Here is a 144,179-nt window from a genome sequence, read left to right as displayed (position 1 = left end):
AGCCTCTTCAATAAATGGTGCTGGCAGAATTGGAAAGCCACGTGCAAATGAATGAAACTGGACTGCTATCTGTCACCATGTACCAAAATTAATTCAAAATGGATCAAAGACTTAAGCATAAGACCTGAAACAATAAACTGCATAGAAGAAAACATAGGTACTAAACTTATGGAGCTTGGGTTCAAAGAGCGTTTCATGAATTTGACTCCAAAGACAAGGGAAGTAAAAGCTAAAATAAGTGAATGGGACTATATCAAACTTAAAAGCTTCTGCATAGTAAAATAAACCATCAACCAAATAAAGAGGCAACCAACTGAATGGGAAAAGATTTTTACAAACAGTGCCTCCGATAAAGGGATAATATCCAAAATATACAAGGAACTCACGCAAATCAACAACGAAAACACAAACAACCCAATTGAAAAATGGGCAGAGGACCTGAAGAGACATTTCTCCAAAGAGGACATACAAATGACAAATAGACATATGAAAAAAATGCTCAACATCATTAATCATCAGAGAAATGCAAATAAAAACCACAATGAGATATCACCTCTCCCCAGTCAGAATGGCTATCGTCAACAAGGCAAATAGTAACAAGTGTTGGAGAGGCTGTGGAGAAAAAGAAACCCTCATACACTGTTGGTGGGAATGCAGACTGGTGCAGCCGCTATGGAAGGCAGTGTGGAGGTTCCTCAAAAAATTACAAATAGAATTACCGTATGACCCAGCAATCCTTCTCCTGGGTCTCTACCCCAAAAATCTGAAAACATTTATCCATAAAGACTCCAATGTTCCAATATGAAACAGGACTCCAATGTTCCAATATGTGCTCCAATGTTCATTGCAGCTTTATTTACCATGGCCAAGACATGGAAACAACCAAAATGTCCTTCGATAGATGAATGGCTAAAGAAGTTGTGGTATATATACACAATGGAATACTATTCGGCAGTAAGAAAAGATGAAATAGGACCATTTGTGACAACATGGATGGATCTTGAGATTATAATGCTAAGCGAAATAAGTCAGACAGAAAAAGCAGAGAACCATATGATTTCACTAATATGTGGTATATGAACCAAAAACAACAAAAGAACAAGACAAACAAATGAGAAACAAAAACTCATAGACACAGACAATAGTTTAGTGGTTACCAGAGGGTAAGGGGGGAGGGGGTGGGAGATGAGGGCAAAGGGGATCAAATGTGTGGTGATGGAAGGAGAACTGACTCTGGGTGGTGAACACACAGTGTGATTTATAGATGATGTAATACAGAATTGTACATCTGAAATCTATGTAACTTTACTAACAATTGTCACCCCAATAAACTTTAATTAAAAAAAAAATCTAGTGTTAAATTTGGCTGTGACCGTTAAAAACAAAAGTCAATGACACATTTTAAAGGAACAGACATTACTATTCTCAAAGCAGCATCCAAATGCAGACATCTAACCTTGTGTGCGTCTGTGTGTGTGTGTGTGTGTGTTTGTATGTTTGTTTGTTTGTTTTTCTCAGACTTGGGAGGGTCTTCCAGAGAAGTAAAGGTAAGGGATTTCTGTGAGCTTCAACCAGGAAACAGGACAAAAGCAAGTCAGAGGGGCAGGTGGGAAGGTCTCCAGGTGCAAAAAGGAGCCTGGGGGAGTGGGCTAACTCTTCCAGGCCACAAACGAGGTCTTTGCAGAAGGAGCAGTTTCCAAGGCCAACATTGCCCCAAATGCCCGCCTAACAATATGGACAAAGTCCAGTTCAAAAATGCATCTAAGAATTTTAAGGCAACAACTTAGATAATTTTTTCAGAACTGGAAATAAATGACCTTGGGCTAAAATTTCTCCAGCCCAGTAGAACGATTTAAGTGCACGCGTTATCGCTGATATTTAATCTGCTACCAGCACCCAAGACAGCAGAACAATTCCTCCTTTCAATTCCTTCCTTGGGCTCCTCCCCTCACAGAACCTTGCAGGGCTGAGCAATTTGGGCTTAAAAATGGTAGCTACTCGTGCTTATAATCTCCCACAAAGTGCTACTTTCCAGAGTTGGTGTCCCCATCTCCTGCCTTCTGTCCCGGCAGCTGTAGATCTCGTAAATCACACGGACATAGCAGGGACTGCAGAAGCCCCTCGTGTTGTTCAAATTAAAGTAAAATGACTGGGCACCACTTTTCCTTTAACTCAGCTCAGAGAACAAGAGCCAGATGCTTCCTTTAACTTCCAGTTGTACTCAGCCTGCAAGCACCTCTGGGGGCATAGGCTGGCCCAATTGTCAGGCCTCAGGTATGTGAAACCCCTTGAAAGGGTGCCATTTGATGGCTCTCAGTCACCAACCCACAGCTCTCCTGCTTTGGGAGGTCATTCTCGACATGTGCCTTCACCTCATCTCTCCAAATACCTGATGTTTGTTCCTAATTTATCCTCATGACACATGCTACAGTGATAAACCATCTACTCTCAGGGATGTGTCCAATATCTGTGGCATTTCTCCACGTTTTCTTTGGTTCTAAGTTTTCAGAGAGGTTCTTTGGCTTGTTCACATATGTGAATGCAAAGTTTGTACCTTCCAAACCAACTTATCACCCTCTGCAACATGTCCTACCTCATTTCTTAAGGGACGTTATTAAAAACTTTGACTTCTGAATGAAAGTCTTTTACCAAGATAAATTTTTTTGTAAAAAAACAAAAACAAATAAACAAAAACAACATTTCTTTATCATTACCAACTTGAAAAAGCGACACATTATTTTTACTATAAATTTTTACTCTAAATACAATCCATATATATTTTACTATATTGTGTGTTTCTCCCTAATTTGAGCCTTTAAAAACCCAAATTAATTCAAGTTGTCTATTAGGACATTCAATGTGTTCAGGCAGTGTACTAGAAGAGGAATCAAAGAAAATATAAACTGCATTATTTGGGCTCAAGGAATGCAAAGTTTTGTTGAGGGTAGAATACAAAATAGTGTAAAAAAGTAGTGCTAGTTCAGTAGGATACATGGACCATCAGCCCAAGAACCAGTTTATAGCCCTGACGTTTCCAGAAAAACAAAATTCCCACCACAAAACTGGCCCAACATAGAGGATGGATAACAGCCAGATTCTTAACTAGCAACTATTTCATAAACAGAACTGGAATGACCTCTAGCAGGACAAGTAAAAAACCTTCTCTAAAGAATCTTGTGGAAAACATTAACTGATCCTTTTACCAGATTCTACTTTGAGAGGCTCTGGCCCCTGCATTTCCAGGATAAATGAGGAGAGACACCCATCTGGCTCACAAAAAAAGCAGAGGCTTCACTCATCTTGTCTGCATCTTATAGCAAAAAGGCTTTGGCTATCTCTCACCAGGGTCAAAGGGGCTCATTTGACCAGAGCTTATATAAGTTATAAGAAAGTATTCTCATCTCACTCCCGTGACAGTCTACGTCTACTCAGAGTTGACGGACACATTATCAGGGAGAAAGGGAAAAACAAGCTTTGTCTCCAGCTCAACATTGGGTGTCATCTTCCCAAGAGATCTCAGTATCTTTGACACATGGCATCATCCAGAGCCTTGAATGTAAAGATGGTTCCAGGCTGGCTTTATTTGCTCTTTTGGCAGCAAGACCTTCACTTGGGTCTTCCCCTGTGACCAGATCCAGTCAATCGGGTGAATTCCAAATGACTAAAATCAGCTGGTGCGATTTAAGTAAAAAGCAAAACATTTTATGGGAAAAGAAAGAACAGATTATCCTGCTTAATATATGATAAAATTTAGAGTATCTGGTACTGAGATAATTGTAACCAAAATGATTTTGAATCCATAACCCTTCTAAGTGAAGAGTCCAGAGTAAGTCCCTATGACCATTTGAGAACAACTTCAGCTCACTTGACTTATGCATCAAGTTGATCAATTGTCTACTTAAGGTTCTAACAGTGTTGCCTATAAGCTGAGTGACTTTGGCCAAATTGCTTAACCTCTCTGGTATTGTTTTCTTCACCCTAAAAATGAACCTATAATGTCTAGCTTCTCTACCAGGGCTCCAAATCTAAAATTCTGTGACTATGCTACTCAGAAACACCATTACCCTTAAATAAGTGTTTTTTATTTAGGAAATAATTTCTATAGATATTAACCTTCAACATCCCAAGAAATGCAGAGCCATAAATAGCAGGCCGGGACAGAATCTTTCTCCTGGAAATCGAAAAAGAGTCTTTTGGAATGGCTACTCACACCAGTCTTTTCAGTTATACTTGACCCAGAAATAGCCACATGATCTGCAGGGATGAGAAGTTCGGAAAAAGTAAGCTGGTGATGGAAATTATAGGCCTTTTAGACACAAAGGCCTGAATGACAAGCTGACAGCAGACTGCCATGCTGTCAGCACATTATTCTTCCAATGACTGGGTCTTTAGACACCAGTTATTCTCCAGACCTAGGCTTGCTCAAGCCCTGAAGATTTTGAAGATGAGGTCAGGAGAAGAGGCAGAGTGAGGGAAGGATGAGGTGTATCAGAATGCAATGACAAGTTACCCCGATACTTACCTAAGCCCCTGAATGAAGCATTGTTTTTGCAACTGGTAACTAGAGCTTCTCCCTTGTGTCAGAGGTAGAATGGGCTCCCCCACCCTGCCTGCTGGCTCTGTAGGGTGTGTCGGATATGTTGAAACAACTCTAGGCGCCAGAAGATGGCTCACCACCAACTGAAGACTGCACCCAGCCACTGCCCTGGGCCTCAGGCACCTCAGTAGCTCTGCTGTGTCAGGGACCCAGCTCTGCAGTCTTTTTCTCTTCCAAAGGAGAGGTGGCAAGCTGGCTGGGTGACCTCAGAGGGGATGCGTGGCATGTGACTAGGGAACACTAGGTGCATGTGCCTTTTGCCTGTATCCCCGAGAGGTGAGAGAGAGGATGCTGGCAGCTCTGGGGGCTCTGGCTCAGTAACCTGGCATCATGGGCATTTTTATGACTTGCGCTGTGGATATTTCCTAACCCAGGAAGCAAAGGGAGCTACCTTCATTCAACAGAAATGAGCCCTGTTCACCTTGGATGTGAAGATTCTGTCCTGTTCCATCCATTAGAGGACAGTTGCACCTAGGGGATCGCACACACACACACACATAGACACATGCAAGGGCCTACTGTGCAGTCATCCTTCCTGCTCGTGACTGAAGGGCCCTAGGCTTTCCAGCACACTGCGTCAACTGGGTCCAGATGGACCCAGTGCTGAAGAAAGGGTCCTAGCTTGCTATTAAATTTGCCGAAGTTGCTGCTGCTCCCAGCCTCTACCAGAGCAGCCAGATCACAAAACCCACCCCTGGATCCAATTCCTTGTGGGGTCTCTGGGCACAAGTCCCTGGTCACTCCATACCACCTCCCAGACATTCCCAAACACAAATGAATTTCATGCCTGTCCTTGGGCTACAGTCATCACTGCAGGTAAAGGCAGGTTGGGTGGGGCGCCCTCAAAAGAGGCTCACCAAAGAACACCTGTTCTGAGAAATAGTGTGGATGACTCATCACGTGGCACTCTTCCCTTGTACTCAGCCCTGTCTGTGCCCGGTCTGCTGGCCAGGACTTGGAAAAGTCATAGTGGGTGGTTCTTGAGTGAGTCATAAACCAAGAGACTGACCGCTTATACTCCTGAGGAACCCAAGACTTTCTCAGAAAAAAACAGGCGGAACTAATTTCTATTCACTCTTCCTCTTTCTGGCCTCCGTTTGCCAACGGTGATGACGGTAAGTGCCATGGGAAGTGCTAACATGCTTCTTCACTGCTTCCAAAACTGTTCTTGAAAGTTCCTGGGCTGTATTAAACAGAAAATGTTAACTTGAGAAGGCTACACAGTTTGTTTTATTAATACAAATGATCAAATTATATAGAAAATAATCTAAATCTACACCATTTGATATGGTAGCCACTCGTCACAGGTGACCATTTAAATAAAATTAATTAAAATTAAAAATTCAGTTCCCCAGTCACACTGACCACATTTCAAGTGCTTAGGAGCCAGATTTGGCCGGTGGCTACAGTATTGGACAGTACAGCTGTATATCTCCATCATCACAGAAATATCTACTGGACAGAGCTGATCTAAATATGTGCATAGCAAGTGTTAGAGGACCACTCATTCATTGTTTTATTCAGCACGTATTTATGGAGGGTTGGCTATGTGTCAGCAACTGTGGAGGGAACCAAGATGAAAAACAGGTGGTCCCTGTACTCCAGGAGTTTATAACTGGTTGGGAGTACATGTGTGTAATCAAAGATGTAGACCTTTTTTAATATGGGGAATGAAACAAGCTATACACGAGTGAAGAGAACTCTAAATAAGGTCAGCTTTAGATAAGAAGAGCAGAGGAGTGAGTCAACCTGGTTGGACTTGAGCTTGTAAATCTTTCATTCAACATCTGCTTGCAGATGTGTGGGCGGTAAGTTAGCTTAGACCTGAGTGACAGCTGTCACAGCTGTGGAGCAATGAGGCCAGACCCGAAGCTCTCACAGGAGAACTTCTGACTCTGCCTCCCATAGAGGGCAACTTTGTGAACACAGCTGGACGAGGAGAGGGCCATTTTCTCAGGCAATCAGATCCCAACCAAAAGGAATGTGCAGGTTCATTCTACCCTTCACCTCCTGGAATTCTTGAACGCTGTGCTTCACCACACTTCTGAGAAAGTAGTGAGCAACCAGCTGGCTCTTTCTCCAGCACAGCTGCTCCTTGTTTGAAGGATTTTCACCAAGTGATTTTAAATGTTTTTACAAGGTGTTCAAATTGGGTAACCACATTTGGTATGCAAAAGTCGCAGGCTGGAAAAGCAATCAAAAAGCACTAAAAGTGACCAGTTCTCAAGAACTTCTGAGCAAAGACATCTTAGGGAGGGAATGACCAAGGGAGAAAGACAGCAGAATAAAGGGCAGACACTGGCTTTATTATATAGAAATGCCACCTGAAAATGACAACTTGAGTGGGAAAGAAGCACATGGGAAAACTCAGAAATCTAAATCAGAGCCCCCAGAAGGACAAGGAGATATATTCAACCTCAGGAAGTTGTAATGACTTACAGTTGGGTGACACGGTGCCACTGCCCTCTAAAAACATTTATGAATTTGTTTGGGGGGAATATTTTTTAATACTTGAGGAATCATTGGAGGTGGTGTAAATCATAAGACCAGGAGCTGCCTTCCTCTGGGCAGCCAAGCTATAGAACTATTCCAAAAAAAAAGACTATGGAACCTATTTTTTTTTTTTTTAGTGTAATGTTTTGAATAGGGTTCATATTCATCTGATTGAAAATTCATAAAAATATACAAAGGTTCACAGTGAAAAGTCTTCTCACATCTGTCCCCTATCTGTCTGGTTGCCACACCTCTCCCATCTCCACTCGAGCAACCATTGTACTCCTCCCACACTACTTTATGCTTTTACAAGAAAATGCAAATATATATTCTCATTTCTCCCCCCTTGTTTTACACAAAATATGCGAACTATATACACTGGGCTGCCTGTTGCTTAATCATTTAATAACTGCCTTGGATGTCTTGGAACTCTTCCCTGTGGGTACAGAGAGCCATCTCATTCTTTTTCACAATTGCATGGTATTCCATTATATAGTTATCTATTTCACGGTATCCTATTGGTGGACACTTAGCTGCTTCCTATATTTTACCATTACAACAATGCTATAATTAATAACCTTGAATATACATTATTTCAAATGCGTACAGTATATCTCTATGGTAAAATCTTAGAAGCAGAGGTCAAATAAGCATGTGGGTAGATGTTGCTGAACTGCCCTCAGTGTGGTTGCGCTAATTCACACTTCTACCGTGTCTCCCCGAAAATAAGACCTCACCAGAAAATAAGCCCTAGCATGATTTTTCAGGATGACATCCCTTGAACATAAGCCCTAATGCGTCTTTTGGAGTAAAAATTAATATAAGATTATTTTCGGGGAAACACAGTACAAGCAATGTTTGAGAGGGCCAAAGGAAGGTGTTATCAAATTCTGGGATTTTTGCCAATACAATAGGTGAAAATGTAATCTCAACAGAGAATTAATTTGCATTTCTCTTATTTTGAGTGAGGTTGGACAGTTTTTTTTTAATTGGGGAATATTGGGAAACAGTGTGTTTTTCCAGGACCCATCAGCTCCAAGACAAGTCGTTATTTTCAATCTAGTTGTGGGGGGCTCAGCTCACTGGCCCATGTGGGAATTGAACCTGCGAACTTGGTGTTATGAGCACTGCGCTCTAACCAACTGAGCAAACTGGCCTTCCCCGGACATCTTTTATATGTGTAAGGGTCATTTGTATTTTCTTTCCTGTGAACTGTCCAATCACATATTTTGCACCTTCTTTTGTGGAGTCATTGGTTATTTTTAAAAGTTAGTTCCTTATTAATTTTTCTAATCAACTTTCTTATCAATTCCAAGCTCTTTATTTATCAAGGACACCAGCCCTTTGTCTGAAATATGAGGAATAATGAATATATACACAGAGCTAATCAATAATTCTCTTGCCCAAAGATGATTTGATGATTTCCCATAAAATCCTTTTCCAGGCAAGGCTTCCACCCCCACCCTACCTCATCCGCCATCTCCAAGGTCACGCCAGGTTTCTGGCTGTCCCTCTTTTCATTTGGTTTTCTTCCTTGGGGCCCTTTGTATTGGCTGTTTCCTCTTCCTGGAATGAGATTTCCCTTTTGTCTTCTTGGCAAATTCCTGCTGAACTTTTTAAGACCTGTGGCACCTTCTCATTAAAAAGAGCAAGTGGGGACAGAGAAGAGTGACAATTTGCAACTGTGAGACTCTTCCCCTAAATCATAGTGAATGAGGAGACTCAGACATGGCGAATGACTGTGAAGCAGTGAGTCAGTGGGAGGCATATCAGCGAAATAGCCTGTGTGAGGCCCGGGAGGGTGTGGCTGAATGAGGAAGTTACTGCAGGGCAGAGCTGTGGAAGGTGAGCCCAGGAGCGGTGAACCCTGATGCAGAGTGAGGCCTGGGGGTGTGCATTCAGTGGGCTGTTCTTTCAGAAGGGCTGGAAGACAGAGAATAGAACTGAGAAGGACACAGAGTATAAATACCAGGGACTGGGTGGCGGGGGCACTACAGCATCTTTCAGCGGGTTATAAGAAAAGAAATTTCAAGTGAAAACCTAAGGACCCTTACCTAAACTGCCTGCTTTCCCAAGAACCCACAAAGGAGAAAAAGCATGAGCGATAGGTCAACCCTCAGCAAGGAAAGTAAAGTAAAATATTATAAAGACAGAAAGTCCCACAAGTCGACTTGGAACAGCCAGAGATGGTGAGAGAAGCAGAAAAACCTGGGAAGAGACTCATGAAAGGCTTTAACCCTAAATCACACTCCACTGTGTACCCAGATTCACCACGCTGTGGGAGGAGAGCGTCGTGTGTTTTAAGTTGGCCTTCTGAATGTGCTATGCTCCAGGGTGGACAAGTTAAGAAATTGGTGGGTACCGCTAAGAAAGGAAAGGGGCCAGATGATAAAACCTGGGGTTCGTCTTTTGCAAAAGGTGTGTCCCTAGCTAATCTGTTGGAACAAGCAATCAGCCGGGAGAAGTCACAGCAAGAGCTCAGGGGCACCTTCTGGTCGGGGAGTCGCAGCAGGAGCCGCTGCTCCACGTGGCCCACTGTGAGGTTCCCACACACATTCTTTCTCATGTATTCATTTAGTACACGTTTTCTGGGTCCTTACTGCATACTGGGAACTCTGCTAAGAGATATAATGGTGAGTAAGGCACTGAAACTGGCCCGGTCACTAGTCCAGTGGGAGAGATGGACACCCAGACAAGCCAGAACCATGTGTGCTCTGATGGAAGGGAGATGCAAAGAGGGAGGCTAGGCCCGCCTCTCGGGGTGGGCTTCCTAACAAAAATGACTCTTAAGCCGATGGGGGTTCCTTGGAGAATGGCCCATCCATGAGAGGTCCCTGAAAGCATGTGTCCCAGGAAGGGGTATGGCACGCTGCAGTGTAAGAACCTCGAGTTGACGTGCTCCACTTCCATATAAAGAAGGAGACTTTAAGAAATCAAACTAAGAGATGAGTGCTTTCTTCCTTCTGATTGTTCTGACCCAGACAGTCAAATTTCTGCATAACTTATACCTCAGAAGTAATGAATGTGCAAATTCTAAGCCAAGAATAGAAGCCGTGCCTGATCGAATCCATTCTCACTGTTTAGTTGCTGACTTCTGTATCAGCCCTTAGCGGAGGGTCAGCATTTTCTGATACCATCTTCTGCATCGAACTCTTCCTCCTCCCCCAGCTCCTTTAAGCGTATCAGATCTTCCAAGCAGCCTTATTCAATATTTATACAATCTGGACGCAGCAAGGTTGCTTTGATCTGCAGTGAGTGAGGACTGAAGATCATCAGAGCTTGACCCTCAGCAGCTTTCTCTTGGCTGCTGTTCTCCAAATTTGCCCCCCTCAGGGGTCCCCAGGAGCCTGGTAAGATGAAGATGCACCTGTTTGTTCAGAGCCTTTGATGCCACTGGGCCCTGAGAGACGTGCCCATCCCTACCGGGCAGGGGAAGACCTCTGCTGCATACTTCAGCTAATTCTCACTTAAAGCCCAGAGATTCTGTTCTCATTTTTTGTTGTGACCAGTTAGCAAAAGCAAAAAATAAACAAACCCTCAATGGACAACCCATCCAGTAAGGCCAGCACATGCAACAGGCAAGTGGATATGAGGTGGGACTGCTTTTTTCCCATTGTAACTTAGAATTCCCAAGGCCGGGCTTCCGGTTTTCATTCAACAGATGGAGCAACAAGGTGGTGGGACCTGTGGGGCTCATTCTCTCACACAGTGCACACCTCCATCAGGACGCTAAGTAATGGAAGCATCTCTGGACTTGCTGCCAGGACTTACAATGAGAAAATGAAGGCCAGTTCAGACATCTGTATTGATTTGCCTCCAGCACAGAGGGCTGGGGTAGTACTAAGCCAACTCCATTGCTGTCATCTTATTTTCTCAACTTAGTAACAAAAAGAATGCTGCTACATGGCTGCATCCGGAGTCCTTCTAGGTCAGCTAGAAGGGATGGCATCAGCAACTGGGCCTCCGAGAAGGATGGGAGACTTTTTTCGCCGGAGAAGGGCCTGTTTCTCCAGCATCTTTGAGAAGTAATACAGTAGCATCAAAAGTATAGGTCAAATAAATATAGCATAGCTATATTTACTTTCTCCTTCTCTCTACCCCTCTCTCATATAGACAGCTCTACTAATCAATCATAATATTTTTTTTCTTCTGAAAGTACGTACCATCCTGGGAGCTATGGTCGCTGACATAGATCCTTAGGCTGCAGAGAAAGTGAAGACGGGAGCATTGATCTCATTTCCTGGGAAGATTAAATATTATAATTAACAAAATTTGAAAGGGTCCTTCATGGACACTTTTATAATTATGAGTCCAAGTGAATTCATTTTTTCTCAATGGGGAGAAAAGCATTGAGCTGCTGGTTCATTGGGTGAATTGTGGCAGGCAAGAGCAGGGATGGGTCCAGGAGACACGTTTACGTTCCAGAAAGAGCCTTCGAGACTACCCTGAGCAATGTTGGACACAGAAATGCAGGACACACACCTCGCCCCTGGGGCTGAAGTCAATTCTCATCTTCCCCAGCACCTGGAAGAGCAAAGGCACAGGGCTACAGCCTGGAGGAAGACACAGAGGACCAGCTGCCCGGACTTGTAGTGTCTTCGGTGATTCCTAATACTCAGAAAGGAGAGGGAAGAAACAACCTCACCTACCTTCCTACACTGAGGTTGCTTCATTTATTCCATCACTTGTTCACTGATTCACCAACATTTCTTGTGGCTCTACCTGTGGCTAGGCAGTAGGACTTAGATGTGGGAGTATTAACTGAGATTCCTGCTTCTGAATTTCTTAACTGTCCCCAAGCCTCTCCCCTCAGTTTTCAGGCATTCATTGCTTCAGGTGGGGAACAACAGCTGAAAGCAGGGAAATGCTCTTGAGATTCAAAACAAGGTTAGGTTTTTCATTTGCTGGCGCCTAAGATATACGAGTTCGGACAATTAAGTTTGCGAACTCATCTAGAAAAAGTGCTGCATACCTCATTGGGGAATATCACTACAATCTCCCTTGAAGTACTCTCCTTAGGAAGCTATGCACCGACGCCAGTGCCTAGTCCACCCTTCAAAGCAATTTTGGAACTCTTATTAGAGCTGTCGTGGTATTACCCTTGATGTCCTGTATGTCATCAAAACGTCTTCCTTTCAATATTTCCTTTATCTTCAGGTAAAGAAAGAAAGAAGTCATTGGGAGCCAGATCAGATGAGTGGGGAGGGTGTTCCAATACAGTTATTTGTTTACTGGCTAAAAACTCCCTCACAGACAGTGCCGTGTGAGCTGGTGTATTGTCGTGATGCAAGAGCCATGAGTTGCTGGCGAAAAGTTCAGGTCGTCTAACTTTTTCATGCATCCTTTTCAGCACTTCCCAATAGTAAGCTTGGTTAATTATTTGTCCAGTTGGTACAAATTCATAATGAATAATCCCTCTGACATCAAAAAAGGTTAGCAACATCGTTGCAACAAGTTCACTAGGGATGATGGGTCTGCTCTATAGCTTGATTGTGGGGGTAATTACGTGAGTGCATACATTTGTCAAACATGCAGAAATATACTCTAAAAAGAATTAATTTTGCTATATGTAAATTATTATCAAAAGAGTGAGGAAAATAAACGTAATGTGCAGTGAAAAAAAATAAGATTAGGGAAATATTAGGGGTGTAAACACAAGAGCACATACAAAACTATGTTACTCTCAGAAGCTCTCAAGTTCCTCCAAACTCAGAGAACCAGCATGAGGGGGAGAATAAAAGCCTGGCATACGTCTGTTAGCCAACATCTGAGAAGTCCCCTTCAGCAAGATGATAGGATTGAGGGGGCATGAGGCAAGAGGCAGGCAGCGTGGGGAGTTCTAGCCACAGGGGCCAGGCCCCAGGCGCAGAGCAGGACTGCCCAGTGGGCAGCCTAAACATGAGCTTAGAGACCCAACCCAGCAGGGGCCTCCCACAAAATTAAAAACTGTTCAGCTTTAGTGAGAACTAAACCAAAATTTTGTAGTCTAAACATCCCACATAAAGTCATTTTAATTTCAACATTCACATAAGTTTTGTGTGTTTAGGAGTCAGTGTTGTTTTTATTTTGAATTACATACTGGCATATCACAGCACACTGGCGGACTGGTCACGGGCAGGGCCCCCACCTGCAGCCGTGCAGCTGATGGCTGGCATAAACAGCCTAGCATAGGGGGCAGGGGGGCTGAAATCCAGCCTATGTCCTGGCATCCTAGAGCAGGGAAGAGCCAGTCCACAAGAAAAGACACATGTTTGTTTCTCCTAGTTTCTTCTAGCTACTGGCTCTGCTAGTGGGGTATAAGCTAGTCTAGATATGGGTCACTTGGCCCTTGGGGAGTCCAGGCAGTCTAGGTCAGCACCCTCCAGCACCCAGGCTAGATCCGTCCAGCTGGAAGCAGCCTTGTCCAGTGTCCAAGTCAAAAAAACAAAAACAAAAACAGGACAAAGGCCTGAATCCAGCCCAAATCAGGCAGTTAACCAGTCAACAAGCATCAATACTGTACCTTGGGTAGGGCCATGCATGCCTGATAAAAGCCTCCTTACAGAACTCCTGCGTAGTAATTCATCCCAAAGTCTGGGTAGGACAGGGCTTCAGGACTAACTAAGGAGGCACAGTAGCAAGGCCAGAGGGGACCAGGGAAACAAGTAATTACACACAGGGCTCGTCCTCCGCAGCCAGCTGGGGAGCAGCGTGCTGAGGAAATTGATCTGCCCAGTCGTTCCAGAGCTCTGGAAGAACTTGGCTGCTGGTGGTAGAATGTTTAGCAGTGCTCCAGCCTCTCCACTGTCCAGCCGCACAAAAGGGCCATACCTGGGGGCCTCCTCTGAAATGCCCCTCCCTTAGAAGAGCTCCATTCTTGTTGGAGGGGCTGTGAGTTGTTCCAGAGAAGCGTGAGGATAAGGGATATGCGGTCAGACCCCCATGGATAATAAAGTCTGAATCTGATTGTAAGAGGTTGTGCTAGGCAGCTTTGTTTTGTCCACAGGATTTGGAGTCAGGATTCGAGGGCAGGGGGTATACTGAAGGAAGTGACAGATGCAAATGAGTCATGTGTCTGCTAAGGTCATGCTGACAGCTTTATCATGCAGTACCTCTATCTCTCAGGGCCTGTGTATAGAGGCCTGGAGTTTCCTCTTGCTTTTTTGGCAACTCTCCAACTTGCCCAGGCATGACTTAGCAAGGAAATTGGGTTTGACTTTAAAAATGCTCCTTGTGATGGTAACTCTGTGCTGAATTATTGAGCAGTGAGGATATTTGCCATCCCCAGTCAGAGACTTTCTTCTCTGCAGCTCCTCCTGACAAGTAATTTTAAATGTGCAATAATGCAAGGCTCTATGCTCATCAGCCTAATGCTGAGCCAGATTCCAGCCATGCTTGAAGAGCTGCCAAGACACCCAGGACACCAGGCTTTGCTCCAGGGTCATGGGGAATACAGATTTGGGCAAATGGATATCTTGATGACCTCCAAGCTATTGTCCCATACAAATCAAATGTTAACACAACTAAAATAAAAATTATTAACTAACCCCAAACCAGCTTCTTTGCCTGTTTTCCCTATTTTCATGAATAGTGTCAGCATCCACCCAGCTGCCTAAGCCCATGTTTTGGCCTCACACTTGACTCATTTTGCAACATGGGCTTGGTCTCCAAGTTTTGCCTGTTGAGCCTCTAAAATATTTCTCAGATACATTCGATTCTCTCCACTCTCACTACTCCTGACTTGTTGGGCCGTTATCATCTCCTCCGGTCTCCTAACTAGTCCCTCCAGTCAAATTCCCTTCTCTAATCCTTTGGCGACAACAATCTAATCATATTGTTTTCTAACCTTCATTGCTTGTTGTTAACTTGAGTATAAAGTCTAAACTGTTTAGCATGTTAGTCAGGGAAATGTCAATTTGAATATGAGTTCTGCCTCTTGGCAACTCTATGACCTTAGGCAAGTCATCTAACCTGTAAAATGAAAGTAATAACAACAGTGAGGATTAAATTAGATAATATATATATAAGTGACATAGTTCAGTATCCAGTGTATAGAAAGTACCAGAAATACTCACCTTTGTTAAGTGCTGCTGCTATTCAAACCCTGGCATCTCCTCCCTTTTCATCTCTATCTCTCAATCAGCGGGTCATATCCGATGCAATCACACATATTCCCTAAATATGTTCTACCATCTCGTATGTTTGCGCTTCTGCATATACCTTTCTCCTGCCTGGAATGACCTTTATCTCCTTGTCTAGCTACTGAATTGCTTCTCTAAAGGCCCATCTCAAATGTTACCTTCCCTTGGATGGCCCTAATGCTCCCATCTTTGAATATTTTATAACCTTTGTACTCTATCACTATATGACTCTATTATAAACTGTTGCCTTGAAATACTTGTCCTCATGTGTGCCTCCCTTATCATACAGTGAGCGCTCTAGAGCAGAGAAGACACATCCATTCAATCATGCATTTAGCAATGCATGTGACCTCATCCATAAACCAGGCACTGTGCTGGGCACTGCACACACAGAGATGCTACGGCGTCTTTATTCCCATCTATGTTAATTAAGGTACTGACTTGCAGACAACAGCATCCACTCTAGCTTAGGCAGAGTTTTGTCACAGAAGATTGGGTAGATCACAGAATCTTAGAAAGGGCCAGGGCCAGGCTTGGTGTCTGTACGGGCAGCAGCACTGCAGCTGGGAACCATGCAGACTAAGAAAAATGACCAGCCACAGCAAGGCGATGTTCCAGGGGAAATGCCGTCAGCATAGCCACCCTGTGCTAGGGGACAGTCCCTAGAAACTCAACTGTACCTGTCTTGGAAGAGCCAGATATCACCACCAAGCTTTTCAGAAAATCCAACCGTCATTGTTTGCTTCTGTTTGAAGTCTCATACAGGTATATATGCTTGGTGGAACTTATATCACATTCCTCCATCCCAGCTGTAACAGAGTATTGTAAATGCAACTTTCAGTTTTCCATCTCAAACAAGAAAGCAAGCTTTGAAGGGTTTGGAATGGTTTTGGAATGGTTTTGAAGGGTTTAGAATACCCTAGCTCTTAAAGAGCTCCAGCTTAAGGAGAGAGTCAGGCAAGCAAACAAACTTTGCAGTATTATCAGTGTAGCACAAGGGCTGTGAGAGCCAGAAAAACAGTTCCCAAACCAGGTAAGGGGCTTTATATGAAAGACAGAGCTTTCGTATACCTAGTTCCAAAAGATCGCACTTTAATCTGAAGGCATTGGGAAGTCATTGAATGATTTAAAACAGGCAAGTAACAGTCATATTTTAGTTCTGGAAAGATCTACCTGGATTGGAGAAGGGGGACACCAGAGAGAAGAAAGCTAGTTAGGAGACCACTGCAGTCATCTGAGTAAGATGATGATAGGAACCAAAAAGGTGGCAGTGAGGCTAAAGAATAGGGACAGAGACAAGAAACATTTTAGACTTGGTGACAGATTGGCCACAAGGGTGAAGGAGATTGAGGTCTGCAAGTCAACGGCTAGGTTCTGGTTTGGGCGGTTGGGTGGATTGTGATATGTTGCGCCAAGATGAGGTACACCAGGGAAGATGTAAATTTGTGGGGAAGGACAATGAGTCCTTTTGCATGTATGCTGCTGAGCAGTTGTCAATACGGTAACCTGGAGGTACATGGGAGACGGGCAAGTGGGGATGCTGACTAAGCAATTAAATAATCCAGGTGTGTTGCTTATGAGAGAGGTTTGAGCTATATAGTAACCATCTACTGTTTTGTTTTTTGGTTGTTTTTTTTTTGGACATCCTACCTGTCTTATTTTGGGGAAACTACCGTTTTGTGAAACCATGTGTTTATGAGAAACTGACCCCCTTTCCTATATGAGCAGGCATTTAACCAGGATGTCCAAGCAGAACCCACTACCCTCCGCCATAGAGATTGGTTCAGGTGTGGTCATGTGACCCCAACCATGCTAAACAAGAAGCCGCATGCTCAGTCATTGGCAGAGCCCATCAAGGAGGAGATGGTCTGTTTCCATGAGGTTAATGAGTTGATAAATGAAACCTTAGAGTGTTCAAGGGCCATTTTCCCATCACATATCTCTAATTGTGTTTGAAGGTGCAAGGTGTTGCTAGGAGGTTAACTGGCTAAGGAAGAAAGGAAGTGAGTGACAGAACTTTGTGTCTCCTGCACCAACAGTAAAACCTGCATATATAATAAGCTCTCAATATTAAGTGTAATGAGTGAGGAAGTGAGCGAAGCATTTAAAAATGTATTTATAAGTAGGATATGGTTCTACACTATGTCTTATCACTAAAAAAGTCATACCTTGATTAAAAGAAAAAAAAAAAAACTATCACAATGGACCTGGGGGATATATAGACATTTCAAAACAGGCAGATTCCAGGTTTTCTTGGCGGATGGGGTAGGGAAGATTTCACTGGGCATATTGTATTTTTTTGTACAGCCATTGCCTTTGATTGTTTGAAGACATAGATAAATAATATTAAACACATCACAATACTAAATACTGCACCCAATGAAATTACCAATTCTTTTCCTTCAAATGGTTGATGCCATAGAAAATCACAGTGAAACAGCAGGACTGGCTTCAAAGTGTCAGAGCTTGTCTTCTAGGGGCTGGTGCAGTGAGACTGCAGGTCTGATTAAGTTGTAAAAACAACAAAGGCAATATAAATTAAATTGTCATTTTAATCAGGTAGGTATCCAACATATAAAAAGATATGTAATACATTTTGCTTAACATTGTGTATCATGATTAATCCATAACTTATGTTTGCATATAAGCTACTGAACAGAACTAAGAATCTAGCCATGACTCTTTACTTTGCTCCTTTCTTTGGCTAACAAAGAATACAAGAAATCAGGGGAGCTTACCGATCTGGACCTGGGTAATTAATTCACTTGACCCTCATTTTCTTTCCATTTCTCCTCCTATACCCGAAGCTAACATATGTCCTGGGCTTTAATTAAACAAATCACCCATAGGGCATTAGCACCACTTTTCTCCCATAAAGAGAATATAAGGGCACTGCTGGTAGTTGGAATTTGTCTTAGGCTGTTGGGGAATCCAGGGAGAGGAATGCTGAAAAGCAAGGAAAAATTGAGCAGGCATGGTTTCTGCCATAACAGAAGGGTTTTCACATTCCTCCTTCTAAAGCCTAGTAATAAACAAGACAGGCAGGAAGGCACCGACTTCCCTCTCGCCTGTATTTGTCTATCCTTTGCCTGGTGTCTCCCCGATCCTACCTCTGGAGTCTCTGGTTGCTCTTCTTCAAAGCAGGGCCACACCTCTCCAGAATCTCTGGAGCTGGGGAGCCTGATGGAGTGAATGTTTGTAGAAAGGAAGCCTGAATGTAGTTGAGCTAAACGGACACATTCCTTCTATCAGACGATGGAGAAACATTGCAACACACACATGCACGTGCTCACACACGCGCACACAAGCATGTAATTTTATAATACCTTGGGAAACTCTGGCCAAGGTTATTCAGCTAGACTCTCACTGCCTTTGCCTGCATAGCAGAGCTACCGCACGGGTAGGTTTCAGCGGCCTGGGCTAGGGGAGAGAGGAGTCTGCGTGGCAGGAATCAGTCCGGGGAGACAAATGCTATCCCTCTCTATTCCCCTTCTCCTTTCTGAACCTGTCTGTCTTCCTCTGCTCATACACCCTCTTTGTTCACACCATCCTCCAGCTATCTCCATGCCCGTTCCTCTATTATATTACAGCGAATTTCCTAAGACAGCAGGCAGAAAGGAGGTGGGAACATATACGTGAAGAGGTACTAGAATATCAGCTGGTTACAGAACTGGTGCTCAGTTACCATTTGTTGAATGACTGACATATAGAAAAGTATCTGGATAATTCACATAGAGCCAAATTCTATGTTGAACGCAACAGAGAAAAAAACCAGACTTTTCTTTCCCCGCTCTCCTATCCTACTCTTCCCTCCCACTGGCTTCTCTGGACCCTGTCCCTCTAGGAATTGCAGACCTAGAAATGTTGCTCTAACTTGGCTAAGCCTCCAAATGATTAAATAAACCAGATGAATGAGTGGAGGAGCCAGGATGTAGGCATGAACCATAGACCACTGCCATGTTGAGGTCTGGAGAGTTCTGAGATCTGACATCACATAAGACACAGCTTCTAAGACTAAAAAGTCCCCAGATTGTTTGATCCTTTTTGGTCAACTCAGATTGGTGTATTAAAATGAATAATAATGCTATCATCTTTGAGCACCTATTATATGTCAGGAACTTCCATAAATTATTTTATTAAATTGCGCAATCACTCTTGTACTGTCAACCCAATTCACACTGAGGTTCAGGGAGATTAGAGGATTTGTCCAAATGACACACTGGCAGAGTCAGGATTTGAACCTAGATCTGTACAGGGTCATATCTTACCTGAAAAGGAGAGTGACTTCGTTTCTGTTTGTTGTCAACAAAGGGTGCAAACTATTCACCTACTGCATTTTAGAATTCAAGCCTCATCATTTTTCCTGCAGGCCAGCCTTTCAGGTTACAGACACAGCTGTCCCCACAGAAAACCCTGGTGACCCATTAAAACGTTCTCATGAAAACTGCCTCTGGCCAGACCAATAGGAGGAACCAAGATGAGGACACAAACTAACAGCCTCTGGTGATTTAAGGAGGTGTTAGCTTCATAGCCCAGTGGGGCTGGTACAGGTACAAACGCTATTTGGCAAAGCCACAGAAATAACAAACCAAATTAAGCTCTACTTTTCAGACCATTGTAAGGATAATGAGTGCAGTTTATAATAATTGCCGGAAGTGAAAGCAGGGAAGAAAACATTGAAAAAGGCCTCAGCTTCACTTTTTTCATTTGCAAACCAGGGACTGAGTGCCAACCTAGCCCCTGAGCCTGCAGAGGGCTAGAATAAAATACTTCACAATTAATGAGCCAGAAACAGATTTAGAAACAGGTCTGCTTTACCATCGGGTCTGCCAGCCTTGGGCTCATTACTGGCAGCAGCTATGACGACCACGAGAACCATGCCCCACCCCAGGCAGGTTCACTTGTACAATTTTCCCTTCAGTTGGAAATCCAGCTCACTTAGACCACAAGCTTCAAGGCAACACTCATCTTCAAGCAGGAGTGACTCTGGACTATTCCCATTTCTGTGGCTTCCGCAGCAGGCACTCTCAGCTTCCTGTGAATATGGTGAATCACCTGACAGTGTGTGGGGTGCCTGCCAGGCCTCTCCTTTCTGAGTTTGTTTGATTCATCATTGTCCAGCACCCTCCGTGCGTAGCACTCACTGATCACACTGGGCTGTCACACTCAGGGAGCAGAGCCTTCACGGAGTAACTGGGTGCTGCTCCTGTCCTTCTCCCGTCCCCGTTCTTATTTTGGCTTTCGCCTGTCCAGCTCAACTGATGAAAACTTTACCTGCAGAACCGCCAAGAAGCAGGCAGAGAGTGCCCAGGGAAAAATTAATAGTTATAGCTGCTATGAACGTTTACGTACAAGTATCTGTTTGAGGACCTGTTTCTAATTCTTTTAGGTGTATATCTAGGAATAGAATTACTGGGGCATATGGTATGATTCGATTTATATGAAATGTCCAGAACAGGTAAATGCATAAAGACAGAAAGCAGATTGGTGTTTGCCTGCGGCTGGGGGGAAAAGGGAATGGAGAGTGACTGCTTAATGGGTTTGGGGTTCCTTTGGGGGTGATGAAAATGTTTTGGAACTTCATAAAAGTGAGAGTTGAATAACATTTTGAATGTACTAAATGCCACTGAATTGTACATTTTAAAATGGTTAATTTTATGTTAAGTGAATTTCACCTCAATAACAATTTTTAAGTTAGGGCCTCAGTCACCTGAGACCTGCCTTCCCAGGGAAACGCAATGTGAAGTAAAAGTTAACTGACAGCATAAGGAGCCCAGACACCTTGAAGCTGAATGAAATTAGGATGCCGTCATATTTGGTGGGGAGAAGGCGGTGGTCTGGTAATATCAGAGTCACGAAAGACAAAAACATTCATACTGTCAATATTACCATTGATGCTTCTTAAAATACAGCCAGACTTTTAAATCTCTTTCACAAACAGTATGCACAGTTCTAGGTACAAAATTCTATACAGTACTTCTTTTGTACCTCAAAGATGAGAACCACTGAACTAGACTGCAAAAAGGGGAAAAGGGCAAATTTATGTGCATATGTCTGGTCCTTCTAAATATTCTACTTTGATAAAGGAGGGGAGGTGACTATAGTTAATAATACTGTATTGTATATTTGACAGTTGCTAAAAGAGTAAACCATAAATGTTCTCATTACGAGAAAAAAAATTTTATAACTATGTATGGTGACGGATGTTCACTAGATTTATTGTGGTGACCATTTTGCAATGTACGAGGTCTGATAATTAAGGTTGTGATCTCATCCTGGAAAAAGTGCTACATACCTCATTGCTGAATATCACTATGGTCACCTTCGAAGTACTTCTCTTGGGAAGCTATGCACCAACACCAGCACCTAGTCCACCCTTCAAAGCATTTTTGGAACTCTTTTTCTGAAATGGCCATCAGAGCTGTCATCGTATTGCCCTTGATGACATTTTGAATGTCATCAAAATGTCTTCCTTTCAATATTTCCTTTATCTTCAAGTAAAGAAAGAAGTCATTGAGGGCCAGATCAGATGAGTAGGGAGTATGTTCCAATACAGTTATTTTTTTACTGGCTAAAAACTCCCTCACAGACAGTGCCCTGTGAACTGGTACATTGTCGTGATGCAAGAGCCATGTATTGTTGGCGAAAAGTTCAGGTTATTTTCATAACTTTTTCACGCAGCCTTTTCAGTACTTCCAAATAGGAAACTTGATTAACTGTCCAGTTGGTACAAATTCATAATGAATAATCCCTCTGACATCAAAAAAGGTTAGCAACGTCATTTTGACTCTTGATTTGGACTGACGGAAATTTTTTGGTTGTAGAGAATTGGCTGACTTCCATTGTGCAGTTTGATGCTTTGTTTTAGAGTTGTATTGTTACACCCACGTTTCATCACCAGTGATAACATGGCCCAAAACATCATCTTGCTTATCCAGAAGGTCTTGGCAAACTTTGACTCTCCTTTGCTTTTGTTCCTCAGTGAGCTCCTTCAGGACCATTGTTGTACACACCTTTCTCATGCCAAGATTTTCTGTTAAGATTTTCCTTACTGTTTCTGTATCTATGTTTACTTGGTCTGGTATGCTTCTCACAATCAGCTGATGATTTTGACGCACAATTCAACAAATTTTTGCAATGTTTTCATCAATTCTGCTGGTTACTGGCCTCCCTGGTCTCTCTTCATCAGTGATGCCTTCTCTCCCCTCAGAAAAAATTTAATCCATTTGTACACTGCCATTTTCTTTATAGCATTATCCCCATAAACTTGGACTAACATGTCCCTGATATTACTTCCACTTTTACCAAGTTTAACAAGAAATTTAACGTTTGTTCGTTGCTCCAATTCAAGTTCAGACATTTTTGTGACGGCACACAAAAACACGCCATAATATTGAACACCACTCAGCACGACACTGCCACATGTTGACATGAACACAGCTGTGAGACACTGATATACCAAGGTTATGAAACTTTACTGTGCTGTTTGAACAGTGCTGGCAATGTAAGCTCATAGTGGCAAGTTCGCAAACTTAATTGTCAGACCGCATATACAAATATTTGAATCATGTGTTGTATACCTGAAACTAATATAATGTTATATGTTAATTATACTTCAATAAACCAACAAAAATATTCCAGAAGGACACAGCAGAACACATAAACAAATGGGAAAACATACCATATTTTCCGAAAGATGGCTCAATGTCATTTTCCTTTCTTGTATCAAGAGTATGCTGATCTTCTTAATTTGATTTTTAAATTTAGCACAGTCTCGATAAACCTGTAAATAGGAAAAAAATGAGGGAAGGAAATTTTGAAATGTTTCTACTTGTTTGTAAGGTTCAGTCCCATTCTGCATACATTTTAAACCCCTATAATATAATTTTAATACATGTTAATGGATTTATTTGTTGTGGAGGAAATGAGATGATGGCATCTCATTTGGAGGAGGGTTGAGAGAGATTGAGCTCTGTTAAAGGACAATCTTTTTAATAAATAAAAAAGGTAAAATCATGTCTCAAAATGGTCACGTCAAATATTTTATTTAACTCATTAATTAACAAGAGAACCAAGTAGGTATTGCAAAAAAGAGGTCAAAGAGAACTTTGAGTTCCACACATTTGTGGCTGGATAAAGAATGATAAAATGAATTGATAAATAGGTGCAAAACTATTCAAGATCCACTGAGTTATAATCAGTTGCATTCCAGTGGGCACAATTTGCATTTTTATTCCAAGGATTATTATAATTAGTTTTCTACAAGCAAACACCTACCTCTACAGAATTGTAAATTACCTCATGAAAGGCAAAGGCAGATGGTTGAGCTTGCCAGACAACCAGTAAATTTCACAATTTTTTTCTACACTTAAAAGGTCTGGGTGTGCTTTATATGCCTGGCATAAGAATGCCTGGGATTGACCAGGTCTCTCTCTCCCTCTAGACCTTCACGATGGTGCAGTGTCTCTCCAGGGTCATAGAGAAGAGAGATCCTGATCAAGCCTGCAGGCTAGGATGTTGTCTTCTCCCATTTCCTTGTGCTGGACTGTCAAAGCACTGGGCACAGGGTTTCTTGCCACCAAATTGTTTCCCTGTGAGAAGCCTGATGTGTACTTTATCAAGTAGCAAAAACAGGGCTAAAAGACAGCTGAAACAATTCCTCTGGTCAGGAAAATTTGTCAAGCTCATTCCTGTTGAGAGAGAGAGGGAGAGAGAGAGAGAGAGAGTCCATGGCCTCTATCTGGTTACATGGTACTTGCTTTCAGATCCTGACAGGTAGGTCTTCACCCACATGGACCTGACATCCCTGGGTTCACCTTACTTATTGGGAGGACTTAATTAGTCATCACCCAGGCTGCAGTCTCTATTCTGTTGAGTTGGGACTGCCCTTCTCAGTGCAACTCCACTGGCTGACCTCTTTGGACACCCAGCTGGGCTAGTGCCATTATTCTGCTCCTGCCATTTCAATATTCAAATGCTCCCCCTCCATGAATCCTGTCACACTAAGGGACGGGGTGACTCTTGGATGGTGTTAAATTGTAATCAGTAGTTTGAAACAAACAGAACTATATTACAGACCCTCTATGAATTTCTTACGCATGTTGAAAGCCAGATTTTCTCTAAGTTAGAAACTGTGGGGTCTGGATGGAGACCAGAGAGGGAAGCAGCATGAGGCTGAGTTTAGAGAAGACACTTCTCCCACCCTTGAAAAAGTTACTGTCTAGTTGGGAAGGTGGAAAATACTGCATTAGTCAGAATTCTCCAGAAAAACAGAAACAATACACCAAGACAGTGAAACAGTGTGTGTGTGTGTGTGTGTGTGTGTGTGTGTGTGTGAGAGAGAGAGAGAGAGAGAGAGAGAGAGAGAGAGAGAGAGAGAGAGAGAGAGAGAGAGATTTTAAGGAATTGGCTCGTGTGATTATAGAAGCTTGACAACTCCAAATTCTGCAGAGTGGGTTGGTAGGTTGGAGACCTAAGGATGAACTGATGTTGTTCAAGTCCAAAGGTTGTCTGTTGCAGAATTTACTTCCTCAGGGTAGGTCAGTCTTTTTTTATATTTAGACCTTCATCTGATTGGATGAGGCCCACCCACCTTACGCAGGGCAATATGCTTTATGCAAAGTCCACTGATTTCAATGTAAGATCCATCCAAAACCATCCTTACAGAAACATGTGGAATAATGTTTGACCAAATATAAGTTGTGATCAAACAATACTGTGAATGCACAAAATTTTAAAAATTTATTACAGTAAAAGACACATTGCCATTAACCCCCCTCAATATGCCCCCCCTTGCTACGAACACACTTATCCCAGTGTTCTTGCCACTTCCTGAAGCAGTTCTGGAAATCTTTTTTCATGAGTGTCTTTAGTTGTGCTGTCTTGAGTGCCTTGATGTCCTGAATCATTTTGACTTTGGGCAAGAGCCAGAAGTTGCATCGTGCCAGATTTGGTGAATAAGGTTGATGAAGACACACTGTAATGTTTTTATTTGACAGAAATTGCCCTATACCAGAAGCAATATGTGACACAGAGCATTGTCACAATGGAGGATGATATACAGCACACTTTAAAACACACCTTCTCTCAACCGTAGCTCACACTCAACTGACTGCACTGAACAAGTTGAAACTTGGCACACACTGTTACTAAGGTTCGTCACACTGCTTCCCATTTTGAAAATCTTTCCGTTGAATGACACTTGGCAGCAGCATTCACTGTATTTTGTAAGCACAATGGAAAGGCTCCATGTCACACATTGCTTCTGGTATGGCAATTTCTGTCAAATAAAAACATTATGGTGTGTCCTCGTCCACTTTATTCACCAGACTGGCATCATGTGGCTTCTGGCTCTTCCCCAAAGTCAAAATGACCATGAAAGGTAAACGTTTTGAATTGATGCAGAACATCAAGGCAGCCACGACAGCATAACTAAAGACACTCGCCAAAGAGGACTTCCAGAACTGCTTCAGGAAGTTGCGTGAACAATGAGATAAATGTGTTCAAAGCAAGGGGGAGGGAGTATTTTGAGCAGGATTAATGGCACTGTGTCTCTTACTGTAATACATTTTTTATTTAAACATTCACTGCATATTTTGATCACACTCATATCTGGGCACCTCAGCCCAGCCAAATTGACACATAAAATTAACCATCACACATTCCCAGGACCATAGCCTGGGTCCTGGGAGCCGATGGATTGGTAGTCCAGGTGCTGAAGATGCTGAAGAAGAATAGGCTGGTGCTGGGAGACAGGAAAGGGAAATATGGCTGAAGACTGACCAAACACTGGAGGTTAGGAAAAACCAATCCCAGCCCTATTACTCTCCTACCCAGCTCTTCTATTTCCCCCCATTCCCTGGAGAAGCATTGCTACCTGTCTTAACTCCAGGTTTATCAAGAAATTTCTAATGAGCTCCTAAAATGAGCCAAGACAGCTCATCGTGGATTTTGGCTCAGCCTGTGACTCTTCTTCACAGGCTTTCAGTTTACCTGTGGTTGCACGGGAGAGTGCTGAGACCAGGCGGTAGCCCATTGTGGGACGATGGTAAAGGAGAAGGGCAGCGCCACTGGAACAGGTGGTTCCTCTTTATCTCTGTTTGGGACTTCACGCCCTGTGTGTAGATTGAACGATGCCCCCCGAAAGTTATACCACATGCCTCAATCCCTGGAGCCTGTGCATATGACCTTATGTGGAAAAGGGGTCTTTTTGAGATATAATTAAATTTAGATTCTTGAGATGAGATCACACTGATTATCTAGGTGAGCCCTAAACCCAGTAATAAGTTTCCTTGTAAGAGAAGGGCAGAGGGACATTCAAGACAGAGAAGAGGGCCATGTGCAGATGGAGGTAGAGACTGGAGCTCTTCAGTCACTAACCAAGGCACACCTGGAGCCATCCAAAGGTAGAAGATGCAAGGAAGTATTCTCCCCTAGAGCCTTCGGGTACATATTTCAAACCTCTGGGATTTAATTAATTTCTCTTGTTTCAATCCACCAAGTTTGTGGTAACTTGTTACAGTAGTCCCAGGAAAATAATACTCCTCATTAGTGGCCCTTAGAAGTTGTATGAGGTATTATGGATCCAGGTTAACAAAATAAGCACGATGGCACTGCTGAGAGGAGCCCAATGTCATGTTCTAGCTATAGAGAAACTTCAATGGTATATACACATATGTTTATTCACTTCCCTCAACAGACCTTTATTGAGCACCAACCACATCCAGACATGTGTGAGGTGCTGATTGTATAAAGATAGTAACACACCTCGGAAGGATATAGCTTCAAAGCTCATTGTCACAGGTATCCCTTGGTCCAGGCCATTCCTTATCGACAAATGAACCATCTTGTGGTGAGCTGTGCAGTACTCCATGCCAGAACCAGTTCTGATCCAGGCCCATCCCTTCCTGAAGTCTGTTGGGCCTTCCTGCCCTTCTGCTCCAGTTTGCTACTGCTTTGATCCAGACTACACCCCCTCTTCTGGCTGCCTGCCAACATCACTCATCTGGTCCCCAGAATATTACCAGCCAAAACCCTTTCTTCCATGGCCTGCCTAGCAGTAGGTCCCCTGTGGGAGTTGGGGTTAAGTTCCTCAGCATGGAGTCACACTGCCTGAGCTGGAACCCTGACCTCATCATTTACTGAGTAAACTTAGGAAAATATTTACAATTTGTTGGTCTCAATTTCCTCATCTATAAAATGGGGGTATAGTGCCTGCCTCATAGGGCTGTTGAATGAATTAAATAAGACAGTATCTAGTTCCCAGTTGATGCTCAATAAATGGTAGCTATTATGTTTGCAGAACTGGTCTCCTTTCCTAGCTGTCCTCTGTCTCTCATCAATTCTACCTCCCCCTCCCCAAATCTTTGCTTATTGCTATACCATTGGAGAGAAAGATGCTGCAAATTGGGGCCAATACAATGACTCACCCTTCTGTGGGGAGTATTTTGAAAAGAGTCAACCAAAAAACCAGGTCAGGTCATGTACAAAAGATGTATCTGATTTCAAAGGCAATTTGTTCTAAGTTATAGTATCTTTCTTGCATTCAATTAAAGCTTCCTTTCATTCCAGAAATTTTAAAAAGTTTTAATACCAACCAACTGTAAGATCTACCAGCAGCTTTCTGGACTTGCAGTGAACCCCATATTCCTTCAGAACATGGTTGGCCAAAGTCTTGAGTGTCCCTGTCTGACATTTGGAAAGAAAAATAGCTCCTTCCACTGCTGTACTCATTCTCTAAAAGGTCTTCCCAAAAGATATTCCTTGTAGCAAATATGCAAATGTGAGGATAAGGTAAGGTTACATTTGGAGGAACTATTTCTACTTCAGATGGAATAAATGCCAAAATCTCTAATCAGTGCGATGGATGGATGCCTGAGAGCAAATGACTCCCCTGTGCCTCTCAGATAGAATGCTCCCTCCCATTTATCACTCAGTGAAGGTACTCCAGGCCTGGGATGGCATTTTTTTCAATGTTGTGAATCTAGACTCCTTCCAGATTGTTTATCTGGTAACCCTAGAATGTTGTCCTTATCCACACAGTCCAAAGGGACTCAACACTACATCTATACTCCAGTCCTCAAGAAAAGGGAAAGAGGAGCAGTGGTGAATAAACCCATTTCCTTTTAGAAACATGACCTGGAAATTTCCCACATCACTTCTGCTGATACCCCATTAGCCATAGTCTAGTTACACCATCACACCTAATTGCAAGGGAGGCTGGCCAAATGCCCAGCTTAAACTTCTATTACTATAGGAAAGAGGGAGAATGGATATGGGCAAGGACAACTAGCACTCAGCTCCACTAGTCAACTCTGTGTTCCTTCTCTCACCAATGTACCCAGTCTCTTTGCTGTCAATGAAAATGGCAGGTTCATGCCCCATTTCTTAGCCTTTACTCATGTTCTTCCCTAACACAGAATAGTCTATCCACTCCTCCACACTCATCTTGCTTTTGTTGTCCCCTTAAGTCTCATCTTCTCTCCCAGCCCAAAAACCTTCCCTGATAATCCCAGGCCACAGTGACTTCTCATAACATTCCTTAACCTTGATGTTTTTATATGCTGTTCCATGTAACTACGTCTTAATTTCAGAACTAGACAACAGATTTCTTGAGAACAGAGTCCATATTGTATCCTCTATGGCAGCGGTGTCAAAACTGCGGCCTGCGGGCCAACTGCGGTCCGCAATCCATTGTTAATTGGCCTGCAGCAAATTCCAAAAATATATTTAGTTTACTTAAATAAACCAGGTGAGGCAATACGTACTTCACCTCGAGAGAGTAGCCCGGCTGTTTGTGTGTTTTACCGCATATGGCCCTTGGTAAAAAATGTTGAAAAAAGTTTTGACACCCCTGCTCTATGGCCTGTAGCTCAATGCTGAGCACACATATGTGTTTAACAATTATGCTCTGAAATGAATTAAATTTGATTAGAATAACATGCTGAATAATTTAGGACAATATTCTTATTTTCCTTTATTTGTGCTATTTTCCACCTGAGTGTTCTACAAAATTAATCTATATCCATGTTATATAATATGATATACCATATATATTAATACTACGTAATATAAATATATATTATTTATATTATCTTTATAAATAAATACACACATACATTTGCAATTCAAGAAACCGGTTTTATTCTTATTTAGTTTCCTCATTCAGTTGATTACTGGGCAACTTTGCATTAATATTACCTGCCCTGCTTCAGAAAAAAATTAAATGGTGTAAGAATGGCCTAAGCATTTAGCACAGTACCTGGCATGTAGCAGGTGCTAAATAAATGCTAAGAAAATAAAAGTCAAGGGCAGAGTATAAACGTAAACTGAGTTAAAGTGTTTCAACTGACTGCAAGAGCAAGTATTCTGGTGTTGGATTCTGGCTTGAACTTTGGTTCTTCTACTTATTCACAGTTTTGCAAAGTGTTAAATTAATGAACTCATGTGTGTTCGTCATTTTCTGTTATCTCTCAGTTCCATGCATATCCTTCTATACTTTGATTTGTAATACTGTGGGCTCAGAGGCTGAAAATTATATTGTCTAGATTCCCCTGGTATCCGATTTCCAGTTAGGATCTGCAATTGGGAGGCACAACTGGGAGACAGGAAGGCAGGAGGAGAGAGGAAGGGACTGTCTTCCTCCTTCCACTTCTGTTGGACAGCTACACTCCAGCACTTTTTGACACTCTTAGCACAAGTGTCAAGCCACTTTCTTAGAGGCTCCATCATCAGCCACACAGTTCCCCTTGGCAGTCCCAGTACCAGGTACATGATGTTCCTGCAGCAACCCAGCTCCTTAAGTGGTGGCCCTCCCTCTGCATTCCTAGGTTCCGGTTATGTATACTTCTTTCCTTTTGTCCCTCCCCCTCCAGTCCCTCACCCCCCCCACCCCCCACTTTCCCCACCCCCTTTAGGTTACTTCCTGTATTTACTCACCTCACTGCTCCCTTTTAGATGTTCCAACACCTATGAAATCCATTCACTGTGCTAATACCCTCTGCATAATTTCTGTTTTCCTGACTGCATTTTGACTGATGCACCATGCAATGTGCTTAATGCATTTTATTTTCTCAACAAATGTTAGTTCTTCCCTAGGTGACTCCGTTCTATTGTGTTGAAAGAAGTAAAGATACATTAGTTTTATTTTTCAAATCCTCATTTATTTTCAGAGTCCTTGAGCTTTCTCCATGGGCTCCCACTATTGCACAAAGACCACTGGTTCTCTACCTTAGATATGAATCATAATCAACTATGTAATCCTCAAAAATGCAGATCCTCAGACCCACCTAGGACCTGGATTTCAAGGGATAAACAGGGCTGAGTTATGTGCATTTTGAAAAACTTCTCCAGGTAATTATTTGTGCTAAAGTTTGAGGGCCTCTGGTTTAGATACTCAGAATATAGTACATAAATAAGTATGATTTCTTAATGCCTCACGGGTGGTAAAATATTACCAGCTTCCTGGTATCTTAATAAATGTCGTTTGACAATGATACTGATACTTTATCCCAATAACCAATTGAATAGTCCCTTGTTTCAGTGACATCAAGTTCAGAGCAACCTTGAGCTGGTTTACTCCCACGGTACTAGATATTTCTTGGCTCCATTCCAGATGTGAGGGGTAGAGCAAATTACCATGGATGGTAAGTGGCAGATTCAAGGCTTGGTTTGTTGAAATTAGGGGAAGCACCAAGGAAAATTAGCTTCCCAACACTCGAGGCCTATACCACCCAGAAATCATTCAAGCCCAGGATGGGGGAAACTAAGAGAGGAAAACAGAGGAGGCCACAAACATGTATCACATCATCTATTCTCTTGGCTACTCTTACCTCTTCACCTCCCATTATTATTTTTACTCAGACCTATTCTAAGAAAACCTCAAACCCATAACAATACTGCTCCTTTAAGCCCATGTTTCTCTTGCCCATCCCCCATACCAATTTCCAAGATCCAAATCAGAAGCCCACAAAGAGCCCCTTGGGTGAAGAGTGATTCTATGTATGTGGAAGGAAGCTTTGCCTTCACAGGAAAAATCAAGGTACCAGATTATCATGAAATCCTTTCCTTTTCCGTTATTGCTGTACCAAATGAGATGGTGTCTCATTGGTGGGCTTCCAAATTTCATCTCCACCAAGAAACGCGCAGGCAGCCAACTAAGGAAAGAAGGCAGAGCCAAGGAGAAGTTAGTATAACAGGCTGTGTGGCTGCAAACAATATGATTTTTATTCATTATTTTAACAAATAAATCAGAGCTTCCATATCCAAACGATAAAATTTTTTCTAACCATGCTGCCATGTCTCCCTATAGTTTAAAATTGTCCCTAGAACGTGCTGCAGATTTTTATGAAAAATTCTCCATGTCCTGAAATCTTTCTCCATGGGTGGATTTGATTATTTGGAAACAACTGAAATTATTTGAAAGTAAATCTGGTGACCATGCTATGTGATCAAGCTGGGAAACACCATTATTTGGTCAAACCTGGCTGTGGCCAAAAGAAACCAGGAGTGGACAGGTGTATAAACTAGTTGTAAACACAGTTTTCAAAAAGGAATTGCAAGTATTTTAGATAATGTTTGGCAGAAGTTATAGTCTTCCAAGATAACTATTTTAAAGTATGGCTCTCATCCTGAATAAACAGGTCACATACGTGCATATGTTTTTTAATCAACCTAACTTTATAATATTATATTTACAGAAATTGTTCTCCATGTATTAAGATCCCCAGCTGCCCAGATGATCTATCTTCCCTGCCTAACGTGACCTAAGGCAATGAGATTATCTAAAAAAGACATGGATTTTGGAAAAAGTTTAGTGTGCAAATATGTGCTTCAACTACTTACTCTCTCTGTAATCTTAAGCAAGTTACTTGAGCTCACCGGACTTTGGTTTTCTTATCTGAATAATGAGCACAATATTATTTACCCCAATGGAGTAATTGAGAGGATTAAAGGAATATATGCAAGTGCCCAGCACAGGGCTGTGGCCCAAGCAAATATTCAACAAATGGTTACTGTTATTAAAGCAGACATGATTATTATCATTAACATGGCTGTGGTGTCGAGGGAGACTCCCCTCGATCGTTCTTCTGATGCAGGGATACTGATGTGTCTATGTATGTGAACCAGACAGCCCAGCCTGGAGCAGCCCACGTGAGTTCTGAGCAGAGCAGGGAGGAGCTAATGATTGCACACTGGAATCGTTCCCTCTTCTCTTGGTCCACCTATGGGATCCTGCAAAATAGGAAAGTTGTGCCATCTCAAATTACATCAGTATGTTAGAATGTTGATACAAGACATCTCATTTATCCAACAGTCTTGGGAGTGTCATGTTCTGCATACTCCAGATAGCAGAAGTTTTCCCCTTTGGGAACTAACACTTCTCCCAAAATATGAATCTTTGGGGGGAATATCACTCAAAAACATATTATTCACCTCTCTACTTTTTAAGGCAAAGGACGTGATTTAACTTTTTTGTTATAAACCGGGGTCATCATTATGAACCTCCATTGCAGCATGGAGGGGTGGCTCAGGGCTAGCCTACTTTTTGGTTTTTCTGCTTTCTCTTTCCTTGATGTCAAGCATCGTCTGGATATGACAGGATTGAGATGCACCAAGATCACCATCCTTGGAAACAGACACTCGGAAAGCACCAATGTTCAGGACAGTGACCACATACTACTTAGGGACACAGGATCTTTGGTTGGCAGAACGTGGAAAGAGACCATACTTCAGGCATGTAACGTTGAGCAAATTACTGTATGAACCTCAGTTTCTTCATTGTTCAATGAGAATAAAAATAGTACCTACCTCATTGGGGAGTCTTGAGTCTTCAATATGAATCGACATAAAGTGCTTAGCATAGCACTGGGCAGATAGCAAATGCTCAGTAAACAGTATCTACTATTATTATTATCACTATTAGCACGCAATGTCTCCAGGACTCTGCTTCCCTACAATACTCATAAACACCCCCCCAACCCCCCCACCCCCGCCTTTGAGTGTTTTTTCTTCCACCTGCTAAATAAGACTGATAGAAAAAGTAGCTAAACAGCCAGTGACCAAAGATTCTCTGTTTTCTTTCCTGGTAATCTGGAAGAGAGAATTTCAGCCAAAGGAGAACTTCCAATCATTCTGTCAAAAGCAAATCCAATCATTCTCCTAAGGGCCTAGTTTCTTACGCCGCCAGCACGCCACCCAGACTGGCTGCGTCTGCACCTCTGTGAGCCGAGCTGGCATTCACACCAGGAGCTGGAGTGTTCTCTGGGGACCAAACACCACCGTCAGGTCAAGTGGCGTGGCAGGAAGGCACGAGGCTGGAAGCTCCCAGAGCCTCTCATCTGGCACCATTCCTGGCACCAAAGAGAAATGTGCAGCAGAGTGAGGGCAGCTGCGTCTGACAAGGAAGATTCAGGATTCGGGAGGCTGTGCAGCTCTTCACGTGGTTATTTTCTACTTTGCGTGTCCTGCAAGGGGTTAATGAGCATCCTCAGCAGTGTACCAGCCTGGCTGTTGCACCACTAGCGGATATAGTTTAAGGTCACTCTGAAGTTAAAGGAAGACAACAACAGCTGCAGCCTTTGTTGCGGCCCAGATTGCCAGCCAGCGGCCGAGCTGGCCCCGCCCTGCACGTCATTACGTGCAAGCACCATTAATAACAACAATGGGCTCTTGATCAGCGGACAAATGTTTCCACCAAGCACGTGCTGTGAGTTAGGGCTCAAGTCTTTGTACCATCTTCCTGCTGACACATGCTTCGCCCAGGGACTCGAGCCTCAAAATGCTAGTCCCACAAGTACCAAATTGGGGACTGAGAATTTTTAAAATTTTATGTTCCCAGGCCTGTTCTCTCCACCAAACCTACACAATTATATTTACATGTCGGCAGCTGTACCTCACTGTGTACAGCATTGTTTTCTAATAAAGTTGGGGGTGTACTGAGTTTTTTAAAGCAAGTCATATTTTAAATGTATTACGTGACTTTGAAATTCTATTAGTTCTCTATTGCTGCAGAGCAAATTACCCCCAAAACGCAGTGAATAACATAATAATAAATATTTATTATCCTCACCATATCTATGCATTAGGAATTCAGATGTGCTTTAGGCAGTTCTGTCTTGGGGTCTCTCATGAGGTTACAGCCACAATGTCAGTTAGGGCTGCAGTCCCTGGAGGGTCTTTTTCCAAGATGGCTCACTCACAGGGCTGGCAGGTTGGTGCAATTTGTGGTGGAGGCCTCACTTTCTCCCCATATGGGCTACTGAATGTCATCACAACAAGGCCGCTGACTTCCCCCAGAGTGACTGACCCATGACAGAACCAAGCGAAATCTGTCCTTTTTATCTCAGTCACATTCTATTCATTAGAAAGGCGTTGGTCACTCAGTTGGGGAGAGAAATTAGCTCCACTTCTGAAGTGAAAAGTGTAACAGAATTAGTGAATATATTTTAAAACCACCACAGACATTTAGGGGTGAATCATTCATTCATTTAACAAATATTTATTGAGGACCTACTATGTGCCCGCACTGTTTTAGATGTTTGAAATACATCCCAGACAAAACAGACCAAAACCACTGCCTGCCCTTGTCCAGTTAAATTCAAGTGGAGACAGACAGAAAATAACAACAGGCATAATAAGTACATTTTATCGTGGGCTGCAGGAGTAAGTGCTGTCCGTTAAGTGCTGTCCGGGGAACAGGATCACTAGAAGAGAACTCTGCAATCCTGGAGTCAGGTTACATTTTAAGTAGGGTCATCAGACTTGTCCTCGCTGAGAAGGGGTAGGTAGGGCAGGCTGTGGTTTGGAAAGGCGGTGGGACCATGCTGTACAAGGCCTTGTAGACCAGCCTGTGACCAGGGAGCCCAGTCCTCTGTGAACGCTGGTTGTTGTTTCCATACTTCCTCATGGGTGCAGATGGGAAGAGAAGTTTCTCTGCAACCTATGAGAACAGCCAGCATTCCACACCCCAGATTACCTAGGAGAAAGTTTCCCTGTGGCCGTCACTAGCTGTAAGTGACCTTCACGACTGCTCTGAGGAGCTTCTGTGCCACTCTGAAATATGCTACAGGCAGCCTGTTTGTACAACACAGTGCATCCCAGGGGGAAGGACAAGTGAGTCACTCAGTCCTGAGGCCATCACATTTGGAGGAGTAGCACTTTTGCAATGGTGAATGTGTAATTTTAGTGTTTAAATTCAATCATGGTATTTCTACAACTGGAGGCGAGCTCCTGAACACACCCAACAGGAGCTGCCCAGCCCAGAAAACGGTAGAATTTTGAAGGTTTCTGAATCATGAAGGGAGGAAGCTGGAAGGAGAAGACATTCCTCTTCGGGTGTAGCCAAAGAGGGGCCAGTATACTGCTGGCCATGTAGACACTTGCTGACAGGATGCCTGGGGCTGGAGGTAGGGATGAAGCAGTGTAGGGTGGGTGCTAGAGGATTCAGTGGAGTATCCAGTTCTGATTCAGTCATCCAGGCAAGCTAGAGGGGGCCCAGGACAGGTGGAAGGGCTGGGGAAGGGGAGTTTGCATAGAGATGTGTGAGCCTTATTCAAGGGGCAGTTACCAACCTAGAAAATATGGCAACTAACACCACTGGGACATAGGCCACGTGTCAATCTACCATATAACATACCCAAAGGAGAGGGAGCCCATCTCAAGGGAAGAGAGAGGAAAGCTGCACAAGAGGGTCCGGGCAATGTCTCAGGGTCCAAGGGAGGCTGGTGCATGTAGCAAGAGGTGGTTCCCTGATAGGATTGTCTGGGCCAGCCCACAGGATCTTGCCCAAAGATAGCTGTGAGAAGAGAATTAATGAGAAAGCTTTGCCCATGGAGGTGATGTAGACACTGGGTGCTTACTACGAGAACAGGCAACAAGCACCAGGACGACTGACAGAGACATGCAGGAGACCCCCGGGTATCAGAACAATCATGTGCAGCCCTGTCCAAAGCCTGTGAAGGCTGACAGTCAGGGGTGCCGGGTGCAGAAGCTGAGATACACCAAGAAGGACATTACTCAGAGGGCAATATGCCTGGATGGTTGGTTATAAGGCAGAGGCTGGGTGAAGGTGGACACACCCAGGTTTGTATTCTGGTTATGCCATTTACTAGTAGTGTCAGAGAAGTCTCTCAGCCTCTCTTCAACCTCAGTTTCCTCATCTGTCAACCTTACACAGCTGATGAGAGGTAAATGAGATAAAACACTTACACTTAACATGTTTCCTGGCTTATCCACAAATAACTGCTCTTGTTACTATTATTACAAATGTTGTGGACAGCCACCATGGAGGCTTTGCTTGGGTTCATTACTTGGCATCTCTTCCTTTGGAAACACTACCCCTTTCTACCCTGCCCACTTGGTTCTGATATCAGGCTAATCCTAGGACTTAGACCCCTGCTGACAGGGGATGAGCAAGTGACCAGACTTGGCTAATCAAATTCTCTAGAACCTTAAGTGCCATCATGCAGGAAGGCAGTTAGAGCTGAGTGATCCTGCAACAGGAAATGTCCTGCTCTCATTCCTCCCAGAGTCTGGTATGCAACTCACACTCCCAGTGTTCTGGATTTGCTCACTCATTTTAGTAAAATACATCCCCTACTAGATTCTTAAGAAAGAGTACATATAAAAAATTTGAGACCCTGCATGCCTTTGTTATGCATTCACACTTGGTGTTAGTTTGGCTAAATATACAAGTTCAGAAATATTTTTTCCAAATGTTCCATGTCCTTCAGCATCCAGTGTTGCTGTTGAAAAGTCAGACGACATTCTATTCCTGATCCTTTGTTATGGCTTATTTCTCCTTTCAGGAAATCTCTCTGGAATCTTCTCTTGATTCCTGGGGTTCTGAAATTTCATAATGAATGTACCTTGATGTTAGGTTTTATTTTGTGATTAATTTTATTTATTGTGTATGGTTACTTCATGGGATTTCTTGTATTATTTCTTTGGTAATTTCCTTTCCTCAGTTTTCTCTGTTCTCTCTTTCTGAAGGTACTATCAGTTAAATGGAAAACTCCTGAATCAATCCTCTGGATTTCATATTGTTTCTTTCCTACTTCCCAAATATGCATGTTTTATTTCCTACTTTCTATGAGATTTCATCAACTTCATCTTCTAACCTTTCTATTGAATATTATTCCATTATTTTACTTTTAATTTCTAAGAGCTCTTACTTGTTCTTTGATTTTTCTAGGATCCTGTTCTTATTTCATAAATTGATGGTGTTTTTGATATTTTATCTGCTCCCTAACTGTTTTTCTGCTTCTTCCAAGTTCCTTTTTTTCTTTTGGTTTCTGTCCTTTATGCAATCAATCTCCCATGTTGAATATAAGTCACTAGTCATTCTTAAATGTCTTCCATCTCCTAAATCCAGTCTCTCTTGTATTTTTCAGACTGTTGATTTTTAAAAATAACTACATAAGTAACACATAAATGTATTCACATGGCCAAAAATTGAAACAATACAGAAGTATACTGAGAAAAATGTAAGTCCCCACACACTCCCACTCCTGTTCCCAAAGGTAACCACTGACAACAGTTCGGTGTGCAAAGATATCTTCTACCATACATTCTAATTCCTACAGTTAATGCAGATGTAATAAATTGGCTTTCATGGAAGATTCAGACTGGGGGTGTGTGTGAATTTGTTTGGTCTCTGAGAGTTATTTAATTTTTGAATTTATTACCTAACATTTGAAAATTAGGAGATCGCATAAAAACTCAGATTCACAAACTTTCTAAAAAATTGGGAAGTCTGGCAACACTGGACCCATATACCCATATTATATGGGGCATCTTTTCTATCGTTCTCCTACCCCCCACTTGACCTGTGCTCACTTGTCGTACTTACCTGCCTCCTGTAAGCATTGGAGTTAGAGACACCTCGGTTAAGGTGCTGGTGTAGGCTCTGGAAGTTGTAACACATCCATCACTAATCAATAACAGATTCATTTACCAGCTCATAGGGAGGTCTGTCAGACAGGAAGACACAGAGGGGAAGGCATCCTTTTAGAATGGCGTGGCAAAGGATGAGCTGGGTGGACTGGACCCCCAGTCAGTGGGACTGTTGAAACTAGAAGATAGGGCGGCTCATTAACTTCTGACCCCTGACTTCCCTGAGCAGTCCTTCTTCCACTGGCCCTCCCCAATATAGACTGCATGGCAGCAGCAAACACTCTCCGACTTCTAACTAGAAGGATATGTAAAAGCTAAAGGGCAGATGAGGCAGGAAGCAACAGAAATGTTGACCTGCTAAAAAGAGAGGACACTCAGTATGAGCTATCACCACGGTCATCATACCATGAATGGCTGCCACTCATCCTCACATAACTGATCACCAAGCCTAATGCTTCACACTTTCTCCAGACAAGGAGGGGACCCGCTAAACAACATCCCTGTGCACCAAATGCAAGTGGGCTTTTGGTACATGTAGCTCTGATCTCTCTACACAATTCTTCTATCTTATTTAACTCAGTAAATAGCCACATACCCACTCATTCAAGACAAATTATTATTTAATCCAGATGAATACTAAAATTTACAGATTTTGTGAGTCTTTTTATATTACAAAGGGTTAGGAAGAATCTAGTAAAATCATTTCTGTGGTCAGGTACTTAGCTGTAAGAATATATTCTGTATTTCTGGCCCATATGAATGCACAGCTAACCAGATAAATTTTAGTGATTCTTTTTTTAATTTCACAGGAGCATAGGGTGGTTTGGGGGGAAAGAGACTGGCCAGATATTATCACGTGTCTATAGAATACAGAGCAAAGGGCCTTGACTTTTTCTAGTCTTCAGTGTTGTAAAGGTCTCCCAGGACATTTTTCACAGAAGGGCAGTTGTGACCCCTGTTTTGGCCACTGTCATATCTGTACCCCACCTCCAACCTTTCTCCCACTTTCCCATTAGCCTCACTCCCTGGGGTGCCATAAGTAGTCCCCAGTTGGCACTCAGCTCTGAAGCCTGTACAGAGATCACAGAAACAGTATTACAGCCACTGTTCATGTTTATTTTCTTGTTCCCAATGAGATACCAGCCTTTCCCCCACTAAATTGCTTCACTATATTGTACTGGAGAAACGAAAGGGTTGTCTTTGGTCAAATTTTCATCCTGAACAGAAATAAAGAAGCATTTAATGGGAATATAGTTGGAAGGATCCAGGCTCCCTCCATAGACACTATTTTAGGATGCGCCAAGGAGAAGAGAAAGGGAGTGGAGTGAGAAGACAAATTATATGATATTTCTCTTTCTTCTATCCCACATTAAATTTATTCCTGCCTTTGTTTTTATCTAATACTGCGATCATAATTTCTGGTGGTTACTTCCCACTATTATAAAAAAGAAAATGGAATTCTGTACCTAGCACGGCGTGGAAACACAGCAAGCAGGTGAGCAGTAAAGCGTGCTGTTAGGTTTCTCACTCCCTTTCCTGATCTCTCCTCCTGCCCCTGGTCCCCATCGCAGGCACTGCCAAGCAGTGCTCCCCACAGCTCTGATTGAATCTAAATACTAAAAATCATTTGAGATATACTACTCCTGGGACATACAGCAAAATATAATAAGTTTCTCAAAATGTGACCTAATTATAACTGTCCTTTTAAGTTTTATTTCCCACTGGGACTCAATGTCTGCAGTTAAAAATAATTCTTGAAATAGGTCCATGTTGCCACAAAACTTTTCAGAGTCACTTAAATGTTATCCGTATTCCCAATTTATTTTTCTCCTCTGTTCTTGTGTGATAAAAGCCAGACAGCCAAGACAGGCAGGAGGCCAGGCCACACTTTAGGCAGCAGACATGCTGGGCCAGACTTCTCACAGATGAACCTTCCTGTGTGTCTGGACGAGGGGTCGTGTTACCACTGGTTCACTGACACCTCTTGCATCAGTGACTCCACATCATTCCTGCTGTCGGCCCCCAGGTAAGCTTTGAATGTCCAACAGTCAGAACTCCTTCCCTTCTCTTCCCATGCGCCCGTGAATATCAGGTCATATGGTTTAAGCTTCATTCTCATTTGCTGCCCCAAATGATCTTTGAGACGCTCAGGCCTCAATCCTCCTGCATCTCCATTGTCCACAGTGTTCACTCTCTCCTTTTAGTTTCCATTTCCGTAAATCTCCTTTTAGAGGCAATCCTGTCTTTCTGAACAGAAAAAGCCCACTCTCTGGCTGGCCAGCATCCCTTGCTTTATTTGCACTGACTTGGATAGACCTGGCTCTTAATAGTGGGGTTGTCTAAGGATACTTTCAGAAGCTGTTGCTTTTTCAGCTTCTCCATTTAACTCTCTCTGAAAAGGAACAAAAGAGGAAGGTTCTTCAGATCTAAGGCCACATACCCTGAAGATTCAGCTCACATGTGCTAAAGTCAAACAGACCTAGTCTTGTATCCTAGCTCCACCACCTGTGCGGCTCAAGACACATGCTTGAACTCCCCAAGTCTCAGTTTCCTCATCTGTGAAATGGGGGTGATAAAGAAGTGACTTTATAAGGTTGTTGTGATAATTAAAATGGATAAAGAATGCCAAGCAGTTAGCACAGGCCCTAGCGTGTGGTAAGCACTCAGTAGATATGAACTGTTATTATTAGAGCATTTGAGAAAATCACTTCTTCCAGCTAAGATAATGCCATTAGTGCAGATAGAGAATGCTATTTCTGCTTGTCAGAGGGTGCCAGAAGGATTGAAGCCAAAGATGGCTAGAAATGAAATTACCTTAGTCATCTGGATGCTCTTCTCTCCTGATTGCAGCTCATATGAGAAGTAAACAGCTAAGGAAAGAGAGAGGCCACAGCCAGGATCATACCCAGGAGGCCCTGGTAAGAACCCACAAGCAAAGACATGCCATTTCTAGGACGTTCCCTAACCTGAAAAGGAGAAGCTGAGCTTTAAAATGAGCAGATCCATTTTAATTTTTAATTTCAGATATGCACATTTGCTCCATGCTAAATGGTCCCCTTGAATCCTCACTGGGGTGAAGGTGACCAGTTGACCAGTGTTTGAAGCTGGATGTGAAATGCCACATCTGATGTTGAGAGCTTTATAAAACGATACAGACAGTCAGTGAGAGCTCCCCACCCAGTTTTGGCAAAAAGCACTACAGGCTTCTACCCAGAGAGACTAGAAGAAATGAAACAAGAAAAGAACATTGCTGGCTGGGAGCAACAAAGAACAGACAGGCAAAAAATGAGAGCTGGGAGAAGCACTGCTTGGCAATGACGGTGAAGAAGACCAGGAGGCAGGAGGAGCCATCAGGAAAGGGAGTGAGAAATGGAACAGCGCGCTTTACTGCTCACCTGCTGTGTTTCCACGCTGTGCTAGGTGCTGTGAGGTCAGTCATAGCAGAGCCGGCACAAAGCGTCTGGCAGCATTTTTAGCATATATACTACAAGGAGATGGTTGATTTAATGCATGATTATAGAGCTCACATGTAAAACAAATGCAATGGGAACATGAGAAGTTTCCATTAAATATGAATAAACAGGAGTTACTCTCAACATGTGAGGAGTGGGCAAGTGGATACCCAAGTCTTTCACCCTTTCTTTACTCTCCCAGAAGATCCTCCAGGACAGAAATGTACTCCTTTACATTCCCTTGATGGCTTGCCTTGCTTCTCTGTCCACTTCTTCATTCCTTCACCTAGGATCACCTGCTGTATTCGTTTCCTAGGCTGCCATAACAAATTACAACTAACGTGTAGCTGAAAACGACAGAAATTTATTTCTCCCAGTTCTAGAGACCAGAAGTCCACAATCAAGGTGGTGGCAGGAATGTGCTTGCTGAAGATTCTAGGGGAGAATCCTCTCTTGCCTCTTACAGTTCCTGGGGGCTCCAGGTGTTCTTTGGCTTGTGCTACATCACTCTGATCTCTTCCTCCATTACCACATGGCTGTCCCCTCCTCTGCATCCATGTTTTCTCCTCTCTGTCTCTTCTAAGGGCATTTGTCATTGGACTTAGGACTTACCTGGGAAAGATTTCATGTCATGAGATATTTAACTTAATCACATCTGCAAAGACTCTTTCCAAATAATGTCCCATTCACAAGTTGTGAGCGTTAGGACATGAACATACCTTTCTGAGGGCTGCTATTCAACCCACTACACCTGCCAAAAAAAACCACTTACACTCATGTCAGCCTTTGCTTTTGGTAGAACCCAAACAAAGTGAGCAGCAAAAGAAATACAGGTCATCTAGTCCATGCCTCTACCCCCAGGCAGGTCTCAAAGAAAATGCACAAAATAGCTCATAAAGCTCATCAACCCTCAGTGCTTGTTGGACATTAAACCCCAGGGTTTAGCACACAGTGCCTGGCACATAGTAGAACTCAAAAAATATTTGCTGAATGAATAAGTTCTCACCATTAGAGTCTCAGGTAGAGAAATGAACTTTGAGTTTTTTTCTTAACTTTTTCTCAACAGCTTTATTGAGGCATAATTTACATACCACAAAATCTACCCACTGTAAGTGTACAATGTGCTTATTTGTAGCAAATTTATAGACTGGTGCAGTCATCACCACAAACCAGTCTTAGAACATTTCCATCATCCCAAAAAGATCCCCCATCCTGGTTTGCAGTCAATCCTCTCTTTTATTCCCAGCCTTAGGCAACCACTGATTTGCTTTGTGTCTAAAGGTTTTCCTTTTCTGGATGGTTCACATAAATGAAATTACTTTTGCTTCTAGCTTCTTTCATGTAGCCTAATGTTTTTGAGGTTGATCCACATTTTAGCATGTATCAGTAGTTCATTCCTTATTGCTGAGTTGTATTCCATAGCATGGGTGTGCTCCATTTTGTTTATCCATTAACAATTGATGGACATCGAGTTGGTTCCAGTTTAGAACTATTTTGAATAATGTTGCTATAAACATTCATATATAAGTTGATGTGTAGTCATATATCTTCCTTTCTCTTGAGTAAATTTCTAAGAGTAGTATCCAACTTTTTATTTTAAAAATGTTTAAAACTATAGGAAAGTTGAAGAACGGTATATAACACATCCTTTACCTCTATTCTCAATTGGTAACATCATGCCATATTTGTTTATCTCTCTGTCTATAAAAGATTTTCTACATACCATTTCATATAAATTTACAGATATCATAACAATTACCCCAAAATACTTCACCTCCTAATAATGCCTTTGTCCTACATAAGCACAATGCCATTATTACAACTAATACTTTTTTCCAACTTTATTTTGAATTTTTCAAAACTACAGAAAAGTTGAAAGAATAATAAAATGACAAGAACCTTGACTTTGCTACCATTTCCCATATTGCTGCTTTGACCCTTCTTTCTCAAATCTTCTCACTGTCACTGCTCTGAAAATATTTGTGTTAGGCCATTTTTGGTGCCCAGCCATGAAATATTCCTGACTTATCACACTCCTACTCCTCTATTGTTTCTTCCTGGAGTTTTCAGAGCTGGTTTCACAAGACTGCAAGGTACCTCTAGTATCTTGTCCTGAGGGATATTGCAAAATTCTCAAACTTCCCTCACCTCCTTAAAGGCTTGGCTCAGATATCAACTTTTCAATGACACCTACCCTATCCCGCACTATTAAAAATTTCAACCCTTCTCCCCCCTCACCAGTACTCCTTAACCTCACTTACTCTGCTGTATTTTCCTCAAAGCACATATCTCCTTCTAACCTAATGTACTCGTATAATTTATATGTTTGTTATATTTATCAGTTGCTTCCCCCACTAGAACATAAGCTCTATGAGGGCAGAGATGGTTGTCGTTTTTGTTCACTGCTGAATTCCCAGGCCCCATTTTAGTGCTTGGCACACTGAGTGCTCAGTACATACTCCCAGAAGTATTGAATGGATGATGCATGTACGGATGCGTGGGGGTGTGCATCCTGCAGCCCATCAGGAAAAGCAGGAATGGCCTGACCCTGAGCCAATCAGCCCCCCACAGGCAGCAGGTGTGGGAGAGGATCCTGCAGAAAACCACCAACCCTTTTAAAACTGCAAAATGAACACCCCTTCCCCCACCTTCTGTAGAATAGACCGGAACTTTCCAAATAGGAAGTCTCCCCACACTTTTCTGAAGAAAGAAATTTTTTGCCTCAGAGAGCAGCCAGGGGCAAGTAACTCTCCAAGGACCACAAAGGCCTGGAACTCAGCCAGCTCTGGATTTCCTGCAGGAGACAAATGCCCTGCCCACCACATCCTTACAAGGCCCCCACGCAACATGGCACCTGCCCCTGGCAGCCATATTGCACCACTCAGTCCATCGTCCATTCTACCCCCAATAGCACACCTGACCTGAGGGGGAAAAAAGCTGGATGATGTGCTCTGACTAACAAGGAAAGCCAGTTAGATTGTCCCTGTTGAGATCCTGAAGCAGAAACTAGAGGGGGTTCTTCCAGCAGGGGGAGAGACACTGACAGGAAGCTGACACAGAGGTTTTTGAGTCAGAGGTGGTGCCGGAGGGGCTGTGAGTAAGCAGAAGTAATGAGGAAGCACAGGTTAGCAGCAACTATGAGACACAGGAAAGTGCTTCAAAGAATAGCAAGAGAGTAAAGAATTCCAGAAACCCCTGCCTCGAAGGTCCCTCGAGCTGCCCTGGATTCAGGATGATATCTTGTTCCAGTCTCTGTGAGGCAGGGCTAGTCCTGTTTTCCAGAAGTCTCCATCACCCTCACTGCTTTGCAATTTTTTCACCACAAACCTCATCACTAAAATTACGTTGAGTGACATTTTATTTCTTGCAACCCAAAGAATCTAAGTAAAAATAGAAATACATGAGTGTTTACTGTGCAGCAGAGACTGTAGAGAAAGACAAAATTCCCAGAGATAGTGCCTCCACTCAAGGAGATTTGTGTTTTCAGCTATGCTTTTCTCCACAGCAACACATCCTCTTGTCGTGCTCTACAGCCTTGCTACTCAAAGTGCAGTCCAAAACTCACTTGCACAGACATTGCATGGGAGATTGGTTAGAAAAGCAGAATCTAGGGACCCAACCCAGACCTACTCAACCCCAGGCAAACTGTCAGACTGTTAAAGTTTGAGGAACACTGCTTCTCTCCAGCTAATAGTCCCAACCCCATTGTCCCAATCACTTTTTCATTCCTGGGCTCCCATCTGCCACTGATTTGATAGCCAACATCAATAATTCTATGGATATTAAAGCTATTAGTAGAAGTTTCTGCCTGTAAAATGGAGGCTTCTTAACGCTGTTCCTTTGCCTGTATCCTTCAGATATCTTTTCTTAGATTTGGTTTGCAAAGGTAATGCTTATCTTCTTTTTTTCAGAAGTTCACTCTGTTTTGGTAAAATCCTGTTGAGTAAATCCAAGGACTGAGGGAATCTGTTCCTGGAACCTGTTCTTAACTATAGATAATCCCTACTGAGCATTTTAACTACATTCTTTCAACATGCCGTCACCTTGAGAAGTATCTATAGTTTCAGGTTACAGCTTGTTTTCATCTCAAAACACGAGAGAAAGAAAAAAACCTCATCAAGAGATGAAACACCAAGAAATAAAATGAGACCGTTTTTCTAGGAGAGATTCACAAGTCAGGTTTCGGAACCTCACGCCCTCAAGTGTCCACGGCCTGGGTCAGTTGCTGGGCTGCGGGTGCCACGCCTTCAGGATCAGCTCTGTCCACCTACATTTGTAAGCCTGCCAGCAGCGCGTCCTCAGACAGTGGATCTGGAACTGGACCAAGCTTTGTGTGTACCAACCTCCAATTCTTCCTTCCTTTTCTCTTTCCAGCCCTCTGTTTTCTTTTGTGCCCTTTATTCAACTTTCCTTCCTCCCAGTAAGATGTATTGAGGGCTAACAATGGGACACATACTGTGGTGGGTACTGGAGATGCAGTAAAGAAGACAGACAGACACAGGCCCACCTTATGGAGTTTTCTAGCAGGGAGGCCTGCGAAACCAGTCATCAATTAAATCACTTCGATTATGAGTGCTACTGTATGTAAGAGAATTTCAGGGTGATGGGAGAGTGTATAAGAGGGGGCTTGACCCTGTCTGGGGCTGCCTTAAGAAAGTGATGTCTGAGCCAAGGCCCAAAGGATGAGTAGTGGTGAGCCAGGCAAAGACAGAAGAGGGGTCTCCTTGTCCCCTGCTTGGCCTCTTTACCTGTCCCACCAGCCAACGGAGTACTCCTGCTCCCACTTGGCATCTCTGGCTGTTGACTCCATACTGACCTTGCCCAATGCTTGGCAGTGCTGGCAGCTCCAGGCTTGGACACTCTGTTTTTGTCTGTGTCTGACCTTGGCCTGGACCATTTTCCACCCCACTTCCCCCACATTGGTTCTGACAGCTCACAGGATCTCCACCCAGCTGGGGAGCAAGATATGTGATGGCATCACTTTCCTCTCAGTTTATTAGAAAGCACTTCTTTCCAAACAGTTAGTTTTTACTCTAAGGACAATAACGCAGGCTCAATGCAGGGTTTGTGTTTGTTGTGTGGTCAGTGGCTGTGCAGGAAACCATTTCTGACACAGCTGCATCTTCTCAGTGCCAAGCACCCCGCTAGGTCTTGTTGGTGTGGTGAGCAGGAGAATCATGCTTGCTGGGTCAAGTCACGTTGCTTCTTGCCCATGCCTTCATTCAGGCTGATCGCGAGTGGAGTGAGTGATGGTTCCCACATGCTTCTCTCCAGGTTATACAAGCAGCTGCTGGATTCCTCTCTTACTCTGAATAAATGCGTTTGTTTTGCTAACTGGACTACAGCTCCTTTTTTCAGAATGTCACGGGCATATTTGGGGGTTTCTGTGGACAGGTGCTGCAGGAAGCACAATTCATTTGTTTATTAGGATGTTATCCTATTTTGAAAAACAGTTTGAAAGGGAAAAATGGCCTATCCGATGACTTTTGCTTTTCTCATCAGGCCCTAAACTGTGAATATCTCCATTACCTTTAGTTTACAGAATCCCCATCTGGTTAGGTACTTTGATTTACGTTGGCTGTGATCCAGAAAGGCTGATTTGGTTTATTTTAAGGAGTTTTATTTTAAGAAACTTTTGACATTCAAGAATTTAATTAGAACAATCTGTACCCAGAAATTTTTTAATGCAGTCTAGGATTAGAAGATGTTCTTCAGAGTGTGTAGGGTTTAAGAAGAAAGCAGGGCCTTCCACACCTGTCTAGTCGTCTTCGTCTTTCAGGAGTTTGTGCAAGATGTGGTGGCAGAATCCTCAGGTTGGGACTTCCATTAGTGATGAGACTGGACAAAACGGCTACTTCGGAAAAAGACTATTCTGACCCTCACACCCATCCCTGAAGCTCAACTCACCGAGCTCTGCTGCGGTGCACTGTCTGCCATGGGCCAGTGACAGGGAGCTGAGGGCATGTGGTCTCACCGTTCAGCCCACTCTCATCAGGGAGTCAGGCCCTGGGATGGAGTCAGGAAATTTGCTTCATCCCCTTGAAAAAAGTCAGGTTTTCCTGGTTCTGAGAGACAGAAAGAGACCAGGTTGGTCCAAAGTTCCTCCACCTCGAGAACTGAAGTCACAACGGAAAGTTCAAGTGCCTGGCGGGGTTTGATACTCACAAGAAGTGTCCCAGCTCCCAGAGACTGGCCTGAGTCTTTATGGATATTATGCACAGTCCCCAGAATTATTAGTATTTTGGCGAGCTACAGCAGACCCGTGATCCCTGATTGCTGCTCCCTGAAGCAAAGCGCTTCCCAGCCTCCAAGAGGGTAATGAGAGAGGAAGAAACGAGGGCCCTTCATGCCCAGTGGATCCCATGAAATGGAAGAGGTTTACTCGTATGTTCACCAAGCCCTGCGTGCAAACCATACCTCTTTCTAGCCCCTGCTTCTCTCCCAAATTCCACCTTTGCTGATAGGCATTGACACTTGTGTGCACAATCAACACTCGGACTCGGCAGGTTTCCCCAATTCTTCCACTTCCCTGCTTCTCCAGATGGCACCTCCATTCCCCATTCTCCTAGTCACCATCTTAGAACCAGTATTCGCCTCACTTTACTGCCATAAGACTCAATAATTAATTGTGTGTTCTTGATTTCTTAATCTCTCTGATCCTCAGTCTCATCATCTACTTAAAAATATATATAATACATACACCTACCTCATAGGGTTTTTGTAAAGAGGCTTAGATGTCAAGAGTTTGAACTTTATTTGGGAAAACAAAGGGGGAGAAAAAGTGTTAACATTTTTTGAGCATCTACTAAGTGTCAGGCTCTATTATATATTTCATGTTGAAACTTTAGGTTTAATCCTTCCCTTAGCTTTCACTTATAACTCCTGTTATTCTCCTACTTATATCTTACTCCAGGCAAACTAGACTACTTATTCTTTTTTACTTGAACAAGCTTGAATGCTCTCATATTCTTTGTCTTCAATCATACTCTTCTTTCTACCTGGCATACCCCACCTCTCCAGGGTGAAATCCTACCATCTCTTAAGGTCCATCAGGGGTGTGCTGGTAACTATTAAACAACCAGCTCTGCAGACAGAAAGAGTCCTGATTTGTCGTGTTTGCCAATTTTTATAGTATAAATACTCCCGCTATTGTCAATTTTAAGCTACCAACCTGCCCTCAGCTGGCTCACAGAATTTCCAAAAATGTAGCTCTCAGTTCTCAGAGACCAGAGTGGGCTGACTCTTGCACACCACAGAGCGTACAGTGTCACCTTTCTTGATACCCCAATCTACACTATGCCTTCCCTCCTCTGAACTTTGTTAGTAATTTGTACTCTCACGTGAAGTCTTGTGTATTATATGATGGTCATAATGAATCCCTGTTATCGTTACCATTAATTTTTCAAGGACACGAACTGTGTCTGACTCAATTATGTATTCACGGGGATGCCTAGAACAATAGTGATGTTCAATAAATATGTGCTGCATGGTGAAGATTTTCACTAGGGCTTGACACACAGTTGTGTGGGGGGATAACAGTGACATCAAGTATGCAAAGCCCTTACAGAGTGCTTGGTCCAGAGACTGTTCAATTAGTGATAGCTAATTTTACTATCAACTGTGACTTCTGGAATTAAGGGAGCACGAATTTTAAGTTCTAACCGTTGTTCTCAGCAACTCCCCCCACCCCAAAATATTCACACATTTTAATCACTGGGGGAACTTTTACAAACCCCAATGCCTGGGGCAATTAATTGGACATCAGTATTTTTTAATTTCTCCAAGTGATTCTGTTGTGTATCAAGTATGAGAATCACTAGCCTATATGCTTCCAATTCTCTCCCCAGCTGATGAGTCAGGAGTGTCAAAAAGGAAATAGTACCAGCTATTCCTTTAAAAATCCTCCTGTTCACTAAACAATTCCAGTAAATAGGAGGAAAACTCACTTGCAGGGCTGCCTTATTTGGTCATCATGTTGGGTGGAGTCACCTGGGAGTGGAAAGGCCCAGAGTGAGTAATGCAGCCTTCTGTAGGGACAGGAGAGAAATACCTCTTTGTCAGCAAACTTCTGTAAGTGAAGTTTTTCAAGCTGGAGAATTTTCTAGGCATCTCATTTAAACTAGATTTGGCCCTTGTGATAATTTAGTGCAGAGTAAACGTAAGTAAATTTTATTTCAATGAGCATATATATAAATGTGTTTATCCCAATTCTTTTTTTTTTTAGTTGGGTAACAGTGTGCTCCAAGTCAAGTCATTGTCCTTCAATCTAATTGTGGAGGGCGCAGCTCAACTCCAAATCCAGTTGCCATTTTCAATCTAGTTACAGAGGGCGCAGCCCACCATCCCATCTAGGAATTGAACTGGCAACCTTGTTGTTAAGAGCTTGAGCTCTAACCAACTGAGCCATCTGGCCGCCCACTGGCAGCTCAGCAGCAGCTCATTGTCTTCAATCTAGTTGTGGAGGGCGCAGCTCACAGGCCCATGTAGGAATCGAACCGGCAAACCCCTTGCCAAGAGCATGTGCTCTAACCATCTGAGTTATCCGGCTGCCCCATCAATTCTTTTATCCTACTAGAATGTTGCTGTATTAAAATAACTGAGCTATTAAGGTTCAGAATTATTTTTATTCTCATATTTGTGGTAATGAGGATGGACTTCACGTAAAGACAATAATGCATTTTTATCTTCGAGAAGCAGGTATTGCTTTTCCCCTTGAATTGGTGAAAATGAAACAATGTGGAAACTGATTGGTCCAAAGTGACACAGGGGTATGCTAAATAGGAAGTAAAAGGTTCCTGTCCTAACCACTTGATATATCTCATCTTTTATGGATAATTAGTTACTGTGGTTTTGTCAACTATCTCTCTGTTAAAGCTATTCATCCCCCTCCCCCAAAAAAATCCTTCAAAAGTAAAAAAGGAAGTCTGTTTTAATAAGTTACTCCCTTTGTTTTTCTGATGAGAATGATAACCTGGTAGTTCACTGTCACGCAGGGCGACCTGTGGGGTCTCTGGTCCCACTCCCTGCATAAGAACACAGGACATGGTGAGGCCAAAAAGGAACACCCACGGAGCCATAGATAGGGGAGTCAAACCACTATGTTCTCACTGGAAATGGGAAAGTTCCATTTTCAGGTCTTACACATCATTCTTTGTTCTTTGCTCAGGACCCTACGATAATCTTTCAGCCAGACTGATTGTATGACTATCTCACTGGCGGCTGGGTTGGAGACACAGGAAGCAGGAGCTACACTATCCACAACCCGCACTCTGCTGTGCTAACTGCAATCCGCACTTGCTAGCCCCCATTTTTCTTGCTAGCCCCCATTTTCCTGCTAGCGTACCCACGGCAATTATTTTAGTGGCCAATGGCTCACTGGTTACAGCTGACGGCCAACTAGCCACAGCTGATGGCCATCCAATCACAGTTGATGGCCATTTACTACCTGAGCCAGCACCTTTCCACATGAGGCCAAGAGCCTGGAAATTGCACTCCTGGCTCTGTTCCTACATTCACTTTAAAGAAGGAGGTTGAGGAGGAGAAGAGTGGTGTGTGTGTGTGTGTGTGTGTGTGTGTGTGTGTGTGTCACAAAGTCAAATTTTAGAGGTCTAACATGCTAACCTTCTTTGATGCCTCACTATGAATGAGTCTTTAAAAATGATTTTTAAATGTATTTTTGAGGCATTAAAGAAAATGGATCTGGAAGTGTAAGGTAGCTAATAGAAATGCTTCTAATAACACTATTAGCTCTGTTGGACCACACCAAATGCTTCTGCAAAAATAATATTTATTCTACTCTTAGTCTAATTTAGAACTTTCTTATAGAAACTCTAGACTGTCCTTGAAATCACCATTTTTAGCTATGCTAGTCAGAAGATTATAATTATTTTTCTACTATGATATATGTATATGCATAGCTGATTGTTAAAATATGTGTATTTTTGTTTTACTCTAAAGTAAAATGACCTTTTAAAAGAAATCTTGACAGAAACTTTGATTTTTAGATCAAGGCTCTGTAATGCCATAACTGATTCAAATTTACATCATCATCAGGACTCTGGCTGCTATGTGAATCACAACCTCAAAACCATGACTTGCCTTTCTATTACATTTTCTCTGTTACAAATTTATGGACATGTATGTGTGATACCAACTTCCAGTGTTTCAAATTCATTCCAAAGTACCACCAACAGGGACCACTGAATGAATACCCCTATAGTTAGCTCTAAACTACTAATCAAGAAGTCTGCTGTAATCCTAAATCTCATAGTGATTTTGAGTCACCAGATAAAGTTACAGGTCTGGCTACAGAATCAGACTGACCAGAATATCTAGCAGATTGTACTTGTTACAAATCTAAAATGAGACAGTAGCAGTAGAAATGGGAAAGTTCCATTTTCAGGTCTTACACATCATTCTTTGTTCTTTGCGCAGGACCCTACGATAATGTTTTAGCCAGACTGATTGTATGACTATGTAGAGAACATCTCAGACTCCCTTTTCCTTGAGAAAGGGAACTTGTACAAGTTCCCTGAGTTCTCTGAAATTTGGATCCTGCCCAGAATCACAGTCCCCTAAATCCTCATTGTGTTTCAGTTAGTAAAAAGGATGATAAACCAATGACCAGTTTGGTTGCAAGGATGAACTGAGACTAGGAAAAGAGGGAGGGGCTATTGTTACTGCTAAATTTGTCGTTAGGGGAGAGAGCTGTGGATGGGCTCAATTTGCTGAGTGCCTAAGTCAGGACTCTTTGGAAGTCTCATGAATTGTGGCTAAGGAAGGAAGCATTTAATATACCAAAGAGCAATTTGCTTGCAAATATGCCCCATTTTAACACTAGGAATAACTAGACAGAAGCTAGCCCAACATTTTTGGGTGTTCACCTATTATGGAAGATGTTAAGATGCAGAAGATCAAGTATCCTTACAGCAAATAAAGGTGGGACACCTAATGTCCACAGGTAAGAGAAAGAAGCTGCTTATCCATTAAGATTGGCTTCAGCTGCGTAAAACAAACAACATTTGCTTAAATAAGACAGAGGTTTGTTTGTTTGTTTGTTTTCTCATCCTGTAAGAGAACCACTCTAGGGCTGGTATGGTAATTGTAAGGTTTCAGGGACCCAGGCTCTGCCACCCTCTGCACATGGTTTCCACCTCACAGTTCAAGATGGCTGCTTGAGATCTACCCAACAGGAAGGAGGGAAGGAAGGAGGAGGAGGTAGAGGAGCTAAGAGCAAATATCAGCTGTTTTTTTGGCAAGTTTCCCAGAAACTGCCTCCTATTCGTATTACTGGGATATAACTGAATAAGTTGGCCATATATAACTGCAAGGGAGCTTGGGAAATGTGGTGTTTATAGCAGGTGGTCATGGCCCAGGTAAGAACTGTCAGTTCTGTTACAAGCAAGAAGAGAACAGATGTTGGGGTAGGAACCCAGCAGAGTCTACCACAACCTGAACGATGTCAGTTCTGATATTCAGGTTGAGAGGCTGCCATAGTTAGGTGGAAAGCCTAGAATTCACAAAGCCTGGATCCTGTTCTGACTTTAAATGACTTTAGTAATTTCATCTGTAAAATAGGTATGTCATGGCTAAAAATTAGATGTTGTAACACATGAGCATAAAGGATAACCACTTGTTTAAAGTGTCTGCTGAATTAATCACCTGATTTAAAGCACATAACTTATGAAATTTAAAGACGCCCATGGAAGAAAATAAAATGATAAAATCTTTAAGTTGAAAGGGATATTCAACGATGCCTAGTTCAATCTCCCTTCCAATGTAGGAACTCTGCCACAGTAATCCTGACACGATGGTCCCCTGTCTTGCACTTAAACATGCCTAGAGTTGTTATTTTGCAGTTTCATTGATGGACAACTCTGATTGTCAGATAATTTATCTGGATGGTGATCTAACACCGTCCTCCCTTGAACCCCTGTCTCCTGAAACAACAGAAAACAAAGCCATTCTCTACTCTTCATGATGGTCCTTCAATTATTGAAAGACAGCTCTTATGTCATCCCCTAGTCTTCTCCCCTTCAAGCTAAACATTCCTGATGGTTGCAACTGCTTCTTGAGTAGCTAAGTGTCCATCTCTCTCACCATCTGTGTATCTTTCTCTGCATTCGTGTTTCTTTAACTCTGTTGACTATAACCCACAGAAACAAATCCATTTTCTATGTCATCAGTACATATACACATGTGTAACTGAAACAGAAGTTTCATAAAACAATATATAGCCTTATTAGCTGCCACAAACTCATGTGTTTTCTAATTCTACTCTATTCTGTTGAACTCTATTGTGTTCTATCTCATTTTTTAATTTTTTTTATAGTTTTTTTTTAATTTATTGGGGTGACAATCGTTAGTAAAATTATATCTTATTTTTTAAAAGTTTGGTTGCTATCCATTAAATGGATTTCATACTCACTAATGAGTGGCAACCCATAGTTTGAAAGTCACTACTCCAGATGCACTCTGACCTATAAATATTCTTAGAAAGTGGTGCATTGGTAGGCAGATCTGAGTGAGCAAAAGGGACTTCTACTTCCTGAGTCCAGAACTTGTTGTCTTTATTTTAAGGTAATCTAATGCACTAAAATTTAGAGTAACACCATCATACGATTGACTGAACATCTGAGTCAGTTAAAACTGACTTTCTCCATACGAACAGCTTCAAAACCTGCTTTTCCCCAACCTATGCTTGTGCAATTGATTTTTTAAAACCTAAATGCTGAGTTTTAATTTAATCACGTTCAATTCATCTTTTTTAGTTTCAACTTTTTTCAATGGTTCAAAAGCTTTTTGGATAATTTTTGTCATCGATCTTTCCAACTTTATAGCATAGGCATGTTTTATAAGTGCACTTTCCATAGAATAATAAGATTTTTTTAATGATAGTTTAGCTCTCAAAAGATGACTCTTCACCAAAAGTCTCTGCCTCTGTTACAGCCATTCATGAACAAACAGTTGAAAAAGAAGCACAATAGATAGAGACCTATGGTGCTTGACAAGGAGGTTGGATTTGAGATTGTTATTGTTCATATAGGTTTTCTACCTAAACTCAATTTAGATAATGTTTACCCATCACATGGCAAGAGAATGCCAGCATCCTTCAACTTCATGGGCATTCACTTTACGAAGATCAAACATATATGGACTATGCTGCAAAAGCCTGGGAAAGCTCCCCCTGGAGAGAGGGACACGTGATACCATGTCTTCTGACTAGGAAGTGAGGTAGGGCAAGTGTACAAGATTTTTATTCATTTATTTATTCACCTATTTACTCTACAGTTATTCGTGTGCCCAACACTGAGGAACAAAAACAGAAAGTCCTAAATTAGGCTGTGAAAGTATGGGGGGGGGGGGCAGAGGAAATGCAAAGCAGGGAGGTCAAAGGCATAGCCTCCTACTTAGGGAGGAGGCAGCCTAAACTAATCAGTCACTAAGCCTCACTGAGCTCAAGAAACGAGGCCTTAAGGGTTGGTAAGAGTTAACCAAATAGAGAGCCACAGGCCGGAGGGATCAGAGGTGAGAAAAACATGAGTACTTAATGGATAACATAGGACAAGAAACTCCTAGAGTACTTCAAGAAGGACGTGGTTTGGAACACATTGATTAAAAGGTATTTACTTGCCACACATCCAGGCTAAAACTGTGATGAGGAAGCCAGAAGAGATAGGCTCCATCCGTGAAGGACACTCATCTGTCTCCTGAGGATCCTGCAAAGTTTAGGGGCAGCCTGAGAACACTTAGTGCATTTTCTACCTGTGGATTCTAAGTTCTTATTGGATCAATAGAAGCTAAAAGCTGTTAGCAAGAGGCAAAGAAGGAATGCAGAAGAGATGGAGTTAGCAAGAAAGGGAATGATTTTCTTTTGATCTTCACTCCAAATTTCAGACTCAGGCCAACAGAAAGAATTTTTTTCTTTTTCCTTTATTTTTCTCTTTTTTTCTTTTTTTAAACTGGCAAGTTTGTTTCTTTATTTGTGTAATTGGTAATTGCATTCTTCACAATCCAAACACTCAAAAGTTTCAAAAAAGATTGGTGGTCAAGTTTCCTTTCCTCCTCACCATCTGCCATCCAATTTCTTTCCCCAGAGACAACGAATGTTACCAGGTCATTTTTATATTTCCAGATATAGTCCGTGCCTGTATAAGCAAAATGTATGCATAACCTCTACATCTTGTTTTCTATTAGTCAAATGACAGCATGATATGCACACAGACAACAAATAATATTTTGTTTTTTCCTTTCACGGAACTGACCAAACCAAAATGGGAAAAACATTTTTAAGTGGAAGAGAGGAAACAAGTTAGTCTTCAAAGAATAAGAAACCTAGTGAATATCAAGAACACAGCCAAAAAAATTAACAGTATATATGTGTCTATTTTTTTCCTCAGTTTTATAATTTATATCTCAACTTCTCGGTAAGAAACAAGAATCTGTGGGGGAAAAAAAGTTTAAAGGGAGATATTGTTGGGTCTTCCTTGAGATATTTACTAAAGTCCTTGAATTATAAAAAAGCTTGCAATCTTTTGCTGTCAAATATAAGAAGCAAAATAAAAGAACACTGAGAAGAGTTATACTTTGTACTTAAAATATTATGCAAGCTTGAGAATTCAGAAGGCAACACATGACTCTTTATGCAACCTTCAGAAATATTAACAATCTGTACTGACAAACAGGACCATCTAATTTTCTCTTTTATGCCATCAGATTGATGTGGAAACTAGGGAAAGAACATTCAGGCTGAAATGAATAAAAAGAACATTATAAGTGAGTAACAGGATAATTAAAGCATGAAGCCTTCTACATCTTGAGATAATGGTAATGCTATGTGTAGTTTTAGCTAATTAATTGCTTAAGAACAATTTGCCTCAGTGACTATCTTACATTTGAATATGAAATACTTTCTGTTTTTGCTAGAAACTGAGAATAGAATTATCATGGAGCTTGTAAAACAAATAGCTTTTGGCCACCAAAAGTGTAATTACAAGTCAGAGGACCTAATGGGAATTAGTCCCACAGAGCCAATTTTCCTCTCCACACTATAGAATTCCTTGAGAGTCATAGAGAGAAGGCAAATCTCTCTTCCACTAAAGCATTCCTCTTCAAAACCTTTCTACTGCATGAGAAGTTTCATTATATTTTGGACTCAACATGTTCTTAACCAAAAACAATACTGCCCAGCTTGAGGGATAATGCACCTTATTCATTAGACCTGACCCCTGATAACTTTTGGCAGTTTCTAAATTTCAAACCCACCCTCAAAGTGAAAGAATTTGTCAATCTGATAATGTTCAAAGAAAATGCCATAGAGTCAGAAATTAATTCCACAGGAGGAATTCCAGAAATATTGTGAGCTAAGTCGTTAGTGTTAAAATTAATGTGTAGTGGTATGATGTCACTCTCTCCCAAGTTACCCTGAAGGGGATTTGCTCATTTAGATAGTTAAGTTCTGAGAGTCAAAACTTTACAGACCTATTGCAAAGGAAATCCAGTCTTTCAGGCATAAAGAATGACAAGAAGCAAATCCAGGAACTATCTTACAGCTTGAAATTGATTTTGAAATTAGTTAATTTTCCAATTGAATTGTTGTATGTATAAAAATAATGCATAAGAACAAAAATGGAAGGAAATTTATCAGAACTTTAAAATGGATCAGGTTGTAGGAATCTTATCCGGTATTCCTTTAAAGTATATTTCCTGCATTTTCCACAATGATTATGTAATACGTTGGTCATCAAGATCAAAGAGAAAAGTTTTAAATTGAAAACAATTCTTTTTCTATTTGTATATGTTTTCCTTTCCCCCTGTGTGATGGGGCACCATCCTAATCATTTTGAGCTTGTTCAAGTTCCAGTTCATTGCTCTGAATAGCAATTTCCCAGGTGGACGAGAAAACAAAATGAGAAATAAAAACTAAAATACAAATCACCTTTTTGTAGCATGGATTTCCCTCCCCCTTTACAGCAAAGCAATCTGAGTCCACTTTTACTCTCAACCTTTTTAAGGGCAAAGCGAAACCAGGCTTCTCTTTTGTGTCTTCCCTGAGGGGGAAATGGTAGATGGGGCTCCATTATCCCTTCAGTAACCTCCCCTCCCCCGCCCCTCTTCCCACAAGTAATTAAGCCTCCTTGTTTCATATACTGGGTATTTAGAGCTCTAAATGGTCCCATGCCTTTTACCCAGGGAAATCATTTCTGCACTTTTTAACCAGTCCTGCCAGGCAGGCAGGATAAACAGCCTTTTTTAGAAGTGGGCCTCAGGTTCTTTCCTCCAGTCCCCTAGCCCTCTCCTGGGGCTTCAGAGAACTCCCTGGAGTTTTCTAGGCTGTAGGGGACTGCTACTCCAGCCAGTCCTTCTGGGTCCAGACACTTGAAGAGGAAGAAAAGGACTCCTCTGCCAGGTAAAAAGGCATCTGTGTTTACATCAAGATGTATCCCGACCTTCTCCCGAAGTCTGCTCTGTTAGAGAAGAGGTTCTCTGGATTCTTTCTTCCTTCTCCAACTCCAGTAGACCCAGTGCTGGAATGTGACTTTGAGAAGTTTCTGTTCCGGTTCCTGGAGAGGGAGTAGAACTGGATGATCCCTAAATGCCTCAAAAGGGCTGTGATTCCAATTCCGGTTTATCCCAATATACTTCAGAGGATATGAGGACATGTGGGAGAACCTGTTCTCTCGCCTCATTAGTAAAGAGAGTTGTCCTTTTCCGGGGCTGGTTGGGTTTTTATCTGGAAAACGTGAATCTTGTCACAGTTCACTCATCTTGCTGGGAGACTTAGCCCCAAATTTGTACCTGCCCTGTAGCAAATACCCAGGGCTTTACGGCATGTATTTTGTACACTAATCTCGCTCAACATACTTTGCTACCTTTATTTTCCTTTTTGTCATTTTTCTTACTTGTTTTTTGTAGTATTGTTCTTAATAGTTTTATCTTGCTATACTGTATGTCCCTTTAAAACTGCTTCACATCTTTTTTGGAACAAAGTAGGATACAGATCAAGTCAAATCAATTTTTAAAATATATACGGGGTTGTTCATTTTCCTGTTTATTTTTGTCTTCTTATCACAGTTTCCCCCTAAATCCAAAAGTGGATCCCAACTCCACCACTCTGATTATGCAAATATCTTCAACTACAAAAATTTGGTATAATTAAATCATAAAGTACCAGGGAGCAGGGATCGGTCTGGTAAGGCATAGGGCAGCAGCAGCAGGGAGCCTCGTCTGGGAGCTCCATTTCCAGCGCTGCTGCATACTAGGTGTTTGACCTTGGGCAGGGCCTTCGCTCCGATCTCAATTTCCTTGTTTATAAAATGAAGAGGTTGGACCAGGTCACCTTTAAAATCCCTTCCAGCTCTGAAATCCATTGACTCTCTGACCCATTGTGGGCGCTTAATAAATAACAAACACACTTCCAGAGAACCTCAAAAATGACTTATGTTTGGACACTTTGATCAACAAATATTTACTTGGCATTCACCCAGAATGTACCTCCCATGAGGGGACAGATCAGAGCTGGACCCCGATGGATCCTGCGGAGGCAACAAGGGGAGACTTAGATTATTTGTCTGTCCCCACATCCTGAGGGTTCCAAGTTTTTACAAGATCACTAGAAGCTGAAACTCCTTGCCAGAATAAAGAACCAAAGGCACAGGGGGAAAAGGCGGCATTCACGAGAAAAGGAGTTCATCTATTTTTAGAGAAATAAAAATTGTATAGTCCTTTAGAGTAGAGGGGGATAGAGAATTTTCCTTTTAATTCATTGAGGTTTAATTTTGATACTCTACAAGTCAAAAGTAACATATTTAAGAATATAAAAGATATTATCTGTAGTTTAGTTTTGCCACAAAATTATTGTGTTTGGTATTTTTTCCCTTTAAAATTAATCATTGTTAATTGTATATGTGCTGATTGATTTTTGTTCTAAATTGTTTGCATTTTTTAATACAGAGTTCTGAGCCGCTGATAGCATTTTTTAGGGTTTGCCAGTTTATGAGGAATGGAGCCAAGTTGAGAATAAACACTACCAACACTATGAAAAAGCTTGTGTGTCCATTAAGTGTTCATAAATACAAGTACCCACTCATTTTCAGAAAAAGTCTAAGAGAGAAAGGAAGAAAAAGCCTCATCAAATATAATTTTGCCACACATAAACAACTTTCTCATAACCCTCGTTTTCCTAAACTATTCCAGGAAGAGTCCTTATACCCATCGCTTCATTTTAATCATCACAGAGGATCTGAGGATTTCTCTTGGGACACATGTCTTTACTTTTCTAAAGGCCAAATTGTTGTGTCCTTTCGCATAAGTATCAATAGACAGGGACAGATTCCTGCTCATATTTTAGAGGGTAGACATGGGAGGTGTCAGAGCTGGAACTGGGCAAGGACCTGTACCCCTTGGAGGGAGGAACGTGGTTCGCAGAATCCTAGACCAAACGTCTGGATAAAACTAGAATAAAACCTGAAAAGTCTTTGCGTCCGGCAAAATGTAAAACTGTATCGCCAACATCAATGGCCAAGTGTGCTTTGTAATTCCAACAAATTCAGGAACATTGTAATTTATGCTCCTGCCTTCTAATTCAAGAGCTTTGCAGCACTCTGACAACTTCCTGTGTCTTAACTTAACAAGCATTTTGATTTGCTTCCTTCCATCCTTCCAAGTAGAAATGAAGTCTTTTTTAAAACTTGTATTTATCAAGGTCATTGCTTGAGGGATAACTGGCAAAGGGCCACTTGGCTTTAGAGGAGGCATCTGAGGGGTTAAAAAAGGCTGGAGTCACTTCCATTCTTTGAAGTTCCAGGTCTAATATTCTTTTAATGGAAACAATTCAAAATACGGTAAAAAAAAAAAAAAAATGTGGCATTTTTTTTCAATCCTTAGTTTTAACAAGTTGAAACTGTTAATGTGCACACACAAAAAATACAATGCAATAACTAATAATAATATAATAAATAATAAGTGCAACAAAATAAGGCTAGATAATTGCAGAATTTATTAAAATATTAATACATAATTCTTGGTGTGCCTTGTTATGAGACTCAAGTCAAAGTTGTATGAAGATCATTTTATTTTAATCCCGTCTGTGGCATTTCTGTGACTGTATGTTTAACTTAGTCTGATGTGAAGGTGAAGCTCTTAAACATAAAGTTGAGGCCCTAGCCCAGTCCTACCCTGTCCGCTTAACTTTGGCTTGTGGCATGGAACTGGCTTTGAAGGCATGAAGTCCACTTGCAGACAGCATCCTAATCAGGTACAGTGATCCTTAAAACTAAGGAAATAAAAAGGGGTCACTCATTTGTGTTTTCTTAAATAGCCTCTTTATTTTTTAGAAAACCCCAAGGATAGGACCGATCACACCTTTTCTAGCAATTTTCTAGGGTTTTAAACGACATTATTTTATCCTACACATTCTTTTCTTTTGAAGACAGCAGCTTGGATCTCCTGTAGCTCTGGAGAGCACCAACCTGAGGACGTCAGGAGGAAGCAAGTTTGGGCCTTGGAAGAGCATTCCGTTGCCATAATCTGCACCTCCTTCTCCTTTTTGCTCTCCCCTGCTGTGTCCTTGTTTCCTGCAGAGTCAGCAAGCCCGAGTCACCTCTCCCTGCCTTTTGTGGGTCTTCCCACATTGAGAGCTAATATCTGCCTTCCTCCCGTTGTCTTCAACTCTCCATGAAACAAGCTAACCAAAAATTCATTGGGGTGTTGGTATCATATAAGCCATGACCCCTCTATCCATTTGCTGTAAAATTTTGAAAGATAATGCTTGACTGATTGCTACTTAAACAAATTCCCTTCCCCAGTTATATTCTCAGAACCTGTCTGCAGGGCGAACACTATACTGATCTTAATAATTAAAGCACTTCCTGCCAGGATGCATTTTCTGTGGTAGATTGTAAGTGTTCCAGAAAATATAGATTGGTCTAGTCATTACCCTTCCCCCACCCCCTGGATCAGTGATGAAGCCAGGAACGCTTTTCATTTGACAACTTCAAATATTTGATTTCTTGAGGCTAATGATTAGATGCTCCTTGCAATAATGCTTTAATAAAACAAAAGCAAAGAAGCAGCAGTAGGAGGTCTAGATCAAATACAAATGGAAGAGATAGACAGATGTAGGATATTATTCACTGTAAGCATCTTTTAATCACATATTAAATTGTTCTTTTGTTGAAGATACAGTTGGAAAGCTTTGTGACTCTCATCTTAAATTGTATTTATTATTTTTAAAGTACGCCAACACCAAATATTTCCCTTTTTTAATGTGGGGAGGAGGTCTTCAGAAAAAAATGTGGCAGACAACCATAGATGCCTCTCGGTCATATCCTCAGGTCCTCACCCTCTCAGGACTCTGCAATGGCCCTCAAATGAATACCACCAAGCAGCCAGATATAGTGAGAAGTGTACAAACAAAAAGTCAGAGGTTCAAATTCTGACTCCAGCAATTACTAGCAGTGAGATCCAGAGTATCTTACTTCCACTTTGTGATTCTAATTACTCCTAGAGCTTTTGTGAGTATGAAAAGAAAGAAAATGCTTGGTTTTACTAGAATCAAGTTATAGCAGACAATGCTAATCCCTGTCCCTCTGAGATGGTGAAAGTTCTAGAGAAAGTGAGGAGCTTCTTGAAGGGTCTCAGGTCGATGTAACATCTTCAGGAGAGGCTATAGTAGTCCCAGCATGAGGAGGAGCCCCTGGCGTTTTGTGAGGTGCAGTAAGGAGCCCTGACCGGTGTGCTCATCTAGCCTCAGCTTCAGGTCCCTCAACCTGGCTGCCAACTGCCGCTTACTTGCAGCCACCAGAGTTACAGTCATTTGACATCTCTCTGCCTCTCCTTTCCTCAGGATGATGAGGGGTCAAAAAGCAGATATGATTGGTGTCACCATCTAGAAACAGACAAGAACCCTCATCCTGTAAGAGAGATACTAGAGATATTCAAATGATCATGAAGTGGTCTTTAAGGAGACCTCACCCTTTCTTTTGACTATTTTTGAGGAGTATTTTTATGAGGAATGAGCCAAGCTTTCCATATTGACCTAGCAAAATTTCACATTTGCCTATTTGTTTTCCACTGCTAACTTTCATGAGAGAGGACCTGTTTTGACTGTATTCAGAACCCTCTATAACATACTCACATTCACTGTGCATCCTGACCCACCTGTCACATGGAAGGCTTGTCGATGAGGTGTTCCTTTCCAAAGTTCATCTTTCTGATGTTAAGGACCGGGAAGGCTAGTAGGAAAAGTTGTACTAGTGGGGGGAGATATAAGCTCTTAATAAACTTTCAGGGACAGTAACAATCAGTCAAAAATAGAAATAAATAAATTGAGATTCTCTGTATTAGGGTCAATACTGGATGCAATGCTTACCCTTCTTCCCGCTCCACAGTCTTCCTTCCAGTTTGCTGAAACTCATCTGAATTAGGGTTTATGGGTTTGGCTTTTTCCACCAATCATTCTCCTTTACATTCTTCTCTTGCTGTTTCTGCCTTGTTTCCTTTCATTACTTTTTCTTGTCTCTTTTTCTAACACTGGCATTTCTTCTTGCCTTCTCATTTCTCATTTCTCATCTCTTCCAAAAAAGGAATAAGTTTCATTGCTGCTGACCAAGTCTGTCTATTTTTTGTTCTCTGCGGGCTCATGCTAAAGCTCTGTTCAAAACTGCCAGTGTACACTGGGTCCTGATAAAACCATAAAAAGTGGAGAACCCACCCCAAAAATAAACAGTCACTTCCTTCTTGGAAGGGCCATTAGTAGTACAACCAACACTTCTTTTTCAAAAGCTGTGAAAGGCAAACTACTTCCATACAAAATGAGTTCCATGAAACTGGCCTCCTGTGTTCCATCAACAAATATTTCTTGAGCCTCACAGGGCCGGGCAGTATGAAAGGTGATGAGTTTAAGACACCAAGACTGGCTTGGTGTCTCTCCTTGAGAGGCACATAAGTAAACAAATAATAAAAAGACCCATCACTAACACTTTTTCTTCTACCAGTCCTATCCTCTTCCTTGCATTATTTTTCTCCATATTATTTATCACCCTTTCATATGCCCTATATCTTCCCATTTTATCCTCAGTTTTCCCTCAAGTAAAATAAATACAAGCTCCGTGAGGAAGGGATTTTTGTGTTGATTCACAGCTGAATCCCTAGTACCTGAACATTGCCAGGCATATGAAGGCTCAAACATATGCTCTGAATGAATGAAACGCAAGATGATGTGTGCAAAATTAGAAATGTGGATGAAATGCTGACGAGTTACAGGGATCCACAAGAAACCAGGGTGTGTGTGTGTGTGTGTGTGTTTGTGTAAATCAAATTCAAAGAGAAATTTGATGGTTTTGGAGTGATGCAAGTAAAATATCAGAGGGTTCAGAAGAGGCTTGGTCATGTGGTGTTAGGGTGGAGATGTGAAAGGAGTGGGAAATGTGACATTTTCCACCCTTCATGCTTATTAAAGTGCCCCATTGAGTTGTATTAGAAATGCTTACATTTTATTTGGAGGGAGAGGAAATGGGGAGCGTTCTCAGTGCTTCCTTAGAACATAAAAGGAACCTAGGTCACAGCAAGTCAGAGGCAAGCAGGAGGGGCTTAAGAATTCATATGTGGGTAGTCTGAGATTCTTTCCTGTTTCTGCTGTGTGACCTTGAGCATGTTACCTTACCTCTCTGAGCCCCACTTTCTCAGAATATAGGAATATAGACATTGTAGAGACATCTTGAGGATTAAATGAGAAAGTGAATGTAGACTGTTGAACAGCACCTGCCTATTAAGCCCACCATGAGAAACGTAGCTAATTATTCTTATAGCAAGGTCACAACAGCAAAAGACAGCTTATGCCCTAGTTCCTCCACATCGCTGAGGACTGGGAACACTGCATTGCTAAGGGTATACATGTAGTTTTAGGTACATTCTAAACTAAATTCCCCAGACCTTTATTCCTGTACAAAGTGGCACTGAACACAACATAGATTTGGTGCCAATAAATACTAATATCCCCTCCCATTCCCGACATTTTCCAAACCTAGTAGGAAACTGAGGAGAGAGAGATCATGCTCCTCTCCTTTTTCTCCTGCCATGGAGGAGCCGTGATAATTTTCTTCCACTCAGAATATGGTTACCTGGGTGACTAAGTCATTATCCTGTTCCTCCCTCCTCTTCACACACACACACACACACACACACACACACACACACACACACACACGCCTTCCGTACCCGCCATTACTTTTGCTGAAAAGCTTTTAGCAGAAAAAGTTAACAATTTTAAAAGCTTCTATAGCCATCTATTTAAGACATGTTTTCTTTCCTGAATGCATGCAAACATTTTTTAATATATCGAAGCAAACACCTTTTCTCTGTGGCAGAGGAAGGGAATAAGGAAGCACACATGAAAGAGAAAGAAGGAAGATGCTAGGAAGCAAGAGAGTCAATGGGAACCACTAGGCTCAGCTGGACTTCCTGGGGGTGGAGTGGATTTGTAAGTGTGGGAATCAACCTCTGAAAGAAGTGGGATTCCATGGACAGACTTCCCTAGTTTCCCTGCTTGGCCAATGTGAGCACTAGATGAAACTTTCGACCCATATGATAAACATGAAGACTCTAACTAGGTTATTTTGCCTGTTTCACTTGAGTCCTTACTGTTATCACTTATAAAATTGAACCTGGTTATTGCTGTTTTTAATAAGAATTATGTATGGAGTCTGACAATTAAGTTCACAAGCTTGTTGCAACGATATTTCTAACCTTTTTTGATATGAGAAAGATTATTCATTATGAATTTGTACCAACTGGACAAACAGTTAATCAATTTTACTATTTGGAAGTGCTGAAAGGCTGCTTGAAAAAGTTAGATGATGTGAACTTTTCTCCAACAATTCATGGCTCTTGTATCATGACGATGTACCAGCTCACATGGCACTGTCTGTGAGGGAGTTTTTAGCCAGTAAACAAATGACTGTATTGGAACACCCTACTCACCTGATCTGGCCCCCAATGACTTCTTTCTTTACCCAAAGATAAAGGCAATATTGAAAGGAAGACATTTTGATGACATTCAGGACATCAAGGGTAATACAACGACAGCTCTGATGGACATTCCAGAAAAAGAGTTCCAAAATTGCTTTGAAGGGTGGACTAGGCACTGGCATCGGTGCATAGCTTCCCAAGGGCAGTACTTCGAAGGTGACCGTAGTGATATTCAGCAATGAGGTATGTATTAATAGCACTTTTTCTAGATGAGTTCATGAACTTAATTGTCCAAAATCGTATGTGCCTTGCTACTTGGGTTTGGAGATTTTTACATATGGACACATCTGTAATCAACCAGATCAAGGCAGAGAACATTTTCAATTTTTCTGAAAGTATCTTATGCCCTTCCCAAGTCAAAACACTCCACCTCACACCAGGAAATCATTGTTCTGACTTCTATTACCATCAATTAGTTTTGCTTATCCTTGAACTTCATGTAAATCGAATCACATAGTAGGTACGTTGGAGTCTGTCTTCCTTCACTCAGCATTATGCCGATGAGATTTCTGCAAGTTGGTGCATGTAACAGTAGTCTGTTCTTTTTTTATTATTATGTAGTATTCCATTGTGTGAATATACCACAATTTATCTTTTCTTAGTTATTGGCATTTGTGTCGTTTCCAATTTGGGAATATTATGAATAAAGATGTTTTGAACATTCATCTACGTGTCTTTGATTGGACGTTTGCACTCACTCTCTTGGGTATTGGCAGTGGAGTTCATGGGCCATGAAGGAGACACACATTCAGTTTTTAGTAGATACTGCTGACAAGTTTTCAAAGTGTTTGTCCCATTTCATACTCACATCACTACTCTATACTACTTCCTTCATTAAATGGATAAGGCATGACTTTTAGTTATGAAACAAAGCTCTTTTTTTGTTGTTGCTCTGAATTCTCAGTCCTCATGTACAAATCAAATTTCCACCAGTTACTATTAATAATAGTTTGTACTTATTGATCCCTCTGCTTGAAACACTGCATTCCCATGGCCAGTTCCTTCCCGTCATTCAGATCCCAGCCCAAAGGAGGTCCCCTCCCCGCCCCAGTGAGGTCTTCCCTCACCACCCCACCTAATGAGCCCCTCTGCCTTCCCAGCTGGTCACATTATTGCATCAGCCTGTTTTATTTCCGTTCTGGCATTTACCCTGTTCGTTCATCACTTTAGTTATTGCCTATCTCCTCTCAACGTAGTGAAAGCTCCGTGAAGGCTGGGTATTATCTGTCATAAAGTTCACTACAATATTACCCATACCCAGAGCGCGGTGCAGGACACAGCAGGGCCGTGTGGTAGCCCGCTCCCAGGATGACCTTCAGTGGTTTCCACCTTCTGGTCTCCCATCCCCTCACACACTGAATAGAACTGACCTGTAAAACCAATAAATATTGCAATGACCTTGTGTGATATTCAAGATTAGGGGAATACAAACATGTGGCTTCTGCCTTGCTCTCTCTCAGATTACGTTGCCGTGTGGGAAGCCATGTTGTGAGGACATTCAAGGAGCCTATGGAAAGGTCCATGTGGCAAGAAACTGAGGTCTTTGGCCAACAGCCTGCATCAACTCACCAGCCATGTGAGAGGCACCTTGGAAACAGCAACTCCAGCCCCAGTCAAGCCTTCTGATGACTACATCTTGGCTGACATCTGGACTGCAACCTCAAGAGAAACCTTGAGCCAGAGGCACTCAGCTAAACCTTTCCTGAGCCACAGAAACTGTGAAAACATTCACATTTGTTGTGGTTTTAAGCTGCTATGTTTTGACGCAATTTGTACACAGCACTATTTGACAAGTACCAATACTCAGTAAATATTTGTTGAATACATGAGTGAGTGAATTAGATTAAGAGCAACATAAAACATGGCCTCATACTATCTGCCTTAACCTGATCAGGATATATGTGCCACAGGACTCTCCTCTCTCCTATAACTTTTAGCTGAAGATCCTAGAGCAGGGTTTCTCAACTTCGGCACTATTGTTATTTGGAGCCAGATAATTTTTTTGTTTTGGGGGTAGTCCTGTTCATTGCTGTAAGATGTTTAGCAGAATCCCTAGTCTCTATCCACTAGATGCCAGTAGCAACTCCTCCCTCCAATCTATTGTCACAACTTAAAATGCCTCCGGACATTGCCAAATGTGCCCTGGGAAGCAAAATTACCCCACTTAGGAACCTAAAGCTGCTCTAAAATATTCACTGAAGAACACTTAGAAATACAATAGTGGTTGGGTTTAGAACTGGTACAAAAGTTTGATAATGTTTATAAAATACCTGATTTACAAAAATCCAATCAACGCATAACTTATTTTTTTAAAAAAATTCTTAGTAAACCAAGTACACATAAACATAAAACTATCCTTTCTTATAAGTAAATGGCCCAATTAATACACATTCCTGCTAGATGTGAAAAAAAACCCCACACACAACACCATAACTAACTCAAGTCCAACCTCTGGATTTAAATACAATATTGAGGAGATGATTTCTCCCACGAGTCTCCCTTTCCAAGAGGAACAGCAGTTAAATCACAGTAGATCAGTCCAAGAAATGAGTTTTCCTAGAATACGTCTTTGCATTTCCTGTTCTCTATAGCCCTTAAGCATTTTCATGAGAGCTGTGTGCCTTGCTTGCTTACTTTGTTCAGGTATCTGCTTAAATATCTCATCAGAAAAGCCTTCCAAAACCAACCTCTAAAAATAACACCCTCCTCAATCTGGCGTTCCTTATCCTGAATAGCTCTTATCACTGTCAGATATACTGTGCATTCCATTTTTCCTTGTTGTCTGCCTCTGCACCAAGAAAATGTCAGTTATAGAGGGCAGGGATTTTGTATTAGTCTGTGCTGTATCCTTGTACCTGTCAGTGGTGCCCCGAACTAGGTGGGTGCTCAATAAATATTTGTTGAATGAGCAAATGAATGGAAGTGCTGGGTGGTGGGTGGTGGGCAAGGAGGGATCAAGTGCCTGGGACAGGATGGGAGGGGGACTTTTCATGGCAATTTGTTTTGCATCTTTTGGGTTTTGAATCGTGGGGAAATAATAGCTACTTAAAACAATTAAAAAGTAAAAGAAAAACATGGTCAGTTCCCTCCTTTTACTCAAGGGGGCAAATAATACCTGCTCCACCATCTCAACATTGCTTCAGATGTATGTCATACTCAAAAGATTTCCCCCCATGTCTCATTTACCCTTAGTATACAACTGGCTTATGTCGTTGTTATTGTTTGCACAAGATAAAAATGACAGATTGTTTTGGATCCTCATTCCTCATTTTAAGTGCCTCTTGGCCTCTGTTAAATCATGCTTCAGTGTTTCTTCAGTTTTTTCAAGTATTTTCAGCCATATATGAGCAAAAAAAAAAAAAGCTATCATTATGATGTGTCATCTAGAATTATGAAGAACAATTATTTCAAGCATATTATATTTACTTAACTTGATTGCTACTTTCTGAGAAAAGAGAAGTGTAAATTCAAAACTTGTAAATCAAAGAATTTAATGTATCATGACATTCTAAGATGATCCTGTGGTGAATATTTTTATTGTAAAAATGAGTCTTTCAGATATTCTTTTTATCCCTCAGATACTGTGATTTATAATAAGAAATACTGTGTTTCCCAGAAAATAAGACCCAGTCTTATTTTACTACAGTATAAGACCGGGTCTTTAATATAATATAATATAATATAATATAATATAATATAATATAATATAATATAATATAATACTGGGTCTTATATTAATTTTTGCTCCAAAAGACGCCTTAGAGCTGATTGTCTGGCTAGGTCTCATTTTTGGCGAAACACGGTACATATTTGGTCTTCATGGGTTTCTGACAGAGCTCCTAAAACCATTGGCATTTCCTAAGTGATGAGAGTGACCAAGGTGACTTTTGTTATGTTAATGAGGTGACTTTTAGAAAGCACCTAAGGATGGGGGCTGGTTGCCGGGAGAACAAACCTTGTAATTTGAGAGGTGGAATTTTTAATCCTATCCCTCTCACCTCCGGGGAGTGGAGAGGGGTTGGAAGTTGAATCAATGGCTACTGGCCAATGATTTAAGCAATCGTGCTTATGTAATGAAGCCTCCATAAAAACCCAAAACGTTGGGATTTGGAGAGCTTCCGGGTTGGTGAACACTTGAAGATTTGAGGAGAGTGGCACATCTGGAGAGGGCATGGAAGCTCTTCACCTTTTTCCCATTCCTTGCCCTCTGCATCTCTTTCCTCTAGCTGTTCCTGAGTTATATACTTTTATAATAAACTGGTGATCTAGTAAGTAAAATGTTTCTTGATCTGTAGTCAGAATCACAGGCGACAACCTGGCTTGCAACTGGAGTCAGAAGTGTATGTTGGTTGGAGGGGAGAGGGGGCAGTCTTGCAGGACTGAGCCCTTAACCTGTGGAATCTGATGCTATCTCTGAGTGTATATTGTCAGAATTGAGTTCAATTGTAGCATACTCAGCTGGTATCAAGAGCATTGTTTGGTAGTGTGGGGAGAAAAAATCCACACATCGGAATTGGGTGCAGAATGGTAACCCCTTATTCTATTCCGATCTATCCTTATCCTATCCAAGCTGCACACAAGCATCACATCTGGCTTCTTGAGTGACTTGATTAAAAGTACAAAGGGTGGGGTTGCAGGTTAGTTCAGTTGGTTAGAGCATGGTGCTAATAACACTAAGGTTGCCAGTCCGATCCCTGCATGGGCCACTGTGAGCTGTGGCAGCCTTAAAAATAAATAAATACATAAAAATAAATAAAAATAAAATAAAATAATGTACAGAGGGCAAGGCAGAATCACACAGGTCCTAAAATCCATCTGCCCACTCACTGCATTTGCAATGGCAGAGAGGGTGGGAAATGGATAAAGAAAGAAAAAAAAGAAATGAATGAAAGAACAGATAGCAGAACTGCTTTGTGGCAAAGCAAAAGTAGAAGTTCACTGTACAAGTTACTCCATCTTTCTGGACCTCAATGCAAAGGAGCAAAATGATGTAGAAAAATATGCAGAAAATAATCATTTTAAGCAACTTTGGATAGCCTGATAGCTTTTTGGAATGTCATAAAAGTGCAGCAGTCAGACCAGCCTGACATTCAAAATAAAGACATGTGACAGCTTGAGCTGTGGGAAAAATAACCATGGAGGAGGCAAGCTGGGTATGTTCAGTGTTTACCAAAGTTGCCCAAACCAAGAACTAAGGACAGTTAGTAGAGGTTCAGGGTCAATCCTTATCTTTTCACCCACTTTTACAAAGAAGAAATAACCAACCATCAGCACTGTCATTTTGAAATTCAAAGGACAGACTCTTTAAGGAATTGACATTCCTAGATCACCTGTGATGGCTGGATTTACTGCAATGATATTGGGTAGCAAAGGACTTGTTGCCTCTCCAGGCGACAATGAGGCTTCTAAGGTCCCCGTGCTCTCTGGACAGCGCAGTGCAGCAGGAGAGGAGAGCAGTAGCTCGGTGTCCTTTAGGGCACAGTCTAAGAATATACTATAACCTCTCCTAAATATTGAATGTTTGAGTCTTCCAAATTGAGTGTATTGAGTTGGTTTGTCCCCATTCAAAATGGGACAGTGTCACATCAAGCCACAGACAGCCTGTGTATGGCTGCCTTGGGCTGTGGATCTATCCCCGGACTGGTCCTATCATTTGCAGCTAAAGAGCATGGTTGGTCACTCAACGTAGAGGAAATAAGCGATGGCAACTTATGCAAAAAATAGGCTACTTTCAGTAAAAGGTAGCTGTGGATTTGGAAGGAAGCAGTTATATCTCAACCAAATTATGTCTATTGATGGCTGTGCCATCCCAGTTATGAGGGTTTTCTTTAGCCTCTCTTCTGTATACCTGACCAATTACCAAGAGTTGTCAAGACTTCTCTAAAATGTCTGTCAGATTCTTCCATCCTCCCCTCTCTGGGCAGATATATGTTGCTTAGAGAACCCTCTTCAAAAAGTGACTCTGCCCCACTGCAGGGAGTCTGCCCAACAGCCTCCAGCTATCAGCTCCTTCAGGATCTGCTCAGTTTTTCACATCAAAGTCACACTCTTCGTGGGGGATCCCCAGACAATGGCTGAACAAATGGTGGTGCAAAGGCCTAGCCATTTCCCCTCAAGGCAAGACTCCTCCAACAGGCACTCTCTGTGATAGAGCTCCTCATGGGGCTGGCAGACTTTGTCAAGTCTGATCACTTCTGACTGCACTGCCTGCCCAATTCTGCTTCCTCCCTTTTCCTTTATAGCCCTTACCTCCCAATAAAGCTTTTATACTTCCAACTCTTCCTCAGCATCTACTTTCTGGAGAACCTAACTTGCAACACTGAGTCTCTTCCCTTAATGCTGAGGGTATGTCAGATTCCAGTGCTAGACAATTCCACCGCCAGACAGTTGTGTAGTTTAAAAAACTCTCTCAGATCCTGCACTCATCCCAGTGATTCTGCTATTTCCCCTCTGGGAACAGTGGGAAATACCATTGAATTTCTACCTAGACAGCAGAGGCATAAAGGAACACACGAATGATGTGCTCAAAACTTGAATAGCCAGCCATCACGTGAAAAAAGAAAAAAAGAAAAAAAAGAAAAATAGGTACAAATCACCAGGTTTTGGTTCAATATTGGAATTTCTTTCTTTTTTCTTTTCTTTCTTCTGTTCTTTCTTTTATTCTCTCTGTTTTTTAATAATTGGAAATATTCAACAATAGAATTAGCTGCTGCCTGAGTTAGAAAACTCCTGTCACTGGGGCTATTCAAAAACTGGATTCATTGAATGAGGAATTGGGCCAGATGAATTCTAAAGTCCAAGTTCTACGATTCTAATGAGATCACAACATTCTTTACTTGCTGCAGGTGATACAAAGAAAACAACTGCCTTTGCCTATAAGAGTTCACAATCTAATTAGCAGCCCCCTGTCTCAAACAGACCTTATTTAGTTGTTCTGTGTAAGTAAAACTGTTTACAATATTATCCATTCAATACCAAGTACTCTCCCAATGTGAAGTCCTAAAAGCATACTTAAAAATTAGAACTGAGCTACACACACACACACACACACACACACACACACACACACACTTAAGGGGGGGGGAAGAGGCTCGGGGGCTCTCTACTACAGGTTTAGAATTCTTTGATGTTTAGATCACGGGAGTAAGAATTATCTACTTCCTTGAGCTTTTATCCAGGTAGAAGCCAGATTAAAATGGAAAAGTGGAACCATTAAGAGGTGGTATCATGGGGAATTTTAATTTTTGAAACAGTAATCAAGATTGTAGTTAGAAAATGAAAATTTTAAAGAGTTCAAAGGTGAAAAAGAAAAAATAAAAGGTTACAAGGATAATATTCAAACTTGTTCATTTCTTTTCAGTATGTGCATTAAAAATCAGAGCTATATCAACAAATACCAATATTCATTCTCTACACTAATCCATGGGAATTTTTAAATACTTTTTAATTGAATGGAACAACCAATAGGAACAAGTCAGCTTCTAGATCTCAGACTCTACAGATAAGAAAACCTAGATATGCTAAACAGATTGTATATTGTTCAAGTTTGTATGTGTTACAATTCCAATAATTTATATGAATATCTGCAATGATACGTGCAGATGTAGCTGAGGGTAGATTTAAAACTTATCTAAGCTTTTAGATAAGGTAAAGCTTAGAATGCAAATAAAAATGAAGATGGGAGACAGGAGACTATAGTGGTTAAAATATTAGTGTCAGAATCTGGCTTTGGTTTGAATTCAAGCTCTGCCTCTTACTAACTGAAGGATTTTTCAGCGAGTTCCTTCACCTTTGAGTGTCTCTGTTTCCTGCAAAATAAGCATAAAGAAACCTACCTGTATTTATATGAGTTTTGTGAGAAGTCATATGTAAAGCACTTAGCACACAGGTTGGCATATAGTAAGTGTCCAATTAATGAAAATGATTTACAACAAAATGTAACCTTAAAATAAAAACCTTATCATAATGATCACTTCTAATTTTTAAGTGGTTAATTTAAATTGTAAACTAGGAAGACGGAAATATGAGAATAATTGTTATTATTTATTGAATCTTTACTATGAGCCAACCATAGTGGCAGACACTTTATTTACATATCACTAATTTTCACATTATATCTGGTATTACAATCTCTATTCTATAGACAAAAAAACAGGATCAGAAGGTCAGAGAGGTTGCAAGTGACTCATTCTTTAACCCAATCTCTACTCACTGGGCAGTACAGCCTGTAAGAATTGTGATGCAATCAAATTAATCTGTAAATAAATTTAATATATTTTAAACAATGTAACCAATTGCTGACTTCCATATCATTCCTGTCAGATGTCACTTTTGTTGGAATATTTCCAGTGACAGGAAGCTTATTTTTTTTGAGGCAGCGCATTTCACTGATGGACAGATTGATGCTTACAGAATTCTCCTTTATTTTAGTGAAATTTGCATTAATAGTTGATTTACAGGTGAAAGTAAAAAACTGCCCTCCATTTCAGTATTTTAACACCTTTCACAATGTGATAAATTTGTACCCTTGGGTTGGCATCATAGGTCTTGAACGCCTGGGAGACCCTGGTCTCAAATCTACTACTGGTCATCAATTTACTGGATTGAAGCAAAAAGGAAGATGGAAGATTCCTCTGCCCTCCACCCCTCCTAATGTCACTACACTTCTGGATTTGGACATAATGCCATTCCTAGAAGAGGCATGCCACAGATATATATTTTGCAACACAGAGAGGCTTTTTAAAGTTAGAGGAAGGAATGACTTTTAGGAGGGGTCAGAAAATTACTAAGAAGAGTTATTTCCTAAAATGATAACACGCTGTCTTGAAGAATTTAAGTCCTTCACATTCCACTAGCAATATAACCACCAAAATATCATATTCACTTTAATTCACCGAAGGATAAGCAATATGCACTATGGTTTTTTTTAGTTATCCTCTTGCATATTCTTCTATAAACAACTTAGTACTGTACAGGTAAATCCAAATATATACATCAAATAAATTAGAAAGTGGTTTTTTTTTTTTTTTTTTTAATGAGAAATGATTTTTGTTTTCTTCCAATTTTGGTACATGTGTTGCTGAAGCGAGCATGACTTGTTTTCTTAACGACCCAAGATCCTTTGAAGCTGGGAAGAACCCCTTCGGATTTTTATGAAAGTAAGCTCCCTCAAAATACTTATTTGGTGTTTTTTAAACACACAACTAATAAGACAAAAAAAAAGTTGAAAATTAGGAAAAGATAGGAAGATATACAAATGGCAGGTAAGCACATGAAAAAATGTTCAACATCATTAGTCATTAGAGAAATACATTTTAAACCCGTAATGAGGTAGAAGAAACACCCACTAGAGTGGCTACATCAAAGAGACTGATAATATTAACTGTTGACAAGGATAGAGAACAACTGGAACTTTCATACATTGCTTGTGGGAATGCAAAGCAATACAGCTACTTTAGAAAACAGTTGGCAGTTTCTTATAAAATCAAACATATACATATAATCCCTCAATCCCACTCCTAGATATTTATCCAAAAGAAACAAAAGCATATGGCCACACAAAAACTAATATGTGAGTATTCATAGCAGCTTTATTCATAACAGCCAAAAGCAAAAACCAACCAAACATCCAACAACGGGTAAATGGAAAAAGACATTGTGATATGTTCATATAATGGAATACTGTTCAGTCATAAAGAAGAATGGACTAAATAAACCCACACAAATATGCCCAACTGATTTTTGGCAAAAGTGCAAAAACAATTCAATGGAGGAAGGATAGTCTTTCCAAAAAATGGTGCTAGAGAAATTGGACATCCATAAGGAAAAAAAAAAAGAACCTCAACCTAGCGTCCTAGAATCCATGATAAGTATGTAAAATAGGTAACAATTTTAATGCTACTTATACCACTGTTGGTTAGGGTTAGATTTGAGTGCAAATGACCAAAAACCTGAAATTAGCAGGGGCTTAATTACTTAAAGTTGTACTCATTAACAACAACAATGCAGTTCAGAGCCGGGCCTGCAGTTCCCAGAAGCTGTGAGAGCCCCAGGCTCCTACCGCTTCACAGCTCCACTTTCCTTGGTATTCTACCTCATTCCAGGTTGGCTGTCCATGCCCTCACTATATCCACAGTCCTATCTGGCCAGCAGGAAAGGAAAGGGACAAAGCAGTGGGCATCCTTTCCCTTTATAGACACATGTTTCCATGAAACATGTCTTTCAATGTCTTGGCCATCACTTACTTACAAGGCCCACCTTACTGGGTGAGGAGTAAAAAATGTGGTCTTTATTCCAGGTACCAGGTACCAGGTACCAGCAGACTATTGGAAATTCTATTAATATTACTAAGAAGAAAGGAAGAAGGTTTGTTGGAGAAAACTTGCAGACTCTTCCACAGGCAACCTTTACATTTTCTTCTTCAAAGGTTCTCAAGCCTCTATCTTCTTGAAAAGTCTCAACAAGAAATATGAATTTCCTATAAAAATCTAAAGCATACTACACTCACTAACTGATTTATCATTCATTCAATAAACATAAATGTTTTCTTTTTGAAGAAACTGCTAGGTGCTAAATTATTAGAATAAAGATACTTTAGGAAAAAAAGCCTTCATTATTAGTAGCAATAAAAAAACTTTATTTTTTGATCTGCAGTTTTTTTAAGTATACCTGGTTTTAAAAAAAAGTTCTGTAAAAATTAAATAAGCAAGAAAGGATTAAATTTTAGCTTTTAAAAAATATTAGGCTTTGTTTTTATATACAGTATATAATCCTTTGTTTATTAGGATTTTTTCATAAATAGATTTGAAGGTGATATTTGAATTATAATAGCTCCTTTAAAAATCTGTCTTGAATCTGTCCCTTGAATCAAGGCAATATTTCAAAAATGACAATGTCCCATTTATTTTCAGTATTTATACATAATTGGGTTATCCAGGTCTTTTTTCTCTTCTTTCACTCCCTATCTCATTTCATCATTCACCAAATCTATATTAGTCTTTTGCAGAGATCTGAATATGAAGAAAATATACTCAGTTTTTCTTTTTTTTAACCAATTTCAATAATGTATTTAACCCAGTATGTCTAAAATATTATCATTTCAACCCAATATATCCAAAACATTATAATTTCAATATCTTTTAATTCTTTTTTTAAAATTTTTTTTTTAATTTATTGGGGTGACAATTGTTAGTAAAATTACATAGATTTCAGATGTACAATTCTGTATTACATCATCTATAAATCCCATTGTGTGTTCACCACCCAGAGTCAGTTTTCCTTCCATCACCATATGTTTGATACTCCTTACCCTCATCTCCTACCCTCAGTTTTTCTTAATAAAAAAATATTTCCTAGTATTTCTGACCTTAAATAAATACTGAGAATGTGTTTATCAGTGAATTTCATTTATGCATGTTATTATTCATATATAGCAGTATTAATAATCTCCAAAATGATATTCTCTTCTTTTAAAAAAATCCATTTATTTATTTATTATTCTTCCATCAACCAATCTTTACCAATTACCTACAAATATGTGGCTAATTCACTTTTCTTTCCACCCAGAATTTGACTCTATTGTGGTCCAGAAGTGTCTTTTTTGTTTCCATCTTTCCACTCTCCACACTTGTTACGTCTTGTATATAAGCAGCTAGTCAATAGACTAGTCAGGAATGAATGAAAGAATAAATGTGATCTTTCCAGTACCCAGACCCATTGATGGTGTCCTGTTTTCCTAAAGACAAAACAATTCACGGTGATGTTCAGTGTTGCACTGACATCCCTGAATCCTCTGGTTTTGACATTATTTATTTTCCCTTCTAGAAAGGCCCTTGAGATGTTTCAGCAAAGGAGAACAGTAGGTTATCATAACCAAAGTCTCATCATAGAATGTGCTCTCCATTCTACGTCTCTATGCAGCAGACATTAGTTACTTTCCCTGCGTTCAGTATTCTCTTCATTCTAGGTCAAGTACAACACCCACTTCCCTGTGACCTCTGACTCTCAACATACTCAAATAAAACAATCAAGCCTTCTTTGACCGTAATTCAGGGTTAATTGTTCTTTCTAAAGATTGACCTTCGTACTATTTATAATCCCTATGCTCTCATATCTACAGATGCTGCGTAGCAGATATATTTTAACTTATTTATGCTGCTTGCATGCGTAAGCTATTGCTAGCTGCACTGGTGTGATAGGAAAGTCACAAAAGGAAGGTGACCTCATCTTATAAATTGCTTAGAAAGATCTTTTGACAAACTGTGGTTTAGAGAAACAGTTCAATATATGTGTCCTTTCCTTCTATTGGTCACTTACCGATTGAAAATGTTCCTACAGTTTTTATTTATTCATTTTTTAATCGTCCAAGCTTGAAGCCTGCTGACTATATTAGCCTGACCGAAAAATCAATGTTTAACAAAGAAGTGAGGCATTAACTGTATGAAAGTTAATCATGTCAGAAACACACATCTGACTTACCCAGAATAACCATCTCGTCCTATGGAGTGGGTTTGGTTTAAATTTCCTATCAGGTTGCTGAAATATTGAAATATTTCAGGGATTCCTGAGGATTTCACGGCTAAGAAAGTGCTTAGCCTAAACTCCTAAAGCAATTTCAACTCCTCAGGCAATTGCCCCTGAGGTAGGACCAGAAAAACTAGAATACAGAAATTCTGCTCTTAGGTCCAGGAAACTTTTTATATCAGATCCCAGGAAAACTGCCAGAAATTCACATTGCCCTTGATTCCTTTTCCAGATGCCTGTTTTGCTAGAGGGGGAATTTTTTTTTCATGTCTTCTGATATATATGCATTCTTACTGTATTTTAAACCTTTAATGAATTCCAAATGTTCCTTTTGCTTATTCTTGGGTACTCAGGACTGAAACACAGGCCAGAAAGGGACAAATTCTTCTGACCTTTCCACTCCACGACTGTGCTGATCACTTTTGAATTGTAAATGATGTACTTTTGAAACTGTGAGTTCCCAGCTACCTTTACTTGCCTTAAGCCATTGTCATGTGTCAGCAAACTCCATAGGATGAATAGACATGGTAGTACCTGCTCTTTTCTCATTTTTCTTTGTATATATGATTATTTCTTGTATGAAATGATTCCTGAATTCAGACAAAATTTCTGGTATTATAAACCAGCACCTTCATTTCTGTGCTACTTCAACAAATAGACAGCCAGATATTTCTCAAGCAAAATAGGTTATTTGGGAACAACAAAGAATTGCAGTTCAGAACATGCAGTCTAATGGTGAACCATGCGCAAACCTAAAGAAAAAAAACAAAACACATTCTCTTAGGAGGAGAGACTTAGGAGGAGACTTAGGACTTAGGAGGAGATGTTGTAAATGAAGAGTCCATTGGCGGAAACTGAAAATTTGAAGTATATTAATTTTCATTGGCTGAGTTATGGAAGTCTCCCATTGGCTGAACTGGTATTGGGCAAGGAAGAATTTTTTTCTTCCTCCAGCAGAGGTAGTAAAATAGTATTACTTCCTGTGAGAGATGCAAACTATATCTCTTCCTATTGGAGTCAGTAGTGTGTGCTGAGTGACATGTGCATGAGATTTCTCTCTTCTAGCTTCCCGATTCCATTTTAAATGAGGTTTCTGTTTATAATTTTCACTCTTCCAAAAGTTATCCTAATGCTTAACACCAAATTAAAGTCTTTAGTTTTGTTTACATAATTTAAAAATATCGATTGAAAAATAAAATTGGTCAAGAGAATGAGAAGACAAGCCATAGACTGGAAGACAACATTTGCAAAAGGCATATCTTACAAAAGACTGTTATCCAAAAACATATGAAGAACTCTTAAAACTCAACAATGAGAAAATAAGCGAATTAAAAAGTAGGACGACTTTAATAGACACTTCATCAAAGAAGATTTACAAATGGCAAATAAGCACACGAAAAGATACTTCACATCATATGTCATCAGGGAAATGCAAATTTAAACAATGGGATACCACTACACACCTATTAGAATGGCCAAAATCTAGAACACTGACAATACCAAATGCTGGTGAGGGTGTGGAGCAACAGGAACTCTCATACATTGCTGGTGGGAGTGTAAAATGGTACAGTCACTATGGAAGACAGTATGGTGGTTTCTGACAAAACTAAACATACTCTTACCATACGATCCAGCAATGGCACTCCTTGGTATTTACCCAAAGGAGTTGAAAATTTATGTATCTACAAAAACTTGCATAGGGATGTTTATAGCAGCTTTATTCATAATTTCCAAAACCTGGAAGCAGCCAAGAGGTCTTTCAGTAGGTAAATGGATAAATAAACTGTGACACATCTAGACAATGAAATGTTATTCAACACTAAAAAGAAATGAAACACCATGGAGGAAAACCATTAAAAAAAAAAAGTGGAGGAACCTTAAATGCATATTGCTAGGTGAAAGAAGTCAATGTGAAAAGGTTACATACTGAATGATTTCAACTATATGGCTTTCTGGAAAAGGCTAAATTATGGAGACAGTAAAAAGATCAGTGGTTGTCACAGGTTAATGAGGAGAGATGAATAGTGGAGCAGAGGATTTTTAGGGCAATAAAACTATTCCGTATGATATTCTTTAATGGTCAAAAATGTCATTATACATTTGTCCAAACTCATAGAATGTACAACACCAACAGTGAACCCTAATGTAAACTTTGGACTTTGGGTGAAAATGATTTGTGAATGTATTTTTAACAAAATATACCACTCAACTTTAACAAATCAATTTTATCAGTTTTAATATATATATATATATACCACTCTGGTAGTAAATGTTGAAAATAGGGGAGGTCATACATGAGTGGGAGCAGGAGGTATATGGAAATCTCTGCATCTTCCTCTCAATTTTGCTGTGAACCTCAAACTACTCTAAAAATAATATACATATGTAAATATATATATATATATATACACACACCGAGGATGTCAAAAAAATGTTTACAAGTGGACACTTTAGTCAATGTTGCTCAAGCAGTAGTTTGCCATAATCAGAAGTGTCTAGATGCTGATGGTAATCTCTTTGAGCACCTCTTGTAATTGCAGAAGTGAAATGTGACTTGTATTCATCTTTTGTTATTGGTACATATTGAGTACTACAATTTAATACTTTTTTTCCTTTCTTAAAATGTGTATACATTGTTGGGGGCACCCTCTGTATATAATAATATAATACATAATATATATAATTGACTGGTAACTTAAGGGTTAAGATGTTCAAATGATGCCAAGCTAAGATTTTTTTGCTGTAACCTTCCCTATCTTCCCGTTCAGATATCATGGACGAGTTTTTGAAAACTAAGAGTCAACCATTTGCAAGAGGAATTTTCACTAACTGAAGTGCAGAGGATGCTAAACCAAGTAGCTTTACCATGAATACTTTATACAAAGTTGGTAGGAAGAAGTTGAGCCTTCCAACTGTAATTCAATCAGATTTACAAATCCCAGGAGAAGACACAACAGGAGTACAGAGGGCCAAGGAGGTTTGTGTGGCTCGTTACAAAACATGATGGATAGACTCCTGGAATAAGATAAAGCAGCAGGCGGAAGCATGCTGACAGCCCACAGTATTCAAGTTTGTAGTTTTTCCATTTATCACAACTGATTAAAGAACCACAGATAGCCTCTGATTCTTGACAACATAAATTCTTCTCATTGCAGACAACTGGACAATGAGTCAGGGGAAGATCTTGTCATGGCGGCTGCTCAACAGGTGATAAATGTAAACATCTGCTGGGCTTCAGAATTTGGGCAAGGGAGCATGTACTTGCATGCTCCTACAACTTTAGACCTGTCAGTTTTCAGATGACAGAGAAACAGAGGAAATTTCATCTGTCAGTTGGCCAACTCTGAGTTTGGAAGGAACTTCTCTCATTGACGAGTACTAGGAAAATAATCACCACAACATAAGAGCTACCAAAAATTCTATAGTACAAGGAAACAATACTATCTGAAGACTCCAAGGAAGTGCATATATCTGAAGATGGTTTCCTATAGGAAAAGAAAACTTTAGAAAATGTGTATTTGTGTCCTTAATAGGATTTGCGGATATGTTGTATCTATCAAACCATGACCTGTAAGTTAAGAATGTAAAGAAACTAAAAATTTCACTGTGGAATAAATGCCATCAGAGGCAAGGAAGCAAAGTTGACTCGTTGATAATCAAATCAGTAATTTACAGGATGAAATGAGTATTTTCAGGGAAACTTCCCCACTTCTCCTAGGACAGTTAGTGCTCATAGCTCAGATTTTGCAAAACACAATTTGCTCACCTTTATTAACTTTTACTTCACTGTGCTGCGCTGTAATTGCGTTTGGTGTCTGTCTTTGTCCCTAGACTGGAATCCTCCAGGGAGGGACCATGATCTATGAATTTTTATCCTGACAAGCAGCATAAGCTGACGAGTGGGCCCTCATTAAATGCTTGATGAATGTATGAAATGAGAATTTTGTCAGTTTGGCTTCCTTGTTGGTTTACATTTTTGTCTTAATCAGCATGCAAAAAACACAGTCTGTGACCAAAGTATCATAGAACATAGACTAGAGTCTGGAATGTGGGGATAGAGTTAAAAGGTATGGACCAAAAAGAATTTTTCTTTTTAGAAAAACAAGGCTAAAGTAGTAGACGAAGGAAATGAAGATGGGATCAAGTAAAATAGTAAATTTAAATTTTAGAATTAAGTGAGGACAAAGCTACTTTCCATTCTAGAAGTCAACAGATTAGTTGAGATACTTAAACTGACTTTTATCAGAAGATCAGATTCCCTGTTCTTCTCTCACTTCATTTCTTACCAACCCTCCCCATTTTTCTTTTCCATTTTCTTTTTTTAAAAACACCTTTCTTATGCATTGGACTTGCCAGTGACATCTAAGGACCTTACAGTGCTAGGTGTCATAGCAGATAAACCCTAAATCTCAGTGGCTTAAAAATGGAAGTTATCCCTCAGTAAAGTCTAAAATGATTGAGGCCGGCTTTCACAGGTTTTCAGGTGCCCAGGTTCCTTTCATTTTATGGTCCCACCCTCCTGTAAAGCTTTGGAATGCTCTCCATTTAGCTGGCAGAAGAGGTCCATTCAGGGACCACATGAAGGTTCAAACAAGGAGGTTTTCGTGGACCCGGGCCACAAGTGGAGCACATCACTTTATTCATATCCCAGTAGTTAGCACTCAGTCACATGACCACACCTGATTGCAAGGGAGACTGGGCAATGGAGTCCAGCTCTGGTTCTGATAAAAAATGGTTTCGATGAATAACTAGCCTGCCTCTGCCACTAACTCCAAGTAATTCCAACAATAGGTCATCACGATCTAGAGTACTATGTGTAGCCCTCTCCTCACTTTCTCAGTTAATCCTTGCAATAATCTGACGAAGTTTGGTGTTAGTACTGTATGTCCAATTTAGTAAACTAAATGGCTCAGAATTTGCTCAGAATGACAAAGATTTGTACCCCATTTTGACTCTAAAAGCCCAAGGCATTATGCTGTATTTCTTCAAGTAAATCATAATGTTGAAGTGAGATTATAACCTGAATTGCGATTAAAGTCAAAATATCATGTTAACTGCCACATCATCAATACAGTCCATCCTTTGTGATGTTTTTCTAATTGGAATGATGGACTTAGGCCAATTTACCTGAACTCTTTCCTATTTTAATGTATAGCATTGATCTGAGTGATCGTTGCAGTCCCCAGTACAGAAACGCAGTGATGTGCACTGTCTCACTGCTTATGTCTCAGACTAACACAAATTTGCCTTTCCAGAGTGAACCTCTTTATACCTCACACTTCTAAGACATTTTAAATATAGTTTTATTTTATCTTCACAACCCTTTGAAAAGTAGAGACATCCAATATATCCATTTACAAATGAATAATAGCTGAGCTACTTTGTGCAAAGAATGGTATTAAGCATTGTATGTTATATGTTAATATATAGATATAATAAATATATGTATATTACTTCACTTAATCCTCAACACCACTTCATGTTTTATTACAAGTATTTTATTTATTTATTTTTTAAAAGATTTTTACTGGGGAAGGGAAACAGGACTTTACTGGGGAACAGTGTGTACTTCCAGGATTTTTTCCAAGTCAAGTTGCTGTCCTTTCAATCATAGTTGTGGAGAGCGTAGTTCAGCTCCAGGTCCAGTTGCCGTTGTTAGTTGCAGGGGGCGCAGCCCACCATCCCTTGCAGGAGTCGAGGAGTCAAACAGCACCCTCGTAGTTGAGAGCCCATTGGCCCATGTGGGAATCGAACCGGCAGCCTTTGGCGTTAGGAGCACGGAGCTCCAACCACCTGAACCACGGGGCCGTCCCCTATTACCAGTATTTTATTGATGTGAAAATCAAGAATAGTTAAGCGAAATCAATAGTTAAGAAAATCAAGAAGGTTAAGCGACTTGATTGAGGCACCAGAGATGAGTGGTGAATAAAACAGGTCAGGCTACTTAGTGAAAGTCTTATAATTTTCCCAGAGTTCAACTTCATAGGTTCTACTTATTCTTTGTTTTGCTTTTATCCTTGTCACATATTATTCCTATTCCTCAAAATACTTATCACTTCATGGGGCTTTCATGACATTCTCTATTTTTGTTTCCCGGCAACTTCATTCATTACACCATTAATCCATAAACATGTTGATTTGAGTATATAAAACCTAACAGCTCTTATAGTTTCACTAAACAATGCCTTGCTATTTAAAGCATGAAGCAAAAACCTAATTTAGTTGTTTCCTAAAGTAAATCCACTGCTTATGAAGAGAAATTCCTTAACGTCCTCTAAAATAAAAAGTATGTATTCTATCTATACATATATTTGAGATATTAAAGAAACATCAATTCCCATTTTAAGAAAGTTTTAATTTAATATCTTCTATCAAATTTCTGGTGCCTACCACAAAACCAGAGACTTAAAAAAAAAAGAGAGAGCATTAAAAATGTGAGTCATTTTAAATGAGTCACTCCCAAAAAGAAATTACTTGGGAGTCAAAGAAAGTTGACTTTACTATCTCAGAAATTAAACCCCAATCAACTTGTTCGTCAGTTCAGCTTACTATGAATCTGTGGTGATGTGGAAACTTGGGGGAAAATAAAAACCACTGAAATTTAACTGGTCACTGAAACATCCTTCCTGGTTTGTACTTTATTATCTAAATGCTAACTGGAACTTCAGGCAAAAATGTCGTTTGTAGAACAGTTTTGTGGCACAGACATTGTATCCATCAAACAGAACAAGGTGCTCAAAGATTGAGGACTCATTTTGCCTGCTACTGACAAATTCAAACCTCTGCAGAACTTGAGGCTGAAATCTTTTGTGAGGCTCCCTTGTGAATTGTGCCTAAAGCAGGTCCCTAGAAGGTGCTCAGTAAAGATATATTGGAAAAAATCAATGAGACCAAGATGGAATTTACACAAGAGTAGTGGAAGAGTTGAGTTTCTCACTGCTAACTATATACTCTCGATGACTTTTGCAACTGGTTTTGTAGGTCATCCAAGCACTAATCTTTTCATAAGCTGTATCACAATTAGAGGCAGAAGGGGCAGAGCCATTTTACACTGTGAATGTATCTCTCTTAACTTCCTGAAGTTGACTGGGTGGAGGCCCTACAGTTGAAGGTTGGCAGGTTTGTGCGGCACCGGCACCCGGTCCTTCCTTCCTTCTCTTCCCCTCTCTTCCTGGCTCCTGATACGTCCTCGCCCTACCAGCGGCCCACTCTCACTGACGGCTGGGTCATCCCAGGCCCTGGGAGCTACCACGTGCTTCAAACCAAACCTTACTTGGGGAGAAACAAAAGGATCTTTACGTTTTAAATCACTGCAGCATGAAGTCTTCAAGTGAAAGCTTTATTTGGGTATTAAAATCTAACCTCCGAGGAACGAGTCAGTGCCTAAGGCCTTCATGATCACCCCAAACCCTACATGTAAGGCGGTCTTTTACTCTTGGGAGTTACAGGCTTTCTGAACGCGGCGGCGTCTCCTTCAAAGCCTCACCTCCCTCTAGCTCAGCCCGCCCAACCCACCACACCCCCACTTCGCGCCCAACCATTGTCCCCTCGCAGCTGTCACTGCACGCCGATCCAGGGCTCCGGATTGGAAAACCTTCCCGTCACTCAGCTCATACTCTGGGGCCGGACGCCACACTCCCTATTCTGAGCCTTAAAAGGTCTAAGGCCACGTTCCCGGAGCCAGCAGCAGGTAAAGCCGCAGCGGCGGAAGGGAGAGGCCCTTCTCGCCCAAGTCGGGCCGGCCAGGCGGTGGAGGGGGGTGGGGGGGAGCGGCGGACCCGGGATAGCGCGCCTCACCGCCCCTCCCTTACTGTCTGACCGCGACCTGTCCTCTCCCCCCGCTCCTGCCCCCAGCCTCAAATCCCGATTATAAAGCGCAAACCGCGGAGCCACTCTCGTAATCCCGCCCCCGGACCGCCCAGTGGGCAGCTACGACCGCGTAGCACGGAGGGCGGGGAGGGCCAGGCCGCAGGGAGGGGGTGGGGAGGAATGTGAAAGGTCCCGGATGTTGCTGAACCGGAGCCCCTTCGGGAATGACTGGCGCAGGCGCAGAAAGACCTCACGGAAAGCTAAGGTGGGGGTGGGGAAAATTTTCATTCTCGCACGTTTAGAAGAGTGAGCTGGCGGAGGTGGCAGGGAGTCAGAGGGGAAGGCGAAGTAGGGGGGTAGTGGTGGGGAGGGGAAAAAAAGGTGATTCCTGCCCAGGCGCCCTCGAGGCTAAAGTAGAGAAGTTGGAAGCTAAGCAGACCGGGGAAGAGGGTTGGTAGCGGGAGAGAACGCGCGCTCCTCCGTTCGCCCTCTAGCGCGGGCGGGCAGGACGCGCGCGTTAGGGAGCGGCGGTTGCGCTGGGCCCCCCGAGCTGTGGGCACCAATCAACGGTTGCTATAGCAGCGTTTGACGTCATCGTGCGTCTGGTGCCCCTGCTGCCGGGGCTGGTGATTGGAGGAAACCCCGTGTCTGCGGAGCGGCTGTAGCCTGTGAGCAGCGAGATTCAGGGACAGAGTCTCAGCCTCGCCGCCGCCGCCCAGAGACTGCTGAGCCCCCGTCGGTCCGCCGCCACCCACTCCGGACACAGGTAAGGGATTCGGCCGCCGCCGCCTCGCCCCACTCCTTCCTGTCCCAGACCAGTCTTCCGAAAGCGCGGGGGATGTCCCCGCTCCACATCCTTTCAGCCCTTCTCGCCCCGCGGTAGCGGCGCTGGGCTGAGGCGGAGTCTCTTCAGGCAAAGACGGGCGGCGGCTTCTCTTCCGCTGGACTCGGGCTGCTCGCGGCTGCCGCGGGCTACTTGCTTCCGGATCGACGCCTCGGCTGGGATAAGCTCCCGTTGCCGATCTCCGTCCCCGGGGGTGGAAGGGGCGCCCACAAGCGAGATCCCTGGGGACCTGCCCGGTCGCCGGCTCTCTGGTGTGGTCGAGGCACCACTGGCCGCGATCCGTTCCCATCGTCACCCCTGTCCCAAAGCCCCTTCCCCCTCGCCGTCCCGCTCCTCGCTTCCGCACTAGATAATGACTCGGCGGCTGGGGGCATTGCAGTGGCGCAGGTGAGGCCGCCCCCTCCCCGCGGTCCTCCCCTCCCCCCCGCCCCTCGGCGCAGCCTCCGCGCCCCGCGCTGCGGCGGCGGCACCCAGCCCTCCCCCACCCGAGCGGGAGGGCTGGGCCTGGGGCTCGGGCCGCGCGATTCGAGGCCGGCCCGGAGGCTCCCGCCAGGTAGACTAGGGAGAGGCCACGCTTCGCGCGCGCGCGCGCGGGTGAGCCGGCTCCGGGTGGGGCTCGCCTGAGACGAATTTCCTGGGTTCCGCGGGGTGGAGAGCTTGAATTTTCCGGGGTGTGGTGGGGGATGGGGTTGGCCTTTTCTTGTGGGGAAAGAGGGCTCCGACCGAGCCCAGGTAGGGGTAGAGAAGAGGATGGGCAAGACAGTGGGCCGGTGTCTCGCTCGCCTAGCTAGGGGGCTAGAACCGGAGGGGCCCTGCGCTCGGTTTTGAGGCTCGTACCCTGCTCCGCGAGGCGGGGAAGCCAGAGCGTAACAGCCGGCGGTGGCTCGGCTCGCCTGGGTGTGGCTCTTGTCCCCCTCCCCCTCCTGCTGCAGCTGTCGGGCCGGTATAGACTAAATGAGTACCAGCGGTGTCCGGTGGCGGACTGGACGCCGGTGGGAGAGTGGGGTGTGTCCGCGAACCGGCTGGTCGTGGTTCTGCTTCTGTGGGCAGCGCTGTCGTCTCTGCCCCCGGGGCTGGCAGTCCCTCGGCTCCCCTCGGCTCGGGAGGGGGCGCGCTGCTCCTCCCTCCTGCTCTGGTGGGGGGAATTAATACTCGGCGGTAGGTTGGGCTCCTTGACACAGATCCGCCATGACAAAGAGGGAGAGTCGGGGACTTGTGCGGAGGCACTAGCTTGGGCGGAGCCAGGCGGGAGTTAACAGCGCGGACGGAAGGATTTGCGCTCTAAAGTCACGGTCGGCGGGGTTACGATTCGCCCAACCCGACGTCTTACGTCGGTTAAGGGTTAAATGGGTGCGGCGAGCCTTCTCTGCAATATAGAGGCGAGGCCTTGGAACACTAGTTATTTATTCTATGAAAAACCGACTCCACTTGTAGTACCCGAGGGTTTGGGGAGAGAAACCTTTGTACCGGTTTTAGATAATTTTTCGTTAGAAGCAGCTTTAACCTGAGAGCGTTTTTGAGTTCCTAGAGGAAAAATTAGTAATTTCGAGAACGGGCGGGTGGGGGTTTTAAAATTTGTAATTACAAATTTTTTCGAATTGAAATACTACACCTCACATCTAAGCTAGCTGATTACTAGCTTGAATACCGGGGCCCTGTTAGAATTGTGTGTGTGTGTGTGTGTGTGAGTGTGTGATTTTCCTGGGAAGGAAATAGATATGATATTGGGGAGTCAATTCCTATAGTGAGTAACAGTGGCTCTTCCCTTCACCGTTTAATTGGGCACTTCAGGCTGTCCATTTTCCTTTAAAATCGTTTCTTCTGTGGGATGATTGTATGTTTTAGTATCTTTCTTTGCTGTTTCAGCACCTTTCAAAAGGATATCTTTCAGGAACAGTATAACAGGAATAAATTGAAAAATCTAGGCAGCTTTAAAATGAGAGAAAGAATAAGGCCAAAAGTCATGGTAAGGGCAGCTCGAATGATAATATATTCAGTTAATTTTGACTACTAGAAACAGAATGAAGTACTTTTACATTTAAACTGGAATAATGACATCAGAAACACTGGTCACACTCGAATATACATTTTAGTGCTCACAGTAAGAGTTGAAGTTCCAGGACTCTACACTTGAAACCTATATAATTTTACTAACCAATGTCACCCCAGTAAAATTAATTAAAAAAAGGGGTGAAGTTGAAGGACTCACGGGCATATTTTTCAAACGTGTGCATATAACAAGGTACAGATAAATGAGGCCTTAGGGTCAGTTCAGTTAGATACTGATCTTTGGTGTTTTTATATTCAAAATATCTTAAAACAAGCAATTCGGTCATTTCTCCCAGAAAATTACCATTATGCTGTCAGCTGGCAAATGTTGCAGAGATCTATTCATTTGGGGTTGGGGGCTAATACCAACTAAAAAACTCCTAAAAAGAATAGATATTAAGGAAGTAAAAAAGACACAAATTGCACATTAAACTGACATGAATCATGATTTGGGAAGTATGAAAAGAATTGTAATGTTCTTCCTAAGTAGTGTTTTCACTAAAGAAAAGCTGTTTAATATTTTATTATTTAGTGATATTGGAAACTGGAGTTGAAATTTTGGCCAAATAAGATAAGGGTTGGTTTTTAAGGTGGCTTCTTGACCACACTTTCTTTGACGTTATGTGAAATTAGGATCTTCTGAACAAAGATAAGGTAATGCAATTTTAATTTTGCTAAACTGATGTTAATGGCTTTAAATTTATCCTCTGAATGCTGAGTATGCCATTTTTTTCCTTTTCTGATCATCCTTTTGTGAGGCTGCATTAAATTCCTCATGTGGAAAACCTTCCATGGGCAGTTAGGTTTGAGGTGTTAATATAGCTTTTTTACAAACAGTATAATTTTGAGTCTGTTTTGATGGAAAAAATATCTAAATGCTCCCCCCCCCTTTTTTTTCCTGCAGAACATCCAGTCATGGATAAAAACGAGCTGGTTCAGAAGGCCAAACTGGCCGAGCAGGCTGAGCGATATGATGACATGGCAGCCTGCATGAAGTCTGTAACTGAGCAAGGAGCTGAATTATCCAATGAGGAGAGGAATCTTCTCTCAGTTGCTTATAAAAATGTTGTAGGGGCCCGTAGGTCATCTTGGAGGGTCGTCTCAAGTATTGAGCAAAAGACGGAAGGCGCTGAGAAAAAACAGCAGATGGCTCGAGAATACAGAGAGAAAATTGAGACTGAGCTAAGAGATATCTGCAATGATGTACTGGTGAGAATCAAACATTCAGTCTGTCTTCATTATGATAGGGTTCCTATAATGCATATCAGTTATGTTACTCAGTTTTTTCCTTGGTTTTTCTTTCCCTTTTAAAAATTGAGTGTTCTAAATTTTGAAGTCTTCAGGGTGTCATTGCTAAAAAATGTTAAAACAATTGTAGTTAAGTTTGTATAAAATAAATGCAATAATTTCAGTTAGTCTAAATAGACTAAAAATAGACTCTGGGAGTGTTTTTTGTATTACTTGAAAAGATTAATAGTATTTTTATTTCAATTATGGTTGGAATATTTGTAGTATTTCTAGAGCTCATTTTTACAAAACGTGCCTATGTGGGTACAGGAACCTTAGATATCTTGGTTTTATGTAAGAGAGATGTGATAGGAGACTCATTATAGACGTAGTACCTGTCCTTCCTTGGATTAGCCACTAGTGTTAACATATGTGTCAGCCTTGCAGGAAACACTGCCTTTACAGTTGCTTTTGCCTTTTCCTGCGTTCAAGTGTTGAAGTTAATTTCGAACATTGACAACCAGAATAAGAAGTTACGAATAACTCAAGCTTGATTTTCCAGGTTCAGTCAAGAAATATTTTAAGTATTCAGTACCTACTGTGTTGAAATACTGCTTCTCTAAAAAGCTTTAAAGAATTGAACAGTACATTTTGGCCATTATTATTTTTTTAACAAATGATGCCTTTCTGATTCAGAAAAATTTGTATCTGAGTATAAAGTGGTAGAATATCCAACTATTTATCATATAGCATCCTATGTATATTAATACTTCACCTTTTTAAGGAACCAGTGTTTGAAATAATATTTAAAGTGATTTTATTAGGTTGGTGCAGACGTAATTGCGGTTTAACAGGTTAAAATTGCAAAACCACAAATACTTTTGTACCAACCTAATACTAAATGATTACCTTTATATAGCAGGACTTTAGATTACACAGTGGGTGTCGGTATGGTAGGGCTCTGGTTTATAGAGATTCAGTATCCCAATTTCTCTGGACAGGTTACTGAATCTGGGACTCAGTATGGAAATCCAGGTGCACTACTTATTTGAATCTTGTTCATGGAAGACCTATAATGAGCAATATAGGCTTTTACTAAAGTTTGGTGGTATGATTGTTTTTATGCTAGTTTTTAATTACTAATGGGATAGGTAATTCCTCAATTATGAGTATTTTTCTTAAATGATTTTTTTTCAGGCTGTCTCATTAAAGAACAATTTTTTTTGAGCATTCATGATTTATTTACTGTCTTCATTCCCTCACCTCTCCCCATATTTCACCATTCATTTTACAAATATAACTATTTTTTAAATTTTTTAAATTTAAAAATTTTAAATATAACTATTTATATTTTTACAAATATAACTATTTTTTAAATTTTAAATTACAAATATAACTATTTTTTAAATTTTTAAATGAGTTAGAGTTGTACAAAACAACATAATAGTTAGACATTTACACCCCTCACAGAGTGATAACCCCCCCAATCTACTTCTCCTCTGACATCGTATATAGCTGTTATAATACCATTGACTCTATTCCCTATGTTGTACTTTACATCCCGTGATAGATATATTGTGTGTGTGTGTGTGTGTGTGTATAATTATAGTTAACATGGAATATTCTACTTCAGCTTCAGGTGTATAGTGCAGAGTGGTCAGGCATCTACATAGTCTATGATGTGATCCCCCTGATAAGTCCAGGACCCATCTGGCACCTTACATAATCTTTACAACATTTTGATTATATTCCCCATACTGTATTTCACATCCTCGTGACTATATTTTTCATTAACATGGGCTCACAAAGTCGTCTTGTGGTATTTGTCTTGAGTGCATTTTTATTGGTTTTATATGAAATCTTTACATTTATAGCTGTTATTTCTAAGATGTGAAAGGAATACCATGATTTGTTGAGGTTAAATGACAATGCTTTCCTTCTGTGATTTGCTTCTCTTATTGCGAAGGTAGTAAGATATGTAAAATTTGAAAATAACCATGCTTTTCTACAGTAAGAAATGTGTTGGTTTCTCCCCCCCCCCCCCACTTTGATACTAACTAGTACCTATGTACCTGTTACTGAATTTTGTTCACTCTGGTGTTTTCCCCTCAATTATTATACCTGATAGATCAAATAATTTTTATTTCAGTTTCAAAGGGTTACAATTTATAATTTCCCTTAAGACAGAAGTCAACTTTAGGAATAAAGGGGGACGTGGTAACATTGACCCTCTACTAATCAGCTTATTTGTGATCCCAGGTAGGTATTGCATGTTTCCACACTGAAAGTATAAAAGCTTGGTGTGAAGATTTTCCCAGGAAAAGACTAGCAGTTTTTTTTAATTTTGTTTCTGTTATCAAGAAAAGTGTATTGCATAGGATCAATGGATGAGAATAACTGATCTCTAAATAGCTTCTCTTTGTTGGTATGATTATTAAGAGTGTTTGAATACTGGTCATCTGTGCTCTTCTTCAGAACAGCACTGGCTTCTTACCAAGTGTAACTGAAATTTCCACTTTGAAAGTTTTAATTCCTTTTCCATACAAAAGGCTCAGAATTCTAAACAAGCTTTTCCTTCCAGTCTTGGTCTTTTCAAAAGTAAAACTCTGTTAGTGATCTTTGCATGGCCTCTGCCTCCTAACATATAGTAGATACTCAAGTATTTGTTAAATAAATGAGCAAAAGGGCTTCTTTTGGAAAAGAGGATAATAGAACTAGGTCAGCAGCACTGCTAATTTTTCAAAGCTGTTTTTGTTTCTACTTGGGAAAATTTGATATTTACTGATACTGTGGTTCGTTTACAAGCAGGCTTCTTGTCCTTATCATCTTTTCAAACAGATTATGTTGACTCTGGAAATATCTTGCATAAAATCCTTTCCCCCCTTTCTACTAAATTGGAAGAATACAATGTAGCAGAACTGATAATTTCTCCTAGAGAAAAACATCTTTGAACTTGATGATTTGTGAAAGTGTTTTAATTACATTTTAAGATCTTACATGATAAAAATATAATCAATTATAACTTTTATTACTCATTTCTTCTGAACTGTGACTTTTTTTTTTTTGAGGAAAATAAGCAGGTAATTATATTTCGGAATTAATAATATTGGCTGGTGGCATCAGTGATGAATTAGAGTTCATTGTAGTATTGAGCACCTGGCTAAGAAAGTATCCACTTCCCATAAAAAGGATCTAATCTGCAGAGTTCTAAGTTTTTCTGAAGAGCTCTTTAGTCTGTTATTAAATGGTTACTACTATTCTGGTTATGTGCATTTGTCACCTGTTTAATTTATACCATTTACTAAGCAGAGAAATAGTAGGGGGACCATGTTACTTTGTACAAGAGTGACAGAGCATTACTATGGGAAGTGGTTACTGGCATTTTCTTAACAACATGGACCTTGCTTTATGCAAAAGAACTTGGGGTTCTTCTCTTGCACTGTTAATTTGAAATTGCATATGTGAACTAATGCAGTCTACTTTTCCTGCCAGATCATAGACCAGAAAGCTCTCTTGGTAAAGTAGGGGAGGCGCTTAACACTAGTGATCCCTGACACCTCATCTGTGTAAACTCACAAGAAGAAGCCAAAAATTGGGTAGGTGTGTCTTGAACATGATGAAATGAAAAACAAAATGAGGAAATACAGACTAGAAAACCCAATTCAAATTCAAATAAAAATTCAGTGGTGTAAAAAGCTCCAGGTTTTGAGTCAGGCCAACTTTTTACTATTTAATAGCTGCTTGGCCTAAAGAAATTACTCAATCCTCTGAGAATACTGAGCTCAATTAAATGGGAATAATATCCACCCCATAGGATTGTTGTGGAGAATGAAAATCAAGGAACGCTCTTGACTATCTTCTGCGCCCTGTTTGGGGGTTCTGTTTAGAAGCAGTGACAAGAGTACAAGCCTGCCTGCAGGGATCTCGCAACTTGAGTCCAAGAATGGGATTTAAAAGATCCAAGAAGCCTTAAAAACTATTTTTTTGTGGAGTAGAGTCCATACTGGCCAACAAACTTCGCAAGTTTCACTTAAAAAATTGAAAGCCACTAGTGTAAGGGAATGAATGAATGGCTTCTTCTGCTTGTAGGAGATGAAACAGTAAAATTGTGAGTCTAACTTTTGTAACAGTTGGCAACAGTAGTTCAGTAATAGTGATTCCAGTAACTTGACTGAGTTCCATCTTAGCTTCTCTGCATTTTTATTTTAAGGTGTAGTTGCTGGGCTTTGGTTTTTATCTCTAGCCCATAGAACTGCCATTAAACAGGAGCAAGCTAGGAAACCAGGCAGCTTTTGGGTCCTTCCTATTCTGGATATGTATATATATATTTTAAAGTTTATTGGAGTGACAATTGTTAGTAAAGTTACATAGATTTTAGGTGTACAATTCTGTAATATATCATCTATATATCACGTTGCTTATCACTCAGTCCTCTTTCCATCATCATATACTTAATCCTTTTTTTTTTAAACTTTATTTAAGTGTGTTTTTCCAGGACCTATCAGCTCCAGTCAAGTAGTTTCAATCTAGTTGTGGAGGGTGCAGCTCACAGTGGCCCATGTGGGGATCGAACTGGCAACCTTGTTAAGAGCACCACGCTCTAACCAACTGAGCTAGTCTGGGTATATTAATATGTGTTTGGACTTTAAAAATTGCTGTATAGAGTGGTAAGCTGAAAAATCACTAGGCAGCTCATTTATTGGAGTAATGGCTTCTCAAAAGAACTGCAGTGTTACACTCATTTTCATGATAAAGAGTTTTCACAATAAGTATTACGTATTCTACCTGGTGAGGTATTCTGTACAGTTTGGAAGTCTGAGGTAAATGAAGTGGAAATGAAACAAAGAAAGGGATGAGAATGGAAAATTAGGTGGTTGCTGTTGGTGGGAAGTGGAAGAATAACCACCACCTTGAGCAAAGAGCAACAGGTTACCTATCCTTTTTGCAGTATAACAATACTTGAACAGGTAGGAAGAATCCTAGTAAGATACCGATGACCTGGAGATGTTTGGTGATTCGATGAGCTGTGAAGAAGATAGTTAAAAATAGAAAGGTAAAAGGATTCGGGAAAAAAAAGGGAAGGATTAAAGGATTTGAAATTGGAATTAGAGTGAAAAACTTGATTTTCAAAAGTATAGGAGGAGCATGCAAATTTATGAAATAATGACCCCAATTTCTTAATCTAAGAAAGAGGAAGAAATTGTATTCAGTCTTAGCAGAGGAATTCATATTAGAAAGGGGAAATGTAAGCTATCATAGAGTTGTAAAAGTTTACCAAGAATAATTTTTCTTTTCCTTTTTTTTCTTTGAGAACACAGTTTTTGTTTTTTAAGGCGGGCACAGCTCACAGTGGCCCATATGAGGATCGAACCTGCAACCTTGGTGTTATTAGCACCACACTCTAACCATCTGAGGTAACCGACCACACCAAGAGCACAATTTTATCAGTAAAGAAATCCTATTGGCAACACCTCAATAGTGGGCCTGCAGGACATTTGGTCCATGCCAAAAGATCCGTGATATGTGGTCCTATCAAAAACGTTCATGCTTAGAAAATGTCCCTGATATTGATTCAGAATTTTGGTTTATAGGATTAATACATAAAAATACTATCATGTTTTATTGGTACAATAATTGTGTTGTGGCTGTATTGCCAGTATTAATCCTTCTTGCCTCGGTAGCCTAGCTGACTGGTAATGAATGGCACATGGGGTTAGGTAGATGGGTCTGAGTGGATCAAGTATCTCCATGGATATTTGGACAGGACCAAATGTCCACTAATCCAGTAGTGGTAGAGTAGAAGCATCCTAGTTGGTTAATTGGAAAGTAGTTCAAATATGTGATCATACTTGTTTTAAAGATTTATTTTACATAAAAACGTATATGTTTACCCATTTCTAAAGACCTTTTTTTTTGAATACATACAGAACCACAGTTTGGAAATAATTTGCTAACCACCCCTACAAATGCATCTTTTATAAAATGCAGTTTGAGTTTACATAGTAGAGAGAACTTAAACAGTCAGTTCAGAATCCTTCTAGAAATGTATAGTTTATTCTAATCTTTTAGTTTGTCTTTTTGTGTGTGTGAGACTCTTTTAAAAACTAGTTGTTCCAAAGCATTCAGCTTAGTTTTCATAGGAACATCTTTTCATACTGGTATTTTACAACATTTAAGGAACATAGCATTTTAAGTAATTATAGCAAGTGTAACAGCATAATTTTGGAAACAAATTGACTCTTAATAAGGATATAATTGCTGATAGAAGCTGAAGGGGATTAGAAAAACCTATTCTCAAGCATTTAGCCCAAGTCGTGAGCATCATCAGCATTTACCTAGGAATGAAGAACCTAGTGTAAGCCAGGCTCTCAATTAAGTGGAATTTGGTTAATCCAGAAAATTAAGTGAAGGTTACGTAAAAGAGTTGTTGTATTCTAGATCATGTTATCAGAACATTGGATGGGTGGAAGGAACGCTTCATGTAAAAGCTTTTCTAATAATTTTGCAAGAAACACCACCATGTTTCCCCGAAAATAAGATCTAGCCGGATGATCAGCTCTAATGCGTCTTCTGGAGCAAAAATTAACATAAGACCCGGTCTTATTTTACTATAAGTATTATTTTACTTATAATAAGTACTTATTTTACTTATAGTAAAATAAGACCGGGTCTTATATAACTATAATATAAGACCGGGTCTTATATTAATTTTTGCTCCAAAAGATGCACTAGAGTTGATGGACTGGCTAGGTCTTATTTTCAGGGAACCGGTAGAAAGAGAGGGGTACTGGTTAAATCACAAAGGGCCTACTATAATGTTATAAACTGAGTAATGGGCAACTTTAACGGCCATGGAAAACTTAAGGAAATGACAAAAGGTTTTGCCTCTTAAAAGGTGAGTTGGTAGCCATGCAAAAATAGTTTTCATAAAGAAAATCTCAGACCTTTTATGATTTGACAATATTTTTTTTAAGATTTGATCTGTGATAATCTGGTTCAGTTCTTCGGATGAATTTTCTCCTTTTATAATAACAATATATTTCTCAGTGTCCTCATAGTTTGTTAGTCATCGTTTATACATTAATCTTGTATTTTGGAATTGGGGCTTTCATCTATGAAAGACTTAGGGTCTTTTACCCCATAAATATAATACGTATTTTCAAATCTGGTAAGTGGTTCTAGCCCATAGAGGGAGCCCAGTATAGGAGATAATTCTGCTTTTATAATAAGGATGCTCTTGGACTACTGAGATTAATTTGACCACAAATTTTTGATTCTGAAATAGGTTACCTTTGGCACATTTGTATGGGGGGGTGAAAGGGAGACAGATAAGGTTTTTTTAAAGTCAGAATTATGCGTTTTCTGATGCCAGCAAGTTAAAAAAAACTTAAAACACTGGTTCACTGAAATTCTAATATGCCTTAGAATTTTTTTTTCCTAGAATTTCTGCGATCCCTATTGTGCTTTCATCTTGGTTCCCATAGTTCTTGCTTTATTATGTTGGTTTAATATTGAGAATAAACATTGCTCTTTAATTGTTTTAGAATTGCTGTCAGTTTCAATATGCTGAAAGCCAGAGTTCATCTTCCTTTTGAAAATACCTGTTCTTTCTAACTACCTAATTTTAGGACGTTTTCTAGACTTAATTAAAATGACGTCTTGGTTTCATTTTGTTGTTTTAAAAATGTTTTAAGATTTTTTTTTAGAAGTTTTAGGTTTACAAGAAAATTTAAAGGAAGGTACAGAGGTTTCCCATGTTATATTCCCCTGCCCTGACAAATACATGGCTTTCCCATTATCAACATTACTCACCTGAAGAGTAATTTTTTTTTTTTTTTAAACCAAATGATGAATGTACATTGACAAATCATAATCACCCAAAGTCTATCGTTTACCTTAGGGTTCACCCTTAGTGATGTACTTTCTTTGGGTTTGGACAAATCTACTTCGCCATCTTGACCGGAAGTCTTGACCTCATTTTCTGATTGCAAGTTAATAGTACTGTATTGAGTAGATCGTTGGTTCTCAACATTTTACATTCACGTTGGTACTCATTTGTATGATATATTCCCACAGGTAATACCCAGATTATTTGCCATTCCCATTGTACTAGTTGTAGTACTACCCCTTACTCTGCTCCTCAGAAGCATATTGGCAAGAAAGTGATATTGTAAGGATAAACAATCTAATTTAATGGACAAAAGGTGAAGTATAAACCTGTTACTGCTTCTGGTGGTCATTCACTCAGACTTGATACCTTCATTTTCTATTCCCAGTTCTATGCTGCAGACAGCTGTTATTCTTTCTATGAAGTAACTGCTTCCCTTCTGTCTGCTCGATTTTTGCCAAAATCCCCTACACACCCGTCTTTCTCTCTAGTTTGGTGTTCTCACTCTCCCTGATACAAGCCAGCCATTGCTTATTCCCATATTTATGGCCTGAGTGTTTCTGCTTTATTACTCTGATTTAGAACTTATTTTAATCTCGATGTCTAAGTTGTTTTCAACTTTAGAGGATTGACTTCATTCCTTCATTCTTGAAAATAGGACCATTGACTTTTGTGATACTTAATTTGTAAAGTACACTGAAGGAATAAGATATACTTAATATTTTTTAGGTTGTGCAAATTTGAATTAGGCTTGAGAGGAGTAGTGTACAAAGCTACCATATGTCAGCAGTTCCCATTATACGAGGTACATTTCTGTGCGTGTTCTCTAGTGAGTAATTCCTGTAATGTAAAACGAGTATCTTTGTGAAAATTGCTACAAAGTAGTTGTCATTTGTCATTGATTTTGTTTTGCATTTTCTGTTAAGGTATAATGTCACAAAAGTAGTAACATGGTATAGAATAGTCTTGGCAGATTTCACTAATTTTCTGTTGACATTCTTTTGCTACAGCGTGAATCTTGGGGCAGCAAAGCATGCACGAATATAGCTGATTTGTTATCAGTATGATTCTTCATATGACGTGGGCAATGTTTGTTTACATTGGAATAGATTACTAAAAGGTTTCAGCATATAAGCATTTGTGAATTTCTTTTGACAGAATTTGTTGTGAGCCTTCTTCCTTTTTCCCCCAAATAAAAGACTGTTGTGAACCTTCTTCCCTTCTCCCCCAAAGAAAAATATGCTGACAGTAGTATTAGTTATAGGTGGGATGGCAAAATAAGAACGTAAGGACAGTTAAATGTTAATCTATAGATTTTAATCTATTAGACCAAATGTTATTTAATATATGAGACCAAATGTTAATTAATCTATTAGACTAAAATAAGACTTTGTTCGATTGGTTGGCCTGTATGCATGTTTGTTCTTTTAAAATCTAGGAAAGGTCCTGTTGCATTTAATTTGCAAGATGTGCTTAATTTTTGTATTTGAATTTCATTCACTTGAACTGTTTAATTCACTTGAACTGTCTTCTTGGACATCATTAGAGAAGTTAGAAACGTTTTTTAGTGAAGATTAATTCCTATCTTGTAAACAAGGTTTGGGATTTAGGAGTTATTGTAAATTAGCAATATTACCGAGTAACCCAGTGGTGAATTGAATGTTTCTCCTCTCAGTGATTACAAGTGCTTTTCTGAGAAAGACTTGCTTCTCTTGTTGATTCAAGACTCAGGAACTGTCAGCTCATAATTTTTTGTCCAGGATTTAGAAAGGACGTATTTGGACCACAATCATCCCAGGGGCACTTGATGAAAATCCTGCCCAAAACAGCATTACATTCATTCATTCATTCATTTATCCTGATTTATTTATTTACAAAAGGTTTTTTATGGTGGTTTTTTTTGTTTTTGTATATTGACATGTACAAATAATACTAAATCCTACATGAAAACAACTATGTTAGTTATACTATGGCTATTCTTTCTCATTCCCAAAACACATTACATTTAAAATGTAATTCTGTGGACTTGACATTTGAGAACAGTATTATAAGGCAGACTGTAGTATTCTTAGAGCAAGCATGTTCTCAGTTCATCAAATCTGATGAGTACTTTGCTATCATGTTTGGAAAAGTTTGGAAATATGACATCCCAAAGTGAGTGTGCTCTCTTTGTTAAGAGGAATGATTTTTCCGTCTAGTTTCACCTTTGGTTGTTTTCATCTGATAGAAGGGGATTATCACAAGATTTTAATTTAATTGTATGACAAGGATGACTTGAAGAATAATCTTACATAATATTTCTAAAAACAGGAAACTAAAGTGTATATAGTACCTTACTTTAAAGGGGTAATACAGCCTAGCAGAAGCTATGCATACATTTTGGGTTCGAGATTTTTATTCATTTTATGACTTTGGGCAAGGTATAACGTCTTTCCACGTCTTCAAAATGGGAATGATCTAGAATGTTTTGAGAATCACTGAGTTAACACACCCCATGGTGCTATTAATTAGTAAACATACTGCTTTTACCTTTTGTACCTCTGTGATACCACTTTAGTGTGGCTTGATATATTAATTTGAGATTTAATTTGAGAAATTTAGTAAACCGCATAGACTCTATTACCTGCTATTTTATAAGCCCTATGCTATAGAAAGTAAATATAATAAAGATAACCCGCTGCTCTTAAAAAAATCTCCACAACCTAGAGAGGAAAATAGACATCTACGCAATTAATACAACAGAATGAAAGGAAAAGTACTGCCTGTTGGTCAAATATGGAAGAGCTGGTCTTCAACTTTTTTTTGAAAAGTGGCTGATAACATCTAGTCCCACTAGGGAGTTTATGCATAATACACAATGTGCATGTGCAAGCCACAAAACACTATCCAAAAATGAGGTGTTTTAAACCAAAAAAAAAAATGCTCTGTGGTGGAAATATTGAGATATGGGGCCTTGACTGGTGAGAAACCCATGAGGTTGGTGCCAACTGTAAAGGGGGCTCTAAAGGAGGAGAGAAGAAGGAAAAACCCCTGAGTGTCCGAACAGTGTTAACAGTTGTCACCTAATGCTCAGTATATTCTTTTTGGTACTTTTTGCCATTTTACTTTTAATCTTTAGGAGCTACATTTTGAGTATGAGGTAAAACACTTGATTTTCCTGGGATTGTTTTTGCTAACATGAAAGATCTAGAGGCAGGCAATTCTCTGAGCCTGAATTAATTTAACAGTTTTTAGTCCCACTTATAGTTAGCCCTTTTACCCAATTGATTTTTCAAGAACAAATCCAGGCTTTCTGTCAGCAGAAGTTTTGTGCAGATCTATCATTTAGGGGCAAAAAATCAGGGAGCAATTCTAGTTTTTAACAAGAATTACAATGAAAGTTTAGGCTGGTATTAACAGTCTTTAAACACCAAGGATAATATATCTTGGTTTTATCAAACTCCTTGTTGATTTTTTAAAAAGTTAAATGGTGAAGATTTGCCATGTGTTATTAACAGGAAATGTCATTCGGTAAGTGGTCAAAATCTTATGATTCCATCCTTGAAGCGAAGATATGATATCCCTTCATATCTGTCTGACCGTATCGATCATAGAATACTTAAAATTTTACTGTTAGGCCAACATTACACAAAAAGGTGAGTTTAAAGTCAAAGTGTCGGCAGATACGCTAAATTCTTTATATCACCTGAGTTTTAGCAATTTTGGTGTTAACAGTTTTCTAATTGGTTGGTTGGAAGCAAAGGATGAAATTGTACTTGAAAGAAAGGAAGCCATTCCAGCCACAAGGGGGAGTAAGAGACTAATTTCCAAATAGGTGGGCCCCTATTGCAACAAAAAAGCCAGCATTTGTTTTAGAATTTTTAGAAATCTAGGAATGATAAAAGGCTGTGGCTCTACAGAATAGAGTGAAAATTCTGGGAAATTTCTCTTTGTGCATAAGGGAATGTGCAAGACTAGAAATTTGAACTTTTCTACATTGTGCTGTAGAATTGGAATTAAATTTCCTATTGAGGGTGATACTTGAATTTACATTCATGTGATAGTTTGAGTTTCTTAGTTGAATAGTAAATTGTGAGTTGAACTTCATAGAATCATTGAATTTTAGGTTAGAACGAGCATCTAGAATAGCTGTTTCATCTTCACAGATCAAGGAACTGAAGCTCAGGTGTCAGTGACTTCTATTAGGTCATGTCATACACATTAATAATTTCTGTCCCTTACGGTAGAATCCCCTTCATTAATAGATCAAAACATGATATTTGCTATAAGATGTGTGGATTTTACGAGTGATAGAGGCTTGTCAGAATAACTATGTTTAATTTCATTAAAAGTGATGATACAGTTTTAGACTATTTTCTATACTTAAATGAAAATAACAGGAATCACATTTGAGCCCCCTTGTGCCTCAGTTTCTTGCTATCTCTCTTCTAACCACCAGCATCTTTTGTGCATGATATATATGAGAACGGAATGAATGTCTGTTTCTTAACCTCTCTTCATCTGTTGTGTTCATGGAAGAGGGCCATGATAGTACCATTTAAAACAGGAATGGGTTTTGGAGGCTTTGGTCTTTTCCACTCACATATTTGGTGAGGTCAAGTTCAAGGAGACTTACCCGAGCTCTATTTTCAAATTGCAGTCCATAAATGTCTCATTAGAGGTTGATTTTTTGCTTTGATATTCTGGGGGTATTTATTATTTGCTAATGACATTTTGTGTATATTTATATTTGTGGAAATTACATTTACTATTTTGACCAATTGGTGCAGTAGTCTCTAAGACAAAGTAGGAACCTTCTCTCCATCCCTCATTTTTATTTACAAATTCATCCCTTGTTTTAGTGCTGTTTATCTCCTAAGTACAAATTTTACCAATTTGTAAACTTGGTAAGGAAGTTTGAAAAACAGATGAGCACAAAAAAGATAATAACGATGGAGAATGGAACTCACTGGTAATGCTCTCTTCCAGCAAATAGTCACTATTAAAAAGGACTTTTCTTTAAAACTTTTTGTATAATACTTGTAATATTAAATAACCAGAAAGGAAAATAACCTTTTCTATATATTAAATTCTCTTTCTAACCAGTTATATTTTAATTTTTCATTTTGAAATTTCAAATTCAGGAAAAAATGGAAAAATAGGAAGAATTTCCTATACATCCTTTACCTGAATCTCCAAGTGTTAACATGTTATATAACCATAGTATAATTTATCGAAGTCAGTAAATTAATAAAGTAATTGACAAAATAAACTATAACCTATAGAATTTATTCATAAATTATACCACTTTAATCTCCTAATTCTGGTCCAGAATTTTCAATCCAGGATCATACCTTACATTTCACTGTCTTATCCCCTTACTCTCTTTTATTTTGGATCAGTTTTTCAGTCTTTGCCTTTCATGATTTTGATACTTTTCAAGAGTACTGGCCAGTCTATAATTTGTCTGGTGATTTCCTCCTGATTAAATTCAGATTGTGCATTTTGGGGATGAATTCCTGGATGTGATTCTGTGCCCTCCTTGGTGCATCATATTAGGAGACACATGATATTGTCTTGTTACTTAACCAGTTAGACAGGACATGAGATATCCCAGCTCTGTAACTTGTAATTTTCCTTTAAAATATGTTTTTCATTAGTTGGCTTTGGGTAGTCTAACTGGCAAGCCCAAATCACAGCACACTGCCCAGTGATTTAATTTGAGTGTTTAGTGGCAAGGGGCGTGGCTATTCTTTAGTGCCGAAATAAATACATATAGACAGTCCCCGACTTAACAATGGCTCCACTCAAGATTTTTCAACTTTACAGTGGTGTAAAAGTGATATGCATTCAGTAGAAACCATATTTTGAATTTTGATCTTTTCCCAGGCTGATGATAGTGCAGTACAATCCTCTGTCATCACGTGGTTCTGAGCGGCCGCAGCAAGCCACAGCTCCCAGTCAGGCGTGCAGTCAGCGGGGTAGAACAACCAGTACAATGCAGTGTATGGTGTTGCCAGCATTTTTTGGATATTGTGTTCTGAGAATGTTTAAGGTAGGCTAGGCTAGGCTGTGATGTTCAGCAGGTTAGGTGTATTAAATTCACCTAGGTCTATAAAAGGTGCATTTTCAACTTCACTGTATTTTCAACTTGAGATGGGTTTATCCAGTTGTGTCGTGTATCTGGATAAACACTTTATAATGAGCACTTACTAATTTTTTTGAGTTTAAGGACCCTTAGTCAACAAATTCTTATTCCCATTTAAGAGAGAAAAAGTGACCTTGAATTCAAAGAAAATCTAAGGAATAGTGGTGGGGTGAATGGTTCAGTGTATTAGAAGCTTTCCTGGGATAAAATTGGAAGGGAGATTTTGAAATTAATGCTAGAGTAAAACAATAGAAAATTGAATGAGGGGGTGGGTCATGCTTTTTTATTTGAAACTATCACTCCTCTTGGTGGCAGTTAGTACCAAAATCCAGGCTTCCTGACTCCTAAACAGATTTACTCTGCCTTGCTACCAGAAACTATCCTCCCACCCTGTCTCATGTGGATTTTTTGTATCCCTTGCGCCTCTTCCAAAGGGGTTATTACATAAAAACCTGGAGCTCATCCAAGGATTCTGGAAGCATTATTAGGATGTACCTAGCCTGCTCCTTGGCTGCTGTTTCTGAATATATGTGCTTAGTACAACATACGTAATTTTTGAGCAATCTCTTAAGACTTCAGAGAAGCAGAACATTGAGTATTTTTCATTATCTAACATACAGTAAGTATCAGCTTCCGTAATTTCTATCATGTTTTATCTTCGCTATTTAGAAGTTTGGTAAAATGGTGAACTCTTGATAGTCTTCAGCCTGCTGAGCCTTTTCTTCACTTTAAGATAGTTCTAAGTTTTCAGTTATATTTAAATGAAGCTGTTAAATTGTGCACATTTTATAATTCAACATGAGAATTTAATATTTGAATGCCTAATATGTGCAAAAGGTGTCTTTAAGGAGCCTGTAAGTAGGTTAAGAATGTATGTGTATGTAAAAAGTTAAAGGTGGTGCAAAATCCTTTTAAATTATACTTGCTGTGAATAATAATTTATACATTATAGAGCATAGGACATAAAGTAAAAAAGGAAACTTCTGACATCATCCCACCTCCTCAGGGGTAACCTCTATTAGGCCTTTTTGTATCCTGCAAATTTGCATTCTGTCCTTGAAGAATACACATGAGTAAGATCATATACAAAAGGTTCTGTGCATTGTGCCTGCACACACACACTTTGATGTATATCTTAGGCGTCATTCCTTGTTGGCATACACCTCATGCTTTTTAATCTCTGTATACTGTTATAAGGGTGTAACATTTATTAGCTCATGTGCTATTGACAGAAATTAGAGTATTTCCTTTTGTTTCTCCTTCAGTTAAAAACTCTTCATTAGATACTAGAGGTACGGAAAATGTGGACTAAACTGAACGGTTCTGAGAATTAGTTTTAGAGAGAACGTAGAATTAGAGCTAGGTATGAAAAGGTGGATGGTATTTAAGGACAGAGTACTTTAAATCAGCAATTCTTAAAAGTGATCTGGGGAGCTCTGGCAGTCCTTTCAGGGGGTCTGTGAGGTCACAACTATGTTCATGACAATACTAAGTCATGATTGGCTCCTTTCTATGTGAACCATTAGTATGATGCAAAAGCAGTGGTGGCTAAAACTGCTGGTTCCTTAACACTAATAAAAGGCAGTGGCACCATACTGTATTATACGATCTTCAACATGCACTCAGTTAAATAAAAAAAAGACAACTGGCTTCACTTAGTACGTGAAGCTGTAAAATTCTTTTTATTAGTAGCCTTTATGTAAATATCTTTTTAATACTCTGTGAAGCAAAATGGGAAGTACAGAAGTATTTCCAGAAAGAGAATTTAATTTGAATAGTGAACTGAAGTAGCTGCTTTTTTTTTTTTTTTCATGGGACACTCTTCAAAGAATGACAGGCAAGCTATGGTTATTGATGCTTGGGTATTTAGCAAACATCTTGAAAATGAAGTGAGCATGTCACTTTAAAGGAAACATGGTATTTGTGACTAATAATAAAATTCAAGCTTTGAAGCAAAAATGAGAATTTTAGATCTCATTTCAAGATCATTACCTTGATCTTGACAACTTTCCAGAATTTTATGAGTATAAAGTGGTATTGAGACCAAAAAATTTTAAACCATAAGTGTGGAGCATTCATTGTTACTTAGCTTTATTCTAGAAAGCGTACCTGAGAAATAATAAGTACTAAGGTTGGAACGAGTAAGTTAGCATTTTTTAAATATAAGGAAATTAGTTCAAGTAAAAGGAAAGTTCAGAACTAAGATGGGTTTCTGGGAGGATGGTGGGTTGGTTGGTTAAGCTGTCATTTTAAAGCTACTATATGGTAATTTACTTATTTAGTGTAGACAGTGCTTGAAGGAAAGAAAATAATTGGTTAGGGAGTGTGGTACCAGCTTGCCAAGGGATGACCCAGGAGATGGGCCTAAAGAAAGTGGGAAAGTGTGCTCAGATGTCGAGGGCAAGCCGCAGCAGCGGCCAGGGAACCCAAAGGAATTAGGCCACAATGAAGGCCGGCTCAGTCTCTTGGAACAGTCTGAGCAGAAGACTGCAGATGCAGTGATAAAGACCAAGTCTCAGGGACAGAAGAGGCAGGCCTCAGCAGAGAGATGCAGAGTTCTCTTGCACATCTCGATTTAAATGAGTCTCCCATCAAGTCTTTTGTTTCCATTTCAGAAGCTTTAGTGAACTTTAAAGAGCAGTTTACTGTCTGGCTGCCTGGCCAAAGCAGGCAGAGGAAGAAAGAAAAATTCTGAATTTTTAGGGTCTGAAGGTCCACAAAACCATTAGCAACCGGTGGGCCATGTTCATTAAGCCTTAGTTGTCCCCAGTTTCTTGTTGAGAAAGTTTGGCCCTACAGTTTCCATGACCAGCACCTACTCAGGGTTCTGGTTTTTATGTTTTCTATGATGTATACAAACAACCATGTGCAGTATTCTGGTTTATAACATCCTGTTTGAATTCACTTATAGTTAAAATTTAAATATATCCATGTTTGTTTGAAATCTTGTTTCAGTACGATAGAGATCTTCCTTTTTTCCTGTGTTACAGGGTTTTGGGTGGGGATGTTTTCATTGTGGAGCTACTTCTTAGACTCTTTTAAGTTACATGTTTCTGGGGGGGAAGAAATGTACTGTTTTACCCTCAAATGATAATACTTACTCTGTTCTAAATGGTTTCTATATATTAACTCACTTAATCTTCACAACAATCATGTGTATTATATTTGCTACCATCTCCCTTTTACAGATGAGAAACCTAGGTCCTGGGAGATCCCAGAACTTTGTTAAGGTGACATACCTAATAAGCAGTGAACTGGCATTTGAATTTAGACAGTAGGTGGTTTGTCTCCATAGTCTGTGCCCTTTACAAGTATGCTATAAAAAAGAACAAGACTAAGTATCTTTTCTCCTCGGATGTGACTTAATTCTGTGTTTTCAAATGAAAGTTTTTTGCGCATGATTTTACCGCTCTTAATAACTACAGGAATTGTAGATTACTTAATCCAAAGTGAAGTACTAAAATAGAGAGTACAAAAGCATTAAAGCAGATTTTTGAATGTCCCGGACCTTATATCTGAGTAGAACACCTACTCTCATTTACAACTCTTAGCAGCCTTTTGAAGTAGATTTTCATTTTAATCATTTTATAAATGAGAAAGTTAAGGCTCTGAGATCTCAAAATTAATGATGAGAGTGGAATTCAAAGTCGGCCTGATTTTAGAGTTTATTTCTTTTACACCAAGCTGTTGCTCTAAGAGGTGCCATCAGCTCAGGCAGCAGTTTTGGTGTTTTCTAGTCTAATTATGTAAAGATTGGTATCTTTGGTATTTTCTAGTCTAATCATCTAAAGATTTGATGTTTTACTCTTCATATTAATTTCAGGCTATAATCAATCATACTAAAGGACCAGTGAAAGGAGATAGAAATATCACTAGAATAGAGATGGATTTTCAGTTTATAAACCTTCTTTTAGAAATATTTGGCTGCAGTCAGTATTTGATGTTTATTTAAATTGCTATTATGGGGGCAGGTAGAGCCTACCCTAGGAAGGGCAGTCAGAACTAGATAATGTCAGTTTATTTGGTTCCTTAATTTTTATACACTCTAAAGTCAAAGTATGTTATGTAGACCTCTTTGGATCAAGGCATGTGTTATATAAAAACTATTGTTAATATATTCTGCCATGGGTAAATGGACTGGTTTGGCGGGGGGGAATCATTTCTTGAACCTATAGATCTTGAGTGTTTTTCACAACCTAAGAGTTTAATTGTTGTACCAATGTTGTAGAAAGAAATCTTATCTATACTATATCGAACTCCACATAATTTACTTGTTGATTACATTAAGATGCCCTCTTTTCAGAATCATATCATGTATTTAACTCTGGTGAGGTATTGGATATGGGCTTCTACTGGCATCTTGCTTCCTGTCCCACTTATTAGAATGATGACTGTATCAAGTCAGAATATGTATTAACTCTAATTCAGCAAATTAAATCTTACATGTTTGAAAATGTTGGCCATGATATCTTTAAAACACAGTGGCTGTCTTCAAAAACAGATTTTTAAATTGCTTGAGGAAATACTGTGAATTTCTACATCAGATTATATTTCAGCAAGAACCATACAGATTAACAGTGTAGCCTTAATTTGGTGCTGTCTAAAATGTTTGTAAATTTCCTGTTTGAACCTGAAAATCCTTTTCCATTACAAGTTACATGTAGATTAGAAAATGAATGTGCTATGTTACATGAAGAATTTTACAAGCAGAAGGGACATCATAGTCGGCTTCACCTTTGTTGAAGTTGTGACGTTCCTCACCTACTACTTACATAATGCTCTCCTTTTCAAATGTCCCAGAGTCTTCATTGCTTTTGTTGTACTACTGTAGATGAATAAAATTTAGGAGATTGCATTGTTTGTTTAGCAGCATATTCTCTTAAGTTTTTGTACATTTTGAAAATAGCTGTCCTTTCTCCCTTCTGTTTCCCATTTTTCTTGCTTCCAATTTTTCCCTGTCACTGCTGCTTTCTGACAAGTGCTGCTTCCTTTTTACCCCTTTGTCTTTATTTCCATCTTGGTCTTCTCCCTGTTTTCCTCTTTCCTCTGGCTTCCAGATCTGGAAAATCGAGCTTTTCTTTTTCTTTGGTCAATTTGACAAATTAACATACTTAATCACCTATTTAGTGTTCCTTAAAATCTCTTGTCAGAGAGGAACTCACTATCTGACAGGGTGGCCCATTCCAAGTTTGGACTACTCATACAATTTTTCTCACATTGAGCAGAAATCGGCCTCTTCCTAAACTTAACTAGTCTTGTCTTCTGGAGCCATTCATGTCATATTCTTTCAACCTTGATAACAGTTTGTAATTCCCTCATCATTCTTGCTTGCTTTCCTGGATAGAGTTTGCTTTCCAGTTTAAAAATGTCTATCTTGATACATTTTTAAAGGAACAATATACTCTAGATTTGGTCTCATTAGCACAGTGTAGAACTGAATTATTTTCCTTAATTCCTAGTTTTATTAATATCTTGAAATCATGTTATCTTTTTTAGTAGGTATATCACCCTATTGAGGCAGAGAAGATGTAGCATAATGTTAGTACAGGTGGGATTGTCTAGTTGGAGTTGCATCTTTGTAATTTAACTGGTTTTAAACACACTACATTACATTGCTGGGCCCCATTGTCTTTATAAGATGGGGATAATCGTAGTTTCTGACTCATAGATAAAGTTATGGAAGGATCAAATTAAAATCCATATAAAGTGCTTAATTTGTCAAATGTCATGTTTGTTATTTAAATAATGTTATGATTATTTTTCTCAGTTGTCGATTGCATAACAAACCAAAACTTCCTGTCTTTACAATCATGATTTACTCTTTCTTGGGATTTTGTGGCTTGTCTGGACTCCATTGGGCAGTTCTTCACATAGTATTGGCTGGGGTCACTTGTTGCTCTGTGTTCAGCTGGGTCTGAACTATCCAAATGGCTTCACTTAACATGTCCCATGACTGGGACTGACTTGGCTTTCTTTCCCCCAGGGTAGTCTGACTTTTTACATGCTGGTTCAGGGCTCCAAGAGAGCAAAAGGTGAAGTTGCCAGTCCTCTTAAAGGTTAGGCCCAGAACTGGAACAGCAGTCATTTCCACTACATTGTGTTGGTCAAAACAAGTCAACAAAGTCGGGGGAAAGGAAATAAATTCTGTCTCTTGACAGGAGAAGCAGTGGCATACATGGACAGGGTTGGCAGGGGAGTTTGTGGAGGCCATCTCTGGAGACAGTCTACCACAATTCTGTTCTTTCTTAGCTTTCTGAGCCAAAATGTCAGCCCCTTTAAATTTAATCTTTATCCAGTCTTTCTTGCTTTTTTTTTTTTTTAAATGTTAATGGTTCTTAGCTTTATGTCACTGGAAGGTAGATAAAAGTATACCATTTACTATTACTTAACTTTTTTAGCAGCTTTATTGAGGTATAATTGACAAAGAACTCATATTTAATGTGTACATTTGATGAGTTTGCTTTCTCAACTTAGCGTTTCACCAGAAACATTTGCACGGTTGATACTTGGCCCTTTTGGTCTATCATTAGGCCAGTAAGCAGCCTGGCTACTGTTATCTCACCTTCCTGTTACTTGTAGGTTCTGGTTAAGAGCTTTAAAGTTATTTTTGTTGTTGTTAATGTTTTAATTAGACTTAATAGCTGATTCAGTATTCACCTTAGGGGACGAGGTGCTTAACTGCTATTTAAAAAATTGTGTGAATTACCTCTGTAAAACGACGTTTTCGGGGATACAGATTACTACTCATAAAAGATGGATTACTAATTCTCATAACATTTTTGGCAGCTTGTCTAAATAACTTCTACAAGTTTTCTGATGTATACATTAAAGTTTTATCTAAGTGATTCACCCTGAACTAACTTGACATGTTTATGGCTTTCATCTTTAAATATGTGGAGTAGGTTACATAAAGTCATTGCAGAGTGAAGTGCATGACTAGGTAGTGTTTCCATTGTTTTCCCTACTAGGCCACTTATCCACAAACTTAGAGACTGGCTTGCTCACCATTATATTCTCAGTGTCTAGCACAGTGGCATTTAAGTATTGGAGAACAAGTGAATGTAAAAATATGTTGAAGGTGTAAAATGTGAAATAGGAATGCCTAGGTAGGGATTTGATTTCCTGACTGGGCTTAGTTATTGTCACTTCTTTTATTTGAAAATATTCTTAGTATAATCTTAAGTATGTGTAAGTGAGCTAGTTCACAATTTAATTGTATATGAAGCCGCCTTTAAATTTGGAAATTTCCTCCCATTATTTAATTTGAAGTTATTTGTGATTTCTGGTTAATCATACTATCCTATGTCTTTTCTTAGACTTTATAGTTTAATCTTTAGCCTAGCCAATCAGAAATAGAAATTACCCTTAAAAATGTGGAGTTGCCACTGTTTAAACCTAGACCAACTTCAAAGCTACTGTGTTATACCATCTTCCATAGTGGAATGAATAATGCTTTTTGTATTAAGATATAAAACCTGAAAAGACCCGGTCATTTGTTTCTTAAGTGAAAAAACATGCACTTACTATACCATGTTTCCCCGGTCTTATTTTACTATAATATAGGACCGGGTCTTATATAAGTTTTTGCTCCAAAAGACACATTAGAGCTGATTGTCCGGCTAGGTCTTATTTTTGGGGAAACGGTATTAAATGGAACTATCTTGTACTATATGACACAGATCCCCAAAGAGCACTTGGTTCAAATGTCCAAACACTTTTGCAGCTGAGATCTCTTTGAGTATGAAGCTGTGGATGTGGTGTAGGAAAGATTTTGTTATCCTAATCAAAGTGCTCTTCTGATGTCAGGCCAGTAGTTTTAAATATTGGTTAATAATCACAGGAGACATCATTTCAGGTTGACTTCTGTCACCTCCAATCCCTTTCTATAATATATTGCAACTTAGCCCTACTGCCAACTTGGCCACTCCCCACTTCATCTGGGTGTCTAGCTTACCATATACAAAGGAGGGAGACTCTGTGTTAAAGCTTACTCATCCACCCACCATTGCAGCATAACAATGGGGGTAAACATACAGAGTTACTTAAAAGCATTTTACAAATTATTTTACATATAAGAAGGTGCTATATAAACTGCACACTACTGGATGACTGCCAGAAGAATAGAAACCAAGTATTAGATACCCTTTTTCCTTGTTACAAATGACTTGTTTGGGGCTAAGCCCAGTTGAAAATTCACTTTCGCCTTGATTCCTAGATTATATTTAGTAAGAGGAAATGGGGCTGGTGAGAGTTGTTTGAAAAAACAGAAACCAAAAAAAGAAAACCAAAACCATTTTCCTAATTCTACTACTGGAAGAATCTTTCTTCCCCTTAAAAGGGAAAGGAAAAAAAATCACTAGTTTATTGTCCTTCTCCCCCCCCCAATTTGATGATAACATTTTTTTGCTTTAAATCACTTGTAGGATATAATTATTAGCATGTTAGGATTTAAATCAGTTTAGATTGCTGTAGTTTTAAACAAAATTACGTAAGATGAAGTTTTTATCTGTTGTCTTGAGTGATCTGTAAAACATGTAACTTGTTAGCTAAAAATAATTTTAATGAAATTAAAGGTTTACTCTTCAGATCTGTAATTCTCATAATTCTACCACTGTATTAATTTAGTTAGGAAAAATAAAACTTTTACTTTGAACAGCTCTTTACCTGTTGTGAGGTATTACTTGAAGTTAATTTTGTTCTGTTTTCCTCTGTCATGGACTGTGGTAGTGTGTTACATTGTTGGTTTCTGCTTAAGTCCTGTTTTCTCCAGAGTCCCAAAAGGTTCATTTCTTAGGTTCTTTCCGTTCTAATATGACTACCTTGAAAATGGAAAATTTGCCAACTTATTAGAAAATGTTAGGAGCTCTCGGTGCTTTCACATTCATTGAAAACACGCAGTTTTGTTGCCATGTAAATAGATAGCAATGTAGGGGAGGGGATATTCAAATGTGTAAACCTTAAAAAACTTTATAAACTGAGCACTAACTTCAAATTTTAAGTATTGCGGTTTAAAACACTCTGATTTTAAACCACCAATTCATGAACCTACTGCATTCAACAATTGCGTTATTGGCAATGATAGGGCATTAAAATTTTATAACTTTGGCTACAGTATGATCTTAAGAAATGCAGATGCTTTCAGTTTTGTAAATATTTTATTCTTATTACGACTATTTTTTTTTCTTCCTTAGTCTCTTTTGGAAAAATTCTTGATCCCCAATGCTTCACAAGCAGAGAGCAAAGTCTTCTATTTGAAAATGAAAGGAGACTACTACCGTTACTTGGCTGAGGTTGCTGCTGGTGATGACAAGAAAGGTAGGCTGTGTTTTTCAATCCGTTTGTTGAACTTGTATATAATTACATAGTATGGAAGTGTAAAGCAGTTTTTCTGTTGTTTTGAATTGCTTAGAGTGCACTAAAGGAAGAGCAGTACTGCACTTTTTCCTCCTTTTTTTTAGTCCTGAGACTATATATCTACTACCTAATATTGGTATTCTAAAATGTATGCTAGCTGAAAAGCCAGTTTTGTGCATAGGAATGTTTCCTCATAATTTTAAGAAATAGTAATCACAGCATAACTGTAGAGCAGTGCAAACTAGTAAAATATAATAATACTGAGATGATTACAGAGTCATTTTTGTCTTGACATTGACCAATAGCTAGTGTGGTATTCCAGGAGAAGCTTGCTTTTTAAAATGTAAGAACCTCGTTCAATTAAGATTTCTACAGCATTATATTTTAGAGGATATCGTTGGATATTAATGGTTTGGCCTGAGGGTTGAAGATGAAGTGTAGATTTTACCAGTACATTTTGGTGTGTTTTATTATCCAGGGATTGTGGATCAGTCACAACAAGCATACCAGGAAGCTTTTGAAATCAGCAAAAAGGAAATGCAACCAACACATCCTATCAGATTGGGTCTGGCCCTTAACTTCTCTGTGTTCTATTACGAGATTCTGAACTCCCCGGAGAAAGCCTGCTCTCTTGCAAAGACAGTATGTATTTTACCTGTTACATAGAAATACAGTTATCTTTATTATTTGAGCACTGAAACATAGCTTTTTTTTTATCATAGGCTTTTGATGAAGCTATTGCTGAACTTGACACATTAAGTGAAGAGTCATACAAAGACAGCACGCTAATAATGCAATTACTGAGAGACAACTTGACAGTAAGTACATAATAGTGTCAATGGTTCAAGTAGTTGACTAGATTATGTTTTATAGATTACTACAAGGAATATTTCTGGTCTTTTTAAAATCAAATATGAGATCTAATCTGTTAAAACTGAAGAAAACCGCCTTCCACAAACTGAAATATTAGACCAAAGACTAAAAATGTACAGTTTTCATTAGTTACAGGTCTCTTGTTAAAATTTTAGTTTTAAAAATAATTTTGTAATCCATGGTTTTTGACTTTTAATCATGTAAGCCTGTTTTATTTTCCATTTCAATCTGGGTGATTCCATTTTAGTCACAGAAGAGTTTTTAGTATCAAAATACTGAAGGGCGGCCGGATGGCTCAGCTGGTTAGAGCGTGAGCTCTGAACAACAGGGTTGCCGGTTTGATTCCCACATGAGCCAGTGAGCTGTACCCTCCACAACTAGATTCAAGACAGCAAGCTACAGCTGAGCTGCTGGAGGGGCTGGAGGGGCAGCTGGATGGCTCAGTTGGTTAGAGCACAAGCTCTCAGCAACAAGGTTGCCAGTTCAATTCCCACATGGGATGGTGGGCTGCGCCCCCTGCAACTAAAGGTTGAAAGTGGCTACTGGACTTGGGGCTGAGCTGCGCCCTCCACAACTAGATTGAAGGACAACAACTTGGAGCTGATGGGCCCTGGAGAAACACTGTTCCCCAATATTCCCCAATAATAATAATAATAATAATAATAATAATTAATAATTAATAATAATAATAATAATGTATACTGAAGTTATATTTAAATTTCATTAATTTTTTTTTAACCATAAAGTTGCCTTCATTTTTATACAGTTATGGTAGGGTGTTAATAACTTCAGTTATAAAATTTCAGATGATCGACAGAATCCAAATAGAAATCTAAGAAAAAAAGTGATTTATTATGGAAGGTAATGATTGTTCTTGGTATACTCCAGACTTACAAAAACAAAAATCACATTGCCAGTATCAAACCAAAGAAATTTAACTTAATAATGTTAAATATCTCAGTGTTCAAATTCTAGTTGTCTTTTAAGTTTTTCCTTTTTTAACAGCTTCATATATGAATTATCAAATAAAGTCTACACATTGGAATTTGTTGTACTGTGTTTCCCCGAAAATAAGACCAGCCAGCCAATCAGCTCTAATGTGTCTTTTGGAGCAAAAATTAATATAAGACCGGTCTTATTTTACTATAAGATAAGATCGGGACTTATGTAATATGGTATAGTATAATATAATATAAAATATAATACTAGGTCTATTATAATACCGGGTCTTATATTAATTTTTGCTCCAAAAGACGCATTAGAGCTGATTGTCCGGCTGGGTCTTATTTTCGGAGAAACATGGTATGTCTCTTTGGTCCCATAGGTTTTCCCATACATCTCCTTCAGGTAAATGTTAAATTTGAAGTTTTGAGGCTTGGGGGAAAAATTATCAGGTATCTGCTGTGTGCCCTGTAAAGAGCTAGGAATGAGGATTCGAGTTTGATGTGCTACCGGTTTTTGTTAGCTTTAGGGCCTTTACTCTTGGGGACTGTATATCATTTTATACATTTCACTTTTTGCAGTTTTATTCTAATCCTCTGCCAATTTCCTGAATCAGTTCTACATTCTAGTATTGAATATTGTCCGTAAAGAGTTTTTTGAACAGTATTGTATACTAGTGTATTATTACTAAACACTTAAAATTATTTTAGAAAGTGTAATTAGGGGGCTACCTAAAAACTTGTGAAATTTTTTATTAAATGTATAATATTTTCATGATGAATTGCCAATAAAATGACTTATGTAAATATATATCATTTAAACATGATGTCCTAAAAGGAGTCCTAGATCAGGAGTCTTGAAACCTGCTCAACCAACTAGCTGTATCATCTAGGACAAATTGTGTCACTGTTCTGTGTGTTTTTCTTTTTCAATTACTGTTGACCTACAATATCATATTAGTTTCAGGTGTACAGCATGGTGATTAGACATTTATATAACTTACGAAGTAATCACCCCGATAAGTCTAGTACCCATCTGACATCTTACATTGTGAGATTTTTATTTTAATCAGGAGAATAAGCCGTAGTTTTGTTTTTAATTTTTTTTTACTGGGGAATATTGGACAACAGTGTGATTTTTCCAGGACCCATCAGCTTCAAGTCGTCCTTCAGTCTAGTTGTGGAGGGCGCAGCTCACTGGCCCATGTGGGAATCAAACTGGCAACATTGATGTTACGAGCACTGCACTCTAACCAACTGAGCCAACCAGCCACCCTGCCATAGTTTCTTAAAGAATGAATCTTTTTATCTATATCAAATGAAAGAAGCACTTCAGTTTGATAGCTAATTTTAATCTAAAGAACTTTTTATATTTTCCCTGGGTTGAACTAATGAGATAGTTGTCGTTCTAAAAGGTTTCTACAAGAAAGAATATCTTGTATTAAATTTTTTATGTTTATATGGAAAGTTCAAGAATCCTTGAAGGTTAGAATTGGAAAGAGATGTTACTAGAAGATAATCTCATCTTCTCTTATAAAAACTCCCTGTTTAACAGGAGCACACAGACTTCCAGAAGTCATTTAGCTAACTGTATCACCTTGGAAGTCTCCTTTCCAGGCCAGAGATATATTTGGTTCATAAATAAATAAAACTAATGGGTGATTTGGGAGCTAGGTATTGAGATTTTTTTCCCACCTAATTTTTCAGTGTATATGAGCAACATAAAATGTAAAGTTGTCTTGACTCAATTCTTATATAATTACCTCTAAAATTTATAGAGTGGTAAGACTTGTAAAAACTTAATATTTGGGGCAGCTGAAATGATTTTGAAATCATTTTTTTTTCGCCGGAAAAACTGTTAACAATGAAAAAAAGTAATAGACTCCATAGTTGTACCACTATGTATGGAACAGTTCATTTTTTTACCTCTTACAAGATTTGGTTCTGACCATAATGCATTGTGTTCATCTATTTTGAATTAGACAAATTCACAAAGGCATGTTTTTTAAGCTAAAAACATTCGAGAAGCTAAGTTGGTATTTTAGTTCCTGGCTCTTGAATTTCATGGGATTCTTTTAGGAGTGGGAATGTAAGTTTTACCAGGGGAAAGTAGTCAACCTGAGCTCCTTGAGCATAGATCAGATTAGTGATTCTGGTTTATTCACACTAAACTTGCACATCCATCTCTTATTGGGGCTATTCAGGACAATCTAATAGCTATTGATACTTAGCACTTCTATGATTTCTTCCACTTTCTCTTTATCTTCTATGAATAACCATGAGTTTCCTGTGTCTGACTTTGTTATTTGAAGACATCTCTGCTGTGTACTTATAATGCTTAGAAAATTGTTAGAAAATAAATGTATTTTATTGACATGTATTGTATCTTGAAATTAAGATCTTCAGTGCTGCTATTTTTTTTTTTTAAGAAAGACTTTCAACAAAAACCATGATTGCATTCTGGTACCTTTATATATTTAAGGCTTTTTTCAAACTGAAACATGCTGAAAATTTTTCCTTCTTTTACCAGTTGTGGACATCGGATACCCAAGGAGATGAAGCTGAAGCAGGAGAAGGAGGAGAAAATTAACCTGCCTTCCAACTTTTGTCTGCCTCATTCTAAAATTTACACAGTAGACCATTTGTCATCCATGCTGTCCCACAAATAGTTTTTGTTTACGATTTATGACAGGTTTATGTTACTTCTATTGAATTTCTATATTTCCCATGTGGTTTTTATGTTTAATATTAGGGGAGTAGAGCCAGTTAACATTTAGGGAGTTATCTGTTTTCATCCTGAGGTGGCCAATATGGGGATGTGGAATTTTTATACAAGTTATAAATGTTTGGCATAGTACTTTTGGTACATTGTGGCTTCACAAAGGCCAGTGTTAAAACTGCTTCCATGTCTAAGTAAAGAAAACTGCCTACATATTGGTTTGTCCCTGGTGTGGAATAAAAGGGATAATTGGTTCCAGTCACAGGTGTAGTTATTGTGGGTACTTTAAAGTTTGGAGCACTTACAAGGCTGTAGTAGAAATGGATATCCCATGGATGGCACACATTGAAGCATGTGTGCGTCTGTGGAACACTCAGTCCAGTGTGCACACCTTTTGACTACAGCTGCAGAAGTGTCCTTTAGTCGTGACCCAATTTACTCTGGAGAAGGGCAGAAACGGTTCACATTCCATTATTTGTAAAGTTACCTGCTGTTTGCTTTCATTATTTTTGCTACACTCATTTTATTTGTATTTAAATGTTTTAGGCAACCTAAGAACAAATGTACAAGTAAAGATGCAGTAAAATGAATTGCTTGATATGCATTACTTCATGTATATCAAGCACAGCAGTAAAACAAAAAAAACCCATGTATTTAACTTTTTTTAGGTTTTTTTTTTTTTTTGCTTTTGTGATTTTTTTTTTTGATACTTGCCTAACATGCATGTGCTGTAAAAATAGTTAACAGGGAAATAACTTGAGATGATGGCTAGCTTTGTTTAATGTCTTATGAGATTTTCATGAGCAATCTAAGTATAATTGTTAAGAACACGTGTATTAAGTTCATGTAAGTGGAATAAAAGTTTTATGAATGGACTTTTCAACTACTTTCTCTCTAGCTTTTCATGTAAATTAATCTTTTGGTTCTGAAACTTCTCTAAAGGAAATTGTACATTTTTGGAAATTTATTCCTTATTCCCTCTTGGCAGCTAATGGGCTTTTACCAAGTTTAAATACAAAGTTTATCATAAAATACTACTAATATAACTACTACTGTTCCCAACCATGTCCCATACTTCCCACCACCCCAAAACCCTGAAAAAGTATTTTCATTTTTTTCAGAGGTGGGGGGATTGATTGGAAAAAAGTAATATGTTCCATTTAAAATTTTAGTAATAGCATTTTCTAACTTCAGAAGCCACAATGTTCTTGGCCCTTCATGGCATTAGGTAGCGGTAACTTAAGTTTTGTGCTTCCAAATCACTTTTGTTTTTAAGGATTTCTTGATACTCTTATAGCCTGCCTTCAACTTTGATCCTTTACTCTATTTGTCAGGTGTACAGGATTACCTTTTTTAGCCTTCTGTCTTGTCACCAGTCATTTGTACTTGGTGACCATGTACTTGCAAAAAAAGGCCGCATGATCTTTCTGGCTCCACTCAATGTCTAAGGATATCCTGCTTCCTTTGCCTGCATCCCACAAACTAATTTCCTTCATCCTATTTACTGCAGCAAATCTCCTTAGTTGATGAGATTGTTATCTCCTTTAAACCCTACCTATCTTGACTGGTCTGTCATTGTTTGCCTTTAAAATCCTTTCTCTTCTTTAAATAATGATGGGGCTAAGTTATACCCAAAGCTCACCCTATAGACTATTTCCTCAGTACCTTGCAGAAAACACCAAACAAAAATACCATTTTAAAAGAGGTGTATTTTTTTTCTTTTAGAATGTAAGCTCCTCAAGAGCAGGGACAATGTTGTATGTTCTATTGTGCCTAGTACACTGTAAATGCTCAATAAATATTGATGATGGGAGGCAGTGAGTCTTGATGATAAGGGTGAGATACCAAAATCCCAAATACTGTTTTGTTGCTTGTTTTATTATGACCTCAGATTAATTGGGAATTATATAGGGACAATTATCCCAAATACTACATTCAAATAAAAGAGCAATGGAGGCCTTGGGGTCTTTCTTTTCAAGGAGAAAAGATCTCATGCATTTGGGACATCATAATGCGTTTCACTCACAGCTCTTTTATTATTATTATTATTTCTCCTGACCCCCAGGCCAAGAACATAAAATAATCATTTTATAGCTAAGGAGAATTAGCTAGACTGAGGAGATGGATCTCATTCAAGTAAATGTAAGTAAAATCTAAAGTTTGTCACATTTGCTTATTTATGTGCATCAGTCATCTAAATTAGTTTGATTCTGAAATAAATTGTTGTAGTACTTCATTAATATTAGCTATTAATGTTTCTACATAGTAGTGCCCAATAGATGAAGATTCCAACCGGAGATTTCTTTTTTTTGCCTTGGGATTTGAATAATAAAAAATGTTTGTAATTTATTTCTTTAATTGTCCCAAATCCAGACTTCATATCTGTTTCTGTCAGTATAACATGTAATTCTAGGAATATGGAGAATTCAACAATGTATTTTGTGTGTAGGTGATTGGAATTAAGAAATACGTATATCCACTTTAGACTTGTCCTTTGAGAGTAGAGTAGCAATGTGATCAGTTAAAAAGTGTGGACTTTGCTGCAATTCTGGCTTATGGTCCTGGCTTTTTTTTTTTTTTTTTTTTAATAGCTCTGTTTGAGCTATAAAGATCATGGAAATGGTGTGGGGGGATGCTCATAAGAGGATTAAAAGAATGTACGTCGAGTGGCTTAGCTACAGGTGCTCAATTTTTTTTCCTTTATGTCTTCCCTACAAAATAGTCATCAGTCCTGCCATTCCCATGTGGTAAAACTAGTCAAGGCCAATTTGGAATCTGCAGTCTTAGATTATTTGTGGTCAGACCTCAACTTGAGAATGAAACCTTGATCGAACTATCCAATGGTGAATAATGTATCAAATGGTGAAATGTTTAAAAATCTTCCATAGACTGAATGCAGGTCCCAGAATTTTGGAGACTTCCTAGCATCATTTAAATGCTTTGTATCAATCTCCATGAGGGGAGAATGATACTGTATTTGGATACAAGTATATTACCAGTCATTGCCTGAGAGCCTACAATGTTAGGAACTTTCTAACTGGTGCTATGTGTTCACAGATAGTCTTACATAATCCTGTAGGGAACGGTTAAATTTTATTATGTTTTGTCATAAACCACATAGGAAATTACAGTGGTAGAATTGAAATACCTACTCTCAAGGCAGTGGCTAAGACTGGGCACTTGGAAAATACCTAGACTTGGATTCTTTTTTAAATGTGAAATTACATCAGTGAAATACTTGTTATCTTTAGTGTGACTTGCAGCAGTCACAATCTGATTAGCTCTCCTTTTAAAAGACTAAGGTCTGAAAAGATAGCTGGGTCTAGGGAGATTTTTTTTTTTTTTTTTGAAACCTCAACAGGCCTCTAAGGAAGACAGTAGTACTCTTGGATGATAAAATGATATTCAAGAACCCATCACAGCTCTCCTTTAAAAACCCGAAAACTGACCTTAAAAATGTACTTGTGTATATCCAAATCTGAGTGCTGCTCCTGGATGCTGTGAAGTACTTTATGTAACTGTCACATTTATTTCAGAACTTGAAAGTTACTGCAATAGCAAAACCCTTGATAATCGGCCAACTATTTGAAAGATACGCACCTGCCCTGTACTAATACCATAATTACCTAACTTTTATAAGAATGTCTAACTGCCATGCTGGACAAGCAAGTCTTTTGGAGCAGAGACCAAGTTAAGGGAATGCTTAAATAGCACAGCTATTACTGACCCTAGGTAATGCCATTGACTTGGATAGTTGATTATTTTTTTGTATTTGAGTCCATTCCATGAAATTTCTGAAAGCCCACACTTCACTACTCTAATGTTAATTGAAGATGTCAGTATTAAATCTATTTCCAATTCCAGAACTTTAAAACCTATCAAAATTTTCAGTAGGTGCTTACATGTTTTGTTACTGGATGTTACTGTTTTAAGCCAGCCGCTGTTCTGTTTAAGAAGGGTTTCTCAGATTTATGTTTGAGTCAAGACTTGCAGAATGAATGGGATCCAGATGGTTACAGTCATGTACAAAGGCATCAAGATACAAGAACTTAAAAGACAACTTCCATGCACTTACAAGTGAGGGACTCGGTGTAGGAAAAAGTAGGTTATGTTCTGCTTTCTAAGTAACAGGCTTATGGCTTTCACTTCTAATGGTTTTGATTCCCTGAGGGGCACTTGTTTAAAATGCCTATTCCCAGCACGCAGTCTCAAGGATGCTAATTTCTTAGGTTGGAGCCCAAGACTTAACATTTTTTGCAAAACTCCCGTGGGTTGTAAGATTCAGTGTTCACACTGTTGAAGTCTGTAGGGGCAGTGGAACACACAATACTTGTGAAAACAAGGGCATGTAAAACCATTTCAAGCCAAAAAAGGCTATTTCTAAACGACAATCTGCAAAACGAAGTTCATGATCTGCTCAGCAGATTGTTTCCCAAGCAAGAAGTAAAGATAAAGTTTACCTATTAAAACAGGCTTTTCACATTAATGATCCTGGTTTAGTTCGGGAGCAGGTACCATATAGAACTTTTACTGTGTTGAGGTGAAAAGTAACACACTTAACGATTTTGTGGCTTTTTAAAAAATGAATGCCTTTATTTATTTATTTTGCTTAACTCATGCCATACACAAAAATCCAGAGGAATGAAGGAGTTAAACTTCAGAATGTTCATAAGATGTGGATGAATAATTTGCTGACCTTGAAGTTGGTAAGGAAGGATCTCTTAAAATGGACACTGCATAGCTGGAAAAATTAAATTCAGAAGTTTAATCTATGAACCTTAATATAAATTCAACTACATAAACATTGAAATATCTGGCAGTGAAAAGCGACAAGACAATATATAACTGACAAGATCACAAGAAAAGGAGAAAAAGATTTTGAATAGGTATTTTCATAGAGCAGAAAGTATGTGACCCATAAATACCGTTTTTCCCCGAAAATAAGACCTAGCCAGATAATCAGCTCTAATGTATCTTTTGGAGCAAAAGTTAATATAAGACCCGGTCTTCCAGTAAAATAAGACTGGGTCTTACATTAATAGTAAAGTAAGACCAGGTCTTAGATTAATTATTGCTCCAAAAGACGCATTAGAGCTGACTGACTGGCTAGGTCTTATTTTTAGGGAAACAGTATACGAAGAGAAGCTTAACCGGGGGAATACAATCTAAGACCACAATTTGGTAGCACAGTTTTACCCCATTGATGAGTATGAAAGTTGCCATACCAAATGTTGGAGATGACATGGATTAAGACCTCACACATTGCTGATGAGAGTTTAGTATATCCCTTTGGAAAACAATTTGGTATCTTGTAAAGTCGAACACTTGCATCCCTACAAATGAGCAGTTTTCTCCTGGGTGTATCTCCTGGAACACCTGCACATGTGCACCAGGAAATCATAAAGGCATTCACAGCTGCACTGTTTGAATTAACAAAAAACAAGATAATCCAAATGTCCATTGAAAGGAAAAACGGATAGACTTATTTACCCAATGATGATCTTCATGAAAATTACAGCCATTTTGTAACAGGTGGATTTTAATAATATTAAGGGATAAAACAGCCCCAGTAGACTACATAATACAGTATGATACTTTTACGAAGTTTAAAAGTGAACGAATCTTTTGCTTAGGCAAACATTATACAACTTCTCTAGCGAGGATAATAATGACAAGTCAAAATTACTTAGCATAGAGGTTTTCTATGGAGAAGAAGCAGGGGGACAGGCTAGGGCAGGAGGACATAAATGTAAGTTACTAATATCTAGTAGTATCTATTTGGATTCACAAATACTCATTAGAGATCCATTTAAGAAGAATGAAACAAGGATTATGATTAACCTAATCCTGCACATTAGAGTTCACAGAAAGTAAATGAAAACAGTACAGTGGGCCAATACAGTCATTAGTGAAAGGCTTGCTTGAATGGTAAAAATAAGGTTGACAAAAAATATGAAAAATAGTCACCAAGTTTGTTTAATTGATGACTAGCATGCAAAACTCTGTCCATAGAGACTTAAATATTGCTATCCTATTCATTGCACCCCAAAAATTGTACCACTGCCCTTTCCATTTAACTGAAGGAGCAGGGAGCAAGAACTGAAGATTTGGTCAGGAAGGAATGAGCTGAAAAGGCTGTATTACGAAACACAGAAACAAGTGAAAAGTAAAGCTCTAAAATGAAGGAATGGGAAAGTGTTTAAGAACTTTTGTAGCGCTTAAAGGTAGCACATCCTTATAGGTCCTGAAGAATTTTGTCATACCAGCCAAGCCACTTCAGTGAATTCAGCCTGTCTTAAGGTTCCTCACTTCTTAACCTTTAGAGGAAGTGTACTGTATTCAGTCCTAAATCACTGAGGCATCTCCTGTCATACACCATGTATAGCCAACTCTTAAGATTTTCAATATTTTTCTCATGTTCCTCTGTGTGTCTTCAAGAGTCCTATATTTAACTTAATTGGTTTCTATAGAAAGTCTACTGACTTGACGAGAACCTACTTATGTATGATCCTTCAACAATACTAGATCAAATGTACATATGGTTGTTGGTCCTTTATTTTTTTTAGGATTTGCAAGAGGTATCCAGAAAGTCATTTTTGGAGATCTTAGTCCAAAATGGAGGGACTCATAAAGGGTCAAAATTGAAGAGAAAACAAATTGGAGATGAGAGAAATTCTTTGGAGAAAGCTTTAGCGTGGTGGGCATTTCTCCCCACCATCACCTACCTGCTCAGTGGAGGAGAGAAGGGGTGCTCCAGTGGGACCACTTCACAAACTGATCTGGAATCTGATTTGTGTGGCACAGAGTGACGCTAGGCTCACTGGCAATTCTCAAATCAAGAGATGGGTCTGGGTGGCTATGCTGATGGTAGAGTGGGTAAAAGTAATTGCATTAGAAATAGCCTGATTTCAAGGTTTGTGGAGGCAAAGAATGTGGACATGTTTGCAGTAAGCCAGGATCAAGAGGAACTTGTCTGAACAGGGCTGCCTGGGTGGGTGGGATCCCCACAGCAGCCTCGGAAGGGCAGTCAAGTAGCAGCTGGTGGAAGGTGTTCTAGAGGTGACCAGTGACTGGTCTCCAAATAATTGGGGAGTGACTAAAAATGTTGACTTTTAACATCTGTCATGGTCAGAGGAGAAAAATGCCCAGTTTCTTTCAGTTCCAGCCCCAACCCAATGCAATCCTGGTGCAGCCAGCACAGCCAGCGGCTGACACTGGTGGGCTAGTTGAGGACATAGAGAATGAAGCTGACCACAAGCCCCTCCAGCCACTGGACCAAAAAGGAAAGGAGAGAAGCTTTAATAGGAATTGCAGTTAGATTTTCATCCCCACTTAAGAAACAGTCTCAGCTCACAGTGAAAAATGACAATGGTCAGTCTGCAAACTGAGGGCTTAGTGCACCAAGACTTCAGGTGGAAGATCCATCTGAAATCAACTATAAAACGTGTTTAATATAATTAAGAAGAAGAAAGAAATTTTAAAAAGTCATTAAAAAAAATGATGCTAGGTAATTGAATAACCTGACAAGTAATCTAATTTAGAACTATAACCCAGCTCACTAAAATTAAGAAAAAACATTCCTGCTCTCTACTTGATTTTTTTTTTCTTTAAGGGATTTGAAAGCAAAACACTAGCCATGAGAAGTTTTACTTTTCCCGGGAGCTAAAATCTTTTCTGCCTAATGACACAAAACAATGATTTTTGCCCTGAGAATGAAGTCTTGTAATTACTCTTATTAAGAAAACAAATCACTAATGTATTAATATATTAGTCAAATCACTAATAATAAAAGCTATGTATCTTATTTTAAATACCTTGATTATATCAGCAAATCATTGCAAGTGTCTTCTCATCAAAAGAAATGTGCTCAACACTGCGTTTTTAGGTGATTTGGACTTAAAGGTCCTTTTTGGTTGCATATTTTTATAGTAGCAAATACTAAATTTTATTTTTGTATTTTTTAAAATTTTAGTTACAGAAAAGTTGCAAAAATAGTACAAAGTATTTTCATACATCCTTTCACCGCGATTTTCCAAATGTCAACTTATTCTTGTTTTTCTGTATTTTTTTCTGAATCATTTAAAAGTTGCAGATATGATGCCTCTTGACCTCTTTATACTTCAGTGTTTATTTCTTAAAAACAAAGGTAGTCTCATATAAAGCTATATAATTATCAAAACCAGAACTTGTACATTGATGTGATACTATTACAGTATCTAATCTACAGACCTTATTCAAACCTGCCCCTGTCCTACTATTTTTCTTTGTGGCAGCAGAAAGAAAGATCCAACCCGCAATCTTTAGTTGCATGTAGTTGTTACATCTCTATAGTCTCCTTTAATCTGGAAAAATTCCTCAGTTTTGTTTTTCATGACATTTTTGAAGATTATGAGCCAATTAATTTGTAGAATGTCCCTCTTTTTCTCTTTTTTTCAAGATGTTTTCTCATTAGTTTCAGGTTACGCACTTTTCTCAGAAATCCTAGAGATGTCGGGTCCGTAGCTCATTGTAATAGGAGGCACATGATGTCTTTTTGTTCTATTACTGATTCTATTAAAAAAGTAACTTCTCAAATGAAGTAGAGGACACGTCATGGAGTCAACATTTTTGTTTTAAAATTATACAGGTAAACTGCCAAACTACCACACTCCCCTTGTTAAGGGTACTATTTCTATTATACCAGCAGCAATTATCCAGACCTGCAGGACTCTTGGATGACAAAACACTGTTTTAAGCTGGAACCTGCACATACAAGAGGAATCCAGGAGGAAGCATAGCCTACCTCCTCAGGGCCAGCATTCTGGAGAGCTCCAGCCAAGTGCTGTACCCACTAGAGACTGCGATTTAAGCTTCTAGAAGGCTGCCACTATGTCCTGTTGATCAGTTCTCAGCCCTCAGCATTGGACTTGGCACAGAACAGATACTTAGCAAACATTTGTGATAAAGCCCCTTCTGGCATCTGTGCTAACAAAAAGATAACCTTTTTTTGCTTTGCAAACAACATAATGACTTACTCAGAATAGGTGCTCAAAAAAATGTTGGAGAGAATGAGTCTCATTTGTGGTAATGTGCTCCCAAGACCGTATTTCTAGAATACAGTTTGCTTTGTATTTAACAGCTGCTTGTTTTTTAATATTTAAAAAAAAAGTCTCAAAGGATATTGGTAACAGTAGGGTCGCTTTGAATTATTGCTTAATTTGGAAGGCACTTTAAAGATAAATGTACCTGACTTCTAGTGTTCTAGCCCAAGGTCAGTTTTATTGTAGATGTTTGTCCTGAGGGTCGAGGGGCCTGCTCTTGTTCCCCTGTTTCAGCACTGGTTGTGGCTTCTCCCTGAACTCCACGAGGAGCTCCTGAAAAAAAACAACATCCAACACTGATAAAGAGGATCAAGAAAGAAAACCTCCAGAAGAGTGGGTTCCTAAACTTGACTGCCTGTCAGAATCACCTGGAGATTCTTTAGAACTCCCGATGCTCCAGCAGCACCGAGGCCTCCTACACATTAATATCGGGGGTAGGACACAGGCATTCTGTCAGGGTCCCCTGAGGGTTCCAATGTACAGTTAAGTTTGAGAACCAGAGCCTGACATGTCAAAGATTAGGAACTGTAGGACCGTACGGTCCAATAAAGTAGCCACCAGCTACGGGTGGCTGTTGAGCTCTTGAAATGGGGCTAGTCTGAATTGAAATGTGCGTGAATAAAATAAATGCATGCTGAGTTACGAAGACCTAGTTTAAGAAGATGAGTGTAAAATATCTCATTGACAATTTTTATACCGATTGCATGTTGAAATGATAGTGTTTTGGGTATGTTGGGTTAAATAAAGTGTATTATCAAAATTAATTTTACCTGTTTATTCTTGCCTCTTTTAATGGAAATTTTAATTAGATATGTAGCTTACATTGTATTTCTATTTGCCAGTGCTGCTCCAGAAAATCAAATCATCAGTCAATACACCACTCCTGCTGCAAGAGACCCTCTGCCTTCATTAGGTTTATAGTCAACTTCATATAACAAAAACCCAACTGCAGTGGTTTAACCAAATAGAAATTAATTTTTCTCCTACTACAAGAGTCTGGAGGTAGGGAGTTCAGGCTCGACTGGTGGATCCTTGGGCCTCCAGGGACCCAGTCGCTTCCTGTCATCCTCCAGTGCCTCATTGCAGGAACGTGATTGTTTAACCTCTAGATTCTGGGAAATTCCTGGACCCGCCACCACTGTTGTCATAGCACAGGTTTGGATGGAGCCCAGGAGACTCAAATGAATAATCCAAATGATTCCGGTGGAAGAGTTGTATGGACCACAGTTTGAGAAAAAGGGCCCCGGGTGGTGACCGGAACATAAGGCAGCAAAATGCAATGGTTAAGAGTGCTGACTCAGGAGCAGCCTGTCTGCGATGGAATCCTGGCACTGTCACTTATGTGTAATCTTGGACAAGTTTCTTAGCCATTTAGTGCTTTTCTCAATTTTGAAACAGGGATAGTAGCACCTACTTCATAGGGCTGTTGCAAGAATTAAATGAATTAATACCTTGGAAAGTGCTTGGACCAGTGCCTGGCCCATTGGAAGTGTGATATAAATATTTGTTAATAAATGAGAAAATAAAATATAAAATAACTTCAGAGTATCAAGCTCACACTTACAAGGCAGAGTCTGATTCATTTGACCAGTAGATAGAGCGGATCACTTTTAGATTCAGACAGTTTATTACTTACATAGCACGAGGAAGAATAAGCCTTTTCCAAAAAGACAACACCCAAACCAAAGGGGCTAGATGACTGCAACATAAGCTATGTGGTACCCTGTGGCTCAGGAGCCACTTCTAGACAGCAGCAAGGTGGTTTCATATCCTGCAGCTCTATTCTGAGCAGGGCCGAAAGCGCCCACACCTCATCAGAGCCTGAGAGGCCAGGAGAAGCTGCCTCCTAACAGCCTCCCAGGGGTGATGAGGAGGACACGTAGCAGCTCCTTAGAGGCCTCCCTGCCTCATGTTTGGGGAAAATCATGGGGTCTTCCAGAAGACTGGGATAAGCTGAGGGTCAATCCTTTGCCCACGTGGGTACATGCCAAGTGTGCCAGAGCAGAGCTGGTCCCTACATGGAGCCATGTAGTCTCAGGCAAGAAGGGATGTGGTTAAAAAAAGGAATAAATCATAGCCTAAAGTATAATGGCCATTTGGATAAAATTATAATGTACTTTATAAAAAGGATTTGTTTTTGCTTTTCCAAGAAGTTTATATTAGTTGCCGGAAGAGTGACAACTGGTTCGAAACTAGCTGTGAAGCCATAATAGATACAAAATTGGACAAGTCTAGTCAGGCCAAAACTGCAGGTTTAAGAGTAGAGAGGCATTGGCAAAGATCAAAAAGTTTGAAAGCACTGTGCTTTCAAAGATGAGGAGAAGGCACCCTTGGGCATTGCTGGTGGGGCATCACTTGGTAAAACCACCTTGCAGGACAATGTGGCAATATCCGTTCAATTTCAAAAGCACATGCCCCTGCGACCCAGAAATCCTTCTAGCGGTATCTGCATATACACTCATATGCAAGTGTAGCTTTGTTAAATAGTATAGGGCTGGAAACCACCTATATCTCCCATCAATAAGTTGAATACTACACAGCCATAAAAAGAAAGAGGAAGCTCTTTATATTCTCTTGTGAAAAAACCTACAAAATATAAGTAAAAGAAGCCAAATGAGGAACAGTGAGTATACCAACTATGTAGAAAACAAAAGGCAGGAGAAATGTATTTGCTTGTATATAAATAAAGTGTCTCTGAAAAAATAGACAAGAAACGGATACATTTGGTTGCCTCTTGGAAGAACTGGTGGTTGGGGGATAGAGGTGGGAGGGAGATCCTTTTCAAAAATTTGAATTTTGACCTCTGTTTATAAATTATAAATACAAGTAGATGAAACCGCCTGAGAAGAATCTCCTCTGGTGCTGAGCATTCATCAAGGGCTCGGTCTCACCTTCCACTGATTGCTTGTGAGCTTCCACAAGTGACAACTTTCTTGCCTCTGAGTTCAGTTTCCTCATCTGTTAAAAAGGATTCTAATAATGGGCTTTGGAATCAGACATCCTCCTACAAGAGGAAGGTGATTTGCAAGGAGCAGGGATTGCAGAGATAGAGCTGGAGGGCTCAGGCAAGGAAGGGCTTTTGCTACTGCTTTTTTGAGCCTCTGCTGTTCATCAGGCGTACAGATTGAAGACGACTAAAAAGAAAGCAAAGTCGTTACTTTTTCATGTCATCTTTCTAGAACCTCAGAATCGAATGTCTTTCTTTTTAAAGACTCAGCCTGGAAGGAAGAAAAAATGTCTATTGGGGATTTATCCACTAAAGTCTTGAGGGACTATTATTGGATTTTCATGATAAAAACAGAACAGGGGAAAAGTACTGAAGACTATTCCCTCCCTTCCCACACTGAACACATCTGCCTCATGAGAAAGGGATGTAACCCCCACTTACACACCGTTAGTTAGCAATCCCACAAATCAAATTCCTTCTAAAATCTCAGGATGACAGACTTAAAAATCCAAGTTTACCCTATGTGCCTTGTTTGCTGGTTCTCTAGAGCATTACGATGGTCATCTCTCATATTTGTGTAGCACTTTGAAATTTTACCCCATTTTCATAATCAGGAACTCTTCACAACCACTTTGTAAAGTTAGTGGTGCTGACATTAGTCTCCCCTGTTTGGCACTGAATAAACTTTGGACAAGTTAACTGGCCAAATCAGACATACAGGTTGGCTAAGCAGAGCTGGACACTGGATTTGAAGGGGACAAGCAGGCCAGCTGAAGGGAAGGGCATGAACAGAAGGTCAGAGAGTGGAATGTGGAAGGCATGTCTGGAGAAACCCAAGCTTTGTGCATTGGAAGTGGAGGCCAATGGGCATGGAGAGGCAGGCCAGAAGATGGTCCCTCCCTTTACAGGGCATTGGATGTTTCAACACGGAGTGACATATGTCCTCAAGCTCCAGGAAGGGAAAGGCCCAGCTGTCTAAGGGGAGGTAGACAGCAGAATTTATTTCAGACACCTCTTGCTGTGGTTCTATCCTACAGGACCCTGAGGTGTGAGCTGCCTCCATTGTCATCTGCTTCCATGCACAAACTAAGAAGGCTGAGGATGCCTCTTCTCCCATTTTATGTACAGGCAGACCTCAAAGATATTGCAAGTTCAGTTCCAGACCACTCCATAAAGCAGGTATCTCAATAAACCAGTTGTAATCCTTTTGCTGGTGGAGGGTCTTGCCTTCAATTTGTAAAAAATGCAACATCTGTGAAGCACAATAAAGTGAGGTATGCCTGTACCGTAATAAAGAACTATAATTAGTCAATCCTTCAAATAACAAAGGAATTTTTAATGCACACCACGTGGTGGGATTTCAAGCAGCAGTGCAGGAGAATTTTTGTGCCCTCCCTAGCATCTCACAAATCATGCCACTTGGTGGTTCTCTATTGCCCTCATGTATAAGCTACCATGGTGTAATTTGATGTGACAAATGGAACTGGCCTGAATGGAAAAGTTTCCATGTGACAGAAGATCTCTGCCCCACTCCTCCCCTACTCCTTTTTCTGTCAGGAGAAGGATCCAGTAAGGGTCGCTGACCAGGAGGAGAGGAAGCCTGCTTCAGTAGTTGCTGGCCATTCTGCTCTGAGGAAATGTCGGGAGAAAGGACTATCACCTACAAGGCATTGGCGAATGGAGTGATTCTTTTCTTTTTTTTGTCTTTTTTTTTTTTATTAGTTTCAGGTGCACAAGACAAAGTAATACTTAGACGTTTATCATTTATATCCCTCACACTGTGTGAACCTCTCTCCCCCCATCCACTACCCCTCTGACATCGCACAGAGCCATTATTTTCCACTGTCTCTATTCCTAATGCTGTACTCCACTTCTTGTAAGTATATATATACATATATATATATAAAATTATAGTTGACATTCATTATTGTTCAGCTTCAGCTTCAGGTGTACAGTGCATGATCAGGCATCTACATCATCCCTGAGGTGGTCTCCCAAATGGGACAAGTGTCCATTGGATCCCCTACAAAATTTTTACAACATTATTGATTACGTTCCCCAAATTAATTTTCAAAACCCCATGGCCATCTTGTGGTTACAGACTGCTTTCTAATCCCCTCACCTTCCCCCTTATCCCCATCCCCCGCCCATCTAGCAGCACTCAATTTTTCCTCTATGTCTCCAAAACTGTTTCTGATTAGTTCATTTACTTATTCTTTTCTTTAGATTCCACATATAAGTGAGATCATATGGTATCTGTCTTTCTCTGTCTGACTTATTTCACTTAACATAATGTTCTCTAGGTCCATCCATGTTGTTGCAAATGGTAAGATTTCTTTCTTCTTTATGGCTGCGTAATACTCCATTGTATAAATGTACCACAGTTTCTTAATCCAGTCGTCTGCCAATGGGCATTTCGGTTGTTTCCATGTCTTAGCTATTGTGTATAGTGCTGCAATAAACATAGGAGTGCATGAAGATTTTTGAATTGGAATTTTGGATTTCTCCGGATAGATACCTAGGAGTGGAATTGCTGGATCATAAGGTAGTTCCATTTTCAGATTTTTGAGATACCTCCATACTGTTTTCCATAGTGGCTGCACCAATCTGCAATCCCACCAGCAGTGCACAAGCGTTCCCTTTTCTCCACATCCGCGCCAGCACTTGTTTGTTGATTTATTGATGATAGCCATTTTGACTGGGGTGACGTGGTATCTCATTGTGGTTTTTATTTGCATTTCTCTGATGGTTAGTGAGGTTGAGCATTTCTACATATGTCTGTTTGCCATCTGTATGTCCTTTTTAGAAAAATGTCTCTTCATGTCCTCTGCCCATTTTTTAATTGGGTTGTTTGTTTTCTTGGAGTTGAGTTGAGTGAGTTTTTTATAAATTTTTTATATTAACCCCTTATCAGATATGTCATTGGCAAATATCTTTTCCTATTCAGTAGGATCCCTTTTTGTTTTATTGATGGTTTCCTTTGCTGTGAAAAAACTTTTTAGTTTGATGTAATCCCACCTGTTTATTTTTTCTCTTACTTCTCTCGCGTGAGGGGATATATCAGTAAAAATCTTACTCCGGATAATGTCTGTGAAGTTTCTTCCTATATTTTCTTCTAGGAATTTTATGGTTTCAGATCTTACATTTAAGTCTTTAAGCCACTTTGAATTTATTTTTGTATATGGTGTAAGGAGGTGGTCCAGCTTCATTTTTTTGCATGTGTCTGTCCAGGTTTCCCAGCACAATTTATTGAATAGACTATCTTTACCCCACCGTATATTCTTCCTTCCACTGTTGTAGATTAAATAGCCATATAGGCATGGATTTATTTCTGGACTCTCTATTCTGTTCCATTGATCTATGTGTCTGTTTTTATGCCACTACCATGCTGTTTTGATTACTGTTGCCTTGTAGTATTATTTGATGTCAGGTATTGTTATACCTCCCACTTTATTCTTATTTCTCAATATTGCTGAGGCTATCCAGGGTCTTTTATGTCCCATATAAATTTTAGGATTATATGTTCTATTTCTATGAAAAATGTCGTTGGTAGTTTGATAGGAATTGCGTTGAATATGTATATTGCCTTAGGCAGTATGGACATTTTAACTATATTAATTCTTCCTATCTATGAACATGGTATGTGTTTCCATCTATTTGTATCTTCTTTCATTTCTTTCTTCAGTGTCTTATAATTTTCTGAGTACAGATCTTTCACTTCTTTGGTTAAATTTATTCCCAGGTATTTTATAGTCTTTGGAGCAATTGTAAATGGAATTTTTTTTTTAATTTCTCCTTCTGATGTTTTATTATTGGTATATAAAAATGCAACTGATTTCTGCATATTAATTTTGTATCCTGCTACTTTACTAAATTCATTTATCAGCTCTAATAACTTCTTGGTGGAGTCTTTAGGGTTCTCTATATATAGTATCATCTCATCTGTATATAATGACAATTTTACTTCCTCCTTACCGATTTGGATGGAGGCCTTTTATTTCTTTTTCTTGTCTGATTGCTGTGGCTAGAACTTCCAGCACTATGTTGAATAGAAGTGGAGAAAGTGGGCAACCTTGCTTTGTTCCTGATCTTAGGGGGAATGGTTTTAGCTTTTCCCCATTGAGTATGACGTTAGCTGTGGGTTTGTCATATATGGCCTTTATTATGTTGAGATATGATCCCTCTATTCCCACTTTCTTAAGGGTTTTTATCATAAATGGCTGCTGGATTTTATCAAATGTTTTTCTGCATCTATCGATATGATCATGTGGTTTTTATTTTTCATTTTGTTAATGTGGTGTATAACGTTGATTGATTTGCGGATTTTAAACCACCCTTGCATACCAGGGATGAATCCCACTTGATCATGAGTATGATCTTTTTAATGTATTGCTGAATTCTGTTCGCTAATATTTTGTTGAGGATTTTTGCATCTATGTTCATTAGAGATATCGGCCTGTAGTTTTCTTTTTTTGTGGTGTCTTTGTCTGATTTTGGGATTAGGGTGATAGTGGCTTCGTAAAAAGTGTTTGGGAGTCTTCCCTCCTTCTGGATTTTTTGGAAGAGCTTGAGGAGAATAGGTGATAATTCTTTTTTGAACGTTTTGTAAAATTCACTTGTAAAGCCATCTGGTCCAGGGCTTTTGTTTGTTGGGAGATTGTTGATTACTGATTCAATTTCTGTGGTGGTAATCAGTCTATTCAGGTTTTCTGTTTCTTCTTGAGTTAGCCTTAGAAGGTTGTATGCCTCTAGAAAATTGTCCATTTCTTCCAGATTGTCAAATTTGTTGGCATATAGTTGCTCATAGTAATTTCTTAAATTTTTTTGTATTTCTGCAGTGTCTGTTGTCACTTCTCCTCTTTCATTTCTGATTTTATTAATTTGGGTCCTCTCTCTCTTTATTTTAATGAGTCTGGCTAGGGGTTTGGCAATTTTGTTTATCTTCTCTAAGAACCAACTCTCGGATTCATTGATCTTTTGTATTGTTTTTCTGGTTTCTATTTCATTTATTTCCACTCTGATCTTTATTATCTCCTTCCTTGTGCTCCCTTTGCGCTTATTTTGCTGTATTTTTTCCAGATCCCTTAAGCATGAAGATAAACTGTTGATTAGTGATGTTTCTTATTTCGTTAGGTAGGCCTGCAATGCTATGAATTTCCCTCTTAGGACTGCTTTTGTGGCATCCCATAGATTTTGGGTCGTCGTGTTTTAATTTTCGTTTGTCTCGAGATATCTTTTGATTTCTTCCTTGATCTCCTGCTTGACCCATTCATTACTTAGTAACATGTTATTCAGCCTCCATGAATTGGTGTGTCTTCCAGTTTTTTTCCTGTAGTTCATTTCTAATTTCATAGCACTGTGGTCAGAGAAGACAATAGATATGATTTCAATTTTCTTAAATTTATCAGGACTTGTTTTGTGGCCTAACATATGGTTTATCTTGGAAAATGTTCCATGTGCTCTTGAGAAGAACGTGTATTCTGCAGCTTTGGGGTGACATGCTCTGAAAATATCGATTAAATCCAAGTGGTTCAATGTGTCATTTAAGTCTGTTGTTTCCATATTGATTTTCTGTCTGGAAGACCTGTCCCTTGTTGTCAGAGGTGTGTTGAAGTCCCCTACTATGATAGTGTTACTGTTGATCTCTGTCTTTATGTCAGTCAATATCTGTTTTATATATTTAGGTGCTCCTATGTTGGGTGCATAGATGTTTACTAGGGTTACGTCCTCTTGTCGGATCGATCCCTTTATTATTATATAGTGCTCATCTTTGTCTTTTAATATGTTCTTCATTTTAAAGTCTATTTTGTCAGATATAAGTATTGCAACTCCAGCTTTTTTCTCATTTCCATTTGCATGAAATATCTTAGTCCAACCCTTCACTTTCAGCCTGTGTGTCTTTTGATCTGAGGTGAGTCTCTTGTATACAGCATATACAAGGGTCTTGCTTTCTTATCCACTCAGCCACCCTATGTCTCTTGACTGGAGCATTTAATCCATTTACATTTAAAGTGATTATTGATAGGTCCATAGTTATTGCTATTTTTAAATTTGCAGTTAGATTGTTTTCATCTTTCTTCTATTTACAGAAGTCCTTTTAGTATTTCTTGCAATGCTGGCTTGGTGGTAATAAATTTCTTTAGCTTATTCTTTTCTGGGAAGCTCTTTATCTCTCCATCAACTTTAAATGATAGCCTTGCTGGATAAAGCAATCTAGGTTGTAGGCCTTTGTTTTCCATCACTTTGAGAATTTCCTGTCACTCCCTCCTGGCCTTCAATGTTTCTGTAGAAAAGTCATTTGATAGTCTTATGAGAGTTCCCTTGTATGTAACCCTCTGTCTTTCTCTTGCTGCTTTTAGGATTCTCTCTTTGTCTTTAACCTTTGCCATTTTAAGTATAATGTGTCTTGGTGTGGGCCTGCTTGGGTTTATCCTGGTTGGAACTCTCTGCACTTCCTGGGCTTGTATGTTGGTTTCCTTCATCAGGTTAGGGAAGTTTTTGGACATTATTACTTCAAATAGGTTCTCAGTCCCTTGCTTCCTCTCTTCACCTTCTGGTATTCCTATGATGCGCATGTTGTTGCGCTTGATGTTATCCCAGAGGTCTCTTAAACCATCTTCATTGTTTTTTATTCTTTTTTCTTTCTGTTGTTCTGTTTGGGTGATCTCTGCTAACTTGTCTTCTAAGTCGCTGATTCTATCCTCTGCTTCATCTAACCTCCTGTTAATTCCTTCAAGTGAGTTCTTTATTTTGGTAATTGTGTTCTTTTGTTCTAACTGGTTGTTCATTGTGATTTCTACATCTTTCTTTATGTCGTCTCTAAGCTCTTTAAACATTCTTATCATGAGTGTTCTGAACTCTGTTTCAGATTGGTTGGTTACCTCTGTTTCATTTGGTTCCATTTCTGGATGTTTCTTCTGTTCTTTTATTCGGGGCATGTTTCTTTGTTTCCCCATTCTGGCTGACTTCGATGTGTTTGCTTCAGTGTATTAGGTAGATCCCCTGGAGTTCTTAGTTCTTGCTGGGTTATCTTATGTAGTATGTGTCCTTTATATTTGACTTGCACTACTTCGTTCTCCTCTGTGTGTGCTCCAAAGGTGACTCGTGTGTTGTGTATATTGTCCTGTTAAAGAAGATCTTTAATTGCTTTTCGCTTGTGAGTAAGTGGGGTTAACTCCTAGGTTGACTAGTTGTGAGACTTGGCTCTGCCCACCGCTGCGTGAGGGTTGACCACTTAAATGTGGTTTGGCCTCTATGGGCTCTTCTGCTTGTAGAGAATTCCCTCTGGGTGTGTCACTTGTAGGTCAAATCTGGTAGTACTCTGGTTTGGTCTGGAGTTGGCCTCTGGATGATTGAATCTTGTGCCTCTTAAGCTGGTCCCTGGTAGGGCAATTTCAGAACAAAGCAAATCACCAAGCACAACAACAACTACAACAACAACAAAGAAAAAATCAAATACCTTCACACGTAAAAACAACTGACAACCCCCACTCAACAAAGGCAAAGATATCAAAGATATAAAGACAAAACAAAATAACACAAAACAAGAAGCAGCGCCAGTCTTGACTGAAGCCCACCAAGTAATCTCCAGGTTGTCCTCTGCTGTACCAAAGAGTCCTCTACATATTGTACAGGGAGAGCCGGTCACCTGGTGCCCAGAGTGACGTTGGAACTGCAGATTTAGATGCGTGGGACTGAGGGGTCTGGATGGTAGTTTCTACAAAGTCAGTGCAGTTTCTGCTCTTGCCTGCACATATGCGCACTGAGAGTAGAACCACCAGCCCTGTGTCCAGTTCTCCTGAGTCTTAGGGCACTTCTTCCGTGTGTGTGTGTGTGTGTGTGTGTGTGTGTGTGTGTGGCGGGCGGGAGATTTCTGAGCTGCTGAAAGCCCAGAGCTGTGTCTGCCATTTACTGCTGATCCCTGGGAGTGCCACCGCAGTTGTAATTGCCCTGCAAGTGTGGGGGCTGGGGATGGAGGGGTCTTCTTTCTCCCAGCCCAGCCATGTCACACTCTTCCCGCAGGCCAGAAAAGGTGGTGGCTGGGGCTGGAGGAGTCTCTTCTCTCCTAACTCAGCAAAAATCACACTCTTCCCAGCCTCTTCTCTGGGTCAGAGCTGCACGCCAGTCTTCCCAGAGCCTGAGCACTAAAGCTCCTCTGTAATCTGACACTACTCCTCAGTTCAGGGGCCAGTTTAAGTCTCTGGAAGGGCGGGGGTAGGATTGGAAGAGTGGGGGGAGGGGCCCAGGCATGGAGTTTGTGTCCTTTGTCCCGCCTAGGGCCCAACTGGAGGTCTCACTGAGATTATTGCCTCAAATGCTGGATATGCTGCCCCCTTGGCGGGAGAGATCAGCTGTGGGACACAGGGAAAGAGCCCACCTCCTGGCTTTTGTGTCCTCTGTTCCATCCTGGGATCCCCTGCGTCTCTGCAGCTGTGGATGCCGGCCACGTCTCCACCACCACAGATGTGGGCGCGTTTCCACAGCCGCAGATGCAGACCGCGTTTCCACTGCCGCAGATACGGGCCTTGTCTCCACTCCGCTCCCTTCCCTCTTCCCCTGCTCGCCCAATTTGCCCACCTTCAAGTAATCCTTGCACGAGTCTCTTAGCTGTTCTGTGTGATGAGCAGAGAGTCCTTTGATGGGTTATAGATGTCCCATTTGTGATAAGATCAAAAAGTGCCCCCCAGCTGCTGCCATTCCTATGACCTGGAGTGATTCTTCTATCCATTACTAGTTCATTGAACTGTCCAGTGTCAGAGTTGAACAAATGATCTAGTCCAATTACCCATCTGATGTAAAAATTACATATTCATTCATTCATCCATTGATTAACTCTTTGATTGATTTATTCATTCCTTCAATATCTAAGGAGCTGCTCTGGGCCAGATAATGTGCTAATCACTGGGGAACTTGAAGTAAAAGCCACAGTATTCAAGCACAACTAGTATTAAACAATATACTTGTAGTAAGATAATTTAAATGGGATCACAGAGGATGGATTTTAAGCCTTTAGGTGTAACATTTCTTTCAGGTGGTCATTTGGCCTTTGCCTAAACGTCCTGTCTGTCTTTGGAGGGTGCCCATTGATTTACAGGAAGTTCCACCCTAAGATGGTTCCTCCACTTACAGAGAGAAACTGACTTCCCTGTAGCTTCTGTCCCATAGGTCCTGGTTCTGGGCACCAGAAGGCAGGGTATATCCTGTTATGTAGTTGCTGGGCTCCCAAGGACATGGATTGGAGGAAGGCATATAAGTTTGGTTTCCCCTCATTGATTGCTTTAAAAGGAATATCCACAGCCTAATTCTTAGTCTTAATCTAAGGCACCAGTGATTTTACCTACAGAAATCAAGACTTAGTTACAGCTCCTTAAGTAAACAATCAGTGTGCTGTTTCTCTTTCTCCTTTGTTACACTCTGGCTCCTAACTTCCTTCACAATCTCTTGGGGATCATCAGAAAGGAATTGACTTCTCTATCTTCTGTTGCGTAAGATTAACTATAGAACTCCATGAAGCAAGAGGTTCTCTACCCCCCAAACAAGCCAAACAAGGCCAAACAAGAAGAATAATGGACTTGAATCCTACCTGTCTTAACTCTTATCTCCTTACCTGCCAAAGGCAACAGCCTCTTCCTGGTTGGGAAGGCAGCTCCATATCCGTTTCCCAGTCTCTCAGTACCACTTATTGTAGAGGTGGGAAGAACAGGAAGAAGACTTTCAGAAGTACCTGAAAGCTTCCAAGAGTGGGGGCTGCCTTCCCCAGAGGATGCTGCCCAAGCAATAGTTCAGAGAGTAATGGCACGTCAATGACAGAAAGGACCCCTTCATTTTACAAAGGAGGAAATTGGGAACCCAAGAATGGAGGTGATTTGCTTAAGGTCATGCAGCTATTAGATGGAGAGGAAGGAAATGTCCAAAGGTGAGATGAGGATTTCCTGAGCGCTGCAATACACTCACAGGTAGACCCTCGCTCCCCCCAGATCTATGACTGTCTCTGTAGAGACAACTGCCTTGCAGCTCACAAATGAACCCTAGATGTCTTGAGCTACCTTTATTTGTTGGTCATATTTTTTTACTTCTAAAGATAAAGTCAAGAAAACCTGCACTGTCCAATATGGGACCCACTTGCCATGTGTGACTATTAAGAACTTGAAACGTGGCTGGTCCAAACCGAGATGTGCTAGATTTCCAAAGCTTAATATAAAAAGAATGTAAAATATCTCATTGATAAAGTTTTCATCTTGATTTTGTGTAGAAATAATAATACTAGGAGCATATATAGTTAAAAAACAGACATTTAAAAAATTAATTTTACTTTTTATTGTGACTACTAGAAAATTCAAAATTACGCATGTGGCTGACATTCTATTTCTATTAGACAATGCTGGTCTAAAAGGTAAAAATCACAACTCTCAGATAAATATAAAAAGGACATGTAAGAAGGATTTTTAAACACTCATTAATTAATGAGGGAACCAGTAAGATGCTATGGCTAGTACAAAGAACATGTGAGAAGCCAAGCTATTTATAGGTAAATTAACAAAAAAATGTTAGCTACAATTGCTGGGTTAGATAAAAAAACAGTTAATGTTCAGGACATAAATCTTAGGGGTTATCTGTTCAACTGAACAAAAATTATCTGCATCTCTACTGGATAAAAATCTGCAAATTAACAAGGGGATTCTCTAAGTCTAGGACTTTTAATCAATAGGAAATAATAAGACATACTAAAATAAGTACATTTCAGTGGACCAGCACTGTCCAACAGAAATATAATGCAACCACATATGTAATTTCAAATTTTAAAAAAGCTGCTTTAAAAAACAGATTAATTTAATAATATACATATTTAACCCAATATATCCAAAATATTATCACTTCAAAATGTAATCAACATGAAAATTATTAGTAAGATACGTTACATTTTTTCCATATTTATCTTTTAAATCCGGTGTAGACTGTCTACTTACAACACATCTCATTTCAGACCGACCATATTTCAGGAGCTTAATAGCCACTCGTGGCTAGTGGCTACTGTATTGGACAGCACAGTTGTAGATCCTGGGTGGCCTAAAATTGGCTTGCTGTGATATTGAAAGAATATGCTGTCCGCCTTGTCTGCCTTATTCCAAGTGTTGGATGTTTTTTTCTGACAGTACCCAGAGCTTTGTATAAAATAGGTAGGATTTGGGGATATTTAAAATGAAAAATTCATGCAGTGGATCTGAGTGTGGGCCCAAATCTTCACAAGATATTCGGGATGATTAAATAAGATGATATACTTGGCAGCCAGCACTGTGTCAGGCACTAGGGAAATGCTTCATAAGTATCAGTTCCCTTCCCCGACCCTCCCTTCACACTACTGTAGTTAGGCTGACTCCTCCCAATGAGGGAGTCACTTCGGTGAGTCATGTGTACACATGGAGTGGCGGTGACTTGCCCCAGCCAGGGCTAAAGAACTGCCAGCTGAGAAACCCTTTTTAGAAACTTCCCACGACTTTAGTGCTTACTCATCCAGAAATCTCTGCAGCCTCCAGCAGGGCCCAAACACTCTGCCTCCTCCTTCTCCTTCTTCCCAGAAAGGCTGGGAAAGGGGAGAGCACCTTCTAAACTCCCTCAGGTCAATCAAGTCCCCTAAGACTCAAGCAGCTGCCAGCAGGGACAACTATAGCTGTCTACTGCACAAGGTGGCCTGGAGGTGAAACCCAACCCTAGACAAGCCCCGCACAGCCAAAACTTCCTCCCAGTCTTAAAACACTTCTTCTGGTAAAGGAGGAAGTGACATCATGGAAGGCTGATAAGAGAGGGCCCCACCCTTCAGTAAAAATGCACAGACAGAGGAACATTTATAATAGATAAAGGTAGACGTACATTCAGGCATTTCTGTCATTCCAGCTAGTCAAGGCTGTTGCTTGTTCTGATGGGCTGGTGCCCATGCCATACCAGTTAATATGCTGTCACTTAAATAGTACCTCTGGAAAAAGGCATCTCTTACTGAACCTCTCAAGGTGCCATGATCTTTCACATTTCCAGGCCACTTTCTTGCCAGACAGGCCTTGATCCCTTTTCATTTCTCTTCTCCACCAGATTAAAAAACAATAAAAAATACAAGCAAACCAATAACCACCCCCGTCCCACAGCTCTTGGCCCACAGCTCTTGGAAGAGGGACCCCCAAATACTCTATTACTCTGCTGACCTGACCAGAGGTGGTCCTCACCTGAGCCCCAAACAACTAACCATTAGCTGGCTCCTGACTTGGGTGTCCTGGATTGAAGACCTGAGCGGTTTGATCAGACTGCTATTTCTTTCCAGCATTTGAACTAATTCTATAAATTGTGGTCATGTAGTGATAAAACAAACAAGAAAAAAGCAAAACAAAGATAAAAACAGTACTAGTAGTTTTCTAGATTCTAGGTTTGGTGTCTATGGCAGCCACTTTGGGACCATTTACAAGCTGATAAGCAGAAGAAGCTGATCTACAGGGAAAAAGGAAGAGACCCATAGGGAATGAGGAATGAGAGAGAGAGAGAGAGAGAGAGAGAGAGAGAGAGACAGAGACAGAGACAGAGACAGAGACAGAGAAAGAGAGAGAAAGGGAAGGGAAAGACCGGGAGCTATTGTGGCTTCCCTAGTCTTTCCAGTGTCCTGTCCAGTTCGGTGACCCCGGGCTACATAACCCATTTCCTGAGCGTGGGTTCCATGAGATCCCTTAATTCCTACAGTAAAAGCTTCTGTTCCACTTTAACTAGTTTGAAGAGATTTCTATTACTTGAAGTCAAAAAAGCCTTGCCTAGAATATTATTCTTTGAGACTTGAACAGTCCGAGTTGGATTGAATGCACCTTCTTTTGAGAAGAACACCCCCTGCCCCACCCTGTTCTGCCCTTGGGCCCCCTTAGCACATGTACAACCTGAGCTGCAGCCGTCAGCTGTCACTGCACTTGGCTGTCTCCCTCTCTTGGTTCTAAGCTCCTCCAAGGCAGGGACTTGTCCTATGTTTCTTTGTATTCTAAGCACCCAGCCCAGAGCTCACTAAAAGTTTGTTGCTCCATGTAAGAGTACAATTGTCGATTGAAAGAATTAGATGGGATTTTCAATCTTCAGTAAAAATTCTTTACCTTTTCATGGCTTTTATAGCTTATAAAACATACTCATCCCAGGCTTCCAGCTTATAGATGACCTGATCAATCAATGCGGTGTGATAAAAAAAAAATACAGTGACTGTTTAAATAAAAAAAAAATGTATTACAGTAAAAGACACATTGCCATTAATCTCCCTCAAAATACTCTCCCTCACTTCCAATGTGCTTATCCCATGTTCTTGCCACTTTCTAAAGTAGTTCTGGAAGTCCTCTTTCGTGAGCGTCTTTAGTTGTGCTGTCTTGGCTGCTTGATGTTCTGAATCAATTAAAAATATTTACTTTTCATGGTTATTTTGACTTTGGAGAAGAGCCAGAAGTTGCATGGTGCCAGATCTGGTGAATAAGGTGGATGAGGACACACCGTAATGTTTTTATTTGACAGAAATTGCTGTACCAGAAGCAATTTGTGACACGGAACCGTTGTGATGAAAAACTATGGTGAATGCTGCTGCAGCATGCCATCCAATGGAAAGTCAGGGATCTTCAATACAGGAAGCAGTACAAGGATCCTTAGTAACAGTGTGTGACAAGTTTCTATTTGTTCAGTGCAGTCAGTCGGGTTTGAGCTACAGTTGAGAGAAGGTGGGTTTTAAAGTGTGACGTAAATCATCCTCCATCATGACAACACTCCGTGTCACATCTGGCTTCTGGTATATGGCAATTTCTGACAGATAAAAACATTATACATGTGTCTTCATCCACCTTATTCACCGGATCTGGCACCGTGCATCTTCCGGCTCTTCCCCAAAGTCAAAATGATTCAGGACATGGAGGCGGCTATGAGGGGGCAAGTAAAGACACTCACGAAAGAGGACTTCTAAAACTGCTTCAGAAAGTGGCAAGAACATGGGATAAGTGTGTTCCTAGTGAGGGGGAGTGTTTTGAAGGAGATTAATGGCAATGTGTCTTTTACTGTAATACAATTTTTAAAATTTAAACATTTACTGTATTGTTTGATCACACCTCCTAACTCTATGTTTGTATTCTTGTTAGAATGATATAGATTTAGAACTGGCAGCTGGTAAGGGCTTCTGGGGCTGTCCCTTACTTGACAGAAGTGGGCAATAGAGAAGTTCAA

At 40.0% G+C, this 144,179-nt stretch overlaps 1 protein-coding gene across 2 annotated transcripts; it reads left to right on the top strand.

Annotated features, from left to right (window-relative positions):
* The first annotated feature begins 86,327 nt into the window (after positions 1-86,327).
* Positions 86,328-119,792, top strand: YWHAZ (tyrosine 3-monooxygenase/tryptophan 5-monooxygenase activation protein zeta). 2 transcript variants are annotated; one of them, XM_033125676.1, is made up of 6 exons: positions 86,328-86,679; positions 89,711-90,015; positions 113,240-113,363; positions 113,881-114,044; positions 114,125-114,220; positions 117,747-119,792. In XM_033125676.1, exons 2-6 carry the CDS (start codon positions 89,722-89,724, stop codon positions 117,804-117,806), a joined length of 738 nt encoding a protein of 245 aa, XP_032981567.1. In that variant the 5' UTR covers positions 86,328-86,679; positions 89,711-89,721; the 3' UTR covers positions 117,807-119,792. The 2 variants fall into 2 exon arrangements, with proteins under 2 accessions (XP_032981567.1, XP_032981568.1); XM_033125677.1 differs by lacking the exon at positions 86,328-86,679 and adding an exon at positions 87,006-87,144.
* Positions 119,793-144,179: the final 24,387 nt, after the last annotated feature.

Source organism: Rhinolophus ferrumequinum, chromosome 14 (genome assembly GCF_004115265.2).
Source record: "Rhinolophus ferrumequinum isolate MPI-CBG mRhiFer1 chromosome 14, mRhiFer1_v1.p, whole genome shotgun sequence".
NCBI lineage: Eukaryota > Metazoa > Chordata > Mammalia > Chiroptera > Rhinolophidae > Rhinolophus > Rhinolophus ferrumequinum.
This window is presented reverse-complemented; position numbering and strand designations above follow the sequence as displayed.

Bases quoted from the DNA above. Each gene is read 5' to 3' on its own strand.
- YWHAZ (XM_033125676.1), top strand. From the start codon at position 89,722: ATGGATAAAAACGAGCTGGTTCAGAAGGCCAAACTGGCCGAGCAGGCT. The intron at 113,364-113,880 runs GTAGGCTGTGTT...TTTATTATCCAG, and splicing joins TGCTGGTGATGACAAGAAAG to GGATTGTGGATCAGTCACAA. The intron at 114,221-117,746 runs GTAAGTACATAA...TTCTTTTACCAG, and splicing joins TACTGAGAGACAACTTGACA to TTGTGGACATCGGATACCCA.